This window comes from Toxotes jaculatrix, chromosome 2, assembly GCF_017976425.1.
Source record: "Toxotes jaculatrix isolate fToxJac2 chromosome 2, fToxJac2.pri, whole genome shotgun sequence".
NCBI classification, from domain to species: Eukaryota; Metazoa; Chordata; class Actinopteri; family Toxotidae; genus Toxotes; species Toxotes jaculatrix.
In genome coordinates, this window is record NC_054395.1 from 9,552,207 (window position 1) to 9,679,100 (window position 126,894).

The following is a 126,894-nucleotide window of genomic DNA, read 5'->3' on the forward strand; positions in this document are numbered from 1 at the left end:
GAGGAAAGTACCCAGAATATAGACCCTGCAACTCTGTAACAGTGATTGCCCCAGAAAGCCTTCAGCAAGGTGATTCGTGCTCTGATTCATTTCCCCCTGGTGCTCCAAGCCAATCTAAGTGTTAGATTCAAACTTTGAACAGCTGCCAACATTGTCAAGCACCAGTAAAAGTTAAACAGCAGCAAGCTCAGAGCTCACTGGCATGGGGGCACAGGCTGCTACAGCCTCACAGTCACGGTAGATGCTGGGATTTATTAGTCATGGCTGTATGGTTCGCCTCATAAGAGCCTGACAAATTACTTTTCAACCAAAAAAGGACTCGGAGGAATAAAAGTATTTAATTAACTCTTTTCATGCTGTAGTTGTGGTATGCAAATGAACAGAATAAACAACAACAATATGTCATGTCAACTTTTTTCCCTCTGAAGCTCAAAAGCTCCTTAAAAACTCTTTTTAAAGCATTTTCACGTGTAGGCAGGTTTGATCCATTTGTTACCTGCTTTCTGCTGTTAAAAATCATTTTCTGTTGCTTGCATAGTGAAGTTAAAATGGTGGGAACCTGTGAGTCAGTTGTAAAAAAAAAAAAAAAACAAATTGTGGGAACCTGTGTTCACACGTAAAGAGTTCATGTCATGTGTTATGCGTGTGTAAGTGTTAACCAGTCCCACCTCGGACTTAATAACAGCTACAGGGTGCAAAGGTCAGGAATCATCGCTTTACCACTCAACTCCTGTCTTTAAGGTGTTTATCAGCCAACTCCAGGCTTCGCTGGGAAAGGCTGGAGCCTCACCATGGCAACAAAGCTCCTAAAATGACTCAGGTGTCCCTGTTTCATGCAGTTCTGGGAAACTTTAACGCCGTGAGCCTGAGGCGATGTAATTTCAGCAGCCATCGTTGTATGAAATCCTTGCCTCCATAAGTGATTTACAATTGCTATGAGTCTTCAAACCAAAGCATGAACACTATGAATTCCTCATAGTTAAAAACTAAATACAAACACATCACAGCAAACTGACTTATCACACAGCAACGATCAGTGCCAGTTAGCTTACAAATGAACTTCCATACATGTATATTGTTCCAACAATAGGTACTGTATATTCCAACCTATCTAGAACATACTGTAGGTCTTATTCTATTCACAGCACGCTGGCTGCTTACCTTCCACACAGTGCTCCACGTCCTCCAGGTTGCGCAGGGTAATCCTCATCAGACTTGAGTTGAGCATGAGTTCGTTCTTGTGCTCTGGTCCCATGGACTCCGGGGCAGGGTTGAGAAAGAATATGCGAGTGTCGCCCGTGGCTACCTGGTTGTCGCAGATGCCGGGGTTGCCGAAGCCACCGATCATCACCTTGTTGCCGCCATCCAGGAGAATTTCGCGATTAACATTGGTCTTCCCTTTCAAGTAGCGCCACACCCTTACCTTTAGACAAACAACAACAAAAAGACAGCACACTTACTCAAGTATTTTGTCAAAACCAAAAACATATATCATATTTTCAAGCTGTTAGAAATGTCCAGATGTTCCTGTCTGGAGACATCCCTGTCTGGCTCTGGAAAATCTGAATCTGAATCTGAGTGAATGTTATTTACACCTCAAATCAAATCAAAATCAAATCAAATCAAAATATCCACTGACATTATGGGTAACAAGTCTTTAGTGATTTGTTCTATTTTAATAACTCTAATTTGAAAGATCCAGGTATAGATTTTGCCCAGTCACTGGAAACTAAACCAAAAGTGCTACATCACAGGAAGAGCAGCGAAGGCTGCTTTATGCACAGTCATGAGAAAGCTCGCCCCTTCCGCTCCATGTTAGCTGTCTTGTCTCATCAGCACTTGGTGGTGGTTTCTGTTTCCAGAATGAGAGCCATGTGCCTCTAATCTACTCCACTCATTCACTGGGAGATGGGAAGCCAGTGGGCGCTGAGGAAAAGAGCAGCGAGAGGGCTGACCAAACACAACTTGTTTATTTTGACAGATTATAGAGTGGTCTACCACAGGTCCATGATCATGCAAAAGTTAGTTTCACAATGAATGGCCGTGGAATGAGGACAGAGGGAGGATGTTTCCTAACTGAAAATGTGCTTATTTGTGGAACAGTTGATATATATATATATATTTTTTTTTTACCATGTGCTATTTTATTGCCAATTAACCAGAGAGAGATCTGAAACTCTTCGGTTTCAGCTCTATCACACACAGATCTCACATTAATGACTCATGACAATCAAATGCATGAATACACGTCTTAACTGCTTTGGACACACCTTACAGCACTTGTGAGTAGGCCTACTCTCTGCTGAGAACACATTTTTACTGTCTCTTTTCAGAACAGTGACCGATAAATAACTGTACTGCTCTTTTGGGTGCTGTGTTTCTGTGGTACTTTGCAATGATCTTATAATATATTAAGGGCTTTTTTTTTTTAATCTCCAAAACTATCACTGTTACAGCCACATGTAACAACCCCCTAGTATGGGGTGCGAGTGGTGGCATTTCCCTGCAACAATACAGAATGAAGCAAGATTCAGGACATCATTTTTGCAGCCACAGGCACATGAGAAGTTGAATGTTTTCACCATTTATGATTAGAAATCAAGTGAGAGCCAGAGCCAGGGTCCACTGAGGGGCCAGTCTCCTGCTGCAACATGTTTGGGATGATTACATGGTCGGTTAGGCCTCCCCTGTAGCTATGTAATTGGTAAGTTGGAAATAAGGGGAAAAAAACACCATCTATCTATTTCTGAAGGCAAAGAGGATTCACTGTCAGTGTCCATGTAACCGCTGCCAAATGCTTCTGGATGAATGAGTTTGTAAAATGTTTTTCAGGCAAGCTGATGCCGCTGAGAGGGTTGGAACAAACAAACTCGGTGCTAATGGCTTCCATCAGCTACACGAGTGTAAATGTGTTAAATTGAAAATGTGACTCGTGGTAGTCCACATAAACCCGATTAGTTTTCGTGCAAGAAGCAGGTGCCTTTTCCCTGAAGCAGCGCGCTCCTGTGGATCCTTCACTTTCTCCGTTTTCAGAAACCACATTAAACCACTTACCTTGCAAGAATAGGTATTATGCACCGGGTCCATGTTAATTATTTCGTCCACGGTGCCGGTCAAAACTATGTTGGCCTCCTCTTCCCTGTCTTCCAAGTCTTTCTCCGGGCAACTCGCGGTGCAGCGCTGCCACAGAACCACGAGCAGCCCCGCCAGGAGCAGCGCTGTCCGGCCGGCTCGGACTGTCCGATGGGAACCCATGACCGCCACACGGATGTAACCCAAAAAGTAAACTTTGCTACAATTAAACTTTACCACCCGAGGCGTCCGACAACAAACTCCAAACTCTTTCGAACGCGTTTAAATTCTGCACCGAGCCTCCCTTTCCACAACTTCCCTACGGACTACCAGTGTCTCTTTCACTCTGCAGCCCAGTTCCCCGCATCTGCAGCCCGGGTTAAAAATCCCTCTCTGCCGCCGCCGGCTGGGAGACCAGGAGGGAAGAGTGGAAGGAGGAGGAAGGAGGAGGAAGGGGCAGGGAGCTCTCTCTCTCCTGGAATGCAACTGCACTTCTCTCTCCCCCTCTCTTTTCCTCTCTGTCTCACACACACACACACACACACACACACACACACACACACACACAGTGACGCTCCTGGATTTGCATGCAATCTGAATTGCTGATCCCACAAGTGAGGGTGAGGTGGGTGGTGGCGGTGGTGGTGGAGGGGACTTGGAGGGCCTGTAGAAAGTGGCTGTCCAACGTCGCCCCCAGTCGGACAGACAGTGTCTCTACCTCCGGTCCTCATCAGCGGCAGCCTCCCCAGTCCCCTGCACATGCACAAAGCAGGAGCAGGCAGGGGTCCCATACACTCTGACAGTCTCTAAGAAGGTTCACATGGATGCTGTATGACATTCATTAGATGGGAGCCTAGTGTGCAAGATATATAGCTTTATCTGTAGGTGTACAAGCTTTTAACCTCATAGTTTATTAACTATGTTTAGTCACATTGAACAAACAGACTACAATACATTTGTAGTCATTACATATTGCCCTAGGTCTCTCCCCACCCCCACCCTGACAGGTTTGCAGTTATTAAATGTGTGTGCTTTTTTGATGCTACTGACTCCCCTCAGACCTGCAAGGCAGGAAGAAGCAGAGCTCAGATTCTTAAAGGCTTTAGGAACCATTTTAACACCAACATGAGTTAAATTTATCTTTATGAGAAAGTAGACATGCTCTCCAACTTCTTCCAACCTCAGTGTTTCAGAATTTGTGGGTCCTGTGTGGAATCTTTAAAAAAAAATAAAAGTATTTACTGTTGTCCCTCATGGTGATTTGTCAAATAATAAATTGTCCTGTGAAACGTTGTGCACTGCACTATGTGTCCATGTGTGGGAAGTTAAACCTTGCCTTTTTAATACAAGGCTGAGTGATGACTGTAATCAGTTATTTAAAGCAGATTCTCTTCTGAGGTCTCTCCTAATGTAGGCCGAGCTTTATAGGATTTACAAGATTTGGCCATAACAGCTTTAGAAAGCAATACTATGTCAATGTTAACAGTTTGAAATGGCCAAACGAATGAATCTATGCAGCTTTAAATCAGCATTGCATACTATAACTTTTTGAAGATTTCAAGGGCCCAAATTTACTTTATCCAATTTGAACTTTAGTTCCCAAAGTTAGATCTAGGGGCCTCAGCTGGATCAAGTGTACTTGAAGGTGGTGGTCAAAAACCTGTGTCTTCAGTTTCACTGTGATATGATTTACTGGTACACATAAACAGCAAATAAGTATACTCTGGTCCAGAGTTCTAATCTCTTCAAACCTTTACCAAACATGGACCTTTGATTTTAAGTATTAACTTTGTGTCTAGGACACAGAGATTTGAAAACTATAGGCTGTAGAACTATAACTACTGTGTGCGCTCAATGTAAAACTACCTGTGATTGAACATCCATGTAAAACAGAACTGTACAGCTGAATAGGCGGATGCTAAACTCACGCTATGTCATATACCATTAAAGATTCCCCTCATGTTGTAAAACTTCCCAAGTTTAAATCTGTAAATGTTACCATATGGTTATTTTGTTAGAGCTCCTATTTAAGAACAGACACTGCGTAAATTTCCACTCCTCAAAAGCTGTAATTTTAACTACCCTTCTATTCCTGGGAAAATGACAGGCTTGACTATGCACAGTTGCTAGAGAGGACATTTGCAGAAATTTGTTCAAGTAGGCCTCAGCTCTGACAGCTGAGTTAACCCAAACAGACAACTGTCTTTTGAATGAAAAATGATGGTTTGTCAGTGCTTTTCATGTTCTTCATACAGATGAGATGAAGATCCCATTGGTACAAATGCTTCTATTGCAGAAGAAAATACTCCTCACACACTGTTCCTCTGGCTAGGTACAGCTAAAGCAATACTATTCTAACACAAACAGTCCCAAATCAATATGTGCCATAATCTGCAGGATGTACAGCCTGGGGCTGCTCCACTGAAAGTAAATGGCAGGCTGACTTTGTGGTCTTACAGAACATTTTCATTGGCTTCCACATCTAAATGAGTTTTATTTTATAGCAGTAATGACTAGTTTGAACCAGAAAGTATCCCCAAATTCAAAACATTTCCACTCTGTGTTATTATATATTATAAATTATTCTTAATGTAGCTGTATGTTGGTGTCAGACAGGAATCACTGTTGTAACTTGCGGACAAAACTAGCTATTCTTCTGTTTCTGGTTTTAGTAAACAGCAATAAGTGTAAATTAGAACTGTGGTGTTTTCACATACAAAAATTCAGTGGTATTTCATTCACACTAATTACAGTATAATACACAAAGATAAATGTCCCTGTGTGGGTGAAAGCGTTGGAAGACCTTCATCATATGGTTGTGTGTAATTTGAAAGCATCATTTGTTGTGACAAAGCCACAGATCAGCCAACTCTGCAGTTTCCTGCCTTAGCTTTAGCAGGTCATTGTCTTTCAGCTTTGTTTTAGCTTCTCTCCTAGAAACTTGGTTCAGTGTAACTGCTCTCACCAACCCTCTTTCCTATGAACGTAGGCGGATGTATAAGAAAAAAAGTTCTGGTAAACCCACTATACACTGCCTGTCTAGCAACAAACAGTAGACAAAGCTAGCAGCTAGCTAGTGAGCATTAGCAGTTAGCTGCTAAAGAGGCTGATATTTTCCCTAGTTATTAGTGGAAACCAAAACTTTGGACTTAACCTTTATCAGATGACCAGTAACACAACTCCAAACAAATGCTGACATTGTTCTACTGGATTTGTAAAAGCAGTTGTGTGCTAGCATGTTCGCTATGAGTAGCCTACCATATGTCAGTGTTGAGTTTGCAGCTTGTCTCTCTGTCCTCCAGTAACTGTCCTGCATTAACCAAAAATGTTAATCCAGGTAATGAAGGACTTGTGATGCTTCAAGTCTGCCACACACCAACCTTCAAGAAATTCTTCAACATTTAGACATGAAGAAACCTTATATGAACTATATTGTTGGTTCCATAAAATTATTCTATGTCTTTGTAGAAGATTGTAGTCTTTTAAGATGAGTGCTGAGCACTGCTGTAGATTGTGGGTTTTCTCTGTGGACACAGAACACACTTATTAGAACATCTTTCATAATGTGAAACTTACCAGAGCATATGAACAAGCAGCCCCCCCCCCACCCCCATTTATCTCCTGACAGCCCTCCTCCTCCAAATATTTCAACACAAAAGCCCCAGAAAGTAAACAAGCTTTCACAAGTATTTAGCTGAAAGAAGACGTTTCATAGGCTCTTTTGTGAATCAAAGTGTAGGCAGATGCAATTACAGCAGGAGATAAAGTGGAGCTGGGGAGCAAAGACATCAACCTACATTCCCTCAGAGGGGATTTACTGGCTGACATGGAGAAGATGAACTGAAAAAGCTTGTGTATTATTTTACTTGGACTTCTTTCTCTCATCACATGTGTCAGTTTTACACTCTTCCTTTTTTAAAAACACAGATGAAGAAAGACTTAGTTGTTAAAGAGCCATTTGATGACTGTATAGTCTTGTATTGGTATAATAATAAATGATATTTGAGAAGAGGAGGGTCAGAGTTGAAATTGTTGAATATCTGCATGAAATAGTGCCCCTCAGCAGTGTCGTACTGTTCCTGGCCTTAAAGAAACACAGCAGTAAATCTGTACTTCACAGTTATGACAGTGATGAATGCCGACTGAGTCTTTTATTATAATCTATTTTGATAAGTTATACTTATGTTGATGACTTACACAGAGGAACCCATAGCAGCTGGAAAAAGTTGACTCTCTATTCAGCCATGTGTCACTGGAAAGAAAGAGGTGTAACCTGAGCTGTAACATTAGCAGCCAAATTGTATGCAGAGCCCATGGGCTGCATTTCACCAAGAAGCAGCTGCATCGCTGCACCCCTGTGTGTCACTGCATCATGGACGGTCAGAGAATCACTGTGCAGCACAGTATTGAAAACCAATCTAATCTTTCAGTCTTTGTGTTTGTGCCATGTGATATCTTACAGTGCGTGCCACATAAATAATGCACCACTCCTGCTAAAGTTATTCTGCATCAATTTTGTGTTCTTTTTCAAACGTCCCTAATCCTGATAGTGTCTGTTCATTTCCTATGTTTAGTATTCCATGTTATACATTGCTCTTTTAGATAATGTACAGACACACTCCCCTTAGCGTTGCACAATGTGCAGCACACGCACATTCAAAGTACACGCATTAACTGAGACATTCCAGGGTTATCAAAGGAGGCTGCTGTAGCTCTTGTTTTTCCAGAGGACAGGCCCAGTCTGCTTTATCCGGTATCAGCATGAGAACAGAGGACCGAGCCTCGCCTGACTGGCCTCTATCTGCCTCAGATCACAGACTTGGTGTCCAGTTTCTAGTCTGCCCTCTCTCTGCTGTCTCCCAGTGCAGCTGACCTGGCCGGAGAAATGGTGCAGATGAACTCTTCTGCTGATGTGCTTACCTTGTGAAAGGCAAGTCATTTTAGCAGTGTTTATGGCTGTGTTATTTGTATGCATGCAAGAATACAGAGTACATACAGATCTCTGTGAGAGTAATATCAGAATGATGCAAGGGATTTGATGCATCAGTGAACTTCACAGCCTAGACCAGGCAGTTTCCAAATATGCCCATGTTTTTTAGGAGTTGGACGTCTCCCCTTCATAAAATGGATGGTTTAAAATGCTTTAAATTGGTTCACTGTACAGGTGATTAATTGTTCTACCTGTCCAGTGGCAGACTGAGGCCTTGCTTGAACATTAATGGCCACAGAGTCAGTCTGACAGTCTTATGTGGATGGTCAAACAATGGCGCAATGCATGTTCACTGTCAGGCATCACACACCGATAGTGCATGTGTATGTGTGTCTGTGTATGAAAGTTTTATACAAAGAGGAGCAGGGAGGTCAATGCATTCCAACAAAAATGTAAATATGCAGGACATGCCTAAAGCCCTCCTCAGTTTTATGAAACAGAGCAGTGAGAGTATAGTCTGAATAACTGTATTGGTTGTTTTTCATACTAATCATCTTGGAGCACAAGAAAATGGTCAGATAGTTTTACTTTCGTCTTTATTATTCTTGCCATTAGGGCAGACGATTATATTTGCTTATGTGTCTGAGAAACTGTAGGAACTTCATTAGGTCTTCGCTGAACTGCAGTGTATGAAATGCCTGTAGCAAACCACTGCATTTGCATGAGAAAATGGCTTTTTCAGTGTTGTGTTTCTGTGCAATTCAGACCTATTTTGGAGCTATTAGAGAGTGTGATAGAAGGTTCATTCAAAGTTGATTGGTTTGCCAAAAAGGTGCAGTGTGTCATTCACAACATTACATTGTTTTTTTAAGGCATTGCATATTGTTTGCTGGATTTATTCTTTGCAGATGTGTTTAATCCTGCTGTTTAGAGTTGACGATGTCTGTCTCATGGAAAATAAGAACTGAAAATATATTTCAGAACTGATAATACATTTCCAAATGACATCTATAGGGGTTTCACTTACTTTATGCTCACAGACAAGCCAGGGGAAAATTTGTTGTTTTTCTGTGGCACATTATACTCCTTCAATTGCAGCACCACTTTCCCAAGACAAACAGCAGAGGTAGAAGAGCTGCAGCAAACAGACTGTGTTTAGCTGCCTGACAGTTTGCCAGATGGCCCTCTGCTTTGTGGTGTCAAGTCTAAACAGGAGAGGTGGTTTCACACCTGGTTTTATCCCTGTGCATTTAACTGGAATGTCAGATAGTTCAATGCCTCGTGGAGCCTCTCCCATTTCTTTTTTTTTTTTTTTTCTCTCCCTGTTTCTCTTTCATTCAGAAAGTCTGCAGTTGAAGTCTTTGTGTGTGCAGAGTTGAAATGTTTTCTGGTTGGTTTCTATGGAATGAACAAACAGGTAAATACTCTCTCCCTCTGGGTGCATTGAGCTGGACTCACGCAGGCCGCCACTTTTCTCTCACATCCAAATATTTAATGTCTTTCCAAGTGTTCCTTTCCCACAAAAATGCTAGCCTTAAGGCCCTTGAGGTTCTCCACCATCATTAGTATCTGTCCCATATCAGTGGATTGCTTCAGATAAGACTGAGTGGAGACAAGATAAAGGAGTGTCAGTGAGGAACACCATGTAGACTGTATCTGCTTCATTATAGATAGGGACTCGGATAAAGTCCCCTCACTTCCTTATGTCACACATTGCGATTGTATTGCATCCAAGAGAGGATTTAGTGTGTAATATACCCACACAAATGCACAATACTTAAAAGTCAGTACCAAGGTCAAATGGAATTTGAACTGCAAAAATCCTCCAAATTGGTTTTACCAAATGCTAACGTAAAATGCAATATGTCAGTATGGGTTTCCTGCAAATCATTATATTTAAAACCAGCTGTGAAATGTTAATTGGCCATATTGACGGCAGGGCAGCAGTGAATGATAGCGAGCCAGCTTCCATTACTATTGGTTGGTTGAGAGACCTCCCCATCCATCTGCTCCTGCTCCCTCCCAGCTCTTGCTTGTTTATGCAGAGTGGCCACAATTTACAGATAGCCATTTTGTCTAATTGATACCATTCATTCATTCCCAGCTTGCTCTTTGGCAGGCGCTCACCAGAGTCCATTAGGAAATGAGTCCATTGCGAACGCCCACAACCTCGCCACTGCAGATGAATGGCGAGATCAAAACCTGTCTGACTCCAAGTAATTTAGTTGCTGCTGCTGAGCTGATTTTGTATTCTGTACCTGTTGGCTGCGTCTGTTGCTAGATGTGTAATGAGACCATTTTGATGTGAAACTGACTACTCCAACTCGCCATTAATGCACTATGTCATCTTCTCTCTGTCATCTTCTCCCTATAACAAAAAGCTTACCTGAGAAGACATGGGCCTGCAGTAGAAATGATGAGTAATGCCTTTAAACACCAACACCATTTAAAGGCAGAGGCACCAACGTTCACTGATATGCTCCCTGATTAAGGACTGTTTGATGTACAGGAGCTCAGTGTTAAAGTGGATTCTTATTTCCATATGCTGGCCTGAGGTTTCCCCTGCACTGTGATTCATGGATTAGCAATAGTGTTTGATCTATATGTCTTACCAAGGGAAAGAAACTTGATCAATGCGTTGACTCTGTGATTCTGTGTGCGTGGATGTGTATGTGTGAGTGTGCGTCTGTAGCTCCCACTCTCAGTCAGGGAGCTGAAGCGTGTGCCAGAAGAAGAACTAAGCACTGTCACAAGAAAGTGCAGCATCATCATGTTTTCCTCCTCTGCAGACTCTGTTCAGCCCAAAATGGCTGTCCAGTCGCATTAGCTAATTGAACACTCCACTGTCTCTGTGCCACTTTGCACATTTTCATCTAACCAACTGTGCTGATTCATTTCAGCCACATGGTCTCATCATTTAATTCTACTGCCAATATTGAATTTATGCATACGTGTATCTATCAAAAGATCATTGATTAAGTCATTACAAATCTTACATGTTGACACATCAGTGATTATCTCCTCTTCTGTCAAACATCCAGCAGTGAGCATGGACTGCTACTGGTACCATTTTTGCTTGACTATCATGTCTCTACCACAGCTGTCTCTAAAATGGATGCATCATGTTCTGGCTGGGCTTTGGGTTGGATTCACATCATGTCTGCAGAATGGGAGGAATGGCGATCCTCATGTTATTTTAACTTGCAAGACTTCATTCTTTGTTCCAAGATGGTGACCTCCATTGTTAACCTCTGCTGCTGCAAACAAACAGTTTGTGGTTACTTTTTGATTAGCTGAATTAATTGTATTAATATCAGATTTAGATTTAACTGTCGATGGTGGCTACAACCACTGCCACAGGTTTATTAACACTGCTATTGTTTGTCTCTAGGTGGGAAATATTATAGCTGTGAGAAAGTCCTGAGTCCTTTTAGGCAGAGCTACATTAGGACATTAAAATGGTATCAACGCCAAAATGGTAGACCGACCTTCAACAACTTTTGCTTCCAAATTAGACTTAATGGAAGGACCATACTGAGCACATCCACAGGCATGTTGCAGGCATGTTGCAGGGCAGGTGGGTAGATAAATTTGGACCGGGATACAATGATGGGCTGTGGTAGGGGATGAGAGTCGCCCCCGGCATCTAGAACCAGATGTTACCTCATGAATCCTTGCCCAAGAATCTGTGACTCATACCAAATCCCTCCTTCTGCTTAACAGAAATCCCTGAGAACCTGTGGAGGGCTGAAATGTGGAAGGAGAAAAAAAACATGGACGGGTGATGGAGGGGGTGTAAATCATAAAGTGCGTGACAGGGGGGAGGGAAGGATGAAGGTGGGAAGGATTAACAGATGAATGGATGATAGGTGAATAAGCTTGGTGTAGCAGTAAGTGCAGGAGTAAGCTCACAACCTCCCTGGTCTCTCCTCCTTCAGTCTAGATGGAATGACAGGCCCCATCATAGGGGAAATAATTCAAATGCATAGGAGCGACGGCTTACAAATCAAAACCTGGGACTGATGAGAGTGCACCCAGCATCATGTCTGTCTCTTAACAGAGGAGGCCGGCTGCTTGTTAGGACAAGAGCCCCGGTGGCAATGAGCATGTATACATTTGTGGTGCTCGAGTGGTTTTGATGTGTGTGTAGAAGTCAAGTGATTGCAAGTGTGTTTCATCTCCCCAAAGCACCCTCACCCCTGTCTTTCTTTGTCCCTCTCACACACACACACTCCACAGCAAAAGCACATGTCTAAAAGACAGGTAAGTGTGCTGAGTGAGTGAGCCAGTGTCTCATCAGTGAAATATGTCTGGCTTGGCCAGGCTTGAGAAAGGGAGAGGGGCCCTTGGGTGCAAAAGTGGGGATCTGCTCCCCTTCTTCGTGTTGTTACACCCCTTCGCTGCCTCAATTCTCTAATTTTCTCCAGGTAAAGTGGCGTAAGGCTGTGGGGCTCTCATTTTGCTCCTCCTCCTGCTGTAAAACCACATCACACACATCTAGAAGACACAAATGCAGTGTCAGATGCAAACAACGACACACACTACTTCACGCTCATTACAGTATCAACCTGATGGGAATTTAATTAACTTCATGTAATGCTGCATGTTAATTACCAAATTACACACCAATTAAACCTGAAATAATAATAATAATAATAATAATAAAGTGCATGCATGACATTTGCCCATATGTTTCCCCTTTATTAGTGTTCATAATGAGATTTTGCTCTTAGAATAATAAAATACTTCATACTACACATACTACATACAGGACATTAACTATTTTATGTTAAAAAGCGAAAGAAGAACCGTTAATCTAAAACCCCAGGACAAAGAAAAATACTATGATCTTTTTTAAACCTATTATGTTTACTAGAATACGGGGGTCAGAGTAACAGCTTAAGAGTTTATATCTTTTAGTAAACACATTAAGATGTCAGTTTTACTCTGTGTCAAGATGATTCAAGTCTGCCATTCACTCATTCATTAAGAGCAACGACTGCTCCAAACACACTAAAATTTGAATAGAGTTCAAATTTTAAGACCACTCTAAACCAGATGCTTGGTATTAACCCTCATATTATGGGGTGATCTTTCATTTAGAGACTTGTAGAGAGCAAGTTTAGTTCGGCTGCACTTTTAGCTTTCTAAATGAATGGTTCATGGTCAGATTTTAAAGCAAGTGCTGCCAAAATTTTTTACTTGTCAGACTGCTGGGAATGCAGTAGGTGGCTGAATCCACTGATGAATGAGCTCTAATTCTAATCTAATAAAGGTCTGCACAGAGTGGCTGTGGTTGTACTGGATGATGGTTGAGAAGGTAGCTAAGTAGCTTGAAAGATGGACATGACCCAGATCTTACAAACAGAAAAGCATAAGCTTATGTGTCAACAGCTATTGACAAAAGACAGTGACAACAGTTAAACCTTTTATCAAACCAGTTTTCATTATATCCTACATCTTTGCCTGTCTTGAAATTAAACTACTCCCCCTCTTGCATGTCTTCTGCAGCCTCTTAAAAGCACCACTCAATAGACCCCAAATTGGGAGCCTCTGGCAATTATGGTTCATTCTGATGATGAAATGCATTTGACATTTAAGGTCCAATTTCCTACAACTGAAAAATAAGAGGGTACAGGTCTAATTGGTGTGTTGTACTGTGGTAAATGTCACTGTTCATAGCGAGACCTCACAACAAGTCTGATCCAGTATACTCCTCTCGCTAATAAAAGCAGGTTAGTTTCCTGGACAATGTCTCCCCCCTGAGGCTGAAATGTTTTTACACTTTTACACACATGCCCACTCATTATTATCTAATTTTATGCCATTTTATTTTGTTTCAGTCTTGTGTAAAAGCACATGCTGTGCCATTTAGTATGTACGCGCCTTGCTTGAAATACTTGAACAAGCTGGTTTTGATATGGTCCTGCTGTCATTACATGCTATTTGAATACTTGCTTGCAAATGTAATTGCAAATACCTTTTTGGTAACAATGCGATCCTTTTTTCCACAGTTGCACAGTTATAACACGGTTATTCTTGTGTCCCTTTTTTTGCTTGTAATTATTTTTTATGGATGAGAATTAAAGTAAGTAATTTCCCATGCATATGTGAACAAAGCACTTGGCTTGATTGTACCGTATGTTCACCGTGACTCAGTTGGTTGAGCTGCCTCTACAATCTACTTATGCTTATTATGCTGAATGTGAACCATAGGGATCATCTCATCTTATCTCATCTTTTTTCATCTCACCTCATCTCTATGTTTTCAAATCCATGAACATACTAAGAATTATTAAGAATTACAACAGAGAATAAAGGAAACTTGTTTCAAAAGAAAGGTCATAAGGTTCAAATGCAACCGGAGGGTAAAGAAGTAGCAGTGCCACATTAATCTGCTGTCCTTGGGTTAAAATTAAGCTGTTGTGCCCCAGTTCACCCCGTGCTCCCACTCTTCGTGGAACTGGAACAATTGTCCTATAATTAAATATTAGATAGCCCCCTGTTTTGTGTGTGGTAGTTTATTCAGGGATATGGAGGGGTTAAAATCATAAGTGAAAGGATGAAGGTGTTAAAGCCAGATATTGACACATTTTAAGTAATGACGAAATTAACAGAAAGCAGCCACCACAGCACAGATCTGGATCTTCTGGTTGCCCTGGAGTTCTGGTGCATTGGAGCAGTTGCCTAATTTGCCCTGTTCAGGGCCAGCCCAAGCCTCCATGGGGCCCTAAGCAAAAATTTGATTTTGGGGCCCTTCATTACTGCCAATAATACTGATTATTGATCATTCACACACCTAAACATACACTTCTTATTGTACTCTGTCAATATGAATACACTGAAAGAAGTAAAAGTAAATGTGAGAACTTTTTCTTGTAGTTAGACAGTGATTAATGCCATGGAAGCAGACACCAGATCTGCAAACTTGCAGAAAAATCTCTCAATTAATATATGGCAAAGTCAGCAACTCCCCCTACTGGCTACACAGAGAATCAATACATAAAACCTCAAAGAGCAGCCGGGCATGTTTTACCCGTCTATGGTTTTTATTCTGAAATGGTAGCAAATCCAGCTACAAGAGCAGCCTGGGGTTGATTTACACTTAATATTCAAAGTGATATAGTACTAAGTGGGATGCCAAATGTCATCTAGGCCAACTAAAAGTAACAAAATAAACCAATCACTTAGTGTAAACACAATCTGCTTTATTGTTTTTTTGTTTTAAATAAACTGCAAAAGCAAATGTGCAAAAACAGACAGTATTAAATAAAACAAATTGAAAAAAATAAACAAATTCTTAAATAATGATGTAAATGAACAGAGGCAAGGTAACACAAATGGTTTATAAATAAAATATAAAGTTGAATTAGGTCTGAAAACTATGTAAAAATTTGCAAAAGCTTAGGTAAAAATAGGCCGGAAAAAAAAACTGTAAATAAACCTTGACCTGTAAGATTCAGGAGCTACAAGAAACCCCAAGAAATGTTCCTTTATCTCTGCTGTTTTGTCAAGACTTACAGTGCCGACAACAACAGACATCTGTTCTCGATGACTCACATCTGGGGTACAATCTGATATTATTGTGTAATATTTAGAATCCTTGATTTCTGACACCATTGTGTCCAGTATTTTATCACTTACACAGGTTATCAACTCATTTTGAATTGTTTGAAAAGTATGTGATATGCTCAGCTCCACTGTCCATTTGTGTCATGTGATCTTTCAATACAGCATCAGATTTAGTTATGAGTTCCACTTCTTTCATTAAGTTCCCATTGTTGGCCTGATGTAATGTGTCAACAGATCCCCTGAGTCCTTTCTGCCAGTGATTGGATAATGCTGAATAAGTGTGTGAGAACATCTCTCCAGTCATTCTTTTCTGTCTCCAAGAGGCCCATTTCTGTTTCATCCATAGTTTTCCTCTTGGAAAGACGCAAGGCAAATTCGTTCCATTTCACCATGTTACTACAGTGATCTCCACTGTTTTCATGCTGTTTCAGCAGTTCACCTATGTTGACCCAGTCCTGCTGTCCCTCAGTTGCCAGTTTTATGGACTTTTTAGAGAATAATTTGCAGCAAAAGCAATAGACCGCATCTGTGAGGTTGCAGAAGACACAGAGAGGACAGGGGGACAGTGGATGGAGCAGAGATGGACCTAAGATGGAAAACATGTCCCTTGTCATATGATTGTATCTTATATTAGTATATAGTATATAGTATATAGTATATATATATATATATATATATATATATATATATATATATATATATATATATATATATATATATATATATATATATTTATATATAGTATAGTATATTAGTTTTTGGTCTCTATTGATAGTTTCCACCTCCGTGAACACTGTGGGGGGAGGGGGGTGAATTTATTTCTAGCCTATTATTTAACTGAAACAATCATTATTATTTAATATTAATAAAATATATTAAAACGTAAAAAAATCCATTATTATCATTATTGTCATATAACAATAAAAAAAACGACGGAATCGAACCCACGACCCTCTGGTCCATTGTCCAAAGCCGCATTCTTAACGTACTGACAGGTCAGTTTTACTGACGGGCGAATTTGCCGACAGGTGAGTTTACCTATAGGTCAGTTTACTGACGAGTCAGTTTATTGTCAGGCAGTGGTGGAGGAAGTACCGAAGCTTAGTACTAAGTGAGCAACTCTCCATTGACCCCCATGTTAAAATAGCCAACTTTACAGCCTAAAAAAACATATTTACAGCCTGGTACATTTTTTTGTTTTTGGTCTCTATTGATAGTTTCCTCCTCCGTGAAAGACGAGCGGGGTAAATTAAGAAAGAAGCCACACACACGCACTCACACAGTAGTTTTAATTTTTAAATAAACATAGTATGTGTGAGCATATGTAGCTTACTTTAGTACACTCTACTGACTGTATATCATGTATATCATTAGATTGTTTTTTTTGCGTCTGTAGTGCGATCGGGTAAAAGGCTTCTCCAAACCAAGCTCCCGGGCTGAATTTCAACCCCATCCCGCCCCTGCACATATCCTTCTTTGGGATATACATGGACATAGTCTTACAGATGCCTCAGTAAAGTGTCTCGAGCACATTGGAGCTGCGTTCAGCCCTGCACAGGCTGCACAGGCTGCGCAACTCAGCGCTTGTGAAGCTTGCTGTGTGTTCCCTGCTGGAGTCAGTCCAACTTAGCGGAGAGACACACTAGCTAGTTAACTCAGCGCTGTACTAGCCAGGTAACCTTACAATGAGAGATATTCTACAAGAGCCGAATAACAATTAAGTGGCCGACATATAAATATAAACACGTAAGTGGTACAAACTGACTTTGATATCTCACTAAAGGTTTGCCAGATAGCTTAATATTAGCACTAGCTAACGTTAGCTAAACATAACCAGCATGACACTCTCATGAGCGTCCGAATTAGCCTGTACCTGACTTATACCATTATGTCTGTATTGTACAGATGGTACAAACCTTCATATGTTTCTTGCTCAGTTTAATGTCTCTGTTTGGTGTGTTGTTAATTAGAAAGATTGACAGTTTGTTTGACTACCGTTAGCTACCCAGACACGTTAGCTAGCTGTATCGTCAGCTAACAACAACAACATTGACCTGGTGTGATATCTCTGCACAAATATTGTCTTTTTAACCCTAACCTTTGCTCTTCGTTCATCTGTTTACTTTGTCTTGATAACTCAGCACGTTGTGGTGAGAGGATATCTGTTTCCTTTATACATTTGTCTCCTTGCAGAGTAGGCCATCCAAATGGTGATCATGTCAGGCACAGCCACTGTGCTGCAGCAGTTTGTCAGTGGGCTGAAGAGTCGAAATGAAGACACCAGAGCAAAATCTGCCAAAGATCTGCAGCACTATGTGACTACAGAGCTCAGAGAGGTAACAGCAAACATAAACATGGATGTAATAGAAACTTGTTATGATGCAATCATCATAAATACTATACTCTAAATGAGTGTTGTTTCCACAAGGACTGTAGAGCTTGTACTGTTTCAGGAGTGGACACGAGTCCTCATTTCTTTGTGGTCGTAAATATTACATGACAGAGATAGTAAGAAATTTTTTTATTTCCTTTTCCATTGTAGATTGTAGACTTTATAGACTCCTAATTTTTTTTTTTTACTTTGTCGTAGTTGGAACATGTTGTCGTCACCAATTTTGATTTTCCTGCTTACTGATTTTTGTGATACTGGTTTTGTGCTGTCCACAGTTAAGCCAAGATGAAGCCACTACATTCTATGATGAGTTAAACCACCACATATTTGAACTGGTTTCCAGCTCTGATGTGAATGAGAAGAAAGGAGGCATTCTTGCCATTGGTAAGGAGTAAACACGGACATGCGCAATTTTAAAGTTTACTTATGACTTTAGTTAATGAGCCACATAGGGTAATAAGCTTGAAATAACTTATTTCCCCGTGTGGTTATCACATTAAATAGTGCATATTAAACAATATATAACTGGCTTAATTTGTTCCAGTGAGCCTGATTGGAGTCGAGGGAGGCAATGCCACCAGGATCAGCCGTTTTGCCAACTACCTGCGCAACCTGCTGCCCTCCAGTGACCCTGTGGTTATGGAGATGGCCTCTAAAGCCATGGGTCACCTGTCTATGGCTGGGGACACCTTTACTGCTGAATATGTGGAGTTTGAGGTGAAAAGGGCCCTGGAGTGGCTGGGGGCCGACAGGAATGAAGGCAGACGACATGCTGCAGTAAGTGAGGCAGCCGGGACTGTGTTTGTTGTTGAAATACCACTACTTCTTGCTGGTGTATACAAGTCCTGGAGATGAGGGCAGATGATAATTTGACTCAGGAGTGTGGTATTTTTATATTTTTACTTTTTACTTTAGAAAGCTGCGCTAGGTTTATTTGTGATTAGGCTATCTTTCCATGGATAGAAACCTTACTCATTGCTGTTGAGAAGTTGATGTTTTTTTTGCTTGTAGTAAAACAGATGTCCTTTGGGAGTAAGGCACTATTACTACTGTGCATATGTTTACTCATTACCCCCAAATATGGGTGAGCGATTTAAGTATACATCACTTATTGCAGCTTCTTTTGTGTAGGATGTAGCAACAAGTACAAATTGTTTTTGAGGCAGCGGACTTAGGACTTGCTTTGGTATTTTGTTTCTCTCGCTCCCTCCTATGCTTCTCTCCCTCTCACAGTCACAAAAAGAAAATAACTCATGTACATGGGTCTCATACACACTTCCCCACCCATCCAGACCACCCTCCTGGAAGAGTGTGTGACATTTATAGGTAGCTGATGAATGAAAATAAATTATGGCACGATGTAGGCCTGCATACTGTAACCTAGTGCTTTAGGGCTCAAGCTCAACACAGACTAACAAAAAAAAAAAAAAAACCCAAAACAGAGCTCAGAGTAATAAAACAGTGTATTCAACAAGAAACGCTGAGACATTTCACAACAAACCACTCTGCAGAACATTCACATCACAGGAGTGTCAGCGTGTGTGTTTCTGTGTTTATGGATTGTGTGTGTGTGTGTTCTTTAACACTTAATGTTTTGATGTGAACATTAAAATGTGAAATCAGTGGAAGAGACATCTAGAAGCAGCTTTGTGATGTTTAATTCACCCTAAAGGAAGACCAACAACAACAAATCATTTTATTTTTGGGACAATAGTTTGTCACAGTGACAGCCTGGACCTCAGCCTCTGTGGTTTTTGAAATGACCTGTTGTCACAAACATCATGTGCAAAATGCAACGCAATGCACTTTAATTTATGTTGCTGTGAGCAGAAGTGTTTTCTGTCTGTTCCAGGTGTTGGTGTTGAGGGAGCTGGCTGTGAGTGCACCCACCTTCTTCTTTCAGCAAGTGCAGCCCTTCTTTGATAACGTCTTTTACGCAGTATGGGACCCGAAGCAGGCCATCCGAGAAGGAGCTGTGTCTGCCCTGCGAGCCTGTCTCATCCTCACCACACAGAGGGAGACCAAGGAAATGCAGAAACCACAGTGGTACAAAGTAGGACACTACTACTACTACACTAGTACTCTTCCTCAGGTTATGTTGTATTTGCGAGGGGAAAACCTGAGTGTTTGTGTTTTCTGTAACAGCAAACCTTTGAGGAGGCAGAAAAAGGCTTCGATGAGACTTTGGCCAAAGAGAAAGGAATGAATCGTGATGACAGGGTCCATGGTGCTCTGCTGATCCTGAATGAGTTGGTTCGCATCAGCAGCATGGAAGGAGAGGTGAGGTTTGATTTAGCTTTGGACACACTGTCACATCCAAAAGCAAAACGTTCCTCTCACTGTCCTCTTTCTACGACAGCGCATGCGTGAGGAGATGGAGGAGATCACACAGCAGCAGCTGGTCCACGATAAGTACTGCAAGGAGCTGATGGGATTTGGAACCAAGCCCCGCCACATCACACCCTTCACAAGCTTCCAGTCTGTTCAGCCGCAGCAGTCAAACGCCCTCCTGGGCTTGCTGGGCTACAGCACGCCTCAGGGCTTCCTCAGCTTCGGAGCCACGCCAGTACCTGCCAAGAGCTCGCTGGTGGAGAGCAGATATTGCCGTGAGCTGATGGAGGAGCGATTTGACCAGGTAGATTTTACAGCAGAGGTTTGGCTGCTCCAGAGACACACTAGTTGTCTTGGCAATTAATCAGTCCAACAATTGTTGTGTTAAAAATGATTTTTTTTGGTTCAAGGAGAAATGTATACCATGCCTCCGCATTTTCATATTTCACCAAGTGATAGAAAGTGAAAGTATTCTTACTCTTGCTGTACATCAGCAATCTGGAGAGCACTGTAGTATACACTGAGAACACTGCATTTCTCATTAGCCTTTTGTGTAATGATAAAAGAAGTCATCAAGGAAGTCTGTTTCATTAAAAAAAAAAATCAGGCATAAATTTTGCTCCTGTTGGTCCATCTACTCAATAGTCCACAAAACTGGCCCAGCACTTTATCACATTTCAATTAGATAAACAGTATATAGTGGCTAAAACTTTTCAAACACCCCCAGTTTTCCAGTTTTTATTGTGATTTAAGCAACTCAAGTCTTGTGAATAACCCGTGGTACAAAGGTAAAAATGTTTAGGTCACAAAACTGAAAAATCATGTAAATTTCATTAAAAAACTGTCCTCGTTCAGGGATGAAGATATTGGTTAACTTACAGTCTTCCTGCAGCAATTTAAGTAAATGAAACCTTGAAAATTAATGCAAACAGTTCCTACAGGTGACCCAACTTTTGTTGATGACTTACAAACCCTGTCTGTACAAAGGCAGTGTTGGAACAAACTGTGTTACTACACTCTCTGATGCTTTATTAAAACAATACTGCAGGAAGTAGTTCTGTGTATTGATCTCAGAGAGGTGAGAAAAAGGCAAATAACAGAGGAAGACAGACTGGTTGTTCAGAGCTTCATCCTACAGTGAGATAATGACCAGAACCTTAGAAGAACAGAACTAGACGGTGGCTTCACATGGTGAAGACCAGCACAGTCTCCAGGCTTAAACCCCATGGAGCTGGTTTGGGATGAACTGGACAGAATGTGAAAGCAAAGCAGCGTGTAAGTGCAGCACATATATGGGAACTTCTGCAACAGGGTTGGGGCGAACTGTCAACTGCTGGATGAGTCAAAGAATCTTTGTTATTTATTTATTATATGCTCTAATTTCAGAGTATGCTGAGAAATTTCAGCAGCAACTGGAAATATGGAGGTGCTTTAAAACTTTTGACCTGTAGTGTAAATAATAATGTTATTAATAGACTGTCAAGTTGGTGTCAGTCCTTGTTGTGATGTTTTCTTCCCCTGCTAACCTGGATGACAGTGTGTTTGTGTTTTTACTCAAGCTGTTTCATTCACCAGTCACTAATTTCTGTGGTCCCGATCCTTGCCCATACACCCCATGAAGGCTGAATGTTGTAAATGGATAAATACAAGCAAGTGTACCAAAGTTTTCACAGTTTTATGGCAGTAAAGAAAATTAGACTTACATTTTATATCAAACAGAATGTTTTTTAGCTCCCACAACATTACATTGGGCTTTGAAAATATTTATGTCACAAGGTGAACAGCACAAGGCCACTGCCATTTTGAGCATAGTTGACACAAGCTTTTATTTTGTTCTCTGTCCAGGTGTGTCGGTGGGTGCTGAAATACAAGACCAGTAAAAACCCTCTGATCCAGATGACCATCCTCAACCTGCTTCCACGCCTGGCTGCTTTCCAACCACATATCTTTACAGGTGGGACTAATTAAGATCCAGGTGAATCTATTTTTGATAGAGTAACTTGCAGCCTTGCATTCTTCCCATCAATGTATCTGTGGCTTATGGGCAAGAAATGTGAGCATGACACTGGGCTTTGCTCTTATAAATTGCTTGTACTTTCGCCCAGTATGTTGATATCTATGTTGCTGCCTATACAAAGCCCTACATCTGTGTTTAATTATTTGCACTGTGGTTGTTCCTTCCACCGTGCAGACCAGTATCTGTCGGACACTATGGGCTACCTGCTGGGCTGTTTGAAAAAGGAGAAAGAAAGGACGGCAGCTTTCCAGGCTCTGGGCCTGCTGGTTGTGGCCGTCAGGTCAGAGATTCAGCCGTACCTCTCGAAGGTCCTGGAGATCATCAAGGCTGCCCTGCCACCTAAAGACTTTGCTCACAAGTCAGTAAATAAAAACACTGAATCTAATACTGTATATTATATTTCTTTATATTCACATATCAATATGTTGATATCACTTTTTTCCCCCATTTATTATCCTGTTGCATTTCAGTTGTCTTTGGCTGTCTGACCTTACTCCCTATTTATTGATATAATGCACTGCATTTACTGTCTGCCATTTTATTTGAGTGTCCATTCATATGTTTTAATAGTCATTCTGGTTTTATAGTGTTTAGTTGTGTTTCATTGGATGAGCCCCACCTTAATCTCCAAGGGCTGATTTTAATGCTGACTCTGGAAAATTATAGTTTGTATAGTATCTGTTCTGTTGGTGTTCCTGTTTAAAAATAATTTGGGGATGCTGTCCATGAACTGAAAAGAGATTTCTCATTATAGTGCATGTTTTCTCACTTTCTGATCCTCCATGTGTGCAGGAGGCAGAAGACCATGCAGGTGGATGCCACAGTGTTCACCTGTATCAGCATGCTTTCCAGAGCCATGGGTCCCAGCATCCAGCCAGACATCAAGGAGCTGCTGGAGCCTATGCTGGCTGTGGGCCTCAGGTAGGACAGAATAATTCAACTAACAAGGTTTTACCATTGCCTGGATTGGATTTTTGGGCTGGGTTTATATACTTGGTAAGCTTTAAATCTAGATTTTGAATTATATCTATTTATTTTATCGAGCCTTTATTTAACCAACTAAATCCCGTTGGTTTAGTGCTGGTACAGTTATGTGTAAAGTTATAATTGTTGATAAGAACACCACAACAAACTTCCTTGTCCTCATCAAAAAATGACAGCGATCATGACATTGGCTTGTTTGTCCAATTTGTCCTATTCAAGTCCTGCACTGACAGCAGTGCTGTATGACCTGAGCCGTCAAATCCCCCAGCTGAAGAAGGACATCCAGGACGGCCTTCTGAAGATGCTTTCCCTGGTGTTGATGCACAAGCCGCTGCGTCATCCTGGCATGCCCAAAGGTCTGGCTCACCAACTGGCCTCACCGAGCCTCACAAACATCCCAGAGGCAAGTGATGTGGGCAGCATCACACTGGCCTTGCGAACACTAGGAAGCTTTGAATTTGAAGGTAAGAACCTTGAAAAGGCACAACTTGTAAAAAAAAACCCATTTTGGGCCAATAGTAGGACTTTGTACAGTCTCTCAATTTTGTTCTAATGTACCAAATTTCATTGATTAATCACTACACAGTCACAAATTTAATTGTCAGTAGAGGAAAATAGTTTTTTTCATTTTTCAGAAGTGGGTAGTGGCATTACAGACCTAGAAAATTATAAAGAAATAACTGGTGGAGTTAACGTGTTGGTGCCTGCACACTGCACATCCAGTGAAGCTGGAAAGAAATACTGTGTTTTTAAATTCAAGGCATGAACGATCAGGTATAAGATTGGAGCCACTGGAGGTGAAGAAAACACTTAAATGATCAAATGAATTGAAGAAATTGCGGGAGCACTTGTGTTAATGGGAGTGTCCAGCTGTTCTCTGGACTGGACCCATACAGCAACACTACACAGCATACTGCTGAATCAAAATAGTTCTAAACACTAGGAGTAAATTGTGGTCTTGTCTTTTTGTTGTTAATTCATTCTCCTTAAATTATGTAATATTTTTGTAACAACAAACTGTATTCTAAATTAGAAAAACAAAAACAATAAAATAATATTGCTTAATATTCTGCAGCAGTACATTACAGCAGCTTGGGTGAAACAGTAACTCCTCAAAGTGTTTTGTTGTCATCATGTTGATGGTGAGTGGGTTTGTCCTTTGGTACAAAGACAAGCTGGGGTGACACTGTGCAGCTGAACAATCATTGTAATGGGTAATGAAATTTTTCTAGCTCTTCTTAAATAAAAGCTGTTGGCTAATTCGCTCTGCAGCACGTACACCTCGCATGTTTTGTTATTATCTGTATTACTGCCCTAACAGGCCCTAAACATCAGATATCTCAAAAGTAGAATCTTGCAGTTCTCCCATGATACTAACTTCCTTTTCCGTTCATCAGGACACTCCCTCACCCAGTTTGTGCGCCACTGTGCTGATCACTTCCTGAACAGTGAGCACAAGGAGATCCGGATGGAGGCGGCTCGGACCTGTTCGCGCCTTCTTACCCCCTCCATCCACCTGATCAGCGGCCATGTTGTCAGCCAGACAGCTGTTCAGGTTGTTGCAGATGTGCTCAGCAAGCTGCTTGTTGTTGGAATCACTGACCCAGGTAATGCATGAAAGAATAAAAAAGAATCACTTTTTAAAAAAGTAATAATAATGGATTAAGGCTGCTGTAAAAAGAATTGAGTATTGCAATAATCAGCATTTTTATTATAAGACATGTTGCATTTTGTGGCATGGCAAAGTGTAGCTGTTAACAGCTGTAATGACCCATGATGATAAAGGTAATAACAGTGATTAGAGAGTCAAGTGTTCTGTCTTGTCCCTGTTCCCTGCAGATCCAGATATTAGATACTGTGTGTTGGCATCTCTCGATGAGCGTTTTGACGCTCACCTCGCCCAGGCTGAGAACTTGCAGGCGCTGTTTGTTGCACTGAACGACGAGGTGTTTGAGATCAGAGAGCTGGCCATCTGCACGATTGGACGCCTCAGCAGCATGAACCCTGCCTTTGTCATGCCCTTCCTACGCAAGATGCTCATCCAGGTGTGAGAGGCACAACAGATGGCACACTATGAGCACTTTAATGATTTATTGTGTTGAAGGTCCTTTATGGATTTTTTTGTAACACAATAAGAGGTAGTTTGAAGCAGTCTCCACCACCTTCTTATTGGCACTTGTCAGCATTTTCTGACATGCCCACAAAGGTCAACCCCAGATGTTTAACAGGGGCAGTATGAGCCAATTAACATGGTTTCCAGTTTGGTTATTATATTCCTGCAAATGGAATATAATAACCAAACTGTTCAATAAAAATATTTAGATATTTTACCATTTTTCACATGTCAATACATATTTGCTTATGCTTGAAGACAAACACTTGTTGCCTGTTGTTTCAGTTAGATACCTGTAGAGGGCAGAATAGGCCATGGTATTTTGTACAGCTTAAAAATCCAAATTATTCCTATATAAAACTTAAGTATATGACTGTGGTTTGTTTTTTGAAGATGGTGTTAGGGAATTGCAACACAGAGACAGCTCCTATAACACCATTATGTACATTAGGAATTAACCTCATTGAGATGTATTCCAGATAGAGAAGAGTGGGTGTGTTATATTTCACTCGGTTTATTGAATTTTGTCACAGATCTTAACGGAGCTGGAGCACAGTGGTGTCGGCAGGAACAAAGAGCAGAGTGCTCGTATGCTTGGCCATCTGGTCTCCAACGCCCCCCGCCTCATACGGCCATATATGGAGCCCATCCTCAAGGTACAACTCTGTTAGTTCTCCATAGTGAAGATGTATGTGTATAAATGTAAACCTGCTGTTACCTGAGAGGTGCATTTCACTTTCCCTGAACAAGTAAAAGCTCAAGTCTATTACAGCCTAATTTCCTCAAGCTCTTAAAAAACATAATTTTTCTGACTGTGGGGGAACACTGGGGTTCAGTGGATTAAGTGGCCTCCTAACCTTTTTTACTTTTACAGGCTCTGATCCTCAAGCTGAAAGACCCAGACCCCAACCCTGGAGTGGTCATTAGTGTCCTTGCCACTATTGGCGAGTTGGCTCAGGTATGACTGAACTTTTAAACAGTATTAGCATATGTATTTCACATTGATGTTACATGTGCTGCTTACTGAAACCTAATAAATTGGTTACCCTGTGCACATGACAGTGCACAACAGTTTGAATGCAAACAATCTGAGTTTTTCTGAAAGTAGAGGTTAGAGCCATGGATGTGTGCCTTGCTCCACCCTCTGTAGGTGATACGATGGTCCTCACAGAGGAGGCAGGAAAGCAGAGTTAAAGGCAGGCAGACCCTGCAGTTCAGACAGAGTGCAGGCGATGCTCAGGTAGATGAAGTGTTGACAGTTGACTCAGTGCAGGAAGAGGCAGAAGCCCAGCTGTTCAAGAACCAGCAGAGGACAGAGACACAAGAAAATGTAGGAAATACAGATGGACATTAAATAAATAAATAAATAAATTAATTAATATATAACTTGTACGCTTTGTAGTAAAAGATGTACACAAGTAGAAAGTCCCTCTCTGAAAATTTGTGATTTGGTCACTGCTAGTAGTTGTATCAAATTAGACACTGTAGTAAATGTTGCAGACAGGAAAACATCCCCTTACACTGATAAATCTGACTCAGGGACATTGAGAAAAATGGACTGAAAGGAATAAAGAGACAGCTCCAGTTGTCCCTGAAATTTTCAACAACCAAACAGTTACTTGCCTTCACAATAGTTTGATAAATACTTTAATAATATTGACATTCCACACATAAGGGCTATTGATTGATATGGTCATATTAAACGTGACCACTAGTCATTTTAATACGAAACAGTGTCCAAAGCCATTCTTCATTCCCTCTTAGATTTTAGAAGATGAGATGTTGACAGAAAATTGGACAGATTATGAGATTATGATTGGTTCTCCTGTGCCTGCCCTGCCAGGTGAGTGGCCTGGAGATGAGGAAATGGATGGACGAACTTTTTCCAATCATCATGGACATGCTGCAAGACTCCTCCTCACTGGCCAAGAGACAGGTATGTGAAGAAAATGAATGTCTGCTTCATCTGGTTCTAATATTTCTCTCTCATTTCTCCTCAGCACTTCTCCAGGTTCTGAAAATATTTGTTTCTTTGGAACAGTAAATACGCATCTACTTCTGTAAACAGAACAGGATATCATTTCTGGAAACATTTTAAGTTGGTCAGAAAGCATTATGAGAACATTGTTCATCTGGTATTTCATGGTTAAACATGATCGTGTGCCAGGAGTTAACAGAAAGAAGGGTCATTCAAAAGTATTACAGTATTACCCCTGCAGTATTACAACAGCTGATCAATAAGTATAATATATTTATTTATAATATTTATTTATGATTATAATGCAGAATAAGACGAACCATAAAAATGTCAGCATGTATTTTAGTTTTGTAACCATGTTTTGATTTGTTTGTTTTAATAAGTACATTTTATTACATGGATGTAAAGAAGCAATGTGAAGAAAATATTTGATTCTAAACACGTATGTGTCATGCTTCTCGATCAATGGCGTTGATCAAAGAGAATCTGCCTTTGACTTTCCACCAGGTGGCGCTGTGGACACTGGGCCAGCAGGTGGCTAGTACAGGCTATGTGGTGGAGCCTTACCGCAAGTACCCGTCCCTTCTGGAGGTGCTGCTCAACTTCCTCAAGACGGAACAAAACCAGGGCATCAGGAGAGAGGTATGCACCGGTGCCTCCATCTTGGCTCCTAAACCTTTGTTTTCCACACAGTCCTCTTAGTAGCAATGTGAACTCAGAGTGACTCAGTGGGAAGCCAGAAACCTTACCTGTCAACTTATACCAAACAAATGAAGTTCTGTTTAGATGTATTGACTTTGACCGTTGAAGTATAATGAAATGAATACATATAGGATGAGGTCGTGCACATTTTCCATAGTTATCCGTAGTTATGAGGAACTTTTCCCTCAGTCCTCTTCTGTGACGTAAGTGATAATTGTCATAATTTCTTCTCTCGCCTGTTACATTATGTGAGGCTCACAGAGTGACTTGTCACTGAGTATGGTGTGTGGCACATGGATGTTGGCTCTGACAACTGTCACACTTCGTCTCCGTCTTCTAACAGATCGGAAATCCCGCTGGGCTAATTATCCAAAGGCAGTTGTTAACGTTGTGACTGTTTACTTGCTGCCATAGCCTCCAGTATCACTTTAAAGTAAATTTTGCAGGCTTTCCTGTAAGAGTTTATTAATGAGGTAGTATCCCACTGATAATCTGTCTTTTAAGCACCAAATGCTCATCACCTGCTGGTCTGATAGATGGCTCTGCTTGCTCCAATGCAGAGGTCAGCAGCTGAGGTCAGCCTGGGTTTACTGCCAATTCTAGTGGGGACTCATGTTTGCAGAAAAAAAGAATAAAAAAGAAAAAAAAAAATCATAACATCCAATGAAGCTTCTCAGACCACTCATGCAGTATACTCCACATTACATTTTCATTATGTTCCAAATAAACCTCACTTTGCCAATAAGTGGATGAATATGCCACTTTAACAGAGCTACAGAGCTGGAAGGAGATAATAGAACTTTGTAACTGTTTTGAAAAATTATTCATAAATAGCAGTTTAGTTTTCTAAATGTTTAGACTATGATGGTACAAGTAAATTTAAGCATAGGGTAGCCACATCATTGTCAAGTGCTGGTCTGGTCAAGGTTGCTAACTGTGTGCGTGCTGTGTGTCTCTAACAGGCTATCCGTGTTCTGGGTCTGCTCGGAGCTCTGGACCCCTACAAGCACAAGGTGAACATCGGGATGATCGACCAGTCACGAGACGCCTCCGCCGTCAGTCTCTCTGAGTCCAAGTCCAGTCAGGACTCAGGTAGGCTTATGATCACTATTCCTAATAAGTTTCTGAACATTTTTGTTAGACTATGTGTTAGTTTAACTTTTTATTTATGTTCCTCAGAGTGGCAGCAGTATCAAATTCTCAGTGCAGCAGCAGGAAAGTCTCACTTTGTGGGTCAATCCATCCACTGATTTTTGTGTGTGTCTTTGTGAGCCCAATGAACCGTGGTGTGAAGAGCATGCATCTGTGGTCAGATGCATGTGATGGATTGTCAACAAGTATAGAGTGTCTGTATAAATATAAACACTCCAGTCAGGAAGTGCACAAATCTGGCAGCTGGTAGCCAAGACAGCAAGAAGCATCTTCGCACCTCTTAAAGATGGACTGTGAGGCAACTTATTGCAACAGACAGTCTGTGATGCATTTTGAAACACTGGAGCAAACAGCTTCAGTTTTAAAGGTCACAAAAACTTATAAAGTGGCACTTTTAATTTTAGAAGATTTGTGTAAATGTCATTCAGAAAAGGCATCTGAAATGTAAAACAAGGCATTTGCATATGTTACATTTGCATGAATTTTTTGTCATGCTTATAAGGGGCTTTGTGATGCAATACATTTAATGTGTGTTGGAAAGATGGACGCAGATTATAATATTTTAAAAGCAGCTGTTCATAGCAATATAAGATGTTTTATGCTTCACTGAATTGTAAAATATTTAGATGTGGAAAAAATTATTTTTATATCAATCCCTTTGTACATGTGTGATTTTCTCCGGTCACATGTTGAAGCACGAGTTCATACACAGAATCATCTCAGTTGGTTACAAGTCAGTGATGTGGAAAAGACTGAACTGAACACATCTTCAGTTATTTGACTTGTTGAATCTGGCTCACATCAACCAATGAAATCCTGTCTGGCCAAAAAAAAAACGATGGTTTAATGATTATCATTTACGGTTTGGCTGTTTTTATTTTTTTTTAATCTACAGCTCATTCTGAACAGAGTGCAGAGATGTGATATGTCTGTGTACTCAAAACAAAACACAATTTGTAGTGGTCTTGTCCCTTCATTTGAAAAATCAACAGCGACTACGGCTGTGGATTTGTAATTTGTGGGAGCCCTCGTTCTTTGGGATCTAATTTCTAGCTTTTGTCTGATCTGCAACCAACTAAAACTCCAGAACGAGGCTCTGCCAGTGCGGAGGGAAATATAACCACCTCACATCTTTAGAAGTGGAGATATTTAAGTGATGGTGACCCACTATAGACAGAGTTAAAGCCTCTTATTTATATACTAATTGTAAATGATATACATCACCGTTTTTATGTGGGAGAATTGATTACTGATGCAGTTTATATACACTTAAATGTATAACTCTGACATGTGAATCATTCATCATCCTGTTGCTGTCAGAGTCTGTCTTGTCAGTATGTGATGGAGCACTGAGGCATTTCTTTTCTCTTCTTGGGAGTGTTTGTATGGAAAGATGAATTCATGTCCAGATACTGGCATTGCTTAGTTAACGCCAGTTCATACATCTGGGTCATATTCTTTCCCACCAGTCTTCCTGCTGTGCCGACTTTCAACCCACTCCATTAACTGTTAGATACCAGTGGCTACAAACACTGAATTCAGGTAGATTTTGCTCCCTAATGTAAGGAAGGAGCCAAAGAGGCTACATTGTTCTTTACACAGTACGAAAGACATAACATGCTGATGATTTTGCTCTTTTTTCCGTCCGAAATAGCTGTGGCATAAAAACCCTCTGGTTATCCTGAGAATGGTAGTTATGGAAAGGACATAGTATGGAATATGGAGCATGGAAAATTTTGCTGTCAAAGTGTTGCTGTCACAAAGGCCACCATCCTCTGGAGATCTTGAAAATTCATGATAATGACAATAAAAATACTAATATGTGTTTAGTCATGTGGTTTGTGTATGGAGAATGCAGGTCTCCACTTGTCAGATCCAGTTATGCGTCTCAGTATGTGTCCTTGGATAATATGGTAATAGTTTTACCAGTTTGTTCTCCAACTAAATGGGCTGTGACCAGAATTGGAGACTGTATATCTGTTGGCAGATTTATCAGGGTCAGTGTCTGGAGCACTAACATCTTTGACAGCATGTGTTTTGTTATGTGGGAGGTCATTGGCGAGCCCCATCTCCTCACCTGACTTCAAACAAGACCAATCACGTCACTCCGGAACGTCAGGGTCATAAAACTGATGAAATGATGTGTATTCCTTCTTAGCAAGTTGCTGTACTTACATCTGTTATTGTGGCTGGGTAGCATTTCAACTTTTTCCTACACAGCTGAAGCCTGAATTACTACTGTACCGCTGCCCCACTTAGCTACACTGATGCCTGATTGTGGGCTGTAAAGATACAGATGTTTAGCAATATATCCCCGCCATTAATCGAACCTTGGAGAAGGCTGGAATAATAAAAGATCCAGCAGAAAAGCTACCCCCTTTTACCTATAGGCTCTGTGCCAATCTGTTGTGTCTACAGTCCAGAGTCTGAAGGGAGACAGCTGGAGCAGCTGAAACTGTACTCCTGCAGAGGGCCAGTGAAACGCTGGATACCAGACGTCTGTAATCTCAGATGCCTTGTAAATCTCAGTAGCTCTGCATAGATAAATGGACAGCCTGACCTCATTTGCATTGTCTGCCACGGAAAGCATTAATGAAACTATTTATTTAGAAATGAAATATGCATTATAAATGTTAAAAAGACCACCACTGTTGCTTGGTTTATTTTAAGAAATACAAGTAAGAAGAAAGAAATAGTTCTCTCTAAATCTGGAAATGACTGCTAAAACCCTCTCGTGGCTCCTTAGACTCTCCAGTACTTGTGAAATGGTGTATTACCGATGACAGCAATCACATTAATCTCTTATATTTTACTTTAGCTGTGTTGTTGTGGGTGTGTTGCTTCAGGTACTCATGAGAAGATGAAATATGACCCAGAGAGGAATGAATTGTATATCCATGAGCTGGAAGACTTATCAGACACCAAAACGCTCCACAGCTTTTTATGATGGGGGACGGGATTTTTACAAGTCTGTCTTCTTACCTTTTGTTTCAACGATCATGAGGTAAACAGAGGTTTCACTCTTCGTGATCTAATATTTCAAGAATGTGAGCTTCCATGTATTTGACTGGTCAAGGTAGAGCCTCGATGTAGCAGTCTCGTTGAATTGACTGATACAGTATCATTGAATTGGGCAAACGATCTGAACTCAGACTTCGCGCTGCAATTAGTGCAAGTTTGTGTAGCATAGAAAAAACCATCGAGGCCTTTGGGGTTGTAGCTGTGATTTTGTGTGTGTGAGCCTCAGGAACAGTGTTGTAAAGAGTTTGTATGGGGAGCACTTGGTATTATTGTGGTCTGGCACTACTTACATTCACCATGATGAAATTTGTGATTATTAGTCAGTCAGCCAGATTTGAACGGGCAAGTAAACAACATGCAGAGGTATTATTGGTTTATGTTTTATGGCCATTGTAGTTTTTGCATTTAGTGAGTAATTTGTTTAAGAAAGGAGTTTCCGTTATGGCACAGAGGATTTACTGTATTAGCCTTTTCAATCCTGATCATCTCCCAAACCACCTGTGGAAGTGCTCAGATCCATTTGGATACATTAGCAACAAGTACATGGTGTCTTTTTATTAATGTAAACGCTCCAGTCAGTGCACAAATATGCCAGCAGGTAGCTTTGATTAATGTACATTAGTTTATTTGTGATTTTCATGTAGATCCTGTGCTCTGTGTAATTAATTTGTGCTCTGTCATGGATCTGACTGAAAGTTACATAACTGTGTGAACTTACATCATCATGCAATACTTCATAATCCCCAAACAAGCATGAAGTAGCCCAAAAGAGGAAACAGTACTGTTTATGTTGGCAAACAGTTATTTTTCCATGGTTGTTCTTGGGGTTTAAAAAAGACCAAACACACAAGGCATAGTCATCACCTACTGCAATCAAACTTTGTCTCATTAAAAATAAAAGAAGAAGAAGAAAAAAGTCCTTATTTGATTTGTTTGCCAGTTCTAAAATGGAGATTGGTGCCAGAACTGACAAGCGGCCAGCAGCTACAAGCCAACAATATCAGCTTTCCTCTCCTATCAGCTTATTATTGTTGTCAAACTTTATAGGCAGCGCCAGAAGCATTTTCAGCTGTATTTAGTGTGGGGAGGAGGTGTGGATTTGTACGGTTGGGGGGGGGGTTTGGGTCTGAAATGCCATAAATCACCGTTGATGTACTCAGACTTACACACTGGAGAATTATTGCCTGAGTAATGATCCTGGAGAGTCATGACAGCATAGTCTCCTTCAGTCCTACATATTCACAAGGGATAGGCAGATGAAGTTGTTGCTGGAATTGGATTTATAGTTGTAAAATGAGCTCCAATACACTTGATTGTATGATCACATTTGGAAAAATCTGAAGTACTTTAAAAGGACAGCTTTTATTCTTGAGCACTGAGCCGTAGCTGTTCTTTTACCGTCTGACTAAAGAAAAGGTTTATTTCTGCTGACTGGCACTAATGACGGTTTCACATAGTCAGCAAAACTACATTGAAGTTCTTATTGTCTTGTCTTCTAACATGGTTTAAGGTAGGTTTACATCTGTAATACTTGTAAAAGCAGAAAAACCAACCTGTTTTTCTTCTCATTAATGACCAGACGTCCATGCACAATGTAGATATTCCATCAATAATTCATACTTAAAAGTTATTTCTGTTAATATTTCTGAAATGTATGTGTTGTGAAAAAACACAGACACTGGAGTAACTTGTGATATACACTTTTGTCTCATGCTTGAAGATAAAGGCTTATGGGCTAACTGGGTTAATACCAGGAAGCTTCCCTCAGATAGCGGACAAAGTTGGAAATGCTTTGTTGGAAGTACCGGTTTCTTTCTCAGTGGTTTATTGCACACCATATAATCATTTCTTCCTCAAGAGAGTGAGATGTTGAATGTGTGGTGTGATTAGTTAGTAGCAAAAATCAAAGTTAACCCCTAACTATTTTCTCCTTCTCCCAGCGGACTACAGCACCAGTGAGATGCTCGTAAACATGGGCAACCTGCCCCTGGATGAGTTCTACCCGGCTGTGGCGATTGTCACTCTGATGCGCATCCTGAGAGACCCTTCGCTCTCCAACCACCATACTATGGTAGTCCAGGCTGTCACCTTCATCTTTAAGTCTCTCGGCCTGAAGTGTGTCCAGTTCCTACCCCAGGTCATGCCCACTTTCCTCAACGTCATCCGGGTCTGTGATGCCAGTATCCGAGAGGTAGGTAGCACTACGGAATAAGAGGGAAGAGGCTGTCTGGTTGACTTGTTATCTGTTGACCTCTGGTTAAGAATGAGTTATTCACAAAGCACGTCTCTAACTCTCTTTGCCATCTGTGCTCTTCTTGTCCTCCAGTTCCTCTTCCAGCAGATGGGAATGGTGGTGTGCTTTGTTAAGATCCACATCCGCCCTTACATGGACGATATCTTCACCCTCATCAGAGTGAGTAGCTGTGTAAATACTCCCCCACCCTGATCCCAATCCCTAAACAGTGATCATCCAGACCCTCTTATTTTCATGTGAGTCAGACAAACAGCTGCAAACTCTTAATTGTTCTCAGTTGTGCTCGCCACTTTCCTCATTAGGAGTAATGTGCTCAGTGCCCCTGAATGAAAGCCTGGCTCCGTGTCACACAGCAAAACACATCATGTGTGGTGTGGAACTTAACTGTCAAGATTAAAGAGGCTTAGAGAATGAGAAAATCATGTTATTTATATTTGGATAATTTTCTTTTTCCCCTTTAGTGTTGCAGTGCTAGATGGAGCTCTGATGTACGTTTCCACTCACGTTGTCAAATTCATTTCTACGAGCAAACCGGTGCTGACTCCTGACATTCACTCTTATCACATGATGTGGAACAACTGCTAAAGCCATAGCCCCTGCCGTTGCACAAACACACTTGTCTAGCACATAATCATATAGCAAGGCACAAAATATCATATGACTGTGCTCGTATCGGAATTTAGGTAACACTGTTACCGACACTGCAATGGCGGCAGTTCCTGGAGAAAAGTAACTGAGAGAGCTGGACCACTGTGCCTCGAGTCCCTCTGAGTTAATAAATGGCAAGTGAAACAAAGAATCTATTCATTTTTGCTCCAGCTCAGCTCCTGCATCCAGATGAGGGGGCTGGAATAGCCATTCAGGATGTACACTCACTTGCACCCTAGTCAGCTGCCACAGGGAGGAAAAGCAGGAAGTTGGGGGCTACTCGAGACCTCTGGTCACTGACAAAACACTTCTTCTCGATCTCACAGCTGAGGCCCATCGACTGATTGACATATTGACGTATTGCGTGACTTCAAGTCCTCCACCTTAACTCCAATTGCTATTATCTGTAATGTACACAGTGGCCATTTTCCAAAGCGGTGTCATAAGCCACACAGAGACGTGATGTCTGTCCCAGTTGACAGGAAATTGTCTCCATTCCTCTATCTATCTAGTACTGTAACGCTCCCTCTCTGCCTCTGGCATGTGAAACCTTTGTATTTCCTTAGGGAAATCTGTCTGAACGTCTCTCTCACACTCGCCTCTTTGATGGAAACACATTTTGACCCAATTCCTCAGACCAGCAGTATATCAGAGCAAAGGGGATGACGAACTGCTTTGGATGTACCATCTGAATGTTGTAAAAGTTTATATTCAGAAGTTGGACTTGCATTATTTAGGTCACTCTTATTTGGGCCAGTCATGTCTGTGTATTAGCTTAGGAAATATTAGTTTTGTGCTTTTTTTAAATATCGTACTCTATATTTCAGGAATATTTTTGGGATTCGCTACATAGACTGACTTTAACTGTTGTTGTTCTCTAAGGTGGTAAACTAATGTTTATCATCAAATAATGTTAGAGCTTTATGATCTAACTGATTTCAACATATTATGTTCTGTCCTGTAGGAGTACTGGACACCAAACAACCCCATGCAGAACACCATCATCCTTCTCATCGAGCAGATTGTGGTGGCGCTGGGTGGAGAGTTCAAGCTCTATCTGCCGCAGCTCATCCCACACATGTTGCGTGTCTTCATGCATGACAACAGCACCGGGCGCAGTGTTACCATCAAGGTGAGTGAAAGGTGGTGCAGTTAAGTCCTGTTGTTCAGTTACAGGCTTACACAAGGATAAAATAGTGTATGCATTATTATCCATGAACTTGGTACAGTCTGTGATTGAAGTGTACACTGAAGAGTAGCCCAGCCACCAGAATTTAGACTCCCAACACTGATTCTCACATTGATTCACAGGGCTTTTACTGGACAAAATAATACTAGATAACAAGTAATTCTAAGTCTTTATTGTTTTGTGCTGCAAAAGGTTTGCTTAGCAGTAAAAGAGATTGAGAAATAAGTGTTTAGGTAAAAATGTTTTTGTTTTTCTCTCTATAAGTCACACATTTCAGTTATATGTGAATGAATGTGAGTTATATCATCAGAAAAATGACAGGTTGAGCCTTTAACTGTGACACATGGGATTTAATATGGCAGAATTAGAGAAGAGAATAGACTCAGTGAGCTGAGTTGAAAAAATAAAAACAATAAAGATGCGATGAATTGAGAGGTTGCAGAAATGAATCCAGAAAGGCTGGAATTGAAATTGTGGTCACAGAGCTGGAACAGGTTAAACAAAGTGCTCTCTGAACCCTCAGCACAGACTTAACACATAAAAAATATTGCTTTGGAAATAGGTTAATGCTTCCATGAATGCTTACTCAGCAGAGTGCAGAGCGGCAGCAGAAATAAAAAAGAAACCGAGTCATTTGAACACACTTGAAATAAAAGCAGACTAAATTGCCTGCTATGGTCCAGTGCATACACAGTATCATAATAAGAGAGACCCCACTGTGTGTACTTTTACTAATGCTCTCCCTGTATGTTGGATGATGTTCAGTCTTGTTGTCTTTTATATTTGACTGGTGACCTTAGTTCAAACCTTATTTCTAAAATGTTTTTAGAAAACCATCTAGTAGCCTATGCATCCTTCTGTCTGTCTTTTAAAGAAGCTCAAAGATTGTCATTTTGTTGTGATGCTTATGTCTTTACTGTTTGCAAATCCTGGGGAATATATCAGTTCTTCCTTTATTTTGTGGAAAAAAAAAAAAATAAGGTAGGTGTAAAATAGAAGAGTTGAAGTTTAGTATAGTTTAGTATAATTAATAATAGCAGTACAACAGTAATACGCATGTCACAGTATAGCATGACACCAATTAATGTGTTATGTAACTGATTTTTTTTTCAGGTCAGAGTTGGCTTCTCAGCTCACTTTGACATTTGACAGCTTTACTGATTAATGGAGAAAAGGTGACTCACTGTGTGTCATAAATCTCATGGAGTAAGTTCACTAATGAGATTGAAAAGATCATGTATCAGATTTGAGTTGGTATTTGAGTGGATAACTTTATTTTGCAGGCGCTGCCAAGGGGAGTCACTCCACACACTTTCAAGAAGCACGGGAGCTCAGCCACCATTTGACTTAGTGTGGCACTGTTTTCTGTTCGTGGTTTCCGGCAATATCCATCAAGACCATTCAGGTCTAAGCTGTTTCCTTGTAATACAGCAGTTCAAAGACAGTATAGACCTGTAGCTAACACACTCTCCTGTTTCAGCAGCTGCTGCCAGTAGTTGTCGGTGTTTTCCCTCAAGTCCTAAATCATGGTTTGGGTATAGACCACAAAGACAGAATCATAAAGAGCGTGGTCATCTAGTGCTCTCTCATCTAGCAGAGCGTTGTCTGAGAGTCTGAAGTATTAGACAATCCAGCAGCCCACTGTCTGGATAGTTCATAACTGAGTCTGGAGCCTAATCTTAAGCATGGGGGTCACGGAATGGGGGACCTGAGAATCGGGTTACCTTCTAGTCCAAAGCAGAAGAAAAGAATAACCAAAGCACACACACAGACTCGTACACCTCCACCTCAGCTTCCTGCTGTCTCGCCGTGTGCAATTCAGACCTGGGGTTGGAGGTGCTGGGAAAGTGGAGAAGCAGTCGTAGTGTGTGTTGGGGCCTGGGGTGGGTTTGTTGGCTGCAACGTACGTCATCCTTTAATGTATGTATGCTGCTCCATGTATGTTGGTCACATGTGTTCTACATAATATGGCTTGACCATTAGAGCAAACTACAGAAACCTTTGCAAAAAAACAACCACATGGTTAATGTTAAAGTTTTTATATATAAGATGTGTTGTGACTGGCTGGCCAGATGGAAACAGCATTTAAAATACCCGGTGCTGATGCATTTATGAATTTAGACTATGTTCAGACCATTGCGTCATGACAGCTTTAAAATACCTGTGCCAGAATAAGATTTGATGTCAGCCCATTAGAAATTGCATGAAGATTTTCCACAGCGCTCAGAAAAATTGGTGTGTTATCCTTATTATGTTGATTAATCATGATGGAGGAGGGTCACACTGAAAGACCAGAAGTCACTTCATATACAGAAGACAAGTAGGCAAGTCGGTGTTGGCCCTCCGGCCTTCATCTGTGTCGTTACCACCTTCAAAATTGAGTGAGCGGTTGATAGATGTGTCTTACTAATAAAAAAAAAAAAAAAAAAATGGTTTCTTACTAAAAAAGAAACCATTGATTTCGGTTGCGATGAAACTTTGCACTGGGAACATCATGATTATATAAGCCCCCATTTGTTTTCCATCTCAGTTGTGTTGCTAATTTTAATCATCTCGATGACTTGAATAAATTGTGCATGAATTTAACTGGCAAGGACTAACACCAGATTCTTATGACAAAGTAATCATGTAGTTAGTTGGGTTAGGTTACCTACGCAGTGTCCCTCAACAGCAGTCTTACTCATTCATCACATGTCATAGGACCACTGTTTTGGATGGACAACCACTCCACACCATGTCGAAACTGTAGAACTGCACATTGAGGTTCAGCGTACTCGTGCATGTTAAGGTTGATATTCACTAGCAAAATGAACAGAAGATCCCCCGTGGCTCTGGTGCACTATGTTCTGCACTCTATGGTCTGTGTGTTGTGAAATGACATACATACATAAGTTACCCGTTCATTCATTCACTCATATTAGTGCAGAATTTTCCTGGAAGGCTAGCATGAATGCCAGCACCTTGCGGAAATAACACACCATCCTGCTTTTCTTTTAGAATTCCTAAAGAAAACCAGTTAGCCATAACAAGCTCATTAAAAAGAACCACTCACGTTAAGTGTTGCGGTATGTGGGACTGAGCAGTTGTGTGCTTTTTTTTTGCAGCTGCTGAACGCCATCCAGCTGTTTGGTGCCAACCTAGACGACTACCTCCACTTGCTGCTGCCTCCCATTGTCAAGCTCTTTGATGCCCCTGATGTGCCCCTGCAGGCCCGCAAGTCAGTACAGCACAGGACTGTCCCTGTTCTCATGTAGCTGTAGTTTGAGATCTACGGTTGTAAGCATTTAAAATCCATCCATTAGTGGACTTTATTGATTTAAGAGCTGGGTTCCATTGGTAAAATTCTTTCAGTAGAACATTTTTATGTTTGTGTTTCTTTAATATCGAAGAAACTAGCTGGCAAATACTTCAACTTTTTGCACATCTTCTTGTTGATTTTATGAAGTCCTTCAGAGCCTTGGCCATGTCTCTGTCTCTGTGTCTTACTAATATTTAAGTCAAGCTGAGCATTGTCTGTTTATCTGTTTTTCCTCTCTGTGGCTCAGGGTTGCCTTGGAGACACTTGACCGGCTGACAGAGTCCCTGGACTTCACAGACTACGCCTCACGTATTATCCACCCGATTGTTCGGACACTTGACAGCACGCCTGAGTTGCGCTCCACCTCAATGGACACCCTGTCTTCGCTAGTGTTCCAGTTGGGCAAGAAGGTAACTGTAGCTGTCCCCAGGGCTCCCTTTAGATGTAGCTATTATTCAGTAGACTGCTTCCAGCCTCCCCACAGCTGGATTCACCAGAACAGCATTTCAGTAACCTCCACCCCCCTCAGTCTTTATTACTTCCTGCCAGACTGCTGATGTCATTGGCCATGTGGCGGCGGGGGGTCGTGTTTATGCGAGTGGATGAGGTCACATTTACCCCTCCCTCCCGTATCCCTAAACCTTCCTGTTGTTTTCAGGCCTAACTTCAGAGCCACCAGCCCACGTGCAGCTATATCTGGCAGCAAATGTACAGGGGAAGCTTTTGATCTGAGACTCATGGCGGTTAGAAGCAAGTGCAGGGTACTCAGTTATTTGGCTCATGATGAGGGGAAAGAGGTAGCAAGACTAAACCACATAAAGCACACATGCACCCTTTTATTTACTCTCCTTCCCTGCCCTCTTATTTACAGTACCAGATCTTCATCCCCATGGTGAACAAAGTGATGCTGAAGCACAGGATCAACCACCAGCGTTATGACATACTCATATGTCGCATTGTAAAGGTGAAGTCTGCCAAAATATATCAAGCTTTTCTCACGCTTTTCAACATCGTAAATCTATTGATACTATGCACATTTCCAACATGTCTCCTGAATTCATAAGCATATGTTTATTGTTCTTTGCCTCTTGCCGGCAAAGCGCAAACACAATAATCCTTCATGACACAGTGACTGCACATGGTCAAGCAATAAATTACATAATAATAAACAAACTTCTTTATGTACAGTGCACCATAAGCAAATCATTACCCTGCTATGTTTATCAGCAGTTATCCCTCAGAAAGGAAATGCACTTTCATACATTGGCAAAACATGCTTTGAGGTATGACTCAACAGTTAGTCTGTGTGTGGGCTGTGTACGTGTGTGGCCTCTGTGTGTTTGTTGTCGTAATAGGGCTATACTCTGGCAGAGGAGGAAGAGGACCCTCTAATTTTTCAACACCGCCAGCTTCGTGGTAACCAAGGCGATACTCTGGTCAGCGGGCCAGTGGAGGCCGGGCCTATGAAGAAGCTTCATGTCAGCACTACGGCACTTCAGAAGGTCAGAGGGGAACATTTCTCCTTATAAAACTGGTTATTGATTCATACTTTCATAGGGAGTGCTAACACTTCCAAGTCCAAGATTTGCTTGTTGACTGCAGGTCTTGTTATTGTGTATTGTAAACAGTCCTGTGTACAAGCCCATGGTTTACTTGTGGTGATGACATATGGACCGAGAAACAAAACACATAAAAGAAAAACCTGAACAAATGAGTGGAGAAACACATGGAATCCATACACGATACACGGCGTCACTGAATGGTTTGATGAGTATGAAAATGATGTGAATCATATGCCTCTGGCAGAGTCACCAGATCTCAGTCCAGTTGAATGTCCATGTGAGACTGACGCAGTCACTGACACAGCACTCTCCACCACCATCATCAAAACCCCAAATAAGGCAGTCTTTTGGAAGGTTACTGTACCATTCTTTGGTGCATTTGATGACCAGTAACAAAAGTTTTATGTGTAGTTCTCAGCCAGATCATCCCACACACGTTACCTGTGACACTGGCTGGTCTGGACAAACTTTGTTACTCCCACGTAGTTCCCAGTGACTTTTGAAATAAATGATTTCTGTCTCTTCGCAGGCTTGGGGTGCTGCCAGGAAGGTGTCCAAAGATGACTGGCTGGAGTGGCTGAGGCGCTTGAGTGTCGTCCTGCTCAAGGAATCATCCTCCCCAGCCCTGCGATCATGCTGGTCACTCGCTCAAACCTACATCCCTCTCGCCAGGTACAACACTTCTGTCATAGTACATTTTGAGATCACCCCCTCCTCCCTCCTTTATTTTTTCTCTTACTTTTCTCATGTTTTTAATGCTCCACATTCATGATAGAGCGCAACAACTAAAAACATTCACACACCGTGGCTTTAAAAAGTGTTCAGACATCTTCACTTTTTGCACACTGTAGTGGGTATTTCAGATTAAAAGGATAAAATTGCCATCAAGTCAGTCTACACTCACTAATCCATAATGACAAAGTGAAAACATGTTTTTAAAAATTTAGGAAATTTATTAAAAACCAAAAACTGAAATCTCTCATCTACAAAAGTAAAAAGGAAACAAATAGCAAGGAATTTGCTTCTGACCTCCGCAGTAAATTGTGGTGAGGCATGGATCAGAGCAGTGATTAAAAACCATAACTAAAGCTCTGAGTGTTCCCAGGAGCACATTGGCCTCAGTCATGTAAAACCACTAGGACTCTTTGTACATCGGGCCATTCTGCCACACTGAGCAGCTGGACCTTGGCCAGAGAGGTGACCAAGAACCCAGTGGTCACTCTTAACAGAGATTCAGAAGTCCTCTGCTGAGATGCGAGAGTTTGCCAGAAGGATGACCCTCTCAGCAGCTCTCCATCAATCAGGCTGTTATGTTAGAGTGGCGAGACTGAAGCCACTTTGAGTAAAAGGCATATGAGACATCAGGTTTGGAGGTTGCCAGGCAGAATTTAAAGGGGTCTGAGAGCATGAGGAAAGAGATTCTCTGGTATGATGAGGCAAAAATTTAACTCTTTGGGCAGAACTCCAAACACTATGTCTGGCCAACACCAGGGACTGCTAACCTAGCTAATACCATCCCAAGGGTGAAACCAGACAGGGGGAATTTGGGTGTTAACAGCACCAGAGACAGATGAAGAAGTATAGATAATAATACTGTGGGGCTGCTTCTCAGCAACAGAGACAGGGAGACCGGTCAGAATTTAGGGAAGGATGAATGCAGCCAACATACAGAGAGGTCTTGGAAGAAAACCTGCTCTAGAGTGCAGGCAACCTGAGGCTGGGGTACATTTCAGCACGACAGTGACCTGAAGCATACAGACAGGACAGCACTGGAGTGGCTTCAGGACAAGTCTCTGACTGTTCTCGAGTGAAACCAGCCAAAGATTTAAACCACATGGAACATCTTTGGAAAGACCCGAAGATTCACAGCAGTTCACAGATGCTTCCCATCCAGTCTGACAGAGCTTTAGAGGATCTGCTAGGAAGAATGGGATAAACTGCCCAAAAGCATGTGTGCAAAGATTGTAGAGACTTACCTAGGAGGAACTTAAATTGTAATTGCTGCCAAAGGGTCTCCTACAAAGTACTGAATTAAGGATCTGAATACTTTTGTAAGTGAAAGATCTCTGTTTTTGGTTCTTGATAAATTTGCAAAGAAATGTTCTCACTTTGTCATTAGGGGCAAATTGTCTCTCATATTTATAACACAATGAATTGTGCAAGAAGTGAAGGGGTCTGAATACTTTCTGTAGCCAAAGTAATTCCCCATACTGATACATAGACATAACAGAATTTTAAGCTCTGTCTGTTCAACTTTGCACCTCTAGTGCTTGGAAAGCTGTAGAGTTTGAACTGCCACCTTTGAGCAAAGCAATCAGACATGTAGCTGCTCAGTGCGGAGCTGCACAGTTACCAGTAGTACAAGACTGGTTGCACTAGCTGCTTGTTTCCAGATGTGAGTGCAACTGTAAAATTGAAGTAGATTGTTTCTGAAAAATACAATAAATGCTCTGTGGTCACAGATTTAAAATAACATTGTTCTTGGCTATACAGTCATCCATTTTGCAAACTATACAGTAATCGTGTTACTGATTGATTTGCTGGTCTCCCAGATTTATTTAAAGTGTGCTTCTGAAAGAAAGCCCAATTCTAATGTGCTGTTTCTGTGGCCCACAGGGACCTGTTCAATGCAGCCTTCCTGTCTTGTTGGTCTGAGCTGAGTGAAGACCAGCAGGATGAACTCATCCGCAGCATTGAGTTAGCTCTCACCTCCCAGGACATCGCAGAGGTCACACAGACTCTGCTCAACCTGGCAGAGTTCATGGAACACAGCGACAAGGTAAGTAGTGAACTGCAGCAGCTACTGTGTTGCTGTTTAGACCTGAGGTTTGCACACGTCATGTTTTATTAGGGTGCTTGCAGGTCTGTAGCTGAAGTTGCATTTTCTAAATTCAGGGCTTTGATATTAGCCAATGCATTTTAAGGGGCTGATAAGTAAGCATTTCCTGCCTCATAGTGTATAATCTCAAACCACCCATTATAAATCTATTAGGGTTAGGTGTCATTCATACTACTTTTTGGGCAAGGTATCAACAAGGCTTACAAGCAGTAGTCCCACTACATGTGCTTCTCTGTTTCCACCAGTCAGTGGTGCATCACTTCCTTTATTCACCCCATCACTGGGAACAAGCTATCAAAACTCCTGACCTGTAGGCGTCCTGCTACATTTCCACAGGTCTCCTTTTCTGCCAGCTTCCTCCAAGCTTTATCTCCTGCCACTGTGCCAGCAATCACGTGGTCAATGCTTCACTAGCTTTGGGAAAGTTTCCAACCTCATTCAAACAGGCAAATTTAACATCTCAGCTTAAAAACCCTTCCCTTGACCCTGCACAAGTTGAGAACTATGGGCCGGCCTCGTTACTTCCATGCTTATCCAAGGCTTTTGAGAGGTCTGTTTTCAAACAAGTCTCTGAATTCTTCTCACGGAATGACTTACTTGATCCAAATCAGCCCACTCCGCTGAAGCTGCTCTGTTGTCTGGGACAGAGGCCCTAAGGGCAACCAGAGCTGCAGCTCAGTCCTGGGTTCTTATCTGGCTTTGACACAGAGAACCACCCCATCTGGCTATCCGTATTTTCTGAAATGGTCATCTTGGGCAAAGTGCATTCTCGGTTTGAGTCCTTCCTTAGTGGCGTTCTTTCAGTGTGTCATGGAAAGGACAAACATCAATATCCCATCATCCCTAGCCACAGGGGCGCCCCACGGTTTGGTTCTGCATCCACTTTGAAGTATACACCACTCCTTTGGGTCTGATTCTCTGCTCGCATGGATTCTCATGTCGCTGTTACACAGATGACACCCAACTATAACTGTTGTTCCTGCCAGATGGCCCCAAGGTCTTGGCACAACTCTCTGCTTGTCTTCAAGGAATCCAAGGAACACCACCTTGAAGTACATCTTTCTAAGGCTGAACTCTTGGTCATCTTGGCAACCCATCTCTCCGTCACAATATCAAAATCAGCTCATCATCTCTCACCTCAGCCAAGGTTGTAAAAAACCTGTCATGACTGACTTCTTTTACTGTGTTGCATCTGTCTCCCAGAATGCCACCCAACTCTTGGTACGAGCTATGGTTAGTTTTTGATCAGTGTAAAAGGGTGCATGTCACTCCGCTGCTCATTGACCTCCACTGGCTACCCATGGCCTCCCGAGTCAAATTCAGGTCACTCATGCTTGAATACAGAGTGACTGTGTTCTACACCCATCTAATTAAATTTAATCCAGCAGGCTTATGCTCCTTGTCGGCCACTGCATTCCTCCAAGGAACACCGTCTGGAATTTCCATCCCAACACACAAAACAATCTAAGTCCAGACCATTCAAGTTTGTGGTTTGCCGATGGTGGAACGAGCTACCCATTGTTGTCAGAACAAAGGTGTCACTTGCTATCTTCAAGAATCTCTTTAGGACTCATCTCTTCCGAGAGCACCTCCTCTCCTAATACTGCTAACACCCTAACATGCCTCACTTTGTCTTATTAAACAGATTTAGAACTGAGTGCTTACTCCAAGGTCTCCTTCTGTACTGAAACTTGAGTGTTATCACTCAGTTGTAAGTTGTGTTGCATAAAAAAGCATCTGCCAAATGAGTAAATGTAAATGTACCAGTGACTCAACTGTAACTTGTCAGTTTTTGAGAACTGTCCAGCCCCTTTCAGGAACAACATGCCCGTTGGACGTGAGTCCAGCTGGCAGAGTGGAGCATTTAAATCGCATCTGTTTTAATGTTGTCTTGGCCCAGTTAATTTTTATGTCTTCCATTGTCATCAGTGCGTCTTCAGACTAAGTTATGCATGAAAGCATTCAATGTTCTGAATTTATGCATCTGCCAGAAAAGTAAAATGGTGAACCAGATGCAGAGCAGTGTTCATGACAGCAAGTAACAGAACTCAAATATGCTCAGTCAATGCAAGAACAAGAAATACCACCCAGGTTTCCTCATTTTCCCTAATATTTTGTGGAACCACCAATGCCACAGTTGAGTATAGTTGGGATACGTGTGGCATGAGCAGCTGTGATGATCACAGTGCAGGTGGTTTTCAGTATAGTTCAAACGGTACAGTAAAAGGCAGTGTTTAAATGGATGCCGTGTCATGGGTTTGAAGTTTGCCTGAATTTCAAAAACATTATGCATCTGAACAGATAATTAAGTCCAATAATAATAATAATAATAATAATAATAATAAAGCTGATATTTAAATATTCTGGCTACTACAAATTTGATAAACATTAGGACAGGAGTGTTGGAAAAACACTTAAAACCACAGCAAGACTTTGTTACACAGGTGTTAGCAGACTACTAAAAGGTTTACAGTGACAGCCTTTCAAGTTAGTGCTTTCTCTGTAGTCTGTTGTTTGACCACACATGTTGAGCTAATTAGTGACGATACTGTTACGTTGAGGGCAGAGACCGTCATGGTTGGGTCATAATAATAATGGGTTTCAGCAGGGACTCCCTGCTGTGAGGCTGCAGTAGAAACACATAAAGTGTCCTACTCAGAGCCAGTGGAAAGAAGGGCACGTTTGCTGTAGGCTTTCAAACGTCTTTTTGCCATCAGTTACAAAGGCGCATAAATACTACACTTAAATGCTACATTAAACTACCTTATTCCAGTCACTCACAATAATTAAGTTATAGCCTACATTAAAAGCAGTCAGTGAGACATAAGTAGTTATGTCAGTGAGACATAAGTAGTTGAGTGAGCAAACTGCACTAATTGCTGATAGAGGACGTAGAGGTCACAGACAACTGTTCACTCAAGTTTCATTTCATTTAAGAAAAAAACCAAACTTTGGTTGTTTATACAGTTTGTTTTCTTTTTCAGGGCCCTCTGCCTCTGAGAGACGATAATGGTATTGTGCTGCTTGGTGAGAGAGCTGCCAAGTGTCGTGCCTATGCCAAGGCTCTGCATTACAAAGAGCTGGAGTTTCAGAAAGGTCCTTCTCCTCTCATCTTGGAGTCTCTTATCAGGTAGGAGTTTTTTTTATGAGATACATCCACAGTGTTTGTAAACTGTGAGCAGCTGAACTCAGACTTTCTTCTTCACAGAATGTGGCTGAAAAGAGCAAAGTGCTTATTTGCTTAGTTCATGTAGTTCTTTACAATAACAAATGATCTCTTGTAAACTCTGAGATTATTCAGTGTCAGTGGAAGGTAAGTCACTGCCTGATTTCTTTACTCTTGAGATGAGTTCATCCTCATCACAAAAACTAGGTTGGACAGGTACATCTGTGATTAATTGGTTTTACATTAGGAGTTATTGCTACAGGCAAACATTAAAGTACCCAATCAGAGTCCATTTTTAATCTAATAAATACACAAAGAAATTATATTATACATATCCTCCTGTCCCATAACCCTTTGATATCTTCTGTCATCTTTTCCATCCCCTTTTCTCATCCTTCTTTATTTCTGTGTCTTTGGCATGGCACAGAGAAATCTGTTTTCCAGGCATCTAATTGGACGATTGCCTCCTTTTCATCTATGAGTGTCTGGACTTGTGTTTCTCAGGGGCCTGTTTTCAATTTCTCAGGAGCCTTGATGATGATGAATGATGGGAGCCGGCACTCTGGTGTTTTCAATATCCCCATCTGGTTCTCACCTCTCCAGGATTTCCCATAAAAGATCTAGAGGCTGGTGTGCAAAAAAGCACTACGTAAACCTGGCTCTACTGAGTCGTGGCTGTATTAGAAAAAAATGTGTTCATATCTAATGCACACTTTTTGATGATGAGGAGGCATCGTCACATTTATTTTAGTGCCTGATGAGTCATGGTGTTTGTAGGTGAGTGCAGTTAGGGTATTCAATCTGAATTAATGACATACTCATAATAGTACAAATTTATTGAGATGTAACTGGCATAATCATGTGTTAGGGATTTTAAGAAAATCAGAAGAATTAGTTTGTGGCCTGAGTATATACTCAGGCCCCATAGCTTTGGATAGAGCCAGGGAATTGTTCATATTTTCCGCATTATTCCTAATAAAACAGGGGGACATTGTTAATTCAGCAGTTGGCATATGTTGTTAATGGTACATTGTTCAGTCTTTAAATTGACATTTTAGAGGAAATTTTGTTGAATTTGACAATATGTTGTAGAATGTAAAGATGGGGGTGAAAGGTATGTGATAGGTTTGTAAAAGTGAAGTGCTTCTTAATTTATACAGTGTAGTGTCTAGAGCTGGGCATTGTTGCATCTGGACCATGTGTTAATAATAACTCTATAGCCGTATTGTTACCGTGAACCATGGAAATGCTGGGAAATGGAATTTTAAATTAAGTTTACTATGTTCAGATGTATAGAGGGAAACTGCAAACTATCACATTTTATGCTTACCATCCAGTCAGGCCTTAGTGCATAATTTTATTTTACCTTCAGCTCTCAACTGCTTAAATAGAATCAGTGTATGAGTAGGAGGTATGTAATGCAGTCCAGTAGTACTGCGATGTACCGTCTTTGTGGTTTGGAAGTTCTGCTTGTGTTATGACTGCGTCAGAAGTGTGGGTTTCCCTTGTCTGAGAAGAATAATAGGTGGAACACCTCTTGCAGTATAGTGTGGCCTAAGGCCCAATTTATAGGTACAGACAAAATAAATATAATGTTTTTGCTCAGGCTGAGATAAGCCCATTAAAATTGTTTGAAAAGCCTTTTAGGTTACCACACCATAGTTTCTTTGATTCCCTGGATTTGCAGTAATACCTCACTAAAGTTTAACTTAACTGAAAAACGTTAACTTCCATCTGCAGATGTTGGGTTTCCTAAATGAGGCGTGCCAGCTGTGAGAACTGCCTGAATGGAGACATAAAGGTTAACATCAATAGTAAGGTATACGTCACTAGTTACAGACCTCTTAAAGCAGCATTTGCACCCTCACCACTGTTCAAGGTCTGCTTTTGTTGTTAGGGACACAAGTTTGAATACGTTGAGCCCTTGAAATAGAAAGACATGGTCATTTATCAATGTCAACAAATGTCTTTTTTAACTGCCCTTTGTTCCACTGTGGACATTTCTTTTAAAGGGAAGGGATAAATGTTCTGCTTTAAATTAGATGTTTAGTCTGACTGACATGTCACCTTGTAAAAGGAAGAGAATCTGAATAAGCCTACCACTGAGCCTGTATAGGCAGTGCTCCCTGTCCGTAGGTATTTGAATGCTCTGAGGAATTCTGTTGGTTCAAAGCAAAATGGTGTTATTGTTTTCAAAGTAGTAAACCTGGAGGCGTTTAACCCGATGGCAGAATAGAGTGTGCGTGTGTGGTCTTCATTCCTTCATTGGGCTTAGCAGTCCTGGGACCTTTGGCCAGGATGTCAGGAGATGACCCAGGAGTCAGAGGTCAGTGACTCAAGGCACATATGTAGCTATTATTGGACATGAATGAATGCAAGACCTTGATTTGCTTTTAGACTCCCATTGAGTTTGTCACAACTGTGCTATTTAGCCAGTGAAGCAAAGAGAGTAATATACTGTAGAACTATCTGTTAAAGACGCTCAACTCAACTCAATGTTTCTTTTAAAAAATATGTTTATTTTCTATCACATAAAACAACATAATTACAGAGCTGTACACATTTTACAAATTACACATTTCCATCATCAATGGTTAGGGTTTTACAATGAAATGCAGCGTAATTCAAAGGAAATACCTTTGCTGTTTGGTCCCATTCCAGCAACTCACAAAGATCCTTTTACTTTAAAAAGTTCCTATCAGTTCTTAATGATTTCAGCCTGAACCAGACCAGTCTGGACTGATTATTGTGACTTTCCATACATACATATATATAACAGCTTGTGTTAACTAAAAAATACATCCTAGTGCTTTCAAGACAAGTAATAGAAGAAATCAAAATCTAGTTACCCATACGGGACAGTGGTAAAAAGCATCTATCAAAGCTTTTAAAAAATAAAATATTTTTACTGATAAATACACAAAAAGAACTACAATTTACAATCAAACACGGCAGAAACATTACACATTCATCTGACTGAAACTTAACCAGGCTATCACAAACAACTTTATCATTCCTTTCTCAGTCAAGGGAAGGCTACAATTTGGTTGAACAGGTATTAGTGAAATCTCTCAGCATTCATGCTCATGATCAAGATCCAGGACACACAGTTGCAGCACTCATGGTTGAAAGCCCACTGGCCGGACCTTCATCTCCACTTTCTTGAGGGAGTAGTTGGGCCCATGCCAGCCATACCAAGTGATCCCATCTGTGTTCCTTGTGTGCTCACCATAACGGTAGAAAACACCATTCAGGTTTGAGTCAGTGCAGCAGTTGTACCAGTAACCACCTGGAAGGAGGTGAGAGAGAAGAATTAGATTTATTGTTAATTGGAGGTAAATTCCTACCTGTGTTATCTTCTGTAAATAACTCCATGGATAGTTGGTTTTGTGTAATAATTTACCTTTGCGCAGGGATGCACAGTCATCCACACATTTATCATTGTCCTTGTTCATGGTGCTGAAGTTGGTGTTGTTGTGGTAGCGCAGGGAATCTCCAGCATTCCCACTGTAGTTGGCAAGGAAGAGCTTGTAGCTGTTGAGCTCATTACCCACTGTGAAAAAGCCATACTCAGCATAGCGTTTCTCTCCTACCCAGTCCTGCATTGGAAAACACATATAACACGATGAAGAGAGGGAGGGTTATAGAACCTGAGGATATTGGCTCGTGTGGTCTGCCTAATGTCTCTAAAAGTTAGTTTGATTTATTATTAATTTTCTTACGCTCAGTACCCGGAGGAATAAATTGCTTCTGTGTTTTTGGCTATGAAATGGTTTATGCATGGCTTACGTATTCTTGCTCTTTAGAGTCTCAGCCCAAGCCAACACGAGAGCCGTGTTTTCTAATACGTACCTCCATCTCAATCCTGAGCACAGTGGGCTGCCTTGTTAGACGGAAGATGTGGTCATTGCCCAGCCAGAAGTCTCCACGGATGGATCCAAATCCACTTTTGTACTGCTTCCAGTCACGATTGAATGATGTCAGGCCGACCTTGCGCCTTTGGATCAGAGTCCAACCACCTCCATTTGTCTCCATATCACAGAAGACCTGAAAGCATTAATCGAACATTTCACACAGTGCAGAGAGAAGAGGGAGAGCTCGTCATGGTCTACCTAAAAGCACACAAAGAACACGTGCTGTACACAAGACTGAAGTATAACTTACGCTCAGCTCAGGTGTACCCAGAAACTCATCTTTAGGCAGTTTGTACTCGCCAGAGATCTTGTAGTTCTTGCTGTAGAGTGATGCACAGTCATATATGGCATCTGGAAAAAAGAACATCTTAAGTTATGCTAAAACCATATGCAGTTTCATGAGCAGTTCTTAAAAATCGGAATGTCATAAATTCTAACAGCTTTATGGATTTGAGTCATTGGACAGATGAAAAATGACCTTTGCCCCCACCGAAAGCAAAAGAGATCAAAATAGAGGGTTTGCATAGTTCCCCCTTTTCACTCCTGTCACAGTATGGTCATGCCATTAATAAGGCTATGAGATCACTGTGGAGCAGTGGGCCCAAAACTTTAAAAAGTCTGTTTAAAAGAAAAAGAGAGGGAGGCCTTCCACGTCTTCTAATCTTTGCATCCCTTCCTGTTCTGCTCTCCTGTCTCTAATTTAGTCAAGTTTTAAAGAGGTCTCTGTGTTCCCTTTGCCAGTGACATAAATGTGGCCCTGTTAGACCGCACAGTTGAGGTATTGAAATAATAAACTACGTCATGCCTGCTTAACCTCTCTGCTCCAGCCAGTGCTGATTAGTTGAACGGTGGAGATGATATGGCTTTGATGGAACTTTTTATTGACAGCCCTGCACATAGGCCTACACAGCTCCAAATTAGTGCCTGTGACTGCTGTCGGGCAGCTCAAATGTGTGTGTGTGCGCTCTGTCATCTACCGCACAACCAGTTCACAGCAGTTGTCTGGGACCCACAAACCCCAAAAATGAACAAGGCTGATAATAGTTTTTACAGCTAAAATAAATATATAGTACTGTGTGTGCAAAATATTTGACCCGGCTTGAGAACTGATTTATAAAATAGAGACATTCATGTTCCAGTGAGATGAGGCTTCTCTCAGCTTGTAGTGTAGTAGAGTTTAACCTATCGGATCAAAAGTGAGCACACTTTCTTAATGAAGACGAAGCCTTTGTGATGTAGTAGATGTAGTAAACTCTGAAAAGGTTGCTAGACGAAAGGTGCGTTTAAAGTTCAGACATATGTAAAATCTGTGTCCATGTGTGGAAATGATTTTAATACCAGGAGAGTGAATTTAACAGCAGCTGCTCAACAGACTAGAGAAAGTGCGAGACAGGTCAGGTATGCGCTAGAGTCACTGATGGATCAGTTTTACCATGTGTGAACACTTTACAGACTCTCCAGGACTGTTTTATTCATGTAAATTGCTTTCATGTAAATTCAGCTGAGCAAAAATGTTGTTTTTAAACGTTATAAAACCAACAAGCTGAAGACACAACTGTAGACAATATGTTATGTAAGTAAATAAAGTGTTAATCCTCACCTGATGAGGTCTGAGGAGCAGACTGCACGGTTTGTAGCTGCATGATCTCCACACGGTTGTTGATCTCTGAGTACTTGCTCTCTGCCTCCGTGACCCGTGCTTCTTGCAGCCGGTTCTGCTTGTCAAGCTCCAGTATTTGCCTCCTAACATTCATCATGTCTGCCTCCTGCTTGCGACTCAGCTCCTCGAGGAGACTGGTCAGATTGGCCACCTGAACCTTGAGAGAGCGCACCTCATCGCAGCACTGAGCCTTAGCAGGCTTTGGAGTTGCTCTCTTCTTGGGGCTCAGAGCCCATGTTTCTGCTAACAGGAGCAGTGTGACCCCCAGAGCCACTATGCTAATGTTTGCTTTTGCCATTTTTTTCCTATACAAATGCTCTAGATACTCTACACAATCTCAGGTGTCTTTGATTGCCTTTGTCGTTCAGAAGTAGTCAGTCCCTGTAGAAGATCTTTGCTAGAAATATTAAATGGACTCAAGCTTTGGCTGACCAGTTGAGTTGGAGCTCTCCGTCACCCAGGCTCTGTCTTGTTTCAGCAGTGAAACTCTGCTCTGCCTGAGCATCTTAAATATTTTGCATGTGGGTCCTCCCCCTCCCTCCCGGTGCACACCAGTCACCATGCTGACCCTCTCCAACCTTCGGGGTGGAGGACCTTTCCCATCCCTCCTCCCCTTGCCCCCCCTGCCCCAACCCCACCCCCTCCTGTCCCCCCACCTACCTCTCCCCTCATCTTACCTTCACTCATTCCTCAGACAGAGTTTCTCCTCTCTTTGTCGGGTGTTGAAGGTTTCCGGGCAGTAAGGTGTTTTTTTGCCTCTGCCTGGAAGAGCAGCATCAGGAGCTGAGGAAATAAAAGAAAAGCTACTGTCTGAACTTGTTTCACAAATGCAGACTCTGAAATTCTTTATTTGTATTTAACTTAGTTGTTCAGTTCTACAGAAACATTGTTAAAACCTTTGAATACGTGTTTTAGGCAGTTGTATATAATTTCCTTCCCTGTGTTCACACTTCAATTACCCTGTTAATAACAGATTTTACTATATCCTTGGGGTCGACGGTTTCTTCAGTAAAGTTGGTCTTTACATGCCAGGAGGTGTGTTGACGTCACTAAGTACTCTTAATTGTAGGTTAAGTGTTGTATTGATCCTATGCTTTTTGGCAGATGTTGAAGGAGGCATATTTTCCCCTGAGCTTTTCAGCATCACATTTCAGGAGGGTGTTGATACAAAGGGAAAGCTCAGTGAAACCTTCAGGATAAAATTAGACCTAAATACAGTTTGCATTAAGCGGAAAGAATTTGTTCAGGATAAAGTCTAAATGTTCTGGCTACATGTGTAAAGGCTTTACACTTTGCCTTCACACATGCTTAAATGGTATACTGTTACCTACTAGAGAACCACAGGGCAACAAGATGAAGTGATATTTTTGGGAGTTCTACGAATAGCAGATGGAAATGGCAGTTGTTATAGCACAGACATTTTCACATTATGTTACCGCTGCAAAAATTATTTGAAAATGATTAAACATTGGCAAGTAAGGAAAAGACTGTAATCAGCCAGATGTGGGATTCTTTAATGTGACTCTAGCAGAGCTGAAAGGATAATGCTGATATAACTACAGAAGAACTGCTGGTTGGACACATTCATAGGCACTTAATATGATCATTCAGTTTGGGAGTTGGAGCCATGTTTTTAACACCTACATCTGTGGAAAATACAAAGCAGCCCTTGCAAAGATTTTTGGTGCTTTAGACGACCATTTACAATCTGCTGCTGAATGTGGTGCATTTGCTTGGCTTAATGACAATGTTTGAGAAGTTCTTGCTTCTCGATTTTCTTCCCTTTTAAACTTTTTAACATGCCAGTCACTGGCACAAGGTGAGGATAACACCTGTGCAATGTCAGAGGGGCTTTCTTGAATCTCCATTCTGTGGAATTTTTATGTCATCACAACTTCCAGCTTCTGGGCTTGCCAACTCTGAAGACACACCTTTGGAGATTAGGCTGAAGGGGTGGTTGTGGGGTTTTGGAGGGGGGTGCCAGAGTATGCCGTGGACATTGAGACAACATACTAGATATTGCTTCCATGATACTCAGCTATGAATGATCATTGCTGAGCAGAATAGGTGAATTACTGTAACAGAGTGCCAGAGTGTGCTGTAAATGCAGGCGTTTGTGCATAACAATATTAACTGTGACATGGGGGACATTCACTGGGACAGCCTTGTCTATTTTCACTTGAACTTTATGGCTTTTTCCCTTCTCCACATGGGTAGGAATGACCTGTCTGGAAAATACAGGGACAAAGGCGAATATACATTAAATAAACCATTGATTGATATTACCCAGCAAAGTACAGTAGATGTGTTTAACCACACATTGAACCTATATATTTGCCTTAAAGGTACCTTGTAGAGTTGTTGACCATTTGCGAAGCTGTGGAGCTCATGGATGATGTGATATACATTCCCTCTGGGACTAAAACTAAAAATCAATAAGTTAAGATATGTCAGCTGCATATATTGATTAATAACTTTATGGAAGTGTAAATCACTGGAGCACCCCTTTAAACACTATTTGCAATTCGAGACTCGTGGTAATGGTCAAACATTTCTCCATATTTATGTGATGGCTTGCATCTGAATTTATTTTCTATAAATATACACAACCATAGACTGTGCAAGGCAACGTGACTTACTAATATTGACTGAGTCAGTAACATTATTCTGTTATAAAAAAAAAATTATGTAATGTCTGGAAGCACAAAGATGGGAGCTGTGCTTAAGATAGGGCTAAATATCACAAATGCAGAGCAAAAATAAAACTTGACACTTTTACCCCAGTCTACCATCTTATTACATAATCATGCATCACCAGTAATGCCTTGTTTTTCTTAAAACGTTAGGCTTTTTGTGTCCCTCCTGCCAAATGTTTGGCAAGCGTCCCTCATTTTTCCTCACTTGGACAGGCGAACAAATAAGGAAAGAGTTTAGATCGTTCTGCACAGCATCATCTTTGTATCATGGGAACTGCGGTTCAGAGCTCAAATAAAAAGTCTGACTTTCCTCTAAATCCAAAATATTACACAATTATGAAATGGTCTGTTATTGCTTTGATGTGTATAGCTCTTCCTTTACCAGGCATTCTGCTCCTTGAATGTTGCTGGCCACTTTTTAAAACCAGTCACCACTTTGCAATTTCCCCTTTACTCAGTGCATGGGTTTTTAGTTGTTTGTTGAATGTTGACATGTGCTTTTAGTTTCTTGTATTTATTTGATTTGTAAGACACATATGGGAGTAATAAGCCCTTTGTCCTCTTTATGCAAACATTAATGTAAAATATTATGCTGCTTTCAAGTTTGGTTTGCTGCAAGGTTTTAATTGCCTGAGAAATTCTTAAGTCAGATTAGATCCTAGACATGATCTTTCCCCCAGTGTCTCCCATTTGTCAAAAAATAACACCAAAAACTTACCATAATGTTGTGGTTGGCCCTGATATTTATGTGGCTCAGTCACATGTACCTACTGATGCTTTTAACATAAAAAAGCAAGCAAATGTTCATGATAAGTTCAGTTACCACAAAATGTTCAGGCTTAGCTTTCAATTATATTTGACATTTTATTTTGAGGTGATATTTATCAAGGAAACAGTCACTATTTAAAGCAAATTGGGTTAAGACATAGTATTCCTATGATATGTTATACATGATGAAAAGTTACATTAGGACGTAGTTTACATTTCCAACTCTGCTGCCAACACAGAGGCAGCAGAAAGTTTACTGGTCTTGTGTATTTGCTCTATTTTTATCCTTTTCATCTTAGCTCCTGTACACATAGTTCTACAGACGTCAGATGTTTCTAACCGTTCAATAATGTGATATTTGATGGTGCATAGTGCCTGTTGACCTTCCTGTAAATCTTGACCTGAAGTCATTGATGTGCGTCAGTCTCTTTTGGAAAAAATCTGGATAATTTGCCTTCCTGGATTCTCTCATTGCCCTAACTGCTGTCTGAGTCACATCTCACTCTCCAGCAATGCATCCCAGCGGCATCACTTTCCTTTGGCCCTGGACTCTGTCATTCAGTGTTTGTACAGGAAAGTCCAGCTGGATGCTGTTTTATACGTTTAGCAGCACGCTGTTTTTTCCCTTCTAAACAGCTTCTTTAGACTCTGTTTACCCTCTAACCATGTCTCGCCTGGCTCTGTGTGAAGAATGCATGGCTCCTTTTAACATTAGAGGTATTCAGTAAACTTTAACCAAAGCGCCCTTCTTTATATGACTTCCTCGGGAAACCCACACATTTCACTGAACAGATTTTTCCTTCGTCCTTTAAGACAAGTTGGACACCCTGCTGTGCTAATTGGTGGAGTCATGTATCTTTGATAAGTGCAAGCTGACTAAACAAAGTGTTTTAAATCAGAATATTCTCACAGACGGCTTTTGTGTTCCTAAATATGATGGAAAAACGTTTTGTAATCAAACAGTGACCACGGGGGCCAAGCTGTCAGCAGAGCACTCATGGGTTCAATTACAGGAAAGGCAGGAGGTGAGAGCAGGAGCCAGTGGATTCCAGGACTTCTATCTCAAAATTCTGAATTACATAATCTTTATTAACAGTAACCTCTTCCACCTGTTTGCTCTGTCTGCAAAGGAGATCTTCAGTTTGAATTGTATGAACTTTGGCATCAGTTTGGCTTATTTGAAGAGTGTATTTCCTGCTGCTTACATTCAGTATTTCCTGAATCATTAATGTGTCCTGTGTGGAGATTAAAAGTACATATCAAAGCTAGGGGTAAACTTTCCCTTTGTTTGTATCTTAGATTATCATAGTAGTAATATTGTTTAATTAGTCTAGACCTCATATTAGCAATGGATCCACTGGGATGTATTTACTGACTCTTAATTAGTTTGAACTAAAGTAGAAGACAACTTAAGTACCATTTTGTTTTTTTGATCTAAGAAACCAACCAAATTTGTGGGATTCCTTTTACATTATATAATAGATACTTTTATCCACAGCTCTGCAGCCTGTTTAAGTTATTTACTTATAGTCTAGGTTATTATTACTAGTTTGAAATCACTGACAAGAGTAGAAATGACATCCCTAACATTGCCTCCAGGTTATTATACTTGGATTAGTTATAATAGTTATTGCCTATAAGTTATCACCATGGGATGGATATAACCTGAATTTTACACACCTAAGGCAAGCAGCTGAGTTACCATGGATCTGAATTTCAAAATAATACAGAGGATAATGATCTTCAACTCAGTTAAACCTGGTCACGTATAGGGAGAAAATAAACTGTTCCATATTTTCCATAATAAAGGAGACAGTATGCACCGGCGCATCCTCTAGCCCTGAAAGTGGCAGACTTCATGCCCTGGCAGACCATCAAGCGGTCTGATGGCTTAAGCTGGTGATGGCTACCAGGTGGCGTCTGTTGTCGTACAGCGGATGCAGGCCAGGCATCGGCTGTCTGCTCACCACCCCACAAACCAGTAGCTGGGACAAACAGTACTGGAGGGGAGGAAGATGGATTGGCCACTATCCCTTTAGAATACTTCCCCCTGCTTCGTGTAAGCAAAGTTGGCCATGTGGCACTGCTTCAGAGAGACATTTCGTGACACTGGGATGTAAAAGCAGTTGTGTCACGGGGCAGAAAACAAAAAACAGTTGTGCCAACATTCACAGATTCCATTTTTGTTGTTTTTTTGCTAACCATTATTAGTTTTTATCTTTGTGATCGCAGGGATTTAAATTGGTCTTACCATTAATTTAAGTGAGTGAAAAATCTCTTTTGTCTTCATCATAAAGCTGTATAAACTGACAAAGCTTATAAGCTGTATAAATGACAAACATAAATGTGGTCAATATGTAGTCTGCAAAAATTCAGGTCTGTCCAAAATCTGTGTATACGGATCTCTTTGTCCACATAGCAACAGCAGCATTCCAATGAGCTAACATTCAGGCTTTTTTTGGGAGGGTTGGGGGGTGGGTGGACACCGGGGACGCTTTGTTCTGTTGGCCTCTTGACCTGATGGTGAGGAACCCAGGAGGCACATTCTGCAGTGGTGTCCCAATGTGGTGATAGTGTGGTGTAAACATGGGCGGAATGGTTTCTCCGGCTGATGTCTCAGTGGCCCCCTAACACGCCTAGCTTACTCGAGGAAAAGGAAAAATGTTATGTAAAATTATGCAACAGATGAGGAACCTGCTTTCTCTGTGTACACTATTTCATCTGGGACATATTGTTTAAAATGTCTTACTTCCCCTCTTCGTCTTTACGATGCCTCATTCCAAAGCACACAGGTTTATGATAAGTCTGACTGAGAGAGCTGATTTTAGCCATTTTGAAGAAATTGTTTCGATGTCAGGGGATACTAAGTGTTTCCCTGTGCTGTGGCATCTGCTCAGTGATGAAACAACCACCTTTTTGTCTCAGCGTTTTTAGAGAACTGAGAGACAATGGGCTAGTCAGATGGTGTCAGATGAGTTAAGCCTCTCTTTAGCTGCACTCATCCCAGGACAATCTGGAAGGAAGTGGGTGACTGAGGTAACCACTTCCTATGCCTCCATGCTTATCTCATGCAGCGATGCGCTGTTGTCTTAAAAGACACACAGAGGCCACGATCTGTATTTGATAATGACAGCCTGTGGCTAATTATTTCCAGAGAAGATGTGTGTGAGCCAGAGTTGAGGATTTATGTTGTGTTCATGTATTACAAGTTTTGGATTTGGGTCCTCATTTTAGAAAGTGTTGACTGACACTGTTCAGATATGGTCTGAATGAAAGATGGAGTGTCGGTTATGTCACAACATTTTCCAAAGTACTGTATCTCTGGACTTCATATGAGACAGTTCTGTTGTTTGGCTTTAAAAATCACAGCTATTCAGTTTGAGACCCTTAAAAGCCAGAGATAAGATGTGAAATGTCAGTATCAAACAGTGGTATTGTTTATATAAGTAAATTGCATAAAATCTGTACTTAAGTTGAATATTTCCTGTTAGTAGAAAGCCAAGTGAGATTGCAATGAACCAATTTCTGTGTATAAAAAGCTGCCTTGCTTTGCCCTGGTTGGGCTCACCCTGTGATTGACATGGCAGCAGTCAGTAGTACAGGATCAGTTTCTTTCAAAGCTCAGTCATGCTGCTAAAATATATAGATATAGCTGAAAGATAATAATGTTTTGGGTCCATTTATGTCAGTCATTTTCTAATTACCTGTGACTGATGTCTGAATGGGATCGTCGCTGAGACTTCACTTGACAGAGAGAAAACAAGGCTACTCCGTTCTACACTGGTCACTTTGATACAATAAACAAATGAGGATAATTTGAAACTGACCATTTCTCAGGAAAAAAAGAAAGCCGGGTGTAAGAGCCATCGTATTATTATTTTATTTTTTTGGAAGGCAGTCAATCTTTTAAAAGCTGTTGTTATTAAATATAAGGATATGAACAGTTAATAGTTCTATCAGAAAACTCAGAAAAAAAGGTGTTGCTTTATTTTGAACATATACTAAGTAGTGTTAATTTTATATGTCTGTGTGTGTGTTTGTATGTGGTTATATATGTCAGGATGTACTGCTCACCCTTGTGCCACCTGTTAACCAGATTAAACTAACTGTTGTTTTGTAAAACAGGTCCTCCATCCAGGCTGTACATGCAGCCTCCTGCTGGCTTGACGTATTTTTTTTTATAGTCATGAGCTCATCTTGAATGGAAATGTTTATTTTCTTTTAATTTCTTAAACTTGCCTTCTCATTCCCTCTTGTGTGTATTTCAGAGACAGTGTTTGGTTGAAGCAGTGTAGTGAATGTTGTCAACAAAGTTTCTCCACCCGTTTCTCATCTGCAGTTTGCTAGGATAAGGTCGGAACAATGGAAAGAAGTGCTAGATGGCTGAACGTGAATGTTGATTGCATTTTGGCTGTTCTTTAGGCACAAAGGCCAGAGGGGTGTCAGACAGCCAGTGTGACTTTTCCACTGGGCATGTAATAGTGCAAATGTAAGGCCGAGTGCTGTGAAAGATCTGCCACTGTAATGGACCAGCTGAGCCGTAGCTGTTTCAGATGGCCTCAGTCACATGTAAAGATTCAACCTACTTCACAGTGTCCAAGTCCATACCTCCAGCAACGTTCAACCAAACCAAAACATCAACTGAAAATGTTATAATTTATACGGGCGGCTTTTTTTCCTCTCCTAAAGTGATGATTGACTTTCATTTCAACAACTCTGTCCTAACTAATAAAATCCAGGTCTATGTGTGTGGTTTCCTCACATTGAACCTGAGCTACATCGTTCAATTGGACAGTTTGCTAGCTTTTTTTTATGCGTTCATTGGCAATGCAGCATTACTAGGTTTGGCAATTCCTGAGAGGACAATCGATACATATAGACAATATGTCAGTATTTCTCCTCTCAGTGATGAATCGGTGCACTTCTGTAGGCCTGTTGAGAACCTCTGCCAATATAAGATGTTTTTGAGAAATATCTAAACTTACAAATATGTTTACAGCATTGAAAGTTTAAAAAAAAAAAAAGGGAAAAAAACAAAGCAAATCCATTCAGTGGATCTTGACTCAGCCCGCCCTTGAACAGAGTTCAGATAGCCATTCCCATTCTGAAGTTATTATGTTCAACATTAAGGAATGGAGTCAGCACTTGGCGAACAAAGGGCCCAAAAATCAGTAAGGATCAAGTGGATATCTTCCTAATTAGATTAGATTAGGTCCAGTAGTGAGGCCCGATTTTTCCTCTCCGTGAGCTTCACATACACATCTTGTGTGGGGGGAAATATCTACAGTTTCCTCAGGGAGCATGCTCTCTTTTCTCAGTAAAATAATCCAAGCCACATTAGAATAGTTGAGATAGGGGCTTGTGGATTATTTTATTGGAGCAGAGGGGATTTTCTTTCTACCCAACATTTTAGCTTTTCATCTGTGATCAAGAATTTAACATTTGCAAAGAAAATATACGTCTACTCCCTCTTGGTGCTCTCTGAGCCAAGGTAGTCATGCCTAAATGTAATAGATTAATTCAGATCTAATGTATACATGCTGCTTTAGAATTTACACTGTGATAAATCATTTACGTTACCCTCTTGAGACATGCGAGTGGAAGGTGATTTGTTTCTCCCCGTGTTGAATTGAACAGCATGCCTGAGCTAAGGCCCCTGCTGAAGGATTCAGTCAACATTTCTGATGATAATATGCCAGAAACAGATGCAATCACTGTCAATTTTTCAGTAGTTAAAAGCCAAATATGAGGAAACCACACACAGGTGATGGTGATATTTTATCCTCTGCTAAGAGCTATTTGAATAGCAACAGTGCAGTGTTCTGCTTTTGTAATAGAAGGGGCAATAAAAAATTCTCAGTGATAAAATAAGCTGAAACACAAAACTGTTTGCTCTGCTTTTGGCTAAAGATGTGGCCAGTGCAGGTATAGGGGCTGAATTTGTCTTGTAAAAATATGTTATTTGTTTTACTTTCTGGCTATTTTGTTTTATTTTGCATTATTGAGTCTACAGACTGCCCACATGCATTTCCCTGCTGAACTCCTGTGGAAAAGAACCGCATGTTAACCTCATTCAGGGTTTTGAATTAAGTATCAAAGAAATGTGATTCAGGACACACCGCACATTGTCTAAATTTCATGGCAAAATATAATACATCATGACAGTTTTACAGCTGATAGAACTTAAGCTCAGGCTCTTTTCAGTCACTTCTCCATGCCTCACTGGAGCAAATCACAGAAAAGTTCCAGTTAGGAAGTGATACAGCACAAGAGAGAGGCTGGACAGTGGTCCTAAGAAGTTTTCTGCTTGCTAATAGTTTGATAGAGTTTTTACTTGAGGAGAACGTTGCGTGAGCCTTGTCATCTGGATGTGTTTAGACTGCATGTGCTCGGAGCTGGCAGCCAGATGGCTTCAGCTGAGGGACAATGAAATCTCCAGGGTCCGCAGGAGACAAAGTCCTTATTCTGATTTGTCTCCTTGGTTCAAACCACATCTGGGCACTTTTAGCATACCTCGTCAGCTTGTGTGTGGTAGGACATGGAGGCCTTCCAGTTCATTTGGTGCTTGAAATTTGATTATTTGACAACAAGTAGTAATTTGCAAGTCCAATTTAAAGTATACAAAACATTCCTGCGTGATATCGTCAGTGTTAGTCAGAACAACTAATGGATGGCATTGTGCTGAAGACTGTGGGGTAGTTATTTAATTGCTTGCTGAAACAGTTCATGGCGCTCAATCAAGCCCCACGAGAGTCACAGACAAATGCTTATTTACTAAAATGAGCTCACTTTCTCATGTTATGTAGTCGCACTCAGTCTAGTTTGATTTCCTTCAGGTCCTTAAGTCTTACACTCTCCGTCATCTGTTTGCACCAGCATCTTTTCAGCAATTACTTGAAATGCTGGAGTGTGTGAAAGGACAATCATCATTGTCACGCAAGAGGGCAGTTTGGTTTAGTGTGTGATAGATCTTTGAAGTTGTATTTCAGTTCTGAAGTAACTGTAATACAGTTTCATTTTAAGAGCAATCTTCACCCTACCAGGGTTATTATTGACCAATTTATTTAATTTAGTAACATAATATCCCACATGGTCTTACGCACACAATAATCTCTCATTTTATTTATGTATATCAGATTTTTAAAATGGTGTACAAGACATGGGGCTTGACTGTTGTGTCACTCTGTTTCTGTAGCTGCCTGGGTAAAGGTACCCGACATGTCTGTAATTGTTCTTCTTAAATAGAGACAACAATAAGTACACAAGCTCCAGATATGTATGTGCTCTCTTTGGCATTAAAATGTGTCCTGTTTATGAACTTGTGTTATCAAAAATGGTGTTATCTTACACCACTTACACCACTTACACACTTCTTGTTTATCTTATCACATAGAAAACTTATCCCCATCAGTCCTGGAAAAGCAGCACTGATATTGCATCAGTATAGACTTGAATCAGTGCACTGAGGAACAAAGGGAATACTCCATCACTTGTTGCAGTCTTTCTTTGAGACACTGCACTTTAGAAATATAGAACAACACATACAAATTTTACTGTAAATTTTATTTATATTGATGCGTCATAGCAACTCAAAGCAATGAGTCCCTAAAATCAGCAAGAGCTTTGTAAAAGTTACTTGCAGCAGTCAGGTTGTCTTCTGTTTCTAACTATGTACAAGATGGCTCCTGTTGTGATTATTTGTTATTCTACCTGTCATCATGCAGGTCTACACCAGCAGCTTCCTAGGCTTTGGCATGACCACTTGCTGTGCCACTTCATCACATTTTCTGGCCTTTACCCTGTGTCAGACCAAGTTTCTGACATATATGATCAAGTATCCTTCATCAGCTTTTGCCTGCTGTCCTCAGGAACTCCACCGCATACCAGTACTCTTCAGACGCTACATTTTACAGATGAATTGGCCGTGGCCCCACACCGGTTTTGCAGTTGAGGAAATATAATAGACTTGTGGTTCATATGAGCGTTTCCAGATGTGGTGGCATTGCGGGTGAGTGGATGGTGTACAAACGGGATTTGTGATGTCTTGACAGATAACGCATCATTTGTCAAAAAAGTGTGACAAATGTCTATAGGTGCATTTACTTTTCACCAAAAACACACTTGCTGAAAGAGGAGACATTTATTTGTACTGAGGCAGGTTTCTTAGTTGACTGGCAATGTTAAGAGCACCTCAGAGCGTTGGATAAATTGCTTTGGTTGAAGGACCAGGGACACACTTCTCACCTAACACCAGAGAAACCCCGGGTTCAGTTTCAGTGTTTCCAATGCTTGATGATTCTGCATCATATTAGTTGTCAGTGTCACAATAGTGTTTGTAGTTGGGAAGCTGGGGAGAGAGATTGCTGCCATGTCTCTACACTACTGACTCTGACTGGTTCGTTGGCACCTGCACATTTATTTTAATAATCCTTGAGGTGAACCTGACTGGAGTCCACCTATGGCAAATTGAATCGACTGGACATAGTTTGTCATTTTGTGTTATGGAGTATAAGTTCATGGGCAAAAATTTCATTTGTGTACATATACAGTACGCATGGTGAGAAAGCTGGACCTCCCAAAGGATTTCCCCTTGCCATCTAGTGTTTCAGAGATAAACTATACTACTTGCATCTACATGAGAGAGAACCAGAGAGCTCCTCAAATGTAGTTTTCCAGATTTTGTTTTCAAATCTTTGTTTTTTTCCTGTCTTTCAGCATCAACAATAAACTGCAGCAGCCGGAAGCTGCATCAGGGGTGCTGGAGTATGCCATGAAACATTTTGGGGAGCTGGTAAGTACTTTTTCTTTCCTTGGGTCCTTTTTTTTCTCCAACCAAGACAAACATTCAGACCGACCCTGGGTCAAAAAGACTCGTCTTTCAGTCAGAGGGCTATTGCAAAACAAAGAGTGTCTCATCACAAATGTTAAAACTGGCTGACCTTTGCTATTGCTTAGTCCAGCATCATTTGGCAACACTTCACACGGACCAATAGAGTAATAAAGAATTTAAAACTCTCCCTCAACCAAGTATAAACCACATTGCGGTGTCTTTACATTTGACATTTGACGTCTTCAAGCTTCCAGCTCAGACCTTTATATTATATGTGGTCTCTTGTCTGCATACGCTTCTTCTCAGGTATCCTTTCCCCATACACACAGTTTAACATGGGGGAAAAGGGTCATTTGAGACACATACCCCCAGAACACCCTGTTCTTATTGCACAGCACATGGAAAAACCATCTGCTGTGCTCCTCAGTAGTCAAGGGCAAGGAGCAGAATTATGGACTTTTTCGTCCAATTGACAGGATGTTTGGATTTTCTTACATATTTGCACACCTTTTATGTCTCTCTGCTGTGTGTTTTTCAAAAACTGCTTCGGACTACTTTGTGTTTTTTTCCAGTGGTAAAAAGGATTTAATGCTCCATGCCAAAAAATACTAACAGTAATTATTTCTTGATGGCGAGGGGTTTGTAAAGTCTCTAAATAGCTGCATTTACTTTAACTTCCAATGTGAGTTTCGGAATGGCCAAGTCAAAAGCCGCAGAATATGTCACTCCTGAATGTCAGCATTGGCATTTTTTTTTTCTTAATAACCAGTATAAGTAATATCAGTTGCATTGAAAAGCTAAATCTTTCATATTTTCTTTTTATTATGAAGAAACAATATCTTTATCTCTGAAATTTTTCTCCTGTTCATGCAGAGGACTCTGTGGAGTTCTCTGTACATGGGCCCGGTCCAGAAATGAAATTACTGTTAAACAGTGGACATGTATTGGACATCTTCAGACAAATTTTCCACATCAATTACATAAGAGGAACAGAGCATTTTTTTGTTCTGATTCTTCTCTCTCCCTTTTACCAGAATTGCATCACTGAGGTTTTTTTCTGTTTCTTGTATGGATGTTCCGGTCAGGCTTTCAGTCCCAATCATGAACTTAACGATTGTAACAGACTAAATCAGTATTGTTCACAGATTGTTTCTGGTTAAATAGACTGGTGTTATTTTATCTTTTAATTTCATGGGATCCAAACCAACAATTAACAGTAATTAATTCATACTATTAACAAGTGTTATGTGTTTAGCTCAAAACCGATGTAGTGTATTCCACCATGCACAACATTTTCAATTCCACCATGCACAACATTTTCAAGAGACTAGACTCTTCTTGTTTTACATTTCAGTGCATGTGTATTGAATGTTAATCCTCTCGTTATCCTCTTGAACCGTGTATGGTCGGTGTTACGCTGCTTACCTCACCTGTGCGCGATGGTAGCAGAACCCTCTTGCTTTTCATTTTGCCGCCCATGTTAACAAGCAGCCACACAGCCTGAGTGAGACACAATTTTGAGGCACGACTCCAGCACGCCGAATTTAGCCTCGCTGTTCTCAGCAAAAATGTCAAAAGTTGACTGTCTTCATGGTGGTTGTATTCCATTGGACACCTTTTTCCAGTCAGAAGCACCTCCTGCTGTGTTCTGTGTCATTTTAGCCATTTAAAAAGCAACAGTATACCTAGTAAGAGCTTAACAGTAAAGCTTATTTATTGCACTAAAAGGATAAATGAAGTTATTTGCATAAACAAGCAAACAAAAAGGGGGTGCTGATATCACATATCCCACTGTTGAGCCACCTTAAATCACCACAGAGGAAATTCCTTCATGCAACAGCCCCAATTGTAGCTGGAGACAATACAAAGCAATTTTGACTAACCACACAAATAAAATATATAAAACAGCCATATGGGAAAGAAAGTGGCCGCATTGATGAACTCACTGTAACTCTGCTGTGTGGTGTAAAGTGTAAAGTGTATGGCAATTTGTGGCCTAACACAATGACAGTCATAAGAAAATCACAAAAATAAATAAATCAATCAATGATCCATTAGTAAATGGAGTTACCAATACTCAATGTTTTTAGGTTTTTTCCACAATCCACAGTTGTCACTAATCTGGATTAGCTGGTGTTGATGACATACTTAATGTATGCAGTCAGTGACGGGAAGATGAAGTGGAAAAAACAGAGCTGTGTTTTCAACACTAGAATTTCCTAACAGAATACATTCACTTTATTTTATGAAGGTGTTTATTTCATACTTAAGTCAAGACAAAGGTGTTTCCCAGCCATTAGGGCTCCTGTGGTAAAGGTCTTTCCTTCTGCCTTTATGAACTGCATTTATGTTTCTCTGTAAAAGCACAGTAAAAGTGAAAAGACTCAGTAAAAACAGTTTCACTGTGCATTTCCAGGAACCTTGTTTATATGAGGTTACTATTTGGAAAGCTTTACTATGAGAGGATGCAAAGTATCCCTGCTTAGAATACCAGTCAGCGATGATGACTTTATATATATATATATATATATATATATATATATATATAGATTTCTCAGCACATCTCTCAAAAGAAGTGCCTAAAAGTCATCTTCACAGAAGGTCAATGTTTAGATATAAGGCTTGATTGATTAACTTGGAAATCAGCCACACAATATTAAAATGACAGTGAGCTGTTCACTGTAGAAGTTGTTATCTAAGAGTAAATGGATAAGGGGTGCAGTTCCAAAACTCTCTACTTGCCATAAAAATCAATTAGTTAAATTATCGGATGGTGGAGATAAAAACATGTTATGGCTACGTGATGAAAGACAGAGAAAAGGTCAGTTTATTGGGGTTAATGTTTTTATAGTTGAATTTCCAGTTCCAGTTCCAGTTTCATGTTCCTTTCTTTCTGTTGTCTTTTTTTCCACTAGGAAATCCAAGCCACCTGGTATGAGAAACTGCATGAGTGGGAGGATGCCCTGGTGGCATACGACAAGAAGATCGACATGAACAAAGAGGATCCAGAGCTCATCCTGGGCAGGATGCGCTGCTTAGAGGCCCTGGGAGAATGGTACGTCGTTAGTCATATCTGTTAAGGAGTTCAGTAGAGCTGCAGCAACTCATTCAAACCAGTGTTTCTGCCTTCAGGTGTCAGATTCATGGATACATATTTTCAGATATAAACACTTAGAGCCAGTATGTATAATTTTTGCTGACTGTATTCAGTTTACTGAAAGTTAGTATTTTCTAAGACATTGTGCTTTGGACCTTTTGATATAAACGTGAGTCACTGAAGTGATCAAATAAAGAGCACATTGGGTTCTTCAGTTTCAGCTGTGGTTCTAATGGATAGAGACAGCATATAAGGTGCTAGATTTGCCACGAGCCCTTGATTCTCTTTTTATTTGCTCATTGTGCTTAGGCAGCCTGTTCCTAATGAGTCCTGACATTAGGTCTTTGATGACTGAGCAAAAAGAGGGAAAACCGTTTCTCTGAGTTGACCAATGTAATTTTACCGGGAAATGCACGAGCAGGCATCCAACACCAGTAAGAGGCGCCGCCACTCCAATGAAACCTCACCACAGCTGAGGTTCGACTCCGTAACAACCATTCACCTTCAATGAGCATTTTTAGGGAAACGGAAAGTCACAAGATGTCCAAGGGATCCAAATATGTGGACCGTCATAGAGCCCATGACGCTAAGCAGATGTTAATTTGCTTATGTAACCTGCTGTCCTTTTGCCGTTGTTGTATACACTATGATTCATTTCACAAGAAAGTGATTCAGTAATTTTACAAGAAAAGGATTCAGCTAGAGAGGTTTTGTCTTAATGTTTGTGTGGAGTGGATGGGCAAGGCTTGGTGATGATATAACGGTTGATCAAGTCATGAGTCAGAGGAGATCAGACTTAAAAGAGCACATTGTTCCCTGTTAAGTTAAAGAGGGTATTGTGCAGGTCCTCTATGTCCTAATCCAAAAGTGGTGAGACAGATTGTTAAAATACAGTTAATGTTTTTGACAAACCCCATCCTTAGATGAGAGTTCGACATCTTTGAAGGACTCTTTTCATACATTTTAAAGAAACTGAGAACACTTGATGAATGTTAGTTTCACATTGTGACTTCTTATCCTCCTTTGTCATCATAGTTTGACAGGGTTTGGTAAATGTCATTAATTTGATACGTTGCCCTTTACATAATAATAATTGTGCTGTCTTATTTAAACTTTTTTGCATGTAAATTTTGGGCCCAGGTGATTTGGCCTCTTGTTTCTGTTAAAACTCACATATGAATCTGCTGATTTATACCTGATAAATGCTTCTATTTGACACTCAAACACACACATGCAGCCATTTTTGCATGTGGTGCTCAGGGGATGGAGGCCTGTGTGATCGATAACTTACTGGATTGCATAGAATTCATGTGAAGATTTTGCACCCACCAAAAAAATAATTTGCCACAAACCTAATCTGTAAACAGCCAATAGGCATGAAAAGTAACCCTAACCCTAAAATAACAGCATTTCAAGATTGGACTTTTGAGAAGTATTCTTTGTATCAGTACATACTGTGTAAGTCTTCAGTATGTAAACACACTGATGACTCAGCAGGTATTTTTTCTTGGAGAAGAGAACATTCTGGCAAGAATTTACTGCAAAATACCAGGATGTCAGTTCCTGGTATCCAGCACCAGTTGTGTTCTTATAGCATGTTACTAGTATGTTAGTTTAAATTTGCTGTGCGCCCTCACAGGTGTTTCAGATTTTCAGGCTTCTGTTCAGGTGGAAGTTGGTTGGAGATGTGCTGAGAAATTACGTGATGTCCCCAAAATCCACTCACTAATAAAAATAGCAAAGGTGCAATAGACCTTTTTCACAGCCGACACTTTGGCATATCAAAGCAGGAAAAGCACAGGTGTAATTGATAACATTAAAAAAAACGACTGCATTCCATTTAGGTGAGCTCGTTCTGAGGTCCTGATACTGTGCATGCTGGTTCGCTGGAGCACTTGATGGATTTGAGCCATCGTTAACAAAATTTGTTTTAATTGTGCTTTTTATGTTATGACAAATCCAAATGTCTGCTGTCAAAACAAAAAAGTATTACACTTTTAGCATTTGCATTAGCACACGTGGACTTTGTCCCACTCAAACAGGTACAAGAAGAATAACGGAGATTGATGGAGATGTCAAATCAAGCACAAAGTCCCGAGAAGAGGTTTGATCAGTCACACGTGAAAACACCTGTGCGACTGGATCAGTGTTGTGTACTGCAGGGCCTTTATAAACTCTTCTCAGTGCTAAATGAAAGTCTCTTTTAATCTCACAGGATTCATCTCTAACACCTTTTTAACTGAAATTCCAAAGATGTGAAAGATGGTCTGCTGCGTCGTAAAATAACTCAGGCTCTTCCTTCCACTGGACCTTGTGTGTTTGTGTCTGTTGTTGACACCCATCCGCCCAGTGTACCAGAGCTTTTTGTACTTGTTGCTTTCATGTTATATGATAGCCAGGCAGCTGGAGAACGGCTTCACTTCACTGACCTCCATCCAAGCCTGCCTCTCTCCTTTTCTCCTTCTGTCCCGCCCTTTCTTTCTCTCTCTTTCTCCCTCTCGTCTGAGCTTGCTCCAGCATCCTGCCTGTAAAATACATGTGGTGGGTTTGATCTCCTGGACAATGCAGCACTGATTTTTGTTAATGAGGAATTAGTCTTGGTTAGATTCACATGACCCCAACCAGGAACATCCATCTGTTTGCTGGGATACGTGATATTATCAGACTGTTGAGGGGCGGCACACTGATTTAAGATGTTCATCTTGAAGAACAAATGAAAAAATAAATAATAGCAGATGTAATAGAAGGAAGTCTTATCTCCAGGCACTTTCCTTCTCATCCTTGGCCAGAAGTGCTTTGCTTTTCTAGTGAATGATTTCTTCAATTGTTGTTTGACACAGAAAAAGTAAATTTAGTGTCTTTGCATGTATGTATTACATTATTATATACTTTGACTTCAGGAGAGCTTTTGTATCTGTTGAGGATAAAGACCAGTAGATGATTTTTGATCAGAACATTGTAACTATGGTTATAAATAATAAATAATATATAAATATAAATTTTTGTTTAAATTTAGCTGTATGCCAGCAGTTGTTCACACAACTCTGAGACACCATTGATATTCAGAGGATTTCACATGGTATTACACAATGAAAGAACATAAATAAAGGTCGTTGCTATGATCAGTTGGCTTGTCAGGAGTCCACGTAGCCATTCTGCGGGCAGTGTTTACAGTAGTACTCTCTGCACCTCGTTACCTGATCAACACAGAAAACTGAAGATAGCTCGAATCAGTTTCTGATTATGTGAAGTCATAACTATGAACATGCTGTGGGACTTAACTGATGTCATAATCCTGAACACGGTACTGAACAAATCTGGATTCTTTTTTTCTTCTACCATCTGAATCCTGTGGTTAATGTTTTACAGGGGCCAGTTGCACCAGCAGTGCTGCGAGGAATGGACGCTGGTGAGCGAGGAAACCCAGGCCAAGATGGCTCGCATGGCTGCTGCCGCTGCCTGGGGTCTAGGTAACCACTCACATTCTTCATATCAGATATGAATTAACAAGTAAACAGTAATTACAACATGTTAACGGTGGACAGTACAGTAACAGCTGAGTTTTATGAAAAGGCTTGTGCATGGAGCATTTAGGCCATTCTCTGTTTGACTCAGTGCAACAATGCAATCAAACCGAGCAGCAATGAAAACAGTAACAGCTCTTGCCAAGTCTCCCTCACATAACCAGATGGGAATGGTATCCAGTCATAACATTGACATATCGTAACGTGCAATGGTGGAGAAAAGCAGGGACCACACTGCAGAAGCAACCTTGGAGGTTTGCGGTCTGTGGCTTCGACTTTCCAAAGTCAATTGTAAACCCTTAGACGATACCCAAACAGCAGGCCCGTCGTCGGAAAGCAAAATGTTGCAAGTTGCAGTCACTGACATTATCGCAGCTTGAGGTAGACTGTGGTCCAAAGCAGCAGTGACAGGCTGCTGAATGTCAATCTGCTCCAGTCTTCAGTAGCTAGGCTGTAAGATATCCATAGTTAAATGTTACACTAATTATCAGCAGTCCGCTGTCTGCCTAAGCCTGTGTCTGTGCATTCACCTGACTGCTGTTTCTCCAGGACACTGGGACAGCATGGAGGAGTACACATGTATGATCCCAAGAGACACGCACGATGGTGCTTTTTATAGAGCGGTGCTAGCCCTGCATCAGGACCTCTTCTCATTGGCCCAGCAGGTGGGTTACATCATCATACATAATCACTCATATATACATATATGTACACCCAATGGAGCATATTTCCTGTACATTAAATCAATGTACATTTAAAAGTCTGTATTTTCTTTTTTAGAACACCTCTCATAAATACATGCCACATGGGAATTTGCCCCAGCCTCAAGGCTCCTGGAATTTTCATTAGACTTTATAGCAAAGTATGAAAAGCTAAAATCATTGGAAACTAACACTGTAAAGAAACATATAAATGGCTTTACGGCTGTTCCAGTCAGGACTGAAGTCCCCCATCAGTACAGGCTTTTCATTAAAAGAAATAAAACGTACCAGTTTGTTTTTCTTTTTTTTGTTTTTTTTTTAAACAGTGTGGTAGCCCTTGAGGTGTGGAAATGTTATGTAACTCTTGAAACTGTAAATCATCACAGCATTCAGCCTCTAAGAGCCAGGTCCCCTCCTATCTGCCTGTCAACAAGGTCTGGTGGAGGTCAGCGTGGTGTTTTCCTCATTTGATGGAGGTTGGAGACTGTAGATGAGCTCATGGACCCTGGAAATGGATTTGTTCAAGCTGGATGCCAGCACGTCTAACAAACACAAGCTCCGGCACTGACACCAGTAAACACCTGCTCCTCCAATTTCCTTAGACTCATCCCCCAAGTTTCTTTTTCACCACAAAGCCCCGGAGACTTGCTCTCTGTGCCCCCCTCCCCCCCCCCCCCCCCCCCCACAGCCTCTCACCCTCCTCTAATTTGGAGATTGGGTCCAGGTGTGGCCTATAGGACTCTGCATCAGCTGAATAGGGAAAGCAGACGTTTGACTCTAGCCGACAATGAGGCCACTCACAATGAGTGAAGAGGAATGAAAAGCAGATGGGGCGAGGGTGAAAGCTTAAATGTCAACATGAGCTCAGTCTAGTCTTCCGGATGTGGTTGGTAATCCTCGAACTTGAGTCCTTTTGATTCCAAAGGGCTGTTCCTTTCCTCTCTGGATACCCCCAACAACCAGACGTGTGCTACAGGAGTCTCGACGAGCATCTGTGTGAAGTTTCAGGTTTCTTTGCTTTATAAATCTCAGTGTTTGGTCTGTTGCAGCAATGATGTGTAGTCATTGCAGTCATGCCCCCCTCCTCTAGAAAAGAAGTCTGCTGTGCCAAGATTTATGATACACTCAGTCCTCCAGAGTGCGTTTGATTTGTATATTGTCTCATGGCTTTTACAAAGCAGAGCCCTCCCTCTGACTTCACAGTCCTGTTTGGGTTTTGTTTTGAGTTTCCTCTAGTGGTTGATTTGGCCCTTACCATCCGCAGAAGAGGCCTTCATACCACACTGTAATGATAAAGTAATATCACTGGACTTCTATGTAAGTACATAAGTGCTACATTTATGTAACAGAATGGGAGATTGGGCCATGGTTTGTTTGTGCTGCCAGAAGCCAGACACTGCATTTATCAGGAGTCGTCTGGACTGCACATTTCCACTGAGGCCCCAGCACAGTAATTCAGGAGTAAACAGGACCATAACTGAGTAGAGGCTGTAAAGAAGCAGCCTCATTGTCACCTTGTCCTAACCACCCTCCCATAACCCCTCCTCTTGTTGTGCATGCCTGAAGAGGTGTTTTGGCACGCCATTCCTCCTTTCCCTCCCCACGAAAAAAATAATTGGTGGGAGTGGGTCTGAAACAGCTGTGTGTCCTGGCCTCAGAGAACTTCCTCAGTCATCCTCCTTCATTTCACCCTCCCACTAATAACAGTTCCCTAAAACATTGACTGCAGAGACTCTAGAAATGAGAAGACTTTCAGCCACAATACTTGTGTCCTTGTTTGTCCCCTTTGCTGCACTGGATCAGGTCTTTCTCTCAGTTTTTCCAGCCCTCAGGGTTCTCACTGGTGATGGAATGTATGCAGCATTCATGATTTTGGAGAAGTTTAGTCCTGCTAGGAAAAGTCAGGGATCTGGAATTTTACAAATGAGTCAGTCATATACAGTAATGCACCCAAAAGAACAGGAAGGCATGAATAAGATTTTTGGTGCATGAATTTCCTCTGACACATGTTTGTTTTAGAATTTTCATCATGGTCAGAGCAGGAACCATGACTAACGGTCCCTGTTTTAAATCCTCCAACCCTCCGGTTCATCTGTCTTTCTCTGAATGTGCATGGATATTTAGGCTTTAGGTGTTTTTTTTTTTTTTAAAGATGCATTTGACATCCACAACCACGGTTACATAACTTTCACACTGTTGCTCTCAACAGTTCATTTCGCTCTCCTCATAAAACATTTGGCGCTTAGCAGTGCATCAAACCATTTTGCTATTCAAGTAGGCGTTCTAGACCTAGCTGTACTAATGTGTCACTGTTGGCAGCACTTAAGTGAAAGGGTGTGAGCAGCAAGCAATGACATGACTCTGTTCATTTGTACAAAGTGTTTTTGTTCCCTGGCTTTAGTCCAATCCCGGCTGATCCTGATGCAAGGAGTTTTTAGAAGAGTGAGACATTGTGTCACGGGGCATTTTGGGGTCACGCTATATTTACATTATTGGGTAAATGCCATTATTGCCGTTTGTTAGCTTTACTAATGAGTCGGAGTATCTTGGGAAGGCAACTAAGCCAAGGGTTAAACCAGTGTTGCCAAGATTTACAGTGAACTCTAATTGACGGTGGTACACCTGAGCACCGTCTAGGCAGACTTGTAAAAAGAAGATTAATATCTAAACACACAAAGAAAACATTTGGGTTGAGAGCAAATTTGCCGTATTCAGGTTGAGTGAAGGAACTATGTTGTTAAATTGACATTATTCATTATAATTTAAGGTAACACTGTAAATGTGTTTTCTTTTTTTTTTAATTGTAGTGTATTGACAAAGCAAGAGACCTCCTGGATGCTGAGCTGACGGCCATGGCTGGAGAGAGCTACAGCCGAGCTTATGGGGTGAGTGTTCCTTTGAGACAGCCAAAATATTCAACCCCTGGCTTCAGTCGACCATCTCATTTTTCATAGTGTTCATGTGCAGACGGATTATGCCACAGCAACAAAGTTTTATTAAAGCGATGATTTATAAAAATGCAAGCCTCTGCTCTGCCCTCTTTGAAAGTCAAATTCATAAATATTTACAGTTTCTCCACTGCATCGTGCTCCTATTTTATCATCTATTTACATGGAATTATCCAAGCAGTATTTCAAACCACGAGTTTAACCCTGAAAACAGCACAGTTCCTCTGTTGTCAGGTAACAATATGATGAAAACCCATTTGATCCTGGTGGATTTTAATAAACATATTGTAGTTGTTCCCCATAAAAATTGACAGCAGACACGCTCCAGCAGGCATCTAGATTTTGGATGTTGTTTCAAACGTCAGATGTAAACAAAGCCATCAAATGGAGATCTTTTATGACAGATGCCTCACAAGAATGTCCAGCGGGTCGCTGAATGCATTCATTTGCAAGTTCTAATTCATTTACAAGCTTTATTAATGCTTTTATTTTGCACAGAAAGGGGCTTTTGCCCGATTCGAGCAATTTAAACTATAATATAATAATAAATGTGTGGATACAAATGAATATATGTGTGTGTTTGTTTCCCAGGCCATGGTATCTTGCCAGATGCTGTCAGAGCTAGAGGAGGTGATCCAGTACAAGCTGGTGCCAGAGAGGAGGGACATCATCAGGGAAACATGGTGGGAGAGGCTTCAGGTAACTACAGCACTTGATATATGATGCACACAAACACACACATACACACTCACGTGTGCAACTACAAATGCAATGTAAAGCAGATGTTGGAAAGGCTACTGTTACTAATGGGAAACATTACAAGCCATGCACCATACGTAGAGTCAAAAGCACATGCTGTTATCTTGGTGTGACTTCACCATCTTGAAGGTTTGTGTGTTTATTTCTAAATTTGAAAGCAATTTCAAAAGAGATTTGAAAAGTGGAATCAAATTGTGCTCTGGTAAAGTGTTATTTAGGCTGGTTAGAGCTGATGTCAAAAGGAGGTCAGTAGTCAAAAATATGTTCCACATGTTGCCAACATTACAGTCAAAAAGCAGTCTTTCCAAACTAGTCTGTCTGAAATTCACAGTTACCATCTTTAGTTTTCTTTACATCAACAAAGAGAAGAAGCAGGAAACTATGTAGCCTCCCACTGATAACGAAGCTTAATGCCATGCAAGGGAAAAGCCACTGAGTCCAATCACAGTGATAGAACATGTTGAAAATGTGATAGCAGATTTGAAACACACATTTAAAAGAAGCTCACTTCAGCCACTTGTTCTTGTGTCCAGATTGTTTTGGTCATTAACTTGAGGTCATGACCATAAGTGAGTGTTGGCACATACAGTAACCCTGGATTATTAGAGCTGACCTTTCCAAACACAGCTGCACACTAAGATCCTTTTTATCATTGCCAGCATGAAATGACCTTTGTGAGAATATTCAGGAAAAAAAAGCATGGCTCATTTTGTGCAACCCACTCCATAAACCCATCCAGACTCTTTTTACTTCCCGAGGCTGATTGTGATTACTATTATTATCATTATTAATTGTCAATTACGGTGCTGTACATGCTGTTAAATGAGACAGGAGAACATGTGGAGGAACCACAAATCCACGAGTGGTTTGGAAATATTTGCCGCCCGCCAAAGCTTTGGAATTTGAGACGAATGCCATCTGATCTAAGATAATACTGTTGAAGTTCATCTTTTCCATGTTGGACATTTTACAGCTGAATCAAAATGTAATTTGAAAGGCCTCAGCCTTGTATGTGCACTTTGAGGGAAGAACTTAAGTCAGGCAGATAAACTGATAACTAACTCACCACTCCTGACTTTCCGACTCTGAGTCATTATAAATGCAGTATTAAACTGAATTTAATACAGCATTTATTATGCTACTTACTCTCGGTCCCTGTGAGCATCCCTCATCTCCAGCTCACGTGTTACTGACATTTTGGAAAATTCTTGTCACCAAAAAAACAAAAGCCTGCGTCATCCGTTACCTTACACAGGGACCAGTGTTTATCTGAGGACTTCATGTGCGTCCCAAAGTGTTCCATTACACTTTTCTTCAAAAGCAAATTTGCTGTCTAAAACGCTGTTGAATACAGCACTGAGTGCAAATGCTAATACTCTAACTGTGTGTGAAGGTCTATCCTTCCAGCATTTCACAGTGAAGGAGATTGTGCTGGAAATAATCCTACTTAAACACAACATTATCTCCGACTGCACAAAAAATGTCAACTAATAATATAGGAGGAAGATGATTATTTAGAGCTAGACCTGGCTCATTTTGACTGCATCAAAAAGCAGAAAACAAAATGGCACGCTTTTTCCATAAAACCGAACAAGGAGACCGACCACAGAGATTGCTGTTTTCTGGAAACAGATGAGAATTATGAATGTGAATGTGCATTAATGCTAGCCAATTTACTGATCTTCAAACGAGAGTGACAGTCCATCATTTGCATTACCAATTAATTGCACTTTAAAAGCATTAGTCACAAAATAATAACTTAACAGGGAATGATAGAGACTGTACACAAATTGTGCTAAAGTTTAACCATTAGTCAGCGCATTAAAGTATAGTTAAGTACATTATTTTGTTTTTTCACCTTTAGATAAGTAGGCTTGATATTAGTCAGGGCCAAGACCTTGTCAATCACAAAAACTCCTTGCTCTCATCAAACTGATGTTATTTTTGTGATGACAGGTTTTATCTGTCAAAACACACTTATCTAACTAATTTCCTTCTGACGTTTCAAACGTTTTTTATAAAATTAGCTTGACTGTTGAATGAAAAGAATTATATTTCTACACACACATAAATCACTGTGTAGTAAAATGAAGATACTCTTGATCATCTTGACTTTTTCCATTCACAAAAGATGGAGGTTAGTTAGAAGGGGTATTTGGGATCAAGAGTGGTCTTCCTGAACAGACAGACAGGACCCACCAAAGCTGTGGGTCGCAAAACCTGAGACATTTCTTCTCTCTGTAGTGATTTATTGTAGGCTGACCTCACACATCTGTCAGGGAGTCGGTGTTCCTCTCCTTTTTGCTCTTTCATTCTTTTAGAGTAAGGGCAAATGTGGGAAGAAAGAAGGAGGTAAGACATGCAAGAATGGTCCTGCCAGATTCACACCAGGGACACTGCAGTTGCATGGTACACATCTTAGACCGCTTTTCTACCGTAATGCCCCCATTGACACACCTTCTCAATCAAGTCGGATGAACTGGATAATTTGGCTCTTCTTACAGCTTCTCAGCACAGAGATGTCGGTAGTCTGTTGTGGTTAAATCCACACTAAACTGTCTCAGACACTGTCATCACTGTTCATGGCTCCTGCCAGATTCAACCTGCACTCAGCCCCTCATCCCATCATGTTAAGCCTGCTTCAGAATCTGTAGTATGTAACGCCAGCCTCAGCTTTCAACAGCTTACTAAAAGACTTCCCCCGACATTGCCAACTAAGGGAATCTTACAGGGGGTAGAAAAAGGACTATGAAATAACTGGATCCCAACTTCCGACACAAAGATGGGTTGGATTATCTTTGAAGCTAGTTGATGTAAGTTGTGTAATGTTGCCTAAAAAGAAAGACCTCAAGACCACATTTGTTGTTGCTAGTTGCCATGCAGCGTAATACGACCCTTCCTTGTAGCAGTGTAATCATAATCAAATTACGTCAGTGTCCTTGTTCATGAAATGAAAGTTACATTATTTAGTCTACCCCCTGTCTTGAATTCAAATTATACAGAGAGGGTTATACAACACATACTTGTTTTTGTTTTTGTTTTGTTTGTTTTAATCAGAGTTGGATTACTCCTGTGTCATGTTTGTTCTGCCTGTCTTTGACTGTGTTATATCATGATCATGAGGTAGAGGCTGGGGCTAAGAGAATATTTGATAGAGAAAGTCATCTAATGGCCTTTACAGATGTTATATAAAAGACCTGTTTGTGTGTCTGTGTGGTTTTTTTTTTTCTTTTTTTTTCTGGCACGTGAACCTGTACTCACGTGTGGGCATGTTCAAGACAGGGACCACTGGTAGTAGTAGTACCCCCAAGGGTTTCGACTGTACTCGTCCCTCACGTGTGTTCTTTCTCTTGAGTTTAACGAGCAGGTGCCTGTCTTTGAAGGGAGTAACAAAAGAGTAAGGAGTTTGACCCATCTGTCCCTTGTTATGTTTGTGTTATTCCCTCCAGGGTTGTCAGCGTATTGTGGAGGACTGGCAGAGGATCCTGATGGTCCGATCGCTGGTCATCAGCCCCCATGAGGACATGAGGACTTGGCTGAAGTATGCTAGCCTCTGTGGCAAGAGCGGACGCCTGGTCAGTACATTCAATTAGAGGCCTCAAAAATAAGACCCAATATGTTATAACCTGGATAATGCTTTAAAGTTCCTGCAGGCAGGATTTTAAACATTCGGATATACTTCTACACCTCCAGTATGGGGACAGTGAGCCAGAATGGGCTAGAAGCAACACATACACACAGTTTTCACCAGAATTGTCTCATTTTTCTACAAATTTAAACTTTTTCCATTAGAATAATTTAATAGATCATATCTAAAAAGGTGTTAATGTTTATAAAGAAAATGAGAACTTGCACACAATAAATTATAGTAAATAGAAAATGACACTACTGCAAACTATTTGAAAAGGTAACTGTGCAATGTTATATGATATATTTTTCCAAAGTCTCTTAGTACCCTCATCTCTGACCCCGATCATGCATACTGTGATTAATTGTAATCCCATAACATTCAGGAGGAATAAATCAGAGGTGGTTAAATAAGTCTCGTCAAATGGAAAAGGGAAGTCAACCTCTGACAGAGCTAAGTGCGACCACGAATTCCAGCCATGAAATTAAACTTCATTTCAACTTGTTTTAAGTTGGCGATGATGAAGGTAGAACAGCACTCTCAATCACACTGTTTAGAAACCTGAACCCGCATATCTTCTCAATTAAAGTTGTGCAGTTTTCCTTTTTTTTTTTAACCTCACTGTTATTCTAATTGATTGCAAGGCATGCACACAATCGGCCAATTTTTCTATCCACACACTCGCACAGGATGGCAGAATCACCGAGAATGATGTAACTGAAAAAAAAAAAGAGAGATGTGATTGGCCAAAGTCAAACAGCAGGAAATGTGATTACAAGTTGGAAAAAATGACCCCACTTAGTCTTACAGTATACCCTGTGGAGTGGAGAGGTTTGAGTTTCTTGCCCTTCTCTTTCTTTCTGTCTCTTTGTCTTTTAAAATTTCCTTTATTCACATAATCCTAAGTACTTTCCTGTGCTCATTGTGTTTACTCTTTAACGACTCCTTCCTAAAGAACTATAAAGATCGATTATCTTTGGGGATAGCTGTCGTCCTCACCTTCTGGGTTCTTCTCATAAACCTTCTGCCTTTTCATTTACCCTTTTAATTTGTTGCACTCTTCACCCCCTCAGGCACTGGCCCATAAGACCCTGGTGCTCCTTCTGGGTGTCGACCCCTCCAAGCAACTTGATCACCCTCTGCCCACAGCCCACCCACACGTCACCTACGCTTATATGAAGTACATGTGGAAGAGTACCCGCAAGGTAGGAGCAAACTCTCTGGTGATGGTTTGCAATTTAGACCATTTCTTTATTACATTTTATACTATTATTAAACATTTTGCAAAATCTTTATTTTTTGCTTTCTGTTAGTCATCACACGGGGAGCACTTTTTTTAGGCTAACAGCGAACAGCAACATGTCATCTCGTAAAAACGTCTCATCACACATGACTTTAGTGCATCAAGACAATTTTAAAGGGGCCAGAAAGAGAGAGCTTCAATTACTGGTATATTAATAGCATAAACAGCTAATTAATTTAATGTGAGGGAAGCAGCCTGCTACGCTCTGTTTTACAGAGCTCTGCAGTGGATTTCAGCTTGTTTTTTCGCTGTCTGACCAACAGTTTTATCGTTTCTTTTCATTGATTCATTTATTGCTGTTTTTACAGTGAGGTTTTGGGCTGCAGCAGGCAGCTGTTTACAGTGAAAAGGCTCTAAAAATTCACTCATGTTACCCGCTTAGCACCAAACAGGAGACAAACACAGTCGTAAAGAGCCCAATAGTGTCCCTCAGGCATTGGTAGAGCTCAGATTTGATTTGGCAGAGCTTGTTGGGAGTGATTTTAACAGCTGATCCAGGTGATGACTGTGGGGAAAAATCCTAAATTTTCTGTGTATTTGTTATCATTTGTAAGTTGGTTCATTGTGGTTGTCTCCTGACAGTGGATCTGACTTGAAAATATTGAATTTTGGACAGCGTTGTGATTGATTTAACAGTTACAGTGCTTCATAAATTACAAACACAAGTGTGGCAGGGTTTGGTTGAATTTGTGTTACTTGTTATGATTCCTATAGAGCCTGACTAATGTATTTCAGTCTAATGTAAGGTTTGAATCTTCCCTACAAACAGTCTGAGGTTATTAACCTTTTGTTTCCACGGCAACATTGGATGAAGTAAGCCTCGCTTTGTAAGTTTTGGTAACTTAGCAATGTATTTGTTCAGAAAGATTTGTGCTTTCTGTGGTCCACCATCCAGCACAGGGACACACGCCAGCTACCGGTGGTGGTGACCTAACATGATACCGTATGTTTCACACGACATGTCACAAGAGCAGTTTGGGATGGAACTGCTCTGCTATTTGTCACACACACACACACTCTCACATACAGTATATATACCCCCAAACACACATAAACACACCCACATTTATTACCAGCTGTTGAATAATGTTTGTGGCTCCAGAGTGCAGGTCTCATTAGGGGGCTTAGGTAAGTGTGAATGTAAGCTTTACTGTTGCCAGGACCAGCTGCACTGCTTACCAGAAAAATCAGAATATAAAAATACACACACACACACACACACTAACGCACATCTGGAAAGGCCCAATCTATTGTTTACGGTACTTTAGAACAGCAGGGAACCTCAGCTTTGTCTGTCATCTATCACACTTGCCATGACTGGAGTGTTAATGAGTGAAAACCATGCGATACTGGGTCATCTACTGCGGTGAGCCGATTTGTAGGATCTGAGTCAGTCAAATAATTCAGTCTTTTTCCAAGATAATTTCCACATAACTAAGTAATGCATGAGAACTCTTCTAGAAGTTTATCAAAAGGAGATACAAAATGCTGACCGTTACAAATATACTATCTAGCTCTTGCTCGTCATGCTCACATATATTCACCCTTCATTTTCTCAGCTGTGGTCAGTATCCCAAATCTGTGCAAGTAGCACTGCATGTAGTACAGACTGCTTTTATTTAGATCAGACATGGCTATGTCACAGTGGTCCCAACTGTGATACAAGTTCAAGCAACAGAAGCAGTTTAAACATAACAGCAGAGGTGGCCTAGACAGATGGAGTTGCAGAATTTTCACTGGTGACCCAGTGGTGATTCCAGCAACACTGATATGTTGGGCTGTCCTGCATTACATAGGACAGTCAACCTTTAGAAGCAGTCCATTTGGCTCTGTTGCACACTCTTCACTGTCAATCACAAATCCCATGCTTATATTTAATTCAGAGAGATTTTAGGTACAAAGCATCACAGACAAACATATTTCTCTGACTGACACCGAACTTTACCTGCTGTTGGTATCTGTTTTGCTCCTCTCCAGATCGATGCCTTTCAGCACATGCAGCACTTTGTGCAAGGGATGCAGCAGCAAGCCCAGCACGCCATCGCAGCTGAGGACCAACAGCACAAGCAGGAGGTCCACAAACTGATGGCCAGGTCTGTCTCTTCTCTGGAAGCACATTGGCAGCAGCTCACCACCTAATGAGCCTTTTTCCCAGACGACAGTTTGACATGTCACAGTAGGAAAAACACAGGTGTGAACAATAAAATGAATGATGGCTGAACTCAATGTAGCTGCTTCAGTTTCAGGGTATTGTTCATGCTGCCTGACTGAGCTATTATTAATGTTATTACCAACACCTGTGCTTTTCCTACTGTGACACGTCCTATTATGGTTGGATTATGGTCAATAACAAGTGTCTACATATCTGTCCAGACCTTTTCATTTTTATTGTTACGTTTGCCAAGCTGTCTGCCCGTCCCATTTTTATGAATGCAATATCTCAGGAACACCTTGAGGGAATTTCAAATTTGGCACAAACTTTCACTTGGACTCAAAGATGAACTTCTTCAATGATCGTTTATTGGGACATGCCAAAGCACTCACAAACAAACTTTAATCATTGCATTAAAACTTCGAGGCCATAACTTCTCATGCCTTTAGTTCTGATAAAATACAATATAAATCCATGATAAAAGCACAACTTGACAAATATAACCCGAATGTTGGGGTGTACCTTCATAAGCAAGAATTCAGACAAATGATGGACATACAGGTGTGATGTGCACGATCCAACTTTCCCATATTTTCAGAAACTTGTTCTTTTGCAGTCTAATGGAAAAAGTTATTCTCTCCATTTTAAAGATATCATAAATAATGTCAATCCAGTCATCAGTCGTAGGTTTTTCTGGTTTTAGGCCATTTTTAGTAATACTTTTTTTGCCAGCAGCACTTAGAACCTTTAAAAGGTATCTGACCTCAGAGGCAACATTTTCTGAATGCAGGACTCCAAATAAAAAGACCTCCAACTTAAAGGGAATGTCAGCCTGGAAAACCTTTTGAAGGACTTCATGAACTTCCTGCCAGAATTGGCTTAATACTGAAAACTCCCATTTTACCTCCTCAGATGAAAACACAGCTAAGATTGACTCCATTGCTTTGGTTATTGCTGAAACTCTTGAGGGAAAGTTCAGCCACAGTTAGTCAGATTCACCAAAAGAAAGGCCAATGTGTCATTATGTGCTTCATTGTGGTTTCGGTAGTGTAAAAAATTATGCCTGCCTTCTAACACCCACTTTAGTACAATGGAGAAAATGCAAAGCAACATGCTGAAGCAAGGAAAAAGTAACCTCATATCTTTTCTGCCCTCACTGTGTAAGCACACAGGGTCATGTACAGTGCATTCTGCTTCTTTTCCATGAGCATGACCCAATCTGGCATAGCACCTTTTACTGGTCCATTGGCATCCTGTGCTATTTTTCAGAGCTGGCCATATTGTCTGAGTGTCTCAACTCAGAGTTCTCAATAAAATGATCCCTATTGGCAGTTTGTCCCATACAGCTACTTATCACAAACCAAACATGGTACCATCCCTGCAGGTATCATGAGGTGTGCCTCCTCTCCCAGTGGGTGTTGCGATAATCATTTGACTGATCTGGTGAAGCCTTAGCCCCTTTCTGCTATCGTTACCTCACCTCACCATGGGAAAGATGCAGTATGGAGTCTATTCAAACAGTTGTCAACACAAAACCAAGATTTTTTGAAAAACTAGATGTTTAGCTAATAATCATGTTGATTCGGAGAATTAGTAAATGGAAAGTTTCCTATTCCTAAACATTGCTTGGAATTACTCTTTAAAAAGTTCTTTGCATTCTCTTGTGGGCTCATCAAAATATTTGAGGAGAATATCTAAAGCTCTCCCCTTTAGGATTGAATGTCAGCGGCCTGCCGGTGCAGAAAAGAGAATGATTGCTTTTTAGGGAATTTGACTGCACTATGTTGTGGTCAAACAGCTCAAAACAAGCGACATAGGAGCAGACAGGTATAATCCTATGTACAGTAAATCATACAGTAGTCCCATCTGGGCTTGTGCACAAACATTAACCAGTCATATACGCCCTCCCATCTCATAAATCATATGACAACACACAAGCGTGACAACAAGCAGAAGGGTCTTTTTTCATTTGTGCATCTTCCAGACAGTGACTCTGGCTGTCTGAGGAATGCATGTTCGGGAAAACACCTGTATAATGTCAGTCAGGATGGGTTCTCTCCAGACATGCTGACACACTTTCATGAATACAGGTTGGTCGTGTGGTATGGAGCACACCTGGACTCCTCAGTCAGACACACACATCTACACATTCACATGGAGGCCTCCGCTCTCTCCAAAGAATCCAGCATAATTTCACCGTTACTTTACTTAAGATCACTAAGGCTGGCATCTCCGGTTTAAATAAACAAGTTGTTCCAATGTCCCCCAAGTACGCCATCGTCCTCCTGCTTCTTCCCCAGAAATTCAACCTGTTAACCGCTTACGGAAACAGTTTGGCTGAGACACGCTTAACCTGCATGGAAAATCACTCAGAAGAAATTCCGTAATCCTGAAGGACAATTTATTGGAGGTGCTCTGCAAACAGTATTCATATGGCTGATGGATGGGCTGATGATACAGCGCTTGCCAGTTGCTCTATTTAGTGCAGTTGTATGTGAATTATACATCTTGGTCCCGCCAAATAGGACTAGTTAGGCTATTTGCCTGTAAACATCTGTGATTCTGAGGGTGATGGACAGAGCGAAGTCCCCCTTAGGGATGCCACAAAGCTCACTGTTGGGTTAAATAAAAAGCAACGTGGTTTGGACAATTGAAAATCTCCAGATGTGATCCCAGAACCTTTCAGCAGACAAATGCTCTGCTGCCTTAAGTAGTGATACTTGTGATAAATGCTTTAATGATTTTCCAGTCTAGTATCATTATCTCCATCCTTTTTAATAAACTGCCCTTGGGTGTACTAAATGTCACCCCTGACTCTTTATAAGCAATGACAACATAAGCATGATTATAAACTCATGATCGTGTTTCTTTGTGGCTTGTCCCAGCAGTGCATTTGTTTCCCTGTTGCTAATACAGTCATGTAACCATTGAATTAGTTGTTATTGCAGAGCTTCTATAAAGAGCATTGACTTCTGACCTCAGTAACTTTTATGGTCTCAAAAAAGGATTTCCAATGGAAGGGTTAAAGTAAGACTATGCAGCTTTTGTTGAGCAGCAGCAACAGCAGCCTCTGCAGCCGCAAGTGGTAATTACAGGATCCTGGCATATTAAATTCTGTTGGGCTCCAAGGTCGAGTGGGTAAGGGACCTAACCCTAATCCTACCACCACAAGCTAACAGATCTCACTACAAACCCGCAATCACACTGTCCACTCATGTCAAGTCAGCATTGGCTAATCCGACTCATCAAAGTGGTTGTGTGCTAAAATGTCGATTCTTATCTCTTCATCTCTGCAATGATGTTCATACTGAGAATACTGAGCTAGCTTCTTCTTATAGCTAGCTCAAAAGCCATAGTGTGTGATGTGGTGCTGTGAAGTGTTACACACTTCTCGCAGGAGATTGAATCTGCTCAACCCAAGCTACATAGATGTTCAGGGCACAGAGTGGGAATGAAAGTGGTGCCATTTTCCCTATTGCAAGTCAGCGTACCATCAAAATGATTTTATTTTAAGGCAAAATACTTGCATAAAGTTCTTTTAATCTATGAACCAGGTTTGCCATTGTTTCTGTAAATAAAGTAGAAATGAGAAAAGTAACAATCTTATATGAAATATCCCCTTTTGCACCTCTGTCTCTTCCTTTCCTCCATGTAGATGTTTCCTGAAGCTGGGAGAGTGGCAGCTCAGTCTGCAGGGGATCAACGAGAGTACCATCCCCAAGGTTTTGCAGTATTACAGCCATTCCACTGAGCATGACCGCAACTGGTACAAGGTCAGTTCCTCCCTTTCAGCCCTAACCTTTCACTTTTGACTTGTCCCTGGCTGCAGTAAAATCCCAGCTGTGTCAGCAGGAGGTTCCCCTGACACTGATGTGTCACAGGAAAACTTTAGACCCCATTTTATTGCCATTTAACCAAACATGTCATAACAGAGTTGTTAGTTTAGTTTTTGTTTTTTTGTCGCTGCACGGCTCATTTGTTTTCCTCAGTAGATTGTTAAACGTGTGGTGCCTCTTTTAATGCATCAGTGATACAAGGTGGGGGAAGAGCTTAGGGTATCTCTGCTTTTTTCTTCCACATGCCTGTGCTGCAGGCTAGATGTCACTATACCCACATACCCCTCTTCCCATCCGTTCTCAGCAACTCCCTTCAGCTTTTAGCCTTTTAATAGCTGGTTGCATAACACAGCAAACATCAAACTCATATGTTTGGATCAGAAAAATTACAGCCCCCTGGGAGATATCTGTCACTTAGTAAAGTGGAAAATTACATAAGGAGCAAATGCGTAATTCATTTCCAGTTACCACCTCTTAGAAATCCAGTTTCACCCAGATTGTGCCATATTTCTGCAGGCCTGGCATGCCTGGGCGGTGATGAATTTTGAGGCGGTGCTGCACTACAAACACCAGAACCAAGGACGCGACGAGAAAAAGAAGCTGCGACACGCCAGTGGTGCCAGTGCGAATAGTGAAGCCAGCAACAGTGACAGCGAGGTCGACAGCACTGACCACAGTCCTGTGCCCTCACCAGGCCAGAAAAAAGTCAATGAGGTGAGAATCACAAAGAATTAAACCCTTAAATTACCTCATTCAGTGGGGCTACTGAGTGAGTGTACTCACATTTCTTGCCACATCTCAGTGTGCCAGTATTTAATCAGAAAGCATCATTTTAAGGATTTCACAAAGTGTCTGCATCTTGTACAGTTAAAAAAACAACACAAATTCAAAACAAATTTCTACAATACTGCACATCTTTTAAATACTTTACTCTAAATTATAGTGACTGTCCAGACCTTGCCATCACCACCTACAGAACAGTTTGTTTTCCAGTAAAGCTTTTTTTCTTTTTGTCATGCATGAAAAAGCACGTGTTGTGTCTCTCCACAGGACCTCTCGAAGACATTGCTCATGTACACAGTTCCTGCTGTTCAAGGTTTCTTCCGCTCCATTTCCCTTTCCAGAGGCAATAACCTGCAGGACACACTCAGGTGAGTTAAATGGCTGTGACAAAGGTGGACATGTGGTCATAGCAAACAAACAGCACCCACAGTCATGGACACTCAGCACATGTTGGGACAGGAGGACCTCTAGTGGTTGATTGTGATTGCAGTATTTCATTAGCCTTTAGAAGCAGGCAAAAGCTTCTGATTTAATGTTTATTTATTTGTTTTTGAAACTGTTCAGGGTTCTGACTCTTTGGTTTGACTATGGTCATTGGCCTGAAGTGAACGAAGCCCTGGTGGAGGGCATCAAGACCATTCAAATCGACACCTGGCTACAGGTAATACATGCACACATGTACAAATACACGTGAAGCGTAGTTAGCTAAGAGAGGAAGAAGTATGACAAATGAATTCCTGTTGAAGTGAGAATGTTTGAGTTGTGTAAAATAGTAATGCTTAATGTTCACCGTTTTTAAAAATGACCCTATGTTGACATTATATTGTCAGTTCCTGCGGATTTGAGCACTTTTTGTCTTAATGCCATATTTAATATTTCACACTGTAAACCCAGGAGTTTTCATTCCATTTGCTCTGCCTGATGTCTGTCTCCAGGTGATCCCTCAGCTCATAGCTCGAATCGACACTCCTCGAGCCCTGGTGGGGCGCCTCATTCACCAGCTGTTGACAGACATTGGACGGTATCATCCTCAGGTAAGTCTGCTCATACTGCTACTCATGTTGTTTCGCAATATAAAGCAGAACCAAGACCACGCTTTTTATTAAATAAGTATAACCTTCAGTGAATAGTGATGAATCGCTGAATTCTTCTCTATCCATCCCCAGGCTTTGATCTACCCGCTGACCGTGGCCTCCAAGTCCACCACTACAGCACGCCACAATGCTGCTAACAAGATCCTGAAGAACATGTGTGAACACTGCAACACTTTGGTCCAGCAGGCCATGATGGTAGAGAGACTGAATCATTGATATTTACCATTACTGAATAAAATCATCCTCATCCTTTACTTGGAAAAGCAGATTTGTTCTTAAGAGTAAAGTGGGAGCTTTTGCTTTTAATGACCCACCAGAATAAATAAATCATTTGTCTGCTGTGGATTAGTCAAACTTTTACGTTTTCCGTTTCTTAGCTATTCTGACATGATTTATCAACTTCAGAGCCAGAGTTCCTCCTCCTTGTCTCTTTATTTTTCTGTCTCACATTCAAGTGTAATCATTGGTCTCGTAAAAACAGAACATTTCAGGATTGGAAATGTGCATCAGTTTGAATCGGAACATCTAAACTTCTTCCTCTTACTGTGCACTGTATGTTACTCAGAGGTTCCACTGATGTGATCTGCTCTAATGATATGACAAACTTAATCTAAAACGCAGACACCATGCATGAAGATCCAGACGCTGGATATTTCAAAGCTCTGAGTTTTGTGGGGCAAAAGCAAAGAACAGTCTGACCTTTTTGTTTTTCCTCATCCAGGTGAGTGAGGAGCTTATCCGAGTGGCCATCTTATGGCATGAGATGTGGCACGAGGGCCTTGAAGAGGCTTCACGTCTTTACTTTGGTGAGCGCAATGTCAAGGGGATGTTTGCTGTGCTGGAGCCTCTACATGCCATGATGGAGAGGGGACCGCAGACCCTTAAAGAGACCTCTTTTAACCAGGTGCGTGTCGTCTCAGATTGGGGTTGAATTTAGTTTTTAGTCTTGTTTAGTTCAGCACCACAAACTAAAGCCTCTACACATTTCCTGTCCAACATATATTAAAAGCTGCATGACAGTTTGTCTTGTGTTAAAAAAACTACACCACAATTAAGCTGTGACCTTTTAATATGTTTATGTTTATGTTTATGTTTATGTTTATGTTGTTGTTGGCAGTCAGTAGGGACTCAAATACAAATGCGCTAAAGGGACATTTAATTCCTAAATCAGTTTCCAGATTAGTTCCTGAGAAGTGACAACAAAAAATATAATTTACTTTATATTTGAACCTAAATGAGATCAGTTTGTAGGGATTTGTTTTTACTTTGACATTAGTCAAAAAGCTTCACTCACTGTAATTCAACATTGTGAAAGTTATACGACGTTAAAAAAAAGAAAGTTAAAATGAACTACATATATTTCATCATCACACATTAACTATGGATTTGTGCTCTGCAGTGTTTCCTTTAGAGCCACAAGTCTTAGCAGTGACCGCAGCTCTCTGTGCAGTATCAGATGTTTCCACTCAGGCTGCCTTTGCAGATGTGCACTATCAAAAACAAAGTACTTAACTGAAATTCTAGATTAATCAAGTTGGAGCGTCGATGTTTAAGGCCTTGACATTCCGTTTTATAGTCCTGCTTTGGCAAATTATGTTCATTTAGTTGAGTGAGTCATTGCACGGGGACTGAGTGTGCCTGTCTCACTTTGTGCTCCAGGCTTACGGCAGGGACTTGATGGAGGCTCAGGACTGGTGCAGGAAGTACATGCGCTCTGGAAACGTTAAAGACCTGACCCAGGCCTGGGACCTCTACTACCACGTGTTCAGACGCATCTCCAAACAGCTGCCACAGGTGAGTGAAACTACGCAGTCATTGCACCAAATTCACTTTTTTCACCTTGTAATAACCCCTACAGTCTACTTCAAGTACTAATATAGTACCCATTTGGACGTATATAAGCACAGAAGAGTTTTAGCTTGCCTTAGTATGTTCACCAAAGGAAAGAGACGTCAGCCTGCACAAGTGAACTCCAGCTACACAAACGGTTATAAATCAGAGAAATGTGGCTGAAAAGAGTCCGCTGAAGCAGCACATCTTTTACGGCTCCTGGGGTAAATTAGAGCTGACATCCCACCAGCCCTGCATGCCTATGTCCATTCCAGTCTCTCATCAGGTGTGATGAGATATATTTTGCCTTTCATGTCCTCGCTTGTTCTTTGATCTCATGACAGGTAAATCCAAAATACTGTCTCTGAGTCATGTAAAGCGGTATATAAAGAGAGAGATTCAGCAGAGATTGGAGGATAATGAGAGAGAAACAGGGGACTTCTTTCATTCATCCCTGTCTGGGTGAAGTCGTTGAACAAGATGCCAAAAATAGTTGTTGAAATATAGCAGGATGTGATGAGACAGAGGGATGATGGAAGTCAAAGAGGAATGGCAGAACATCATGGGATAGCATTTCCCCCTTTTAATATCACATTTATGGGAGATACTGAAATGAGATCAGGCCAACTCCACAAAAGACTGAAGTAATTTTTTTTTTGGCCTGGCTGTTAGCTCACACACCTAACTGTTGTGATTAAGAATTACTGTTTCTTTATTCAGTAAACAAAACATAAAACACACATAAAACTACTTTTTCCTCCATCATAGATTTCAGTGTGTTGACAGTAGCTAAATCCTTTGCTAACTGGCCTTTTTGTACACTTTTTTTTTATGTTGCACATATAAACACCATATCCCAGGAGCTGGATAAGCTTCTTCAGTTAGGATGAATCTGTCTAAAGTAAGTGATGCAGACACATGGGCTGTACCGAGAGTCAGTTTGGCACAGCATCGTGGGTAGATGGCTTAAACTCAGCTAACACCAGGTTTTGTTGCTCCTGGAGTGAAGACGAAATTGGACTGATAGATGTCATTCCTCACAGCTGTCATCACGTTGTTGAACAACGACATTAAAAACAGTTCTGTCAGAAGCACTCACTTCACATAGCAAATGGAGACGACAATACTATTTGACATTGTGGCACGGTCCTGCTCTCGGGGATGCTCCCTGCTGCGATATTACAGTAAGCAGCATGAAATACACAGCAGCATAATAACATGCTGGGAGCAGCACAAATATTCCCTCACAGGGCATTAACATAGAAATAAACCCTCTCCAGGATGCATCCAAACAGCAGATCCAGAGCAGGTCGAGGCTGTGATGAGGTAACCGTACATCAGCATTCACAATTTAACCGTAAAAGCTTTTAAATAGTCTACCCCAGTCAGATTTTAAGCAGGTTAAATCACTGACCGTTGACTGCGGACAAGCAGAAAATGCATTTATTGATGTACTTAAAAGGAGTGAAATGTTCCTGAGTGATATATTAAAGGTTGTGCGTTAACAACTTTTTCCAGATAAGACCTTAACTTGAATATGAGCCAATTTCTGTTACACTCTGCATATTGCTGTAGGCACTGTTGGCAGGAAGTGAAGGTTTTTTTTTTTTTTTTTTGCACAGCAGACTAAAAACTAATTGTCTCTTCCTGTGCTACATCCCCACCTCATCAACTTTCCACGCAGCTGACCTCCCTGGAGCTACAATATGTGTCTCCAAAGCTGTTGATGTGCCGGGACCTGGAGCTGGCTGTACCAGGCACTTATGACCCCAACCAGCCTATCATCCGCATCCAGTCCATCGCCCCCTCCCTGCAAGTCATCACCTCCAAGCAGCGCCCACGCAAACTCACCATCATGGGTAAGATTAGGACAACATTGCACAGACCTTGGCTCTGAATCCATCATATTAGGAAAATAGATTAAAGAATATTTCTAGTCATATGCTCTCAGCAGACATGGGCCATCACATTAGAGAAAAATTCAATATTAATAAAATTGTTACCCAAACAACAAACAGCTCCAAGGCTGCAATTTATTTTGAATTCATCAGTCATGGTAAAAGTTCTGCGTGTGGATAATATACCATAGTAAAAAAAATCATCTTTACCAACAGAAGCTGATGAACAAGGCTCAGTGGCCTGGTCAGCGTTGTACCAAAGAAATTATGGGTTCTTTCATTTTTCTGTCCCAGGAGAAATAAATCATGGAGGGTCAGGCCAGTTTGTCAGGAATTCTTCCAACACTGTTCATTGGCATTAATTCGAATACAGAAATAAATAATTCTGACACCTTATCCTCATGCTGTATGATATGAAATACGACACTGAAGTAATGGCTCAGCACTAAAAAGTCCCCTTGTCTTGAAGCCAAAGCCTCAGATTATCAATCACAAATGGTTCACTTTACTTCACACTTTTCCACTGGACAGTGTGGTACCTTGTCCTGGTGTATCCCATAAGTGTTACACAACATACTCTGTAAAAGATGATAGCCAATAAATCAACGAACCTCTGGAGCAAGACTTCAGATTAAGACCTGTCACCCACTGCAGGCCACTTAGATTTACTGTCAGCACTCTGTCCCCTTAGCGACACTCAACACATTGCTTACTGGGATTGTCATTAGGAGCACACTGGGGATGGAACGAGTATTTTGTTTTACTTGTTCTACTGGAAGTATCAGGTAACTCCATGAAAGGGATTATGACAATTACAGTGTTGGTGAAGTAACTGTAATGTGGTCTGCTGAGAACATTGAGGACAGTATAGTAAGTATAGTATAAGTGATGTCATCTGTATCTCAGATAAGTCAAAATACATTATCCTCTCTGTCATGCTTGATTATGCTTGATAGCACAGAGCTGATGTCACAGTTCCTCCAGTGCGTAGATCTGTATTTTCTACTGGGCTTCAGTCTGTGTGAGCCGATCAAAACGATGACTTGGTCACAATTATCAAATGGAACTCGACGTGAACTTCACTAAGTACTTTCAGTATGGAACATGTGAGGCTTAGTGTTCATTCTTTCACAAATCACAAGTGGGGTTTCCTTTTTATGGCGATTATTTTCCCACAACCCCTCATATCTGTCCTGTTAGAGTGCAGTCCCAAGTCAAAGGGTGACCATGATTTACTGGGACAAAGCCTATGTCACAACCTCATGAATAATTTGGTTCATATGAAGTCATTTACTGTCTGCTCGAACGTAGTGGACGTTGCCTCAGGCGAAGGTAATGGACATGCAGCTGCAGAGCAGCAGGGGAGCACACTGGAGAAAACAGCCACATAATGGTTCTTATATAACCCTTAACCCTCTGTGAGCAGTATGTCAGTGTTGTCTTTGTGGCGCCCTCTGCAGGCAGTAATGGCCACGAGTTCATGTTCCTGTTGAAGGGCCATGAGGACCTGAGGCAGGATGAGAGAGTCATGCAGCTGTTTGGTTTAGTCAACACGCTGCTGGCCAACGACCCTGCATCTCTGCGCAAGAACCTCAGGTAGACCCACAGTCATGTTCAAACACACACACGCACACACGCACACACTCTAAAAAACATCGCACACACACACACACGGAATCTGAGGTACAGCACGTTTCACACATCTTACACAGCTATGGACATGAAGTTGAAAAACTAAATTATTGAAACCTTGGTAATGAATTATTTGTTTGTCTTTGTGTTGACTGTGTGTTGCATTCAACAGCATTCAGCGCTACGCAGTGATCCCCCTGTCCACCAACTCAGGCCTGATTGGCTGGGTACCCCACTGCGACACCCTGCATGCCCTCATCAGAGACTACAGAGAGAAGAAAAAGATTTTGCTCAACATTGAGCATCGCATCATGCTGAGGGTGAGTAAGATGCATAAGGTTTCTGCCTCCTTCATTTGAATAACTGAAAACAATCTGAGGATGTTTTTTCCTGCAGAATATATTGTTTGTTTACAGAGCACAGTTTTCTCTGTTTTAATCAGTTGACTCATCTAGTAACATTAAGATGTTCAAAACAATTCGAAACCACATTCCCAGGATGGATTTTAATCATGCTGTCTTATTAAATACAGATTTATGTGTAAATGAGCTTATGTGCTCATATGTCATTTACTGTTTTGTGTCAACAGTTGGTCTCATTCATGAAATATTTGTAAATGTGTCATTTTCATATAAAAACATCCCTGATTAGATTATCAGAGCTGAGGAAGCATCTGTTTTCACTGATTATATTGATGAACACCAATCAGTCTTTAATGAAAACACATTCACAGGACCTTAATTGTCATGAATTAACAACATATTCCTGCCACAGAAATGCCCAATTAGGAGAAGGAGAACACACACACAGCTAAAATGTCAGCACAGAACGTGAGAGTACCTCAGATAACAAATGGGAGTTGAGGCACAGAGCAGGTTAAGACCCTGACATTAACTGATCCAAAAGCGACGAGAAGCTGGTTTGACTGAAAACTTTACACTGATAAAGGCGTCACACCCGACCAAAGACACGTCGGGGCCACAGGAGAAGGGCAGGACTGAAGTTCAAGTCTGACTGGTCCAAAATAGGATGATGGCATCGTGTCCAGCCATGATATGATTCACTGGTCAACAGGATCCAAAAAAAAAAAAAAAAACATTGTCAGACTGTGAGTCGACAAACAGGAAATGTCACTCTCAAGCCCTCTGTGAGTTGTCCTTTAATCACAGAATGAATTAACAGTCATTAGTTATAAATGACGACCTCTTTAAAACAAGTAAATAACTTTATGCAAATTTTCCTGTTTACAAATTTTCACATTTTTCATTTCATCAGTGAAAACATGTTTTATTTTCAATTTGCTAATGATGCTTGAGTGATTAATGATGTGCTACATTCAGTTTAAGCCTCCAAAATGGCAAGATATTAAGTTGACCAGTCAATCAGTCAGGCTATTAATCAGTTTTAGATAAAGGACGAGGAAGATGGGAGAGTGAGACAATGACAGATCGTAGTCTTTTAGCGTGTGTGTCAAGGTGTTTCTTTCTAAATCCAAAACCTAACATTTAATTAAAGGTAAAGCATCACTCTGGGCCCTTTCAGTTCCACCTAATACACAGCTGCAGGGCAAACACAGTCTTTAACATTTGAACAGCAATTAAAGCGTTTTTTTCTTTCAAAAACAATTAACAGCCTGGCTGTAATGGGACCTGCTCACACCCTGTTTCTAATTTTCCATGACCTGAAACACGCTTATATTTCAGGTTTAACACAACTTTCAGTGAATAATGTGCAACAAAAGTATTTTAATCACCTTTTGGAAATGATTTTTGGGGGGCGGTGTTGCACAGCAGCGCTGCTGGTCACTGAAATTACATCAGGCTGTGCTGTAAAGTAAGTGATGACATTTTCACACTGTCAGTCATCATGGTGGTGAAAACCCAGGTTGAAAAAAAAAAAGAATGATTGTCCTAAATTCACCTCTAAGAGTCTTCAAATGTTGCTGTTTGTTGTGCATCAGGAAGTCAGCATTTTAGTTTCCTTTTGTATTTGAAATGCAAAATCCATCGTCATTCTCCCTTATCTGGAGTTAAAAGGAGCCTTGAATTTCAGATGGCCCCAGACTACGACCACCTGACGCTGATGGAGAAGGTGGAGGTGTTTGAGCATGCTGTCAACAACACGGCGGGAGACGACCTGGCCAAGCTTTTGTGGCTCAAGAGCCCCAGCTCTGAGGTGAGGTGCTCTGCTTCCTTACTCTGTTAGCACAGGGGAGGGTGACTGAGTACACTTGATCTTTTCAGCTTCCGTCCTCACTTTTCAGTGGCTCTGGGGGAAAATGTCAAGAGTGCTTAGCTATAGTAAAGATAACATACAGATTTGTAAATTAACATTTTTCAAGAGGCTGGCTCGCTGATGCTCTGGCGGTCATTTTGTAAAGGTTTTCATTAGATGAAGAGGAAACATGGTAGGGAGAGGAGAACCTTTTTAAGTCTATCCAGTTTCTCAGTCCAGTCCCTTACATTTCTGATTATTGGGGGAGGTACAGTGAAATAAAACTGTAACCCCTGAAGAATCGTTTTTCTGTGCCTGCATCCTACTTACAAACCACTGACTTAGCAGGAATTTACCAACAGATCTTCGAATGGAATCTATTTTTAGGAACATTAGTACCTTGTGTACCTGACGTTCCACATGTTCAAGTGTCTGGAAATATGTTTCAAGCAGCCTGCCAGAGATTTCTGTGCTATTTTCCTCACTGCTCTGCTCTAACGTTGTGAACCAGAAGAACTTTCGTGAGCCAGATGTTATTTCTTCTCCAGGTGTGGTTCGACAGGAGGACCAATTACACCCGCTCCCTGGCCGTGATGTCTATGGTGGGCTACATCCTCGGACTGGGTGACAGGTGAGCTTCTCAGCCAGAAGGTTGAAGTCGTGCATTATTTTGAACGGATTGTTGGAATCATGACAATTAACTGAAGACATGAACAAGGAGATTGTGTTTCCGTTTGCCAGGCATCCATCCAACTTGATGTTAGACCGTTTAAGCGGCAAGATCCTCCACATTGACTTTGGAGACTGTTTTGAGGTGAGTGGAGATTTTCCTTACGTTGCATTATCCACAAATTATTATTTCTCATTTATCTGAGACTGAGTTTCATTATAACCTTCAACAGGTTGCCATGACCAGAGAGAAGTTCCCTGAAAAGATCCCATTCCGCCTGACAAGGATGTTGACCAACGCCATGGAGGTAGGCGACTCTGCAGAATCATATCCTGTGATAAACACTAAAAAGCGTGTGTGTATTACTGTGTGTAGGCTAACTTAAAGCATCTTGAAGGGTGTTTTGCTTCAGCTCGAAGAGTCAAAAACTTTGTGGCAGAAAAATCGTTTTAATAAGCTTTTATTCCTCCAGAGTTATCCAAGTGTTAAAGCTACAAAAACTCCTCCACTGGACTTAAACTGAATCCCATCTAAGCTTCTTCTTCTGCTGTGTCGTCTTTATTTTAGTCAAAAATAATAATTAAACTTTTCCAAGTGTGCAGTGCTTTATCAGAAGTTATGACTCACTTTGCCATTTATTTAATGAGCAAAGATGAAACCGAATTAAACATGAAAGCATTAAGAAATAAAACCCAATATTTAATGCAGCAGCTCCTCAACCAAACCTCAAAATACTAGATTGGATTCTGCTCTTACCTACGGAGTTGATTGACTTTTCTTTCACAAACCCAAGACAAACACTGTGTCTAAATTCTTTATCTTATGATGCTGTGAAAGCTTTGATTTCATCAGTAAAGTTTGTGTCTCATCATGTGCCAGGTGACAGGCTTGGACGGTAACTACCGCATCACCTGCCACACAGTGATGGAGGTGCTGAGGGAGCACAGGGACAGCGTCATGGCTGTGCTGGAGGCCTTCGTCTACGACCCGCTGCTCAACTGGAGGCTCATGGACAGTAAGGGATAAGAAAACAGTACAAAATTAAACACCACAGACTCAAAAGACACGGCGGCATAAACGACATCACAAGGAGTTTAGCTCAGTAGAGTCGTTTTGTGAAGGTTAGCACACATTCGTCCACTTAAAGTAGAAACTGCTTTTTTGAGTGTGTGAGCATTAAATTTAATCACATGAGGCCGAAAAACTAAAGTGTTGTTCCAGTAGTAAAATCTATTTGGCTCGTATCAGGGAGAGAAATTGACCTAATGGTTACACAAGTGGTGTCGACATCTAAAGGTCGTTGGTTAGAGTCAAGAGAACAAAGTGAATGAAGCGCTCTCTCAACAAATACTTTTAAGGTTGTCCTCAGGTAGAAAAAAAAATAAAAAAATAAAAAAAACTCACACACCTTACATCTCTGACTCACAGCAAACACCAAAGGCAACAAGCGTTCCCGCACCAGGACCGACTCGTACACCGCTGGACAGTCAGTGGGTGAGTCTGCAAACTGTAGCCGTAACTGCTTCCTGTTTTCTGCTTGGTAGTGTAAGAAAGTGTTTACACCTGTGACTGCGTGGTGTCCTCTGCAGAGGCTCTTGAGGGCATAGACCTTGGAGAGACCACACACAAGAAACCAGGGACCACAGTGCCTGAATCCATTCACTCCTTCAGTGAGTTGCCAGTTCTTTCTTTCTGTCTTTCCATGAATTATTTGTTGTTGTACAACCCTTAAGGTTTTCTCTGGTTGCTCTACCACAACAATACCAAGCTCTCTCGCTGTCATAAACAATCGGTGCAGCTGGTGTGTTATTGTGAGCCAGCACTGAAATCCACTCTGATTTCCTTCAGCTGCAAAGAGTCTTGGTGAGGGGAGAGGCTTTCTTTTTTGTAAGTTGTTAGTAGTTGTTGATGCCGGTGTGTTTGTGTTTTTTTTATAGTTGGAGACGGCTTGGTACAACCTGAAGCACTCAACAAGAAAGCCATTCAGATTATCAACAGAGTGAGAGACAAACTCACAGGTGAGCTCTGCGGCCCTCAACAAGCACAAACTAAAAAAGGGTCAAGACTCAAAACAAATTGCAGCTTATGTACAGTTATTTTATTTTTCTCTAGAAGTGTCTGCAAGAAATACAGATATCTTGTTAGCGTTGTTCAAATTCCTTAAGTCAAATGTTTAACTGTACAAATCACTTCCCTCACGTAACCTTGTAAAGAGAGCTGAAAGTCTGTATTGTGAAATAAGTATATACCTAAGGATTTATTCACTGGTTTATAAACCATATTTTGTTCAGTGCTATAAAGAAAAATGTCAGACATTTGACTCATACTTGACCGCCCTCAGTCACATTACTATGCTGCAGCTTTACCCAGCACACTTTTCTGCAGAGGGAAGGTCTCAACAGATCTTCCACAACCCTGAAATACCTTGGTGTTTGCTGATTAAAGTCCTTGAAATCTGAAGGAGATCAAGTCTCACCAGATTGAATTTTCTGGTACAAGTGCAGTGTTGTGATGAGAGTTTTTTTTCCCCACAGGTCGAGACTTTTCTCATGACGAGACACTGGATGTGCCAACGCAAGTAGAGCTCCTCATCAAGCAAGCCACATCACACGAAAACCTGTGCCAGTGCTACATTGGGTGGTCAGTGCTCCCTGACGTTTTCTGCTCTCAGAATTTACTTAGAGCAGTGATGTGTTAGAGCAGTGATGTAGAGTAACAGAAATCTACTTAAAAACGGTTTAATCTCACTTCATGTTGATGTAAAATGATTGTCTGCATTACCAGCATTATCAGTACTTGCTTGACTTTGATAAATACGTTTTTCTTTTTTTTTTTCTTTTTTAATCTTCAGGTGTCCGTTTTGGTGAAGAGCTATCTTCGGCAGCTGAATCCACTGAAAACAGTCCTGAAGCCACACTGCAGAGCCTCCGAGAATGAATTGTTTTTTTTTCTTTGTTTTTTTTTCTTCTTCTTGTTTTTCCAGTGACATGTTCATGAGAAAGTACCTTAAGAGCTCTGTTTTTACCTGATAATCGTAATTTCACTCAAAATGTTGTCATTGCTTCAAACGACTTTCCACGCTTTTAACACCATAATCATTTGCTAAAAGCTTTTTACGGTGGCCATATTGTAATATTAAGTTAGACGTTTCTTACTCCACACCCTGTATGCTACTTAGAAACCCACAAGTCCATTGTATAATTCTGAATTAATGTGACAAATTTCAGTAACATGCCTTTTATTAACTTAACCATTCTTTCATGTTTACTCATGACAAGATAGAAGGAAAATTTGATTTGAGATGATCATAACATATTGTATGGGCATTTGTGTGCCAATAAAACCCTGTACAGATCCCACTGTTACTGTGCTGTGTTCATTTCACTGTACAGGTTGTTTATTGGGCTCAGCTTGTCCCACCTAAGGTGGTTAAAAATGGAAAGGAGCAAAAGTATGATATTATTATTATTTTTTTTTATATCTTATTGTTCTGGCATTGGGCAGGGTTTTTTTTTTTTTAAATTAAAAGGGAAGGTGCACCTCTTCCCTTGTTTTTCTCTTAGCACCCACAGAGGGCACTCTGACTCCTCTCTCTGGAGATACTTAGGGAGAGGATTCATTCAGCAGGCCACAAGATAAAACCTGAACAATACCGAAAAAAAAAAAAGTGAACATTAGCTTGTCACTTGAGATTGCTTGTCCTAACCGTACTTACTCTATATTTATTTTCACGTTGAGACCACAGGGGAATGTAGTCATTTATAGCAAATGTGCTCCCTGACAAACGTGAAACGAGTCAGATGAAGCAAATTGCAGAGGCTTTAGCTTTTAATTTGGTTTCCTGTGCTGTTATCTGGTCAATGCAAGGTAGCCTCTGTTTTACTTGTGCTCATTGCTATTCCTCCGCTTATTTCTCCATTTATTTCTTCCCCGCATTCTCCTCTGAAGGTTAATTACTTATAGATAGTTAAGGATTACGGATCAACAAAAAGCAGCCCATTGATCTCTTCCCTGCCGTGCCCACCTCTGCAATGTCACACTCTTTACACATTGGGACAGAGGCCTGGTGATTATCTGTTCATATCGATCGATTCCTCCTCTGTTTTCCCTTGCCCCCACCCCGCTCCCCCTCTTGCTTCCTTTACCTCTACCGTGTCACTTTCTTTTCTCCTGCCGCCCGAAAGCTCATTATTGAAAATGTGACTTTTCATAGTCTGCGTCACCATTTCTGTTGTTCTTTCTCACCTGTCTAATTTGTTTGTATTTTTTCAGTCTCTCAAGTCTGTTGAGGAGCCGGCAAGTCAATAGCTCAAGTTAAATAGGCTGCATTGATTGGGAGAGGGATTTAGCTGTTTACCAACTGTGGAAATGGGCTTGGGCCACAGAAAAACAGCACGAGCGTCTGCACGGAGCAAGTCAGTGGTGACAAATGATACTCATTGGAAGACAATGCCCCTAAATGAGGGAAGGTGAAGGGCTTGCTGGCGGAAGGCTGGGGATGCAGCCGGCCACTCTCCATCAGCCATTAAGGTTGTCACATGAAGCCGTCCAGGTCTAGCACCCTGAGCCAAGACACAAGGAATGATGGGATACAGCGCCACATTCACAAGTATATGCTCCCCCGCTGGGCCTCAAGCTTCTTTCTCCTGCCCGTTAGTGTTCCCTCCATTCTTGAGCTTGTATTCCTCCACAAGAGCTCCCCTCTGGATGTTATTCCACTTCCTTGCTCCCTCTTTAGCTTCTCGTGACCCCTAGAGATTTCATAAGTGCTCTTCTCCAACAGTGAGTGTAGTCACACAAACCAAAGCACACTCTCAGGATGGAGAAGATTCTAATTTTCCAGTAAAAGAATCTAATTACCTTAATTTCTCAGCATGAGTAGTCAAACACTGCTCATGAGCAAAGAACTTTGTGAATCCATCAGTTTGCTTTTCTTACAGTTTTACATCCATGGTTTCATTCTCCTACAGTTTCCCCCACAAAGAAATTTAGGCTACACTTTTATGTTTTAAGGTGTACGTCACCAAGGTCAGTCACCAAGGTCTGGATGGAGGTCTTTCAGCTTTAACTGGACAGGGAAAAACTGCTTGATCCATTTCCTTCCCAACAATTCTGCATTGATCTTCACTTAAAAGATTACTTGCACTTCCATAAAGTCAGGGGATTAAGAAAGGGCCAAAATCGAAAGCTGCAGAGACTGAGATATCTTGACTTTCAGCACCCGGTCACACCACAAAGTCCATCACTGAAATTTTCTGCCTCTCATCCAGAGCCTGGTTGCAGTGGCAACTAGTGAGGCAAGGCACCACAGATGCCCCCCCCTCCAGCACTGTCTTCCAGCTCCTCCTGGGGGATCCTGAGAAGTTCCCAAGCCAGATGAGATGTGTAATTCCTCCAGCATGCTCTGGGTCTATCCCTGCGTCTCCTAACACTTAGAGGTACTGGCTCCTTTCAACAGAAAGGAGCTGTGACTCCAAACGTCCTCTGGATGTCTGAGGTCCTTACCTGAGTGTAAGGGTGAGCCCAGCCACCCTAATGTCAGCCGTTTGTAATCTTCTTCCTCTGGTCACTACTCAAAGCTCATGAGCTCACTGCAAATCATGCATAAGTCTTGACCTGAGTAGTTTCTACTCAGGTTTATATAAAACTGGACTGTGTGACATAGCTGATATTATTTTGGACTCTCTGGTTCTCTCATTTCCCTCAAGATGCTTTGCAGTAGAGCTGAAATGAAACCAGCAGTCCCATTCTAAATCATATGTACATTTGTAATAAGGTGAATTAGTAAAACTGCAGGTTGCAACATAACCTTACTCCACAATATGTTGTGCCATTCATTCTGCATGCTTAGACAAAGAGAGTTCTCTTTATTTAAAAAAACCTATATATGTATCATTGCTAATTTTATAATATATAAGTTTAATTTAATTTATAAGTTTAGTGGCCAGCTGGGGAGGACTGAATGAGAAATCAGCAGCTCACTTCTACATGATGTTCAGATTTGTAATCTCTGTTGTTTTACCAATCGAAGTTTACCAAGGTTGAATTGATCTCAGTCTAATTTCTCTCCATTAAAATCTGTCAGTCTTCAAGCTGCCGTTCAATCAACACAAGTGATTTAACTTAAGCCACAAAAGATATTACAGAACAGTTTTCATAGACTAAAAAAAGTAATTACACTGATGTGTAAAATTTGGGCTGCTCCCCTTTAAGACCAAAGGTTTCAGGAAACTCAAAGTAATGAAAGGATTAAAGTGCGAACAGTGAAATGAAGGAGGGACACAATTCATTTTCTCTTCAGTGATCACAGGTGATGTAGGACGGAGCGCGGGTCTTTGCTTCAGCTTGACGGCTGCACACTGGATCTAATTAAGGTGTCATGAAAATGTATGGTCCTTGTAAAAAAAGGTGTGTAGATGTGGTGTGAAGGAGAGGAGCTGGAGGAGAAACTTGCAGAAGCTGTAGAGCTGCAAAAGTGAAGTACATGTGCAGAGTGTTAGCTGGACTCACCATAACATTCACTCCTCTGCTTCCCTATGGTTATGAGAACACATTGTCTGTACACAACCCCCCTCCAACCCTCTCTCCTCTGGCATGGCTAACAGCTGTGACGAAAAGGAGAGAGACAGAGGCGATATTGACGGCCAACCAGGGGAGTTCGATAGCAGGCTCTGGAGTTGTTTAAAGCCGGAGCCCGCAGCCAGGACTCGGGCTGTCTTTGTGCACTGTGGTGTAAAGCCAGTATCGATGAACTTGACAGCAGTTTAGCCCGCCTGAGATCTGCTGCTCTCTAAGGACACTTCAAACATGTTCTCCTGCCAGCTTCAGCCTTGTTTACCCTGCCTGTTAATGTTCCCTGGAGTCAGGTCATCAGAGATGTATGAAGAAAGATTTTCTTTTTATGTAATTGTTTGTCCAAGACCAGCAGCAAATAGTGGGATAGTTTAAGTAGTATAGTGACTTAAATCCCTTATTTACTTACTTTTACTTTTACTTTAGGAAGCAGAGGGTGAAAAACTGGTTCAGTTCAAACTACATAGGGCATTTTGCATGATTCTGGCTCCAAAATGGTACCATGAAGCAGTTAACTGTTTACAAGTTTAATACCCAGTGACAACAGCAAATGGCACACAGTATGCTCATGTTTGTGTTGACCAACTCTGCTGGTCTGTGATGCTTTCTACCAAAAGATGCAGAAGGACAACACAAGGAGCTGATCTAACTGATGAGTCCAGTGCTTTACGCACCATTTACATCTGAATGTAACATACCTGAGACCAGAATTTAACTGGACAGAAACTGTTCTGTCTACTCCACTACGTTTGTCTGACATATTTAGTTTCTAGAAAATGTGTGAGACATCTCTGCCTTGGTTCTAGTGTTTGGTGGCACCCTGGTGAGGGACCTACATTTCCTTCCACCAGCATGTATCACCACTGTGTATAAGCACAGTGATGTGATCCAGGTCAGGGGGAGGTAAAGGTCTCCATTAGCCGTGAGCCTGGCCGGTTGAGTCAGCCATGTATTCGACACTGTAGTAACACAGAGTAGGGCAGAAGCACAAACAGGAGGCTGTGTTGTGGTCTGGCAGTCAAAGGACAGCGCTGCGAGGCTGATAATATTATTCCAAATGTGATGCAGTTATTGGACTGTCTGACCAAAAGTGACCTTAACATTGTATTTTCTTCAGCTGAGCTGTTTGGCGGATTGCAGCGCAGTGCGGGGCGGCTGTCTGCAGATGTGTGTGACAGCTCCCAGGTGTGAGTGTGTGGGGCTGCGTGAATGTGCTCAGAGAGGCTGCATGCTCAGCAAAATCCTTCCCTGGATAAATAAAGATTGTTAAAACGTTGTTTGTCTCGGTACTTACTGTAGATGCAGTTGCGGCACCGGTCGCAGAGACAGATGCTGTTCTATTGTATTTCAGCTTTATTGGATTGCAGCGAGAGACGGGAGACAGATGACAACTTCTCAGACACATTTTCACACAATCTAGCAAGTAAAAATCAGATCAGATCAGAGAGCTCTGTGAATATATTTTACCATACAGTAAATGCATGTTCACACTCATTATTGACATTAATTACAGTGTTCCTAATCGTGCGCCTGTGTGTGTGTGTGTGTGTGTGTGTGTGTTTGTGTGCACATTAAGGCTCCAATCTTCTTATTTTTCTTAATTTTCAGGTACAATGAACAGAATCATCAAGGAGGGGCCCGACAAATGCACATGAGATGCAATTCAAACGGAGGCAGTCTCTTGCAAACAATAAGACCTTGAAAGTCCTTGAAACTATCTTATAGATTTTTTTTTAACCTTTCACCAAAACATAAATTCTGTATATCTTTAGATTGGGTTAACATTTTTTTTTGTTTCACCTCATTACAAAGATCGCCTATCTCTTTGATGTCAGGAGATTCTGCAGGTCAGTGGAGTGGACTGAAGTCACTCTCTGAAACATCCTCAGATGACAGATGCTTCCTGACTTGATTTATGCTGCTCGAAAGATCCGTTCGAAAAAACACAAGAGTTTAGCACAGGGGTGGTTGCACCTGATCAGCAGCGAGGCTCAGGTACTCTGTGGCATTCCAATGATGCTATTAATGGCCATCATGTCTGCCAAGAAAGCTCTGCCCACACCATTACACTCTGTCTACCAGCCTGAACCTCTGACACTGATCCGCCAGCTTGCGGCAACGCAAAATGAGATTTGATGGGTTGGGAAGAAACTTTCCATTCTTCAGAAATCCAATATTCTTCACTTTTTAAATACCTTTGTTCAACAAGAGTAGTTTCCTTAAGATTAAGGCTCTTTTTTTTTTTTCCCACTGAACGGCACGAGCTGCAGCTGAGACTGAATGCCTTGCTCAGGGACGCCTCAGTGATGTTAAAGAATGAGGAGCAAGCTCTGCTCTTTCTTCTTCCCCATCCACATTCATCCTGGTGGTTCAGGGCACTGAACCAGCAACGTGTGCATCCTTGCGAAACAGGTGCTATTGGAAGCTCGTTGATGTGGTGACAACCTGTGGGTGGTGCAGCGTCCTTTGGCTGTAGCAGGATCAGATGGCAGCAAAACAGATACAAAAAAGAGAGACCAGCCTCTGTCCGAAATCTCATGAAGGGGACGTGTTCATGAGATCTACTTTTCACATCCTGAGACAAATTGACCTCTGCTGTAGTCCTTGATGTTAGAAGACTAAATGTTTGTGATTTTTTGAATGTTTAAACAATAATTCATTTGTGAGCGCAGAAAAAAAGCTACACCGGCCAATTTACCAATGCAACAACACAGGTACTGATGTCATTAAAACTGATTTCTTCTATATCCACTCTTACAACGCTTGTGTTTTGTTTTTGTTTTTTTTTTTCAGCTTTTTAGCCGTGGTCTAAAATATGTCTGTCTGTATCTGTTATGACAGATATGTCTGAACTAGCCAACATTTGTTGAAGGCTGCCAAAACAGAACTCTAGTATGTTAATACAGCTGTCAATAGTCAAGCTGTCATCCAAATTTAGTTCACAGTTTAACCAGATTTTCAGAAAGTTGGCAAAAGAAAATGCACATTAATTCTTGTCTCCATGTAGTATGCGAATGTTCTACACATTAAGAAAAACTGTTGGTGTTGGTAATTTCTCCGGTCAGATGCCATTAAACATCATCACAATGTGGAAAACATGTTGGAAATATGGAATTTATGTTTGTTTCGTGTATTAATTTGACAAAGGTTACAGTCGCCTCATTGCTCAACACAGATCTGATGTTTTTGTCTGCGAGTATTCTTCATTTCTCCACTTAAGCGGAAGCTTCAGTGGACATTCAAGTCACACGCTTGATGAACGTCATGATTTATTCATTTAGACTGTTTCCGTTAGACTTTGTTGCATCTTGCAAGATTGTTTTTTTATTTCCCAACTTTATGGGACTTTTTTTTATGAACACTTAGAAAAATGCATAATAACTGATGAATAGAAATGCATTAATGTGATTTTGAAGGAGGTTTTTTACTTCAGGAATAGAATCTGGATGTTCTGGTTTTACCATGGCCTAGCTTCCCATCTGGCAGAGCGGTGCTGCATAAAACTGCATGGTAAGACACAGGTAATATTCAAAGTAAAAATAAAAGTGGCATCTGGTTTTAATGTTGATTGATGTAATTCCATAGAGAGAGAACAGGTCAATGGTGAAAATTCACCAAAAAAAATCAGCAAAGTTGAACAGTACAAATAAACTTGGACTTAGCAGGCGAATCCATAGAACAAAGCATTTGTACTGAAACAAATTGGTTTTAAATGCTGGTACAACCAAAACTCCAGATCAGCACTCTGTTCATCATGAAACCACTGCAGCCTCACCTTCTTTTTCTTTTTAGCTGCTTGGTCTTCTGCTCTCCCCTCTGGGAAAGGTGTGAGGGGTTTATTATTTACAGATAGCCTTATGCATGCACCGTTGAGCTGTTAATGGGCTTCCTATCATCTTGTAAAAGTCTGCAGTCATCCTCTGACCTGTCTCGGTGTTTTCTTTTTTTTTTTTCCCCAGAGCTGCCAGTGTGTGCTTGCATTTGTGTTCAATCCATTTTCTGAGGATGTGTGAAACTCTCAGTAGGGTAATCATCTCTGAGAAGCACCAACATTAGCCCACATGCATGCACTTAGATCACATGTTTAGTCCATGTGTCGTCAAACGGCAGCTAAGCTTCTTGAAAACATCTGCATGCTCTACTGTATGGATGAAGTTACAGTCATGTGATTGGCTGCGTGGAGGCTGCTTGCTTTGCTGAGGCGTACCTGATAAAGTGGCCCCTGAGCATTGAGTAACCGCTCTGGCTACTCTGCAGTATTAAAGTGGTGAACGTTGTTGTCACCTTAAGAACTGAAAGCTCAGATTGGATGCCAGTGATTTCAGAAGCAGCCTTCACGTCTGACTGTTGAATTGCCCCGAGCCCTTCACAGCCATGTACCCAATCATTCAGCCTAAGTAACTTGTTGACGTGGGACTGTCCTCCAGCTGTCTGGGCGGGTCATCGTCTTGTCTCCCTGCTCAGATTTACTCACCAGGGGGAATAGCTATTACATCTCCTGTTATTATTTGCCATAAAAATGCGCTGAATGGCGACCAACTCTGAGGTGCTATAAAAAGCAGCGGGGCGTGAGATGGCGTCTGCGCGTCATCAATCAGACACAGTGGTGAAACATTGGGCCTTTCCACTGGGTAGTGGAAATTGATTTTTCTGTAAGTCTCAACGATTAGGGTGTGAAGGAGGTAGTGAGGGGGATGGGAATGGGAGAAGAGAAGCTGGGAGGAATGGGATGAAATGGGATGGGGTACTGTGAGAAAATGGAGGAAAAGCTAATGTTTTCGAGTGAGCTCATAACTGTTGATCGACCCTTTTCTTTTTTTGTTCAAATCTTAAATCATGGTGGACTTCAGGGGGTTTCTGCAGTGTCGCTAAAACGCAGAACTTTGGTCTCAGCTTTAAACGTAAACTAAAACACTCAATACTGTAGATCAACGACAGTGAGCAGACATTTTTCACAGCAGACATTTTTACGTCCCAGCAGGAAAAGGTGTAATTAATAACCTTAATAAAGGCTTCCTTCCAGTTATTCTAGTTCCAGGGCCCTGGTATTGTGCATGCTGGGTCACTGTCATGACTTACAATAACATCCAGTTGAATCTGTGCTTTTCAATGACAACTCAGAATATCTACTGTAACGAAGACCTAGTGTTGCTTTTAGGACAGCGTCCTACAACAAATGTTACATTCATTTAGAGCTTGTTGACTGTGTAACTGAAGTCTGATAGATCATATTCCTGTGTCACAGACAACCTGTCGTTCAACAACAATTACAGTTCATTACCATGAACATAAGCACTTTAGTTTATTTTAGGTCGACCCCTGCATTTGTAAATACTAGTGCAACAAATGTGTACTCATCCGCGGCTGAAAGTAGTCCCCCAAAAATGCACAATTTATGCCACAAGCATGTTAGGGCAGTCGGATGTTTTGAGAGACGGACAAACCCACTGTTGAATTTGGACTGTGTTTATAATCAGTCTCTTGTTTACTCTGTTCTTTACGTAATAAACACTCAGTAGTTTCATCACGCAGCTGAGCGGTAAATTGAGATTTCACTTACGAATCATGATCATTTCGCGCCATTTCTGACACGTGTAGTTACAGCTGTAATTTTCATATCTACAAAATCAAATCAAATTGCAAAAGGCACCTTTTTCATTGCATTGTGGGAGTTTGAGGCCACTATGGTTATATACAGTATGCCGCACTCAGAACCTGAACAGAAGTTAAATACATAGTGGGCTATATGTAGCAAATAAGAGGTGATTTTGAACCCAGCCTCTGTCTTTTGAAAGGATTTTCTTATCAGTAAGAAAAGTATATGACCAGTCTTGTCCTTCAAAATCATTATGAAGCAAACTTTTCGAAGCATTTCCTTTTGGTTTTAGCTTCTCAAGTGTGAGAATTTCTGCTTTTCTCTGTTTTATATCATTATAACTTGAACATCTTTGGGTTTTGGACTCTTGGCTGGACAAAAGAAGCAATTTGAAGACCCAGGCTCTGGGAACTGGTAGTGGGTATTTTTCACTACCCTCTGATGTTTTATCAACCAAACGATCCACTTTATTGTAGCATTAATATCTCCTTGCCTCTGTCAGCCTCTTTTCCTCCAGAAGACACCAAGTCTCGAACATGAGACATGAGGAGGTGTGGGGGGAGGGCAAGTAAAGGAAACTTAAATCCCTCTTATGTGTAATTCAGCCTTCCAAGGATCCTTGAGCCTTGAAAATTGTGATTCACAAGACGAATGGATCTGCACACACACACACCCTGCGTTGTAGAGAGGTGTAGCTGTGTCCAGCCCATCCAACTCCCTGGCCTTATCTTCAATTCATTCACCATGCATCATCCATACACATAACTGCACTGTAAGCTATGATTCAGTGCACTATTCTTATCATAGCCCAGGCGCAGTGATGTTCTGAGGCATGCTGGTGTACTGACCCCCCTCCCCTGTGTCTCCAATAAGCATAACCATATCTGACAAGGCCAGAGCTATTGAAGGAGGAGGGTATTCTCGCCTTCTTTAGATAGCTTTCCACGCTTCTGTTCTCTTGGCTTATTTCCACTGGCGCTCCGTGGCCCGAGCCTCCTCCTTCTTCTCCTCCTTCTTTAAAGTAGCTGTAGCTGATTTCTTTTTCCTTAGTGTTTGCTCAACTGTTTCTTTTTACCCCTCTTGTTTGCATCCTGGGGCATTTAGCATCAACAGGCAGATGAGTAAACAATTACTCCTCCAACAGCTTCAGACAAGAAGGGATTGGATCCAGCAGGGATGAGTCGAGATATGTGAAGTCGTACTGTGAAGCGACTGGATGCACGTTACAGGACATAACCTCACCAATCATTCTCTACATTCCTGTGAGAATACTTAGGAATGCTTGGAGGGTTGGATACAGCATCTGCACACACACACACGCAGACCCACACACATGCATACACACATTTGAATGAATTTCATTTACTACCCACACACTGCTTTTTTTCAGTCGATCTTGAGTCCACAGAAATAATGTGCATGCGCCCATTATCTGAAGAAGGGGCCGCCAGAGCATGAGGGGCATCTTTTGCCTGACTGACTTTCATTTACAAAGTGGTGATGTTACTTTTGTGTGGGGAAATGAGATAGCACTGCCTCAGACAGTAGGCTACATTATCCCAAGCCGGGCGCACATCCTGCTCTTTTTCTTTTCTTTTTTTTTTCCTTCTTTATCAGAGGCTTTTTCTCACATTGTTCATCAGCCCGCGAGACACAAAAAAGCCCGTCTCCCAGGATCAATTAGTCACTTCCAGGGAGTTGTGAAGCGGAGAGGGAGCTGAGGAGACAAAAGCCACGGCCATGTTGGCGTCGCGGCGAGGTGATAAAGTGACATGGTCTTCCTTCCAGGCCATTAACGTGACAAGCAGTCCTTGTCCGGGAAAGGTGGACCTGACAGCAGAGTGGTGCCCCGCCAGGACATGAAGAGAGCTCTCAAAAGAGCAGTCGCTTTCTTTGACACTCTTTTTTTTTTTCTCCCCTCTGCATTTTTACTCCCTTCTCTCTCCCCAGATGTTTTCATTCAGTCTGCCTGCACTCTCTCTTTTTCTGTCTTTTTTTAAACTCCATCTGTCTTCTCCCCAGAGCTTTTTTCCCTCCATCCCCCTCACTTTCTTAAAAGCTGTCTCTTTCTAAAGCTCCAAAGTCTTCCCCTCATCCCTCCAAATTTCTCTTCTTTCATCTCTGACTCTGCTGCAGTCTCCTCTCGCTCCCTTTACTCATCCCTTTTTTACATCCTTCCATCTTTGACTATCGCCCATCTCTCAGTCGTTGTTCCGTGTCCACCTTTTCCTCTTCAGCAACAACTCATCTGCTCACTCTCCTCTTAAGGCGATCGAAGGTGACACTGGCAATGCAAAAACAGTGAGCTGGCACAGGGAGTCACAGTAGGACACAGGCCCAACAAAACACAGGAGAGTAAACAAGGACTATTTTTAGGATGCTGTCGCCTGTCCTTAACAAGCCAAAAGCAGTGTGGTTACTGTGTACGACAGTTAAATCAAGATATGGGAGCACCAGAGTTGTTATGCTGAGGTTGTTAATGAGAAATGGGATGGACTTGATGCAAGTGTGTGCCTCTGAGAGCCAGTGTTCATAAAGTATAACGATATGTCAGGTGTTACGACCGACAGTGTAGCTCCATCTAGTCACTGAGTGAATTCATTTGGATGAATGACCACATGAGAGGCTTTGAATGTTTTAGCCCGTTTACTAAAAATCACTTAAACTTCAGGCAGCAAAACAGATATTTTTATAATAACAGCAGATTAAATGACAGTGTGAAAACTACTTGAAAATGTGAACAGGCGTAGCCTGCAGTGGTGAGCCTACAGAGAATCATCGCCTGAATCCGCAGCTCTCCTCGGCTGTCCGGCTCATAAATTCTCACTGCTGTCATAATGTTGTTTTTGGGAGCAGCAGGCAGCTGTTTTCAGTGAAAAGGCTCTTAAAAGCTGCTGTACGCTTCCTAAACAGCACAGTTACAAATCAGTGATTGCAGGTTTAACATAACTCTGGTGAACAATGCTTGAAAATATAATGAATTTCTCTTTACCTATTTGTTACAGAAAATCAAATTAATATCAACTCTCCCATTTCAAATTCTAATCTAAGGCAGTGTATTGCTGCCACACCAGAACAGTAAAAGCTGATCAGTAGCACATTATAACATGAATTATTACAACATACAAACTTATCACATTATAACAAGAGCCTTTTGTTGTCATAACAATATATTATTAACCTGTTATAATGGGAAGGGTTTCATGTTTTAACAAAATAACTTTTGTTATAACATGAAATGTTCATGTAATAACACAGTAAGTTGGTCTCAGGTGGAGGTGGACTCCCCATGATATGCAGTGAGGTCGTGAACTAACACAATGTCATCCACTGAGGAATATGGCTCATTTACACGGTTTGATTAAGTTCTGCTTCGTGCTTGGGTTGAGACATGGAAGGATTCTGCTGTTACTGAGCACAGTGAGTGACACTGTGCACGTGCTCAGTTCATATCATGGGAAGTCCACCTCCGCCTGAGATCAGCTGACCTCACAGTGTATTGTTATGACAAGAAAAGTTTCTTGCCATAACTTGTATGTTGTAATAACCAAATCCAAACCCCATACACGACTTATTGGAAAAAATAAACAGTGTAATATTCGTCTGACAAGGTTCCAATCACAAAACTCGCCAACCACATTAGAGTGTTTAAGAAATGTTTATGTGTATATTTTATCTGCTGTTTCAGACATCTATTGATTTCCATTCATTTCTAGATGTTATTAGCACACTCTTAATCCATCATAATCTCCATCACAGGTCCGCATTAATTTTTTTGTCCAATTTACATCATTGTGATGTGATATAGTGCAGATTTTTCCAATCAGTCTGTGCTTAAACTTCATTACCACACAGCTATAATGTAATAACAACAAAAAAACAAGGCTCGAGCAAGTTTCATGAGCCTGCTAATTGATTTACAATACAGAAATGAACCAACAGCTGCCTGGAACTATGGGAAAAATACAATAAAATCTAAAAGTGTACAGCATTATATCACATTATGTTCATTTGGCAAATGCATTTCGTTGAGAGTGACTTCCAAAAAATGCATTCAGCCTCCAGAAGAACAAGAGCTTAATCATGAGCATCAACAATTTTATTCTTACATCCTCTGTAGTTAAGAAATTAAATCTTGCAACCACAGAGGCAGAGTCCTTTATGAATCCTCCTTTTTTTCAATGACCTTTTCTTCTTCACCTCCTTCGTTATCTGACATCCTTACACATATTCCATAAATAATGTCATAAGGGCAAAACACAACTAAGATGTGGATAAACTGAGTGTGAGTGGTTTTATATTCATGTTGCACTGAAAGAATTCAGATCAAACCCACACTGTCATACCAGGAGCACCATTCGAACTGTGGTTTTTGGACCCACAATCATTAGTTTTGCTCACTGAATTGTGCTGAATTGCTTTGAGCTGCTAAAACTGTTTGGATATCAGGGTGTTTATCCATCACTGTGTGAGTTTGGCATCTGAATACATACTTTTTTTATCATTTCTGCTTGGCTGGGTAAAAAGGGTACCTCACTCTTTTAAATGTGCTTTAAGTGTGTTGCATCAATCACTTTAAAACGTCTCCGGATGTGAAGTATGCGTGCATGCATGGACAGGCTTTATTTGTGATGGCCCATCACGCTCTTATTCCCAATTGGGGAAATTGGTTGAACAGGGAACAAATCTTGCATCTCGTTAATTCTGCTTGGCGTGTTCACCTCGCTGAGTAAAAACTCTGTTATTTCTGCTTTTATGAGATTTATTTGGCGCGTAACTATTCTACGCCCGCGGCGTTGGTCTTCACAACGTGTGAAGTGAGGGAGGGAAGAAGGAGTGACATACAAATGCTGCCCCCACCCTCTCTGTCTCCTCTTATCAGCCTCCCTTCCACGATGAGTCCACCGCTGAGTTTGACCCTGCCACACTTCCTCCCCCAAAACAGCCCACACACAACCTGCTGAAGGTACAGTACATGACTATTACTGTGACCTCTATTTTTTGAGTTTGCCTCAGGTGTGAAAGCTAAACCAAAAATTAATCCCAATGCCAAACCAGTGCCAGGAGTGTGGATTTTGTTAACATTTCTGAGTTCAACTTCTTTAACAGAAAAATATCTTTAACAGAAACATCAGAGCTTACTTCTTTTAGTATCGTCCCATCTGCAGGTCGACATTTCTGATTCAAAACTACTGGAGGGTTGCAATGAAATTTGGCAAGGACTTTCATCTTTCCCAAAGGATGAATTTGTAAAGACTTTGATGACCTCTTTACTTTTTTTTATTGGACATCTACTACTAACATTTCAATTTGCCTAATACTATGTTTTGTGACCTAATACCTCCCACATTAATGTCAATCAGACCAGCCTTAGCTGAACTTTGATTTAGTGCTACTGACCATGGAAAACATGATACTTGCTAAACATCAGCTTTGTCACTGTGAGCATGTTAGTGTTCTGAGGTCAGCGTTCAGCTATAAATACAGCCCCGCCGAGCTGCTAGCCTTGCTGTAGACCTTAATTAAAAATTTTCAAAGCTTTGAGCGCCATCAACAAAATTCCATTCACCTCCACTGTATTAGGATGAAAGGAGACATTTCAGAGACCGAGCCATATGAAGCTTTGGCTCTTTCAGCCACAGATGTAAAGCTGTTCAGGTGCATTAGAAATGAACACATTTTGTAAATGTCTACACTTCCTGCCACTTCTTCTCCAAACTCAACTCCACAGCACAACCCAAATCTACGTAAGCTGCTTAGTTTTAGCTTCTCATTGGCTGCTGTAAAATGAAACCTTTTCTTGTTGCTATAATGAAACTCAGAGGGGAACTTAATGCTTTTTACTGACGGCAAATTCACAGCTGTAGGTGCTCACCACACCAGCACAGTACCGCATACAGCAGCACTGATGGCAAATTCCCCAGCTAACTTCTTTTCACCATTACCCAGTACAGTACATACACACATATATACACTCTGTGTCCTCCACCCCCTTTACACTGCTGTGACAGCTTTGTCACAAAGATGAATTCATCGTCAGCACTGCAGCCAAAACAAGTAATTTGATTGCCCCGACCACAAATTAAGTTAGTGTGATTCAATTTTCGATTTGGGCTTCTCCTGCAGCCATACATCAAGGGAGACATATTTCATTACACAGCGAAACCACAGGCGAGCAGGCAGCGGTGGCCCACTCCCTCCATAGGAAGACATCATGGGAGCATTATGGCATTTACTCGATACTGCTGCAGGTCCAGTAAGGCCCGGTGGCGATGTCAGTGCCATCGGTGGGCTTGTTATCCACAGGGCAACACAGCCACACACTGTACAGCCAACATATTTAGCTTGTGTAGATTGCTGCAAGCCAAGCTGTGACAACGTGCTGGCTGCAGTCTGGATGCACAAAAGAAAAAAAAAAACAATCACATGAGACTGGAGAAAAGATGTAGGTTTCCATTTCAACTGAAGACAATGGCAACTGATGTCACTGACAAGCTCCTCCCTCTTGTTTGGCAGGTGTGTTAAGAAGTGAAGTCACCTGGTTGAAGGAAGACCTGCAGACTCAGGCTTTACAGGTAGTGTTCTCAACTTCTCCCTTGATACAATCACACCATCTTCTGTCTTCCCCCCACTTACGTTTTCTTCCTGGGTTCTTGTCTGCTGAATAGGTTTGAAAACAGAGTGCTCGATCAGTGACTGCTACCACCTCCTTCCCCTTTCCTCCCCCCTTCACAACAGAGCCAAGAGTTTTCTAATTAAACTACAGGCTGTTCTTCTGAGTAACCAGAGTTTGAAAGCTGTGAAGTGAATACGCACCACTTGGCCATTAATTCAAATGAATATCAGTGATGTGATGCTGAAACGTGCCCTGGTTCCGTTTTGTTTTTTTTTCTTTTTAAACGTTATCGACAGCAGACTTTTGTCCCGGTGTAGACTGTTGTTGTACCTTACAAATTACCTTGCTGTTAAATTCATGAAGTACAAGAGAAAAATGTCTTTGAAGTAATGGGCCGTGATCAAACACTCAGCCGGATTACAAGTGAAAGCATTTGATGATGTGTGGTATCGCCCAATACAGAAATGTGTTCAGTATGAAGTGGTGCTGTTGTAGGATGCAAGAGAAACCATCTTGGCACGTAAGTTCACGTTGAGTAGCTCACCGTCTTTTCTGTACATTTGCATCTTGCGGCTGTATAAACAAACAGTGACAGATTTTTCAACCTGACAAATTAAATTGTGCGTCACATTTCAAAGCCAAACGACTGGCAGTGACACTTCTTGTGGTGTGTTTCAGCTGGAACTGCCTGCAGATACAACATGGTTAGGTCATGTTTACATGAGCATTTTTGATAAAGAGAAAACTCAAGTTTTTCTTGTACTGTACTTTCAGGCTGACATGATTAACAATGACATTGATGGAGTGTGATGTGACGTGCAACCCAGTCCATCAAAATGTTAATTTATAGACAGAATCTCAAGTTGCAGCTGAGGGTTGGAAAGCATCCAGGTTCTTTGACCGTTGGATTGAATCTCTGCTTTTTGCTGATGATGGATTTGCTCTGGCTTCATCCAGTTGTGACCTGGTCAGCATCTCAAGCTCTCTGGGCCTAGTTTACTGTCTTCAAAATGTGAACGGCCCCCTTCAGTTGCTCAATGTGAAGTATCTCTTGCAAATCTCCGGCAAATTTCTTGAATTACCAGTTGATCGACAGTCAAAACCTCTCAAATGTTCTTATGCTACTAGTAGTTACCATGAATGTTACACTGCAGCTTTGGACATTTAATTATTACTCGTTTATTTATTAAAATGAGTTATGAAGCTCTTCCAGAAGAGACTGTCTGAATATCTGTGCAGTTTTCTTCATGTTTAAATTGTTTAAATGATAATCATGTATCCCCCCTCTCTATGACAGCCAGATTTTCAGCCCACATTTAAGTGTGGTCATTCAGATTTGGTACAAACACTTTCGCCTTCTGAAGGTGGCTCCATGGGACACCTCTCATTTGAGGTATTCTGTGAATGTCCACCTGGGAGGAGAGCCAAGGTGTGAGCAGAACTTACTGTCCAGACACCCCATTTGACCTGGAAACCCTTCAGGATGTCTCAGGAGGACCTATTTAGACCTTTGCAAGCATCTGAAAATGAATGAATAGATCATTTTGACAGAGCACAGCTAAATGTCATCAGCTAAGAGAGTTCATTAGTCAATTAAATTTGTAAATACTGTACATGTACATTAAATGGACTTTATCTCTTTTAGGTTCTGCAGTGCCCTTCTGGGAAATTAAATAGTAGAATAAATTACCCCTGTGGTCTCTGTCTTTCTCTGCCTTGTGGTCTCTCCCTCCAGGGATGCTGCTAGTAAGTCTGGGCCCCATGGAAACTGCTCTCTTGGGACTCTAAAATAGTGCACATCTATAATCCTTGGAAACTCTGTCCACGTGTAGAGCCCCTAAAAAAGGGGGTGTATTCCCTGGTGACTATTTGCATTTTAGATGAAGATGACGATGTTGCAGATTGTTACTTTAAAGAAAATCCAAAATGCAGTATCGCTTTGCAGGAGGTTTAATGTGCCCTAAAAGAAAAATGTCCTTCTCTTTGTCTGCTAAGTCTATCAATTCACATTTTCTCTTTTTTTTTTTTTTTTGCCCTCCACAACTGAAATGATCCCTCCCGGCATTGTGTCTTCAAGGCTGGCTGCTCAGGTATAGTGGAGATATGCTGCCTGTCTTGTGACGCAGGTTTCATTTGTGCACCGTGCAGAATGAAGAAGCACTCCAGAGACAGAAAGAAAGCACAAAAGGAGGAGGGAGAGGGAAGCAGTGACAGAAACGCCCACCAAGCATGGACTGTTTCTGGCAAATGAGAATCTGTTGTGTCTCCCTCTTCATCCAGATGCCAGAGCTGTGGGAATCCAAATTACAGCTGTAAATTTTGCACAACTGCCTCATGCTTGATTACCCCTGATCTGGGTTTTCACTCTGCCTTTTTCATCGCTGCTCTTTGTGCCTCCTTCCATTTTGTCTGTTTTAGTTTCTTCCTCTCTTTTTCTTCTGGCTGCCCTTGGTCATTCTTTCTCTGTGCATTTGTGTCCTTGTTTTCAACCTTTCTCTTTTCTATCTGCTTTTATTTCTGCTGCCTTTATGATTTTTCTTTAAACTTAAATTAGTCAAACGTGACTGTCAGAGTGATAGCATCAATCACTCTCACTTAGGATGTAATTATTAACGTTTACACTCATTTAAAATGAGAACGTATATTATGCTTTTAGGACAGTCACTTCAGCCAGAATTCCTGCTGCGTAGCATGTTGCTTCCACCAGCCTCTAAATCTCTGAATGGATTGTCCACTCACTGGAGTATATTCATTGCCTCTGATGGGGGAGAAAGACATTTCTCGCAGTGTCACCAACACCCGATTCTCATCCTTTCATCTGATTCCAGACACCGATGAGATCTTGTGGCTTACTTCCTCATTGGGGCTTAATGCTTTAATATTTCATGCAGTTCAAGGCCTTCTTTGTAATCTGCAGGCACAGCACTTTTCTGGACAGTATTTGAATTATGTGCCTGCCGGCCATTCTCTGATTCAAGCAGGAAGCAGTCGTTTCCATGAAAAGAAATAGGGGTCACTTGTCATAATGGTGGAACACTTCTTTGCTAAATGGATGCTAAGATTAGCTCTTCTGTAAGAGGATGAGTCATTATAATCGCTATGCAAAGTAAAGGAAGCAGCCATTCGACATTTAAGTGGACAGCGCTGTGATTTCAGCAACAATAGAGCAGGAGCTCCTGAGGGAGGTGAAATGAACATGAATGGCAAATGTCAGGGTGGCGAAATTTTTCACCGCAAATTCCAATTAATTAATTTTTTTTTTTTTTTGGTAGAGGCATTGACTGCTCCTCTATAAAATGTTAATGTGAACTGCTGAGAGCGAGACAACATGAGAGGAAGCTGCAGAGACAAGACTGCTGTTCCAGGGCCGTGGAGTCACTTTGCCTCCGACTGCTTGACAAGCAAACACAAACTTCCTGCTGCGGCTGTGTGCCTGGCTGACTGCCACTCTACAGTTTAACTCCATGGCTGAAAATAAACAAAATAATTACAGTGGGCTAAAAGAGCACTTTTACAGAAAGATGCTTCTTTTAAGAGCATAACCTTCACACATCTACTTGCATAACAAGCCCTCTTTTTTTAGAGGGTACAGAGTGTATGTAGTGTGCATTATGAAGGGTATAGTATATTGGAGGCAGACTGGCTTGTTAAAGGTCTTCATTTTGTTGCTTTTACATCAGCTTTTATCTGAACTACTTAAACTACTTCTGCTGGCTCTGTATACTGGTCTGTGGACTATTGTTTAAATTTGGGACAAATTATGTAATTCTCCAAAACAATTTCCAGCTTTTTTTTCAAAAGTATGTGATACTAAATGTTTTTAGTATTTTGGGTGAATGTCAAGCTTATATTTACATTTTCAGCAACAAATGTACTTTAACCTGTTTTTCCCCTGCAGGTCAGAGGTACTGAAAGGTCTGCAGGGTGTTGAGCAGCACATTGAAGATTCCCTTGTTTCCTTGTTTTATTATGTTAACATCTGACTACAGCAAACTAGAGTATGGGATTTTGCAGCTTTGATTCAACTCATGTTAACCCAAAAAGATGACCCATGAGACATCTCGCTCCATACTTCTCCCTCTCCCCCTCTCTGGCTCTATCAAAGTGCAATTTCAGCAGCACAGATTAAATTGCTGTCTACTATTTGAGCAGCTCTTACGTAGACAGATATCTTTTAAATTGCTGGAGAAATTCAGAAAGATCATCAATACTGTTACTTGTAATTTCCACTTTTACTGGAGAAATGATTAAGGGTAGCCAATAGATTTTACTTGTTACAAGAAGTCTGAAGGAGTGAGAGTTTACCTGCTGGCTACTCCCGCTGTGGAGGAAATATGGTCTTGTCTTTGGCTGAAGGATGTTTAAAATTGAATTTCTGTGTGACAGAGACGACTTTAGCATACTGAGTGACTTGTGGGACAGTGATGACACAGGCATTGTGACGGTGTCATTTTTGCTCCGTGCAGCCATCTTATTTCTGGTTTGTTACACTCTTGAGCTCTTGAGCATGAAAGTTAATTCTCGACCTTGAAAAATAGTAGACAACATAATGACAAAAGAACCTGTACTCAAGGCCCACTTACTTTTTCTGAGCTTCCTGCCACATCTCAGCTTCTTCATCCGAGCCACTGTCATGACAACTGCACAAATTCCATCTGCTGATGAAGACCATGAGAAAGCTCAGTGAGTTTTATCAGACAGGTGTATAAAAAAAACCCTCCAGGTCAGCCAAATCTACTTTGAAGAGAACTGCTTGTGTTTCTTGCCTCATTGAACTTTACCATGTCACCATGTTTCCAAATTTCACCAAATTACTTTCTCGAGACCAATGTATGTATAACTACCGACAGGAATAATAGCCAAAGCTAAAAAAATCAAACCCAAGTTGTAATAAACCACTTAACTTTAACATTCTGACACTAAACAATAAGTTCGCAGTCATGCAAAAGACGTCACAACTTCTAAATCCTCTGCAGTGAAAGTTCGTTGATAGCTTTTGCAGCCGCAACTTAACCATGCAGGCTTCTTTTCTTGCCTGGCCTACATTCTGCAGCCATATTGTTTGCATTCAAAGGCAGTGCCCACACAGCTGGAGGATAAGCCAAGTCTCTCGGCAGATAAAGTACGGCGCCATTGGCTGCTGCACCCTCTTTTCATTTCCCTCTGTCTACTGGGGTGTCAGAGGCTCCTGGCCACAGCTGGAAGATGAATAGTACTGCACCACTCCACTTTGTCATGGTGTCCAAGAAGGCTCTAAATGGCATTGAGAGACTCTCAGGCTCTCACAAATGGGATCTCTGCAGCCCTGTGTAACCTTGTATGTATGGGAACAGCCTGAATCTTTAAAGCTGTCTGATACAAACATTCCCCAGAGATTTTAAATCTCCTGTGGGTACTGTTCCTGGCTTACAATACAGGCAGTTTATCACACATCATACCAAGCTGAATACAGTCTCATTACCTTTGACTTTTGAAACCATATAGAGAAGGATATGTTCATTGAGTTCAAATATTTTACATCAGCACTGTTCAGAAGCCAGCCTTGATGTGCATCAACATGTTTTTCATCAGAAGGTAGTGTGTGATGGTACGGCTGTGCGCTATATTTATCTGTTTGTACATGTGCAAGGCCACATGTGTGTGAACATTTGGCTGGAGAAACACAGATAACAAAAATCTTCCAGCACAGCTTCCTCTCTGTTCAGTTTGATTGTTCCTACACCAGGGGCAACAACACCTACCTGCACTGTCTCACTGTTCTCATGGAAACGCATCAAAGCAGCAGAAAGACAGACAGAAACTGAGACAGAGAGAGAGAGAGAGAAAGAGAGAGGGGTGGGGGGAGAACAAGCCAGAGATACTTTGTTACTGTACTGTTGCACTCTTGATTGTCCTTGTTGTTTTTCTCAGTGGTGACAGTCAGCCATGTCACACATCTCTTTCCCCTTCTGCTGGAGGTGAAGACCAAAGTGGTACACAGCATGTAGGTGCTGTTGAGCGGTGCTGAAATTCAAGGCGCCCAAGTCACCCGCTCAACCAGCACAAACTGCACACATTTGTCGGTTTCAGGGTACGCCTATACATATTTCAGTGGTTTGAAGGTATTCCTCCATGTTCAGTTCTCCGTGTTGTGATGAAAGCAGGGCTGACACATAAGAGAGCCTGAGGCCTGAGGAGTTTGGAACCAAGATGAAACCAGAGACGCCTGTAGGCCTACAGGCGGTGATTACAACAGCTCCCATTAAAAGCCTCCTTGATGGAAATCCACAGCGGCATGTGTCTATGGGGAGGAGACAGGCAGAGAATGTGTTCACGGCCGCCTTGTAGACATAAGGCAGTAAATGTTCTAGGGTCGAGCGTTAGTGATAGTGGGGCATATGCAGCAGCAACTGTTGCTGACTGTCACAACAGCTTCTCCACATCAAACAAGATACCAGAGGAAGACTGTTGTTGTTAGGATGAAGCACTGAAGTGCATAAATCATGATTTCTTCCAAGGTTGAGGTCATTCAGTCTGTGGAAATCTGAGGAAAGGAAATCTGCAAGAGCAGTGTGGATGTGTGGATTCTTCCTTTGATATAATCCCAAACCAGGTCTCCTCTGTCTCCATGGGCCTGGCTCATGAGCAACTGTAGCTGCACATACCACATTTTCACATAAATATAGTTTTCATTTGAAGCTTTGTCACTTTGACAGAGAAAATAATTCAATATTCTTCTCACACATGAAAAGATTAATTCATAAGCAACAAAATACCACAAATTTCATTTCAGCACACAGCAGAGTTCTTAACCTTCTAACCCATCTCAAGTATTTTTCTGTCACTGACTAAATTGTGTAACCAAGATAGAATAAGGCTTGATGTGCACAACTTTTCCTTTACATGAGCATTAGCACTACTACAGTAACAACATTCAGCGTTGGATAATATATATTTTCCTTAGTCGGATGAAAATCAGCTTTTGCCTTTCTTCTCATTGTTATCATTTTTCCTTTCCTTCACTGTAACATCCATACTGCTTTGAGTTATGGGTAGTCATCTGAGTCAAGTCTGGTAGAATCTCCATCAAAAGACGGGAACAGGCAGCTGGCCTCAAATTACTTGTTTTTTTCCCCTGAAACACACTTTTTAAGTCTAGACATATGGGCCTGGTTCCAATTCCATCGTATCTGAAGAAGGAGTGCATCCTATACGTAGGATGGAAAGTAAGGTAGATGGGCATGTAGTCTGACCTCGCCTGTGCAATGAATGTGAACTGTGGTTTTGCAGAATTGTCCAATGCTGACATTTTTCCTGATGTGGGGCTGCTTAGGTCCATGAGGGCTCAGGGCTGTCCCACTGTGAAATTGGACTTTCAACGCAGACTTTGCTCAGGGGAGTAACCCACAATGCAGAGCGTTTTTTTATTAAACCACATACAGTCTCAAATTTCAGGCTCACACTATTATCCACGAAAATGCCTCTGTCTGGGTAACCTGATTTTACAAAATGCTGTTCCTTTTCTCATACACCGTGTGACGTCAATTAAAGTCCAGTGGCGGTTCTACATTGAATTACTCCCTGGTCGCCCCCCCCCCCAAAAGAAAAGAAAAGACATTTAACACAAACAGCCATGTTTTAACAATATTTATATTATAACAATCTCCAACTCCAACATTGCCAAAACAATTTAGAAATGAAAGTTATCAGAAATTAAATAAATATACTCTATATACATAAAAGTGGCAAAAATATACACAATCACACATAACAACAGCAGAGAATAACAATAGTCTGTCACGTCAGAACACCCACAATGCCCGCCGCCCCTCCCTTCTGTCACGGTCTCATCTTTGTCAAGGAAGAGTCATATGATAATCATCCCATTGGCCAGCAGATTCGTTTCACAGATAACAAGAAAAGTAAGTTTGGTTTCCAAAAAAAGAAAAAAAAAAAAAATCATTGAAATCCTGATAGTTTCTGTGATTTAACTGCATTTATTCTCATTCAACAGTTGGAATTTCTGAGGAGGACAGCATGCTTCATAGATCTGTTGATGAGCTGCAGCTTCACTCAGGGGACTTAAACAACTTCCCCATGGTGGCTGACACTCAAACAGAACAATGCACACAGCCAACAATTATGGACAGGTTAATAGGTGATGCAACAATGAGTACTCTGGTTGACAACAGAAATCCTCCTTCGCAGGCGCTCTCATGCTCCTCTCTAGGGCTGGGCGACACCCCCAATTTGCCAATTCCCCACACAGTAATATGATAGATAATAGAAAACAGCTTAGCGGCGTAGATGATTTTTTTTTTCAGGTGGTTGTGCCGCCCCCTGTGTGATGCTGCCCTGGGCGGCTAAAAACCGGATGGAAAAAGCGGCTGGAACCAGGCCTTGGACAAGATAATTTCAGAAAATTCCCAGTAAACTTTCAGCAGAAAGCTTATCCTGACTGTACCTGACTTTTTCCTGTTTCTTTCAAACTTCATGTCACTCGAGTAATTATTTCACATATTTGTCAGATGAGACTGGGGGTTGCTCAGGGTAGTGTGGCTGTATCAATACAAGTTTTACCTCTTGCCGATTTTATTTCCTGCTTTGTGAAGCTGTTAGGGACCAAGCAGTCAAAAGACAAGAAGGCACAGCTAAACATTTTTACAAACCAGTTTTATTTCACCCAAAGAAACAGGCCAAAAATTCAAATAAATGAAAATAAGCAATGTTAGTGACTAACTAGACCCTGAAAAGAGGTAACCCAAACAGAACTCTGCTCAAAAATACTGATAACAAAACAAAGCTCAACGAATTGACCTATCAAAATGAGACAAGGGAGAAACATATATATATACTGGCTGATTAGACCATTAAAGACAAGCAGGGGAAAACAACACAGAGAGTAATTAGAACTCCAAATAAAAACACCACCCAGCCCCCCATGCTGATGCAGCTGATGGTCTGATCCATCTCCTGGGCCTCTGTATTTAACCAGGCTCCACCCTCAGCCACCTCTTTTGGCCAGACCAGGAAGAAGAACTGATGCAGCAAACAAGGTAACTCAAAGACAAAGGAAAATGTAATTAATAACAACTTTTCTAAAATAATTGTGACAGAACAATGTAATCCAAATGTGTGGCCCTCATTTAGAAAACAGTGTAGTGTCAAAATGTAGAAATAAACAAGATTCTAATCTAAACAAACCGTGGATGTGTTTTATGTAGCATAAATGAGTGCAAAGAAAACTAACAAAGACTGGTAATGACGTGGGAGAGTGTGTGAAACCATAAACCTGTCTTTTTGGATTGGATTTGTATGTTATGTGTGGTGAGACTGGATGAATTATTATTATAATCGCTGTATTTCAATTGTGTGGCCGTGGGTACGACCATCACAGAAGCTCTTCTGTAACTTGCTTTGTGAAAAGTGCTCTACAAATAAATTAAGCTTATAAATATTTTGCATAAGACTGCTCTGTAAAAACAGATTATGAGCATGGAGTAATTTACGTCCAGTTAATCCAACAAAAGATTCAGCATCCTTTAGATACCGTACCTCTTAACGTGTTTCAATAGACAGGGGAGATTTGGCTTTGGGAAATGCAGGAAACAAAATGAATGAGCACAGAAAAATGAGGAGATGATGTAAGGGAGAGGGGAAAAATGACCCAGGGAAAATTCCTTTTATTGCTTGCCACCGTTGATGCTGCTGGTGTGTCACAGCAGCAAGACAAAATGAGACTGGGAGCCCTGTTCATCACTGACATTTCCTGTAGAATTAATTCTGACACAAAAACTTTGCACACGTACCCGTGTGAATCCTCTTCTCCCAGTGCTGGTGGGAGAGCTTAAACCAAGAGGCCCAGTACATGAACAATAGATTGTTGGCAGCGTGCCTAGTTCAGCCTTTGAAAGTCTTTAACTGAACAGTTCCTCTCTGCGCTGACAATATGCTGCATGAGGATGTGAAGGCTATCATTTGATTCAGACTATAGGGGAAAGTGTTCTATTAGGAGGAGGTCCTTCAATTTGTTTGGCAGTGAGTTCGTTTATTCCACTTAGCATGAAGAGAAAGAAGGAGCTACAACCTTGACTGCAAAAAAAAAAGAGGCAGAAAATACTTCTCTGGCATTTATTACTCCATGCTGTGTTCACCGAAAAGAACAAACACAAGCAGACAAAGGTTTTGACATGATATCGATATTCGGCAGAAACTGTTCACCCCTTTTGCTCCACAGGGCAACAATTTGAGCCATGCTCTTTGACAGGAAGTTTTGGAGGCAGTGTGACAGGTGTATATCTGAGGTAGATTAAACTTGTATGGCTGAGTGACATGTAAGAAAACGGAGGCCATTACAATGTGACTCTTCAGGTCTATCTGCAGCAGCAGCAGCAGCAGCACAAAGAACTACTTCAACAGGAAGGTTACAGAGAAATCCAGAAACATGTTTTTCACAGTTGCTTATATTTTTAGTGTTCCGTCACTGTGAGTGGTACTCAGAAAAATGCTGGCAAAGTTTCTAGTGGGATTGAAAGTCCCACCTTGGAGGATTTAATTAGCGCTTTGAATGAATAACAATTCACCAATTTCTCTCTGTCCATGGTAATCAGTTCTGGGCCATTAATGAGAGGATGACTATCGACTGGCGGAGCAGGCTGCTGATAATTGAATGTGTAGAGGCCATTAAACATTCCTAATCAAAAACAAACACTCCAAAGCCACAGTTCCTGCAGAACAATAAGATGCAACAACAATGGAAGCATGTTTGTTGGAAAAGGAAAAAAAAATGGCTTTGTATCTATCGTCGTCTACAGGGCTGTTCTTTGTTCTTTTCTTTTTTTCTTTTTTTTTTATTGGACTATCAGTGCCAACAGTTCAGAAGTTGACAGGCCAGAAAATAGGCTGAATTTCTCGGGGCATGGCACCATATTGAATTTCCCAAGTTAGTGTTTTGATCCAAACAGCTGAGAGGG

The 126,894-nt window shown here is 41.2% G+C and overlaps 3 protein-coding genes across 4 annotated transcripts in view; 1 reads left to right on the plus strand and 2 right to left on the minus strand.

Annotated features, from left to right (window-relative positions):
• agrn (agrin) overlaps positions 1-3,506 on the minus strand; it is a 239,676-nt gene extending 236,170 nt beyond the window's left edge. The window contains exons 1-2 of the mRNA XM_041049152.1: positions 3,055-3,506; positions 1,162-1,423 (exon numbers count right to left, since the gene is read on the minus strand). Coding sequence (XP_040905086.1) covers positions 1,162-1,423; positions 3,055-3,255 — 463 coding nt within the window. The 5' untranslated portion in view covers positions 3,256-3,506. The remainder of the gene's footprint in view (positions 1-1,161; positions 1,424-3,054) is intronic.
• Positions 3,507-17,171: 13,665 nt separating this feature from the next.
• Positions 17,172-100,516, plus strand: mtor (mechanistic target of rapamycin kinase). Of its 2 annotated transcripts, none has more exons than XM_041049260.1 (58): positions 17,172-17,320; positions 17,768-17,910; positions 18,242-18,350; positions 18,511-18,743; positions 19,819-20,019; positions 20,112-20,246; positions 20,326-20,601; positions 22,143-22,251; positions 22,489-22,672; positions 23,107-23,235; positions 23,518-23,762; positions 24,696-24,905; positions 25,138-25,343; positions 25,945-26,067; positions 26,286-26,369; positions 27,255-27,347; positions 27,897-28,031; positions 29,054-29,183; positions 34,205-34,455; positions 34,591-34,677; positions 36,131-36,298; positions 39,460-39,572; positions 39,901-40,063; positions 40,525-40,617; positions 41,009-41,155; positions 41,745-41,887; positions 43,832-43,994; positions 47,039-47,184; positions 64,974-65,049; positions 68,004-68,143; positions 71,555-71,655; positions 72,259-72,374; positions 75,218-75,295; positions 75,950-76,057; positions 79,567-79,692; positions 80,819-80,950; positions 83,026-83,141; positions 86,856-86,973; positions 87,553-87,750; positions 88,087-88,187; positions 88,384-88,480; positions 88,755-88,853; positions 88,986-89,108; positions 89,635-89,817; positions 90,573-90,707; positions 92,428-92,602; positions 94,102-94,237; positions 94,446-94,593; positions 96,326-96,448; positions 97,036-97,118; positions 97,229-97,301; positions 97,390-97,464; positions 98,037-98,172; positions 98,586-98,651; positions 98,747-98,827; positions 99,095-99,175; positions 99,692-99,797; positions 100,009-100,516. In XM_041049260.1, exons 2-58 carry the CDS (start codon positions 17,782-17,784, stop codon positions 100,022-100,024), a joined length of 7,551 nt encoding a protein of 2,516 aa, XP_040905194.1. In that variant the 5' UTR covers positions 17,172-17,320; positions 17,768-17,781; the 3' UTR covers positions 100,025-100,516. The 2 variants fall into 2 exon arrangements, with proteins under 2 accessions (XP_040905194.1, XP_040905203.1); XM_041049269.1 differs by having other exon boundaries at positions 17,178-17,320; positions 17,773-17,910.
• Positions 49,725-53,261, minus strand: angptl7 (angiopoietin-like 7). Its single transcript, XM_041049282.1, has 5 exons — positions 52,735-53,261; positions 51,385-51,485; positions 51,073-51,267; positions 50,624-50,819; positions 49,725-50,509 (listed from the first exon to the last, which is right to left on the minus strand). Exons 1-5 carry the CDS (start codon positions 53,090-53,092, stop codon positions 50,340-50,342), a joined length of 1,020 nt encoding a protein of 339 aa, XP_040905216.1. The 5' UTR covers positions 53,093-53,261; the 3' UTR covers positions 49,725-50,339.
• Positions 100,517-126,894: the final 26,378 nt, after the last annotated feature.

Excerpts from the sequence above, each read along its gene's own strand:
- mtor (XM_041049260.1), top strand. The coding sequence starts at position 17,782 with ATGGTGATCATGTCAGGCACAGCCACTGTGCTGCAGCAGTTTGTCAGT. Across the intron at positions 47,185-64,973 it reads ATCTTGGAGTCTCTTATCAG|CATCAACAATAAACTGCAGC; the intron begins GTAGGAGTTTTT and ends CCTGTCTTTCAG. Across the intron at positions 80,951-83,025 it reads TGTGGAAGAGTACCCGCAAG|ATCGATGCCTTTCAGCACAT; the intron begins GTAGGAGCAAAC and ends GCTCCTCTCCAG.
- angptl7 (XM_041049282.1), bottom strand. The coding sequence starts at position 53,092 with ATGGCAAAAGCAAACATTAGCATAGTGGCTCTGGGGGTCACACTGCTC. Across the intron at positions 51,486-52,734 it reads TGCTCCTCAGACCTCATCAG|ATGCCATATATGACTGTGCA; the intron begins GTGAGGATTAAC and ends TCTTTTTTCCAG. Across the intron at positions 50,510-50,623 it reads CTGTGCATCCCTGCGCAAAG|GTGGTTACTGGTACAACTGC; the intron begins GTAAATTATTAC and ends ACCTCCTTCCAG.